Raw genomic sequence first — 144,179 nt, forward strand, 5'->3', positions numbered from 1 at the left:
TCCGATGACACCATTGCAGAATACGTCATGTGTCTTCAATGTGAGGTGCTGTACAAATATGATGGCCATAAAACAGGTACATCGAATCTGTTACGACATTCATGCCGTGGGTCTGCTGCGCAGGCAAACAAGTCTCCCACACCCGCCCCTGCGGGGCAGCCCTTAATGTCATCTTTCCTAAAAAGGCACGGTACCACTCCATGCAAAGTCTAAATTAGTGGAGGACTTCGTACAATTCTGCTGCGCCGATTTACGCCCATTTGATATTGTGTCTGGGAAGGGCTTTATGCAGATGGCACAAGGGCTCGTAAATATAGGCGCAAGGTTTGGACAGGTGCACATTAACTCTGTGCTACCTCATAGGAAAACCATCTGCGATAGAGCCAAGGAGCATGCCAAAACTGAAAAGGAGAGGCTAATAGAGCAGATAAAAAAAGCCATGGAATCTGGAATAGGTATCACAACTGATATGTGGACCGACAGTTTCAACATGCGGTCGTACACCGTACTCACCTGCCATTTCGTGACAGAAGATTGGAAACTGTCAAGTCGTGTAATTTCCACATTGGAATTCGACCACACTCTCCGAAAAACCGCACCCAACATACAAGAGCAGATAACAAAGGAACTGCTTGAAATTGGCATACCACCTGACAGTCTGACAAAAGTTGTGTTTGTGAGTGATCAAGGCCCCAACATCAAAGCTGCTCTCAAAAATTACTGTTGGATCCCCTGCGCAGCTCACGTCATCAACATCATCCTCAAGCACACATTCGAGGAACGAGATGCGCCAGATTTCATGGGCGACGTAACTGACCAAATTAATCAGTGCAAACACCTAGTTGCCTACCTGAAAAAATCTGGAAGCACGCTCAGCCTTTCACATGCAGTGGTTCAGGAGAGCGAGACACGGTGGAACACCAAGGCGGATATGTTGCATTCAATCGCGCGACAACACGGCCAGATCAGAGCACTGCTCCAAGACAAGGGCCAAGAGCACCGTATTGAGGGCATACAGGTGGAGGTCCTCAATACAGTGGGTGAATTCTTGACAACCTTCAAGCATGCATCTGTGGACATGGAGGGAGAACGATATCCAACCATTAACTCAGTGTTGTTGTGGTACCACAGGCTGTGAATGCACTGTGAGCCTAGGTGCGGGGACCCCCTGTACATGCAGCACATTCGCAGACGGGCCAGCAATCTCTTGGTTAACAAGATGACCATCTCCCTTATGCATAAAATCGCCACTTTCCTCTCCCCGCGGTTCAAGAGCCTAAAGATGCTCTCATCAGATGACAGCTTGGCAGTCCACGCTGAAGTCAGGAGACGGACAACAGACCTCATTCCAGTGCTGCAAGCTCGGGCTGAGCAAGGTAAACTGGTAGCCTTCAGCTATAGGCTACAAATGGTCTATATAATAATAATAATAATAATGGCCAAATAGGCTATAATAGGCCTAACAACAACAACTACTACTACTACTACTACTACTAATAATAATAATATGAATACGAAGAAGAATAGGCCAAATAAGAATAATAAGATGGAATGACAAGACCTCATTTTACCTTTTAGCAGCAGAAGCAGCTGGCCCAAGCGTTACATACGGAGAGGAGGCAGAAGAGATACCGCCAACCATGCATGACGGTAAGAGCAATAGAATTCTGTGAAAGCCTACTTCACATAGCTTTTTTCCAACTTAAACAGATCTAGCGTTTGCTTATACTTAACAGTAATAAAATGGTGATGCACTTTGTTTATTGTACAGAAGATGTGCTGAAAAGGCGCAGGATGTTCCTGGAATGGGAAGACACACCTGACCTTATAGAGCCAGACGAAGTACAGCGCTACATACAGTCACACTTCTCGCTTGAGGAATGCAACGAAGACCTCCTTGGATTTTGGAGGGCTCACAATCACGATTTTCCTCTCCTTTCGATCTTGGCCAGAGCTGTGCTTTGCATTCCTGCCACAAGTGCTTCCAGCGAGCGCGCGTTCAGTTCGGCAGGGCGCGTGTTGGAAGCGCGCAGAAATAGGCTAAACCCAGACACCGTTGATGCCATCCTATTTCTCCACAGTGCTTCCAAACAGCTGACATAAAACAGTGGACCAGTAGTTCTATGTAGCCCTATCATATTTTTTAGTTTTTATTTTGTAGAAACCTTGTGGGCTACTTGTTATTAAGCGGCTGCTCCACTTTTCTTTAGACAAAATTGCACTAAAAAGTCGTTGTCATAGCCTATTATGGTTACATTGCGTTGATGTTAGTTTATTTATTTATTCATTTTATTTTGTAGGAACCTCATAGTCAGGTTAACTATTGAGTGTGCTACTTGTTATGAAGTGGCTGTTCCACTTTTGTTTTAGACAAAACTGCGCTAAGAGTTAATCAGATTGTCATATATCTGGGCTACATTGCCTTTGATAGTTTTGAGAGTTAGTGTGTATGCATTGCCTGCGCAATGTGTCTGTTTGTGGGAACATCATAGATAGACATAGGCTATGTCTTCCACGCATTTCTTCAATAAATAATTGCGTAAAGCTGTCGTTGTTGTTGTTGTTTGATGTAGACCTGCCGTTGAAGTTTCACAATAATGCGAATTTACTGCCAATCCTTCTCATTTAGTTACGTGTTAAATTAGGCATAAGCCTCAGCCCCAGGCTTTTTATTTTATTTGTTGTTATTATTATTTTTATTTTTTTGCGGGTCAAATTGGGAGGGTCAGGCGGGCCGCTTCAGAATTCTCCACGGGTCGGGCGGGGCGGTTTGGAAAATGTCTTGGGTCGGGTTGGGGCGGGTGTTAAAAAAACGCCCTCTCGCGCATCACTACTAGTAGTAGTAAACAACTAGCAATCATCAAGAAGCAAACATAATGTTGTGGTGGTAATTCATGGTGTTGTGGTGATTAATAAGTAATTAAATTAAATAATGTAATTTAAAATTCAGTGTTGGGCAGTAGGGTTAGGGTTCACTACTTGTAGCTAAGCTAGTAACTAACTACAATTCTCAGTAGCTTCACTATTTCTTGAATCAAGTAACTTTTCAGTCTTTTCACTTCCGGCGTTATAATTGATTTACCTCGGGTGTACTGTGGAGTGGGCAACTGTTTTATTAGCAGGCTAGCATTGCCGGTTGACTTGCGCTAGCCTAGCACGTGCGAACTAGCCTAGCACGTGCAAACTCTGCAACTAGAAGGACTGAATGAAATGTGTTCAAAACTGTCTCCAATGGTAAAGAACTCCAAGGCTAACTTGGGAATCAGGCCCTATGTCCAAAATTCCGAACTACCCTTTTAACTTCTTGAAGTAGCTTGGCCACTATTTCTGGGGTATTTGTGGCTAAACACAGCGCAGTCATTTGTAGTATAGAGAATATCCCTGCAACATACTTGAACTTGTAGGCCTATCGTTGGAATTTTGAGACTTCTTATTAATCACAGATTCAATCAAAATTTGAACACACATTTGCTTGAAATTTGGTTCAACTTAAACATGTATGTTGAAATTGAATGAACTACTTTTGCTGTGTAACGTGGCTTGTTCGCCTACATTTGACTGGGTGGTAGCTTTTGTGTAGTGAAGCTTTATTTACAGTAGAGTAACTGATAGCTTAGCTCAGTACAATTTCCAAGTAGTAGTAACACTGTTAAAATTAAATAACGTAGCCTACCTAGAGCGAAGGAGATAAGTTCCCAGCTGGCATCGATGAGGTGTACAGTAACGCCGAGGTAGTTATCATTCTTGACAGATGTCCAATGGTCCCCAGTCAGTGCTACACACGTCGCCTCTACCAGCTTCTCATCTTTTGCGGCTTTCTCTGAGGCGTGCTGGTCATGTATTCTTCTCATGATAGTTCGCCTCGCAGGTAGTTTGTATGATGGGTCACCTGTGGCCGCCTGGAGAACAAGCTCGAGCCCATCATCTTCAACCACGCTGATGGGCCGGCAGCTGGTGGCAATCCACTGAGCGAGGAGCTTAGTTAGCTTTTCTGATAGAGCTGTGCTGACGGGCTTGCCTCGGTTGTACTCAAACATAGTAGTTTGACGAGCACTACTCTTCGCCGGTGCTACAGCAGTGCTTGGCCCGGCATGTTCCGCATTAGCTAAGGGATGCTTTGCGTTCAGATGGTACTTCAGACTGGAAGAACTCCTACAGTAAACGAATTCCGCATTGCACAAGGTGCAAACAACCTTGGTTTTGTCAAGGTTTCCATTGGGAAGCTTCCTAAAAATAAATTTTCCGTTTAGCAAACACGGCGGCTTCCTAGATGCATCCATGTCGTCAGCCCGTCACGTTTGATGTGGTGATTTCACAGTAGGCATACACAGGTTCGAAGTCTGACGCCTCGTGCCCACTGCACCGTCAGTCAACGGACGTGGGAAGGCGTGGCTGACGGATGGGGGAGTAGTCTTCGCAGAGGCATCCGTCAGCCAATCAAATCGCTTCGCCGGGTTCTTCCCGCTTCTTCCTGCTTGTTGCGATGCAAGATTATCCGCTTTCCCGCTTTCCAGTATCGTCAGAGCCCGAGTCGCGTCATAGTGCTTAAATTTGCATACGCGATCTGATTGGATGACGGAACCGTCGCTGCCGAAAAAGTTGAACATTTTTCAACTTTCTGACGGTGGCGAACCAGGCCCCCAGGATAGGGGCTTACTTCCGCAATCCACCAGTGCTCAGAGGCCAAGCCTGGTATTGCAGCTGTTTAAGCTGGCAGTGGACGGGGTCCTTCATTTCATGTGGCCCAGAAGTAGATATCGCCGTCCACTCCAATACAAGTGGGGAACAGGATTGTGTCTCCGCAAAAAATGTCTGGATATCAATCAAAGGCTCATAATTATCTTTCTACCCTGTTCTAAAAAAATGTAAGTTTTTTCTATTCAAAACGCCTCCTCAAGCGTTTTATTAGCAGTTGATACTTGGTAAAAGTTATCCTTACAGCAGCAAGGAAAACCATAACTAGAAGCTGGTATAAGCCTGATTCACCTAAACAGCAACAATGGTTTGATGTCATTCAGGAAATAAGGACAATGGAACGACTGACTTGTGTGTTAGGTTTGAGGTTAGATTTGTATGCTAAGAGATGGCAGAAGTGGATACTTTACTCTTAGACGAACTATAAGGACACTGGCTCACAGTGTGTTTACATTTAAATGTAGGGCAGCTACTTGTGCTGCGCTTATCTTTACATAGGTATGTATTTCATCTTTTTGTCTACATCACGTTTTCCCACAGGCTCTGTTTTTGTTTTAATTGTTTGTTTACTGTTGAATGTTTTGTTTTATCTGCACTGAATTAACATATGTAAGTTAATCTACTATGTGTAGATGTGATGTGCTAAAAACCCAATAAAAACTAAAGTATAAAAAAAAAAGCAAGTTACGAAAATATTCACACTTTTTTACTTATAGATAACTCAAAAAAAAAATAAAAAAAATTGATTTATTGGAATAAATATATTTATAAAAAAGTAAAATGGACAATACCACTGAAAGACTTTTTACAGTGTAGGAATAACTGCCACCTACTGCTTTGGAGTTGTAAGCAGAATTGATTTGCAATCTTAACCCATTAGAGTAAGGTTGTTTTAACATAAATGATTCTGGTAAATTTTAAATTGTTGCATTTTATGCTAAAACTACATATTTTAAAACTGTTCAACCACAAAACATGATTTTATATAGCATAAGCTACATGTTAAGACTTAGGATAAGGTAACAGACACCCAGTTTGCTTTTTTTGAGTGCAGTAATCAGAATGAGAAAATTTTTGGTGAATATTTCAAACTATTAATTGCATCCTCATTCGCTATAATGCAAAATGTCAACAAATAATGACCTGTAGTAAGTAAAAGCCCACCATTTGCAAGTACTACAGGAATCAGAATGAAAAAATGTATTTCTATAGATTTTTGTTGAATATTTCAAACTATTAATTGCATCCTCATTTGCTATAATGCAAAATGTCAACAAATAATGACCTGTAGTAGGTAAAAGCCCACCATCGACAAGTACTACAGCAACCAGAATGAGAAAATGTATATTTATTAGTTTTTGGTGAATATTTCAAACTATTAATTGCATCGTCATTCTCTATAATGAAAGATTTCAACAAATAATGACCCTTAGTAAGTAGAAGCCCACCATTGGCAAGTACTACAGCAATCAGAATGAGAAAATATATTTCGATAGATTTTTGGTGAATATTTCAAACTATTAATTGCATCCTCATTCGCTATAATGCAAAATTTCAACAAATAATGACCCGTAGTAAGTAAAAGCCGACCATTGGCAAGTACTACAGCAATCAGAATGAGAAAAAGTACTTTTATTAATTTTTGGTGAATATTTTAAACTATTAATTGCATCGTGTTTCATTGTTGCATTGTCCTGCGTACTACGGTGACGGTTTCGGGCGCCCTGACGATTGCTCCCACGCCCCCTCCCTCCCTTCTCAGTTTGTTTCGTATATTTTAATTGACTAATTAAGGGCGCCACCAGAGGGCGCCCCCCAACGCATTTGCCGGTCGCCTATGCCAAGGGCCGGCCCTGCGTATGTGCATGTCTTTGCACACTCTCGCATCCTTCGACTTCTTCCAGACGTCATCCCGCACCACTCTCATTCCGAACTGGATGATGATCGCTCTCGGTGTGTTGTTGGAGGTAGCGGCGTCACCTTTTCTTCCCAGCCGGTGAACGGTGTCAACGGTGTCTCGCAGCCGCTCCACAGACATAAGGACAACTCTAGTAAGTATGCCGAGGACGATTTCTCTCGTGTCCTCTCAATGCTTCACTGTGAGACCAATCATCCTCAGGTTCCATCTTTGTTTGTAGCGGGTGGATTGCGGAAGTATGCACTGTTCCTGGGTGCCTGGATCTGGCAGCCGAGTCCATGGACACATTATAAAATGGACAACGGATTCCAAAATGACGCCTATTCATTCCTATGTAAACTGCTCAATGGCGCAGGGCAACATCAAGGAGAGATATGCTTCCGCATCATGGGTCCATAGCCACGCCCTACTTCATGACGAACCGGATGCAGAAATATTATTTTTTTTTAGCATTGTAGCATCATAAGCGAGTGGTCTGAGCGATCGCAGTCGCATTGTTTACCGACCATGGAAGTACAGGTTACTAATCCCCTAGTCTGGCTGAACGGAAGTGGACAGCGTCTATTGCCTAGCGTCGGATTTGGCCGCGACTCCTCCCCTTCCGGTTGCTCCCCCTCAAACTCGGAAACTAGGCAGTATGGCGAGTTTTGAAGAGGACTTTGACGGCGCTGTAAAGTTGGCATGTTTGGCTCTTTCCGTCGAAAATTGCAAAGAACTGCAAAAGATTTGCTTACAGCATTTGCTGAGGAAGAAAGATGTTCTATTTTGCATGGACACCGCTGCTGCTTCCGGGGCTTAGCCCCGCCATAGACGATTGTGATTGGTTTAAAGAAATAAAAACAGGCCCGCCCAGTTTCCCCACGGATAGACGGCTCGAGGTAGCGTGGCTCCAGACCATTCTACTTGCTGTAGTTTGGTCTGGCTTTGCGAGACTACTAATCCCCCGATGATTCTCTATACGTTTAACAATTATTATTTTAGATTAGTTTGCCCCTTTTTGACTTTATAAGAAAAGCACTTTGTATATACCTTTTTGAATGTTAAAACAGAAATAATAATTACCACTAGTTTTTTTTAATATATTTCTGTTTCTGAAACGAGAATCAAATGCCCAATATATACACAGAACCATCAGCTGCTGTACCCAGGGAACTCACAAGGTGTTAGGAAGCAAAGGAGTCTGAAATGACCCCACATGGTATCATGGACCTATGTGTGGGTGCAATAAATAGGACAGATATGATGGTGGCGGTGCCAGCCCCACGTCAGGTTTCAAAAACAAGTAATACTGAAACTGAATCTCAAACTTGATCCTGAAATGTATTTAACATGAAATATTGTACAGGGAGAGGGCTGTGGCCGCAATCGATGGAGGAGGCAGTCAGGTGTGCAGGAAGACAACAACAGGAGTATGATGGACAGGGATTTTTTTATTTAAACATTCAGAGGAAATCAGGCCTACTGTAGGCCTATGTAAATAAGATTAAAGATGTCTAGGATAGTATAAATGAAAACTGTAAATGGCAGGTGTACTTTGCTTTTGATGGAGCCATAATGTTAAATTAATAAAAAGCATTTTATTGATGGGCACCTTTAAGGCCACTTAAGCACACCTTCCATGCATAATTAATAAAATATTAAAAACACTTGGGTGGAGCGTGTTTGTCACTTATGTGAAAGAGCTGGAGTAACGGAATAAGATGCAGCTGGGCAGGGCGCTGAGAGGTGATGCATGAGGCATGATGGTGGCACGGCAGACAAGTACAGGAGCATGATGGACTGGGATCTGATGAGGAAACAAAGATTTTCTAACTTAAGATAAAATATTCTCTGAAGTTTCCAGTTTCTGCAAACAGAAGAGAAGGGGTTTAGTTAAGGCTTTGTATCATTAATAAGATAGACTGTGACAATCAATAACAAACAAAAAAATAAAACTAAGTCTTAGTTAAAAGCCCACTCACCACGTCAAGGTGCAGGCCAAGAGTGGGAACATAGAACAAAGACTCACATCCCAATCTCAGACACTCGGTCACAACATGAAAAAAACACATAAATACATGAAACATGTAAATAACTACGAGACCATAGACCCACATCACAAACTCAGACAGTCACAACATGTAAAAAACATATAAATACATGAAACATTTACATAAATACGAGACCATAAGATATGTTTGGGTTTCTCTTGTTTTATCTTAAAAACAAAATACACATAACTAAGTAAAGAAGGGAAGAAAATAAAAGTAATAATAGATAAAGCTAAACTCAGTTAGTGATGGACATACATTTAAATGTACAAAAATTAGAGAGGTCACTGATCGGATGTGCTGTTCAAAAATAAATGCACTATTAAACTATGCCTTGTGCTCTGTTATGCAAGCTCCAAGTCTAAAATTGAACAATGTCTTTTTGCAGTTTTGAGTGCTTTGTGCCAACTTGTGCTCCGTCATGCAAGCTCCAAGTGTCACACTGCCTAAGAAACAGATTCCTTCCAACTAACTATTTACGAAAAATGCAATCAATAAGTTATGTACAAATAAATGGTTACATTTCAACCAGCAACAAAGTTGGAGTGGCCTACACACATAAATAATTGTAATACACCAACATTGTTAACTGTCATACATAGGTAGCTAAACAAGCAAATGAAAAATTAAATACCATCGTGAAATGTTAATTAGACTATTAACAATAATATAAAATTATACCGTAATGCACCTGGGGTCTCATTTATAACCGTTGCGTACGCACAAAACGGGGCTGAAATTGGCATACGTGACTTGACTTTCCACGCCAAGGTTGTGATCTATAAAAAAACAACTTGACGGGAGAATGTGCGCAGCCCTAAGCAAACTCTGACCCATGCGTACGCATGGTTTTCGAGGAAAAGGAGAATTGGCGACACAGATGGTCTGGTGGTGAACTGAAGTCAGACAGAAGAATTGTAGAGTGAGAAGAACGATTATGTTTTATCATCGCACTTCATAAATTTAATTTCAACCCGTATCATGAGTTAAATCTATGTAATCAGAATAATTTAAGTCAGCTGCGTTATTTCTCAGTTATAACTACAGAAACATCTCCTTAGAATAGAAATAAAAAGAAATTCTCTATAATTAATCCCGTCACTCGATACTGTCCACTGACAGCGCGACTGCATGGAATAAAGCATCTGTCCAACATGTCTCAATAATATAATATTTTTATGTGACACTGTAAACACATAATCAAATGTCAATTAAATCCCAAGTGTGGAAAACCAAGCCACATTCCTCATCACAATCGTTACTCTTGATGCTTTTCATGACAAATCAGGCATTAAAAAGGGGTTATGTTCAAGAACATTTTACGTGGGTTATTACAAACTGATTATCCAAGGTGTTCTCGGTCAGTCTTATTACCGTAACCCTATAAATACAGAGGGGAGCGCCGTGGTAATGCTGCACCATATGGCACTTCTGGAGGACCATGCAAATGGCAGGATTCGGAGGGAGAGGGTCTTTAGGGACCATAACGATTTATTGGTACGTAAAAATATGTACCTTTATGTCAGACCACTTCTTTTTTAATTCTGGGACTGTGCGCTCCGTGCTATTGACAGAGTTCACTGCTGCACCAACATGTTGCCACTCACTCTACTTTTTGTTGAACAAAATACTTTTCGGGCATCCATCTCACCCACAAGTGTCTCCTCTTCAACCTCCGTGAAATTTCGCTTTTTTGCTGTTCTCAGTACTTCTGCCATTGTTTCCGACAAGACATAATACTTGCATCTGAGTCTGTTTTATATGCAGATCGCATTCATGAGGTCATTTGCATTGACCATTTATGGTTAAAAATGGGCGTGTACAGGGCGGAACGTGAAGCTGATTCAGCTGCGCACACTTGTAGGCACTCTGTGATTTATAAAGCAAAGATTGCGTACGGTGTGCGCATAGGCGTCGATTACGCCGGGGACGCGTCCCCACCAGTTTTCGTAAAGACTAATTTTGTCCCCACCAGAAAAAAAAAAATATGAATGCAGTTTTTTAAAAATGAATGTTTATAGCGTGAGACAAATGCGAACCAATCCACAAAAAATCGATCTGGATACGGCACACAGCCGTCAACAATTTGCAACAATTATAACATTTGGATGGGTAGTTCTAGAATGGGGGAGGGGTGGGTGGTACGGTGGGCGGCTCCTTCTCTGTGTAATCTGAACCTGACTGCTTGCTGCGTACTTCCATGCAGTGTTGCCAGATTGGGCGGGTTCCTGCCCAATTGGGCTACTTTTGATTTCATCTCGCGGGGAAAAAATGCATTGGGCGGGTATATACATTTTGGGCTGCTTTTGCCAATATCTGGCGGTTTTTTAATAATGTGAAAACAGCACACCAAACTGTTATTTTATGGTTTAAAAACAGTACAAATACAAAACTCAGTAGGCCTATAATTCAATATACTTCACGTCGTGATGTCACATCAACAAACCGTTGTGCGCCGACGCAGAAGTCTGAGGCAAAAGCCCGCTCTCTCTCAACTCTGTTAGCGAAATAAGCATCATGCCGAAGTGGGGGAACTATAAAAATGGGAATGGGAGACCGACCCTGAATTAAAATCGTGGATCGCGCCTGCCCCAGCAGATGACAGCAAAGCTCGTTGCAGGTATTGTAACGTTGAATTAAGAGCCCACCTCAAAAACGAAAAAAAAAAAAAAAACGACGTGAATTTAGGGTTGCAACCTACGTCGCCTGTCACACCTCCATAAACGCTGTGGATGATTTGTCTGATATACTGCAAGACGAGATGGGCGCATTCAAGATGCACAAGACAAAGTGTACCGCCGTTATAACATCTGTTCTGGCATCGCACTTCAGAGAGGAGTTAAGAGAGGATATTGGTGAGTCTCCATATTCTCTTTACCTGGATGAGAGCACTGATGTATCAGTGAACAAGCTCCTCTGCATTTGTGTGAAGTATCGCTCACGGAAACACGGCAAGTTTGTGAGTACCTACCTGGGGCTTGTCAACCTTCTCAGCGCAGATGCTTGTGGAATATCAGATGCGATAGTGACTTTTCTCTGTGAATTCGGACTGGACATCAAGGATATGGTAAAATCCCCAGGGATGTTTATTATTACTCCTCAACCGGACGGAGCCTAAAACATTGCAGCCATTAGAAGTAACTCTTGGCGCATATAACACTAGAACCACAACATGCGTTTAATGTTTATTCAAAAATTATTTTTTTCCTGTGAAAAACGTCATTGGGCGGTTTTTTGCTGAAGTGGGCGGGTTTTGGAACGTGATTGGGCGGATTTAGCTCAACCAAATCTGGCAACACTCCATGGACAATCTGCTGCGGTTGCACCCTCATGCATTTGAGGAGAGGAGGTCCGGAGGAGGTAACGTAACGTATCTATATTTATTCATGATGATGATGACAATCTGTACAAACTCCTTTGTCGTAGTTTGACCGAGGGCAGCGAACGATTCATCTTGATAGTTTCTAAGTTCTATCATTGACAGCTATAGCCAACATTAGCTTCACTAAGTTCTGATTGACTTAGTTCCTCTCCCTGATCAAATGTAAACAAAGACAGAAGATTGATAACTTAATTGATTTAGCTCTGTCTTATTTATTTATTTTAAAATGCAGTGTTTTCTCCTTTTAGGAACTTGTTTCTGCCAACTCACCTCTTCATTGCCATCTACCAGTTCCTGCCTTTCATTAAGCTCTGATGCACTTGGTTCCTGTTCCTTATAAATAAACAAAAATGTGTTAACTCAATTGATTATGCCCTCTATTTTATGAGATGCAAACAAAAGTCTTGTAACCTTTATTGTAATGATTTGACCACTATGACGGTATGTTGGTTGTGGTATATGTTATCAATATTGTAATTAGTTTTTGACAAAATATTGGTTTGGAGTGTGCGGTTGCCTGGTACCATGGTTGTTACTTGGTACAAATAATATGGATGATTTACGACCATCTAGTGGGGAGTCTGAAAACTGCTAACGAAACGTCATTGAAGTGAAAATAAAATAAATCATTCGTACTGTTGTAAATTCAAAATGAATTTAAATAGGAAAGCTAAACGTTAAAGCACATAGGGCAAAACACTCCAGTAGCACTAGGCATGCTAGCCAACAGTGTGTCGCGCTGGTAGAGGCTAATGAGCTAAAAAAAAACCTCAAGAATTACAATATATTTCTAGAATAAATATTAATTTAGCTGAGCTCATAAAACACTAGCACACTTACTGTGCATGTCAGCTTCAATTGCTTGGCTTTAAAAAAAGCTGTGATGTCCTGTCCACTCCTTTTTGAATTTTGCTGTATAATTAACTAGGTAGGATCAGAGAATGTCGGGCTCTGGTTGTATCGCTATCTCGTCTTTTTTCAGTCGTGACTAGATGTCCCCTCTGCGGCACCGTAGTTGTGGATTATTTTCGTATGAGGTGCCAGCCTGACTTGGACAATGAATGAGATATTAATACCAATACTCTATGGCTGGTATGCAATGATGAGGCATCAGACAGTCAATTAATTTTAGCCTGAATACATAGGTAAAAAGCACCAGACCGCTAGTACCATGGATGGACAGTGTCAGAGCGAAAACCTGTTGAACTAAATGGATGTGGTTTGGCAGCAGGCACGCAGGCTACACCGCGGGATACATCTGCAGACCACTGGCACGTTAATAAAGGTAAGATGCGATATTTATTGCTTAAGATTTGCTGGTACTTTGGCGAGATCTTTTGTGTTTTTTGCCCTCATGTGGTCAGCTGTTTTAACTTGAAATAGTACTACTAGCCTTAGCCTCCAAGTAGCCTAATTTAAATTATCCAGTGTTAGCGTTCTTACGGTGTTGGGTATAGACTAGTGGAGATTACGATAGTGGAGTCGGTGGAGTCAGTCTCTTGTTGACTCAAAGTGACTTTTGGTCATTCGCTTTGCTTGAATTATGGAATGATTGTGTGTGTGTGTGTGGGGGGGGGGGAGTGCATGGGTTTTGGTCAGAATGCCATGTAGATTGGATGGATGTGTGTTGTGAATTGAGAACAGCCAGCTCATGATGTGATATAAAGCGTTCAGCTATAATTATTTTTAGCTTTTTCGATCTTGAAATTTGTAGCGCTGTGTGTATACGTTTGCCCCTTCTGAACTTAAACACGTAGGTAATAAGCCCCTCTTTGTTTATTTTGGTCTAGCTCATGTCATGTCACGTCAACATTGAGTGCATCATGGAGCAGAACATTATGGGTCATCATGTCCAATGCTTTTTCAAAACGCTTTCTTCATAAAACGTGTGAGACATATTTTTTTTGTAAAAATCGTATTAATTAGTAAGCTACACAGGTATCCCCTGCGCTAAAGAAAAATAAGGTGCATCCCCAGCACTTCTAAAAATGCATTCCAGATTGCGTCTCTGTCCCCACCACATTTCAAACCAAACTGACGCCAATGGGTGTGCGTATGTAACGGGTCCCAGGTGGGATCGCCGTGGACAGATTATAGATAACTGAAACAAAGAGAAAAGAATGCTGACACGGTAGACGTGACTTGTCTTTTCAGATCCTCATTAGTTATATTTATTCATTTAACTTCTCCATTTACTGAAGGTTACCGTTTATCTTCACATTGTCCATGCATTTTAAACTCAGCATCATATTACTCCATATGTTGTCTAATTAGACATATTTTCCATGTTCTTAAAACAAACCAAAATACACAAAAAATACTCTTCAATTCAAAACACACCTTTTCTCTCAGTGTTGTTCTTTCATCTCTCTGATACTATAAACAGTTTGTACAAGGTGCATCTTTAATGCTCTTAAAACCCATTAGGTTTTACGGAACTAGTATTTTTAATAGTACCTACCTTGTAGGCTATATCAAACATTTTCTTATTACTGAACTTCAAATAACTTTTCTTAACGGTATCTTTAAGGTGCTTTACAACAATCAATAAACATTTTAATACTTTACAAAACGTAAAGAAGTGTGCCACGTGTGGTGTTATTCCAATAAAACAAAAAGGTAGAGACGAGCGTGATCCGTATTAGCTTAAAGCTACTAGCCTAACGGTAAAACTTCCAACGGCGCCGTCATTACAAGTCTCTCGGCGAGCGTCGGACCTTACTAGCTAGTAGCTTAAAGCTACTAGCCCAACGGTAAAACTTCCAACGGCGCCGTCATTACAAATCTCTCGGCGAGCGACGGACCTTACTAGCTACACATGTACTCATTTTAACACTCATACTTTACTAAAACATTTCACCACACATTATCCAATCACTAACATCAACTTGTTTTACATTTTAAACACATAACCCACCTGAAACAAAGAGAAAAGAATGCTGACACGGGAGACGTGACTTGTCTTTTCAGATCCTCATTAGTTATGAGGATCTCACGGGGATTCAGGCAAACCACAATATTACTGTGCCTCCTACTGGCAGGATAGTGCAATTGCATTGTGAAAATGTAAAACTATAAAAGATATTGCTCATACAAAATAAGATCAATTTAGTAGGAAATAGTGTGTCTTAATAATATAAAATGGTGTAGTATATAAAAACGTAATATACACAAATGTGGGCACACATTAGTGAGACATATTTTTTTTGTAAAAATCGTATTAATTAGTAAGCTACACAGGTATCCCCTGCGCTAAAGAAAAATAAGGTGCATCCCCAGCACTTCTAAAAATGCATTCCAGATTGCGTCTCTGTCCCCACCACATTTCAAACCAAACTGACGCCAATGGGTGTGCGTACGCAGGGTTTTATAAATCTGAATATTTTTTGGCGCACGCAAAACTTGGCTTTTGGGCGTACGTACACTTTTAGTAACAATCCCACGCACAGTTTTATAAATGAGACCCCTGTTCTTTGTCTTTAGATCTTTTGAATAAATGGATCAATATATGGTGAATCACAATGATCGCAAGCAGAGGACCGTGAGAGTTATTGAGCAGCAGCTGAACCAGTCTAAAAATCGGACACGTTAATGGAGCACTGAACTAGGCCCTCTCGGATGCCAGGTCGAAACAACATTTGTTTCACTACGACTCCTTTCAGCTGCACACCCCTCCTTCTCCAGCAAAAAATAATTAGAGAGAACGGCTAAGAAAACGCTTGAGGTGGCGTTTTGAAAAGAAAAAACGTACATTTTTTTAGGATATGGCATAAAGATAATTATGAGCCTTTGATTGATATCCAGACATTTTTTTACGGAGACACATTCCTGTTCCCCACTTGTATTGGAGTGAACGGAAATATCTACTTCTGGGTCCCTTGAATTGAGGGACCCGTTCACAGCCCGCTTAAACAGCTGCAATACCGGGCTTGGCCGCTGAGCACTGGTGGATTGCGTAAGTATGCACTGTTCCTGGGGACTTGGCCGAGTCGATCTGGTACCCACAGGTTCCGTGTTTGTGGGTCTGTAGTGCCGTAAAGCAATTCGGTGCTTCGTGAGACCCGAGACTCCCGCGGGAGTGGGCGGCGGGTCGCCGGCAGAAACTTGCATGTTCCCTTTTTCCGCCAAGATGCGCTAGGGGGAGTCGAAACAGCGACCAATCGACCCATAAAGTATTATAGAACCATCACAATGACTCTTAACCTGTTATGTTAATGTAAATTAAGTCAAAAAAGTTGCATAGTGCCCCTTTAAGACTGTTTTTTTGTGTGTAAGCTTTACTTTGATTGTTTCAGTGGGTAATTAGTAAAATAATTGCAATAATCATGTTCAAAGAGGTACAGATGAAAACCATAAGGGTTATGAATTTATACAGTTGCTTGTTCTCTGTGGTAAAACTACGCTATCAACCGCAGAGCAGGTGCTGGGGACAAGAGAATGCGTCTCTGTCCCAAACACATTTCAAACCAAGCTGACGCCCATGGAAATCATGCCATTACCTTTACATAAATCCTAAATTACACAGCACACAGAAAGTCATATAAGTAGAACAAAATACAGGGAAAAAACACAGACAAACACCTTGGCTGCATGCTATTTGCAGGATCTTAAACCTTAATTATTCTTAACGATGCGCGTGTGTTCGCCTCTCTCATGCCGCATGTCGATGGGGGTTTACGCCCAAAGTCTGCAAGGGCACAATCCGCCTTCCATGTGACGCTGTTAACTATTATAACATATATATATATATAACTATTTAAACAAAGTTTTAACCTTAAATAACGTAATAACAAAGATTGAATTTGTAAATATAACCAAGAAGTAATTTCCTCTATACTTATCTTATAATATGAAAATACAAATATAATTACAGCATATTTTTTTATGACGACCGTAACAGTAACCATCCAAGAGGCTATTTGCATAAGTGGTTTATGAATTGATCTTGTTCAGTGTTATCGATTCATTTCAACGAAAGTTCTGTATTTTATACTCAGATGTCAGATAGTGCTTGAGAGTGTGTTGATAGCGCTCAAGGCTCACGCAGGCCTTTTGTTTTAGCAACATGCTGCCACATAGTGGCGCTGTGGGCTAACTTTTAAACTGAAGATATCTTTATGGCCCCTTTGATGGCGCAGAGGACAGGCAGGCTGTCCCGAGGCATTTAGCAAGCCTTACACCCCTAAGGGAGGCTTCGCACCTATACAGCATATAGTGTGTGAATATTCACACAGTACACTATTTATGGATATACTCAGTTTGATAATAAGCAACGGTTTGCACCTATTTTATAAACCTGGCAAAGGTTACTATAAATAGCCTATTTAAAGCAGGATGGTTTGTAAAGAGCCGTTCTTGGTACTAGAGCCACTAACTCACCTGTCTTCTGCTCAGGTCCAAGAGCCATGCCCCCTTTGATCTCTCCCCAGGGACCGAGCTTGATTGGAAATCAAACATCCCGGTGTACATCCAATCGTCCAAGGGGCCGTGACCCCTGGGTTAACCCTCATTACATTCCCAAGGTTGCAGTGGGGACCTTCACTGTGGTACCTCTCCTAGACATCTACACCTATCCGTACTGTATATTCATTCACACACACCCATCACCCATCAACCATCCATCATTCCAACATTAGATATTCACAAATTGAAGATTGTAAGATCTATTGAATATTATTCTAAAAATACTGGGTTGTTCAGATAAAAAAAAAACACAAAAATATAGTTAGCAGCAATACACAAATTCCTGCTGTGTATTAGATGATATTAACAACAGCATATATTTACCAAGCAAGTTATGACCAAGGGCATTCCTCTACGTGTATATCACAAGGGGACGCCTCATGGAACTGATAATGAGACATTCTAGGGATGGGTCACAGGTCATCATGACAGGTGGTGAAGGCAAAAACTGATTCTTTATCCATCTGCGCAAATACTGATACTGTGTCTTACATATTTAAAAATGATGCAGTGCTTCAGACACACATTTCGAAACACGTTACTCTCTCACTTCCACAAAAAAAGCAAACACACACAAAGACTTGCGCACGCACACACACACACACACACACACACACACACACACACACACACACACACACACACACACACACACACACACACACACACACACACACACACACACAGATCAAACCTGATACTATCTAATAACAAGTAGAGTGGAGTTAATGTCTCTCCTCTGGCCTCTGCCGCTAATTATAGTCCGCGGCACCATCTGCACGAATAATTCTGGAGTCTTTATATTCCCATCAGCAGTTTACACTGGCCAGCGGGGACTTATCCCCCTCAATCTCCAATGGCCACCGCAAGAATCCCCCCCACCCAGCCACCCATCATCTCACCTCGTATTCACACTGCTAACTTCAGACCCCCCTGCCCACCCACCCCTCTCTTGCCATTCCCATCCCCACCGTCACCCCACGCCACCCCATCACACCCTAGCCCCCCCCATCCCCGGCAAAAGACCAGCTATCCGAGGGCAGGTTGGGCTTTTGCACTCTCTCCTGATTCAGGGTCCCGCCATTAGGACCAGAGGCACCGCAGGGGGATTTGAATAGGTGTGATTCCAGATCTCTCACGGAGCACAGCAGTTTTGGGGTTCTCTTGTTCTCCCACCCCTGTATTTATAGACCCTGCCTGTCAGGATAACAAAAAAGACCTGGTGAGTGCAATTGCTTCCCTTCACACTCAGTGTTCTTTCTACTAACAAATCAACACCACCGTCTTGATGTCTCACAAAGACGTGCATCGTCAACTTGTGAAAGGCTAACTAAAAGTGCCAAACACTTTTATATGGCCAGAGCAGGGGAGGCAAAGAAATAGAATCGCCCACGGTTAACACGGGCACTAATGCAAGAGGGGCTTTGCAACTCAACAAGTTGTTAAAAGTAAGTTTAAGAAGGTGCAAAAACTTCACAAATTATGATGCAAATCGGTTGGGTGGATCAAAGTGAAATTGGGAGAATAGTGTTTGTGCCTCTGGAAGTTTATAAGTAAAGTCTTATCGTGACCAAGGGAAGTGGAAATGTACTGACAAGATGCCAGTGCGTGCGTTGCAAATGTTTTATATGCCGTTGCCAAGCTTTGGCTGAACCATTTAGGAGGAGCGAAACATGAGCACCCAAGTTGTTTCCTAGTTCCAGATTATTTTAAGAGATTTCAAATAAGGAGCATACAATCTCCGTTTTTTTTATCTTTGTTGAAGAGCTGTTCAATCCTTCTTCTATTGAATATTTTTGTATTTTTCTTGTCATGAATTTGTTTCTGTTGGTCAGGGTGTCCTTTTGAGTTCATTTGATAGACCAATGACGCCATTATGCCTCAGTAAAATGTCTTGGCTTTAAATGGCATTTATAAATAGAGGTGGCGGCTTGAGTTACAGTCAGTAGATGTGACTTGATGTTGTGCTACTTGACAAGGCCTTAAAGAAAGTGTTCTGAGCTGAACACCCACACAGGCAGAATTAAGGTAAATACTGAAAAATGTGTAGATCAAATGTGTTTAAAAAATTGACAATGATCATCAGCTTTAAGTCAAGTCTTTGTATTTGTATAGACCTTAATTACAGTTACAGTCTCAATGAGCTTTACACGCCATTTATTTATGACATCCAATAACGTATGGCAAGGATGGCAGGGGAGATGACCTTGTTACTGGCCTCTTCAGAATGAGTATGTTCGGTAGTCCAACCATTGGATATTGGCATATTTTGTTTTTCAAACGCAATCCAGAGTGACAGTTTTTTTCATAAGCATTTACAAAACTACAAAAGTCTCCAGGTATGTAACATAAACGATCCACACAAATATCTGAAAACGCTTGTCGTTGTGTGTGTACGTCTAGAAGATACATGATATCTATGCGTGCTACAACTATGTATACAGTATCCAGTGTCCACAGACAAAACTTTCATCTATATGTTTCGTAAGGGTGAGCCATCTGTTAGGCTGGGGAATGGGGGGAATCCGAGGGCACTGACACAACCCTTGAACCTGAAAATTGAGCTCGGGCCTCAGCCCTGCCCATCTGAAGACCTCATTGGGCGAGGTCTCATTCGTTTGGCTAATGAGGTTTCACTGTGACGATGTTGTCACTGCTTGTGGTCTTGAGTTCGAACAGCAGTGGCACTAAAAGAAAGAGACCAGGCAGGAGATTGATTATTTAGGCGACTCCCAATCTGATGTTTTAATGAGGAATTCCTCACTGACACAATAGTATTAAAAAGGATAATGAATAAAACAAATATCATTTTCAAGAAGAAAAAAAATCGAAAACCACATAAACAATGGAAATCTGCTCTTCTCTCAAAGTACGAAAGCTAAACATTGCTATTAGGTCTGGTTTATATTTTCTCATCATAATAACCTTCAAGTGGCATTTGAACGGTAAAAAGTAAATTAACCAACTGGATAGGATAGTTGAACTGTATTCTGCCTTCTCCAGCCATGTCGCAAGTAAAGCCTGCCCCTCCAAACAAGCGGAAAAAGGGTAATCTCTCCAAGATCATTACAGACCTGGCCCACATCACTCAAGATGGTGAGGTCCCCGCAACACCACCTGCAGAATGAGCACCAGCACCACACTATCAACATCACTTAGTTAGTTCACTGTGAATATCTCTATGAATTAAATAATTCTTGGCTCTATGGACACATGTATTTTATTGTGCCTAACTATTATGATAATTTTTACGATACAGAGAAGCTACACATACATTCCTTACCTATACATGGCCTTTTTGCTTGTGACCCCCATCATCCCCAACGTTGTGCTGTGCGAGCAGAGTTTGATTCGGAGCCAGAGGCGTCTGAGTTCGACCTGGGCAATAAGATCCGGACCCCCCGAGACATCATGCTGGAGGAGCTCTCCCTCATGAACAACAAAGGCTCCAAGATGTTCAGGATGAGGCAGAAGAGGGTGGAGAAGTTCATTTGGGAAAACAACCCAGACGTCTTCTCCAGTGAGTCTATGGTGAGAGCTGTAGATCAATCCATTCATCCCTTCATTCCTCCATCCCTCCATCCATCCCTACATCCATCCATTCATCCCTTCATTCCTCGATCTTTCCGTCCATCAATCCCTAAATCCATCCATCCATCCCTCTATCCATCCATTCATCCATCCGTTCATTCATCCAGTGGCAAATATAGTTGCCTATGCATGATTTACTGATTATAAATCTTGCGCATGCAGGCATGCGTATACACACATGTGAGCACACACACATCGGCACAGGCCGGCATCAGAAAATGCTGGCTTTTTGCGGCCTACCATCAAGAACATTATAACAGGTTGGCACGCACACTTACATCAAGACATTTTAACCAGTTGGCGCGGCAACCTTACATCAACAACATTATAACAGGTTGGCAGGGTGACCTACCATCAAGCACATTATAATATGTTGGCACGGCGACCTATTATCAAGAACATTATAACAGGTTGGCACACAAACATCAAAACAAGATAGAATCTTTAGGCCTAAACTCATTAGAAACCCCAAATTCCATGAAAATCATGCTAAGGCAGAAGCCCTTCTCAGGGCAAGGCCGATTCCCGTAGGCCCCTCCCAGCCCTGGGCCCTGGTACACTGGCACCCCCTATGCTCACACCAGTGAATCCATCCATCCATCCATCCATCCATCCGTCCGTCCGTCCGTCCGTCCGTCCGTCCATCCATCCGTCCATCCATCCATCCATCCATCCACTTTGAAATACCAAATACCTTGTGGATACATTTTACTTCCCCTTTAAGCTTGTTGACTGCTAAACTCTCTTCCAGAATACATTAGGGATGGGTTTGCTAGCCCCAGCTCCTTAAACACATAAGTGAGGACACCAGCTGTTGGAATGTGATTGATTGGATACGTTGAAATAACTTCATTGTAAGTGTTACCTATGAATGGTTAAACACAGGAGAACATGCAAAAGCTGGGCCCCAGTCTTGGCGGACAGGTGGATGGATGCTACTTTGGAAGCACGCAGGCTGGGTGGCTGCTTGGGGGAGGACCCCCCGTGCCCCCACCCAAGCCAGGGATAAAAGCGGGCACAGGGGCTGGTGCAGGAGTAACTGGATTGGGAGGTGCAGCTGGAGGTGGAGCAGGAGGTGGAGCAGGAGGAGGAGCAGGAGGTGCGGCAGGAGTAGCAGGTGCAGGGGGTCAAGGAGGCAATCTCCAGGATGGAACAGGCTGGACTCCCCTTAAAGGTTAGTTTGAAGGTATCCTTTTTTCATATTAAGAGTTTGGTGATAAAATGGTATATATATATGTATATATATATATATATATATATATATATATATATATATATTTTATTCAATATTTATATATATATATATATATATTTATACATTATATATTTCTCTTTCCAATCGAATTAAAAAAATATATGAATATATATATATATATGAATATATATATTTATGCATATACTATATATAGAGATATATATGGTTAGATGATAAGTCGATTAGAAAGAAAAAAATCGACCAATCCATATTTTCAAGCTTTTTGTGTTTATTGTTAATGTGTGTTTTCTCTTATCCTACATGCTCAATCCCTCAAACTATCCCTGTTGCCCATTCAGGCGGCGGAATGGATGACCCGACCAACCAATCAGTTGCGAGGACCTATCAGTCTCCATGGGAGAAGGCTATGAAGGGAGACGAGAGCCTCACCTCCACCATGAGGTCTAAGATGGCCGGGCCGGTGGCCCAGAAGGACCTTGTTCATTACAAGTCCTTCAACAGGTATTCCCCTTCCAACCCTGAGAAACACAAGAGAAACACCTCAAGTTGTATTCGTGGTAACGGTTGAAAAATACGGTTTAACGTATGTTTCAATGCCTTGTCTGTTGTATCGCTTGTGGATGAACAAATGTGATGTATCATTACAGTTTAATAGTCGCGCAAGAGTGACAAATAGCATACAGCATGTATCCATCGTCAGTGGTATCATTGCAGAAACATATCTGTGTTTTTTGAAGCATATGGTGAAAGCTATCTCACCGGAATCGATGTCCCGGTGTTAGGTCAGCTGATTCAGGGTTCTAAACCTGTTCTCCCCTGCCAGGTCTGCCATGCCCTTTGGGGGCTATGCTAAGGCCAACATGCTGATGAAGTTCCAGCTGCCGGACAAACCGGAGGAGGAGCCAGAGCAACCGATCGTTTACCAGCACGAGATTGGCTGCAGGCCCTCATTCAACCGCACTCCTATTGGCTGGCTGGGTAGCAGCGAGCTGAATAGCATACACATGGAGACAGAGGCAGTGCCCTATGACGTAGAAACTGATGACCTGTGAAACAGCACACTGTGACAACATCATCAACAACAACATTCAGACAACATCAACAAAAACCACAACAACAACATCAACAAAAATATACAAAAACATCCCTCCATATCACACACGCACACAACACACAAACATGCTTGCATGCCTACAGAGTTGCACACTTTTTAGCATGCCCACGCTTCATAGGTACGCTCAGATATTTTTACCCATGGATAGGTTTCTTTCAATGGGCAAAAAAAAGTTCTTGATGATGGTCTATAACCAAAGATATATAGGAATGTATTGTCATGTAATAAGCTACTGGGAAAGGATATTATTCAACATATAATAATCTATCTTCACTGAAATGTTACATCCTGTCCATAATCATAAGTCGGACTACATGTTGGTTACAGGGTATGTAAAAGATGGAGGAATGACCCTTGAATGAGAGGAGGTTGAAGGTAAAATGGCCTATCGTTGTGGTTGCTGGTTTGCTCTTTGTTGCTTATAATGTTATGAAGTGGATGATAGGTTATGTCAATATGTTGGAATGTGCAATGACTAATGGTCTGGATATACAATAGTGACGTTTAGTCAAATCTTCACAATAATGGTGAAATGTGATGTTTTCATTTGAAAGTAAAATGTCTTGCTACTGAGCGACTGTACCCCCACATCATTTCTCCATAATAAATTATCTCCATTTCAACTTCCTGTGTATCCTACTGCATATTTAAATGTATATATAAATAACAGTTATAAAATATACGGCTTCACCGTTTGAGGCCATCCATTGGTTAGATGTAAGCATTTGGTTTGAGCCACAGATAAAATGCTGTATCGTCATTTTTATATACATCCACTCATTACGTTCATGACATTGTCAAAAAGATGTGCCTGCCTTCGCAGGACATCCTGAAAAGAAAAACTATCTCAACGACAATTTAAAAAAGTTGGCAAGCTTTTATTTTGAAATATGCGGACAAGCTGGCACCGGAAGTGTGTTTCTTTTTCGACCCCACTGGAGCCGCTCTCCTACCGACGCGACGCTCTTCCTCAGTAGGAGCATTCAACAGAAAGCGTATGCCGTATCTGTCGGTCAAGTTCTGTACTCTACGGTGTGTTAATGCTTTGTGCAAAACGTTGACTACAGTTTGGTCAATTTAGCCAAAGAACTGTCTAGAGCACGAGGCTATTGTTGAGTTTTACACTTAGGAAGGTAAGCCAAGTTGCATTCCGTCAGTGATATCAGAGATGGTTACTAGTGTGTGTTCTAGGAAGAGGAGACAGCCCCACTAACATCATCACTAACGTCACCTGGCCTTTGTCTCACCGGGCACTTGTATCCGGTCCTTACACAATCATAATTGCTCCTCAGGAAATACATTATCCTCAAGAAAACATAAATCTCAGGTTAAAACCTCATAACTTAATATACATTTGAACATTGGCATACTTTCGAAGCAGCCTCAGGGAACACCAGCCAATTTAACGCTTTTGTAGCTATGGGTATGACTTTGATATGGTATGACATGACTGTGTGTGTGTGTGTGTGTGTGTGTGTGTGTGGTGTGTGTGTGTGTGTGGTGGTGTGTCTGTGTGTGTGTGTGTTTGTGTGTGTGCGTGCGTGCGTGCGCGTGCACAGGTCCATGGAACCCCATGGACAGGCCTGCAGAGTGTGTGTGTATGTTTTAGGTACACTCTGATGGCTTCTGGATCAGTAAGCCGTTTGGCAGCTCTGCCACGGACAGAGATCCTCATATACTGGATACTCTCCTTTGGTTCTCATTTCTACTCTTTCTATCAACTGCACAGATTCTCCAAAGGTAAAGAAAACTTAGTACATTTGATTAAAATTTGCCTATTCTAGTTCCCCTTCCTAGGCCCAAATTAACACTTAAAGCCTTGCAATACACCCAAGACCTGTCCATCAGAACCCACTCAGCACTAACCAATAGCAAACAACATCATGTTTCATCACAGAACACAAAGCAGGATTGGAGAGAGATTTGCAGCTGGAACCAGGACTTCTTCCAGGCTTAAGGAGGGTATGATGCCGTACACAAAGAGTAGTTTCAGACAGTACACACTTTAGTGCATAAAGAATAACTAGTTTGGAATTGTAAATATAATGTTAATCGATTCCTCCTTTTAAATAACAGTCTTGAGGAGACTTTTTACTGGAAATCCTAAGCCTACAGCCTGATACTGAAAACCTTTTGTTGGATATTGATGTCCCCCAATCAAACCCCAAATTAATTCCAAGTATTTTCCGTTTAGTGAACTGTACAGGCTGTTCAGTACACAGGATGCCTTTGGTTCTATATTAGTAATGGGCAAGTAACTGATAACTGAAGCTGTAACAATTAATCTATAAATGTAAGCCGTTATATCTATATATATATATCTTGGCATTTTTATGAATGATAGTATTTAGTGTTCACGTGGATTTAGTGTAGACATGAGTCCTGAAGCCCACATCTGAGTGCACAGTGACGTTGGCGGTCTCTGTCAGGACCCTGCAGACTTTGAGTGGAGTTTCTGGACTGAGTGGAGCAGGAAGTCTCTGCTGTGGTCTCTGACCGGCCATGCTCTGCTCTCCATCTCCACAGGCCTCTTCATACCCAAGGTAGGCGGAGGAAACTGCCTTTCTACACCCGTCTAAAGGCATCACAGCTAGTATAATAATGCAAATGCTACATCTGAAAGTTGTACTGTAATTTCAACATTAGCTTTGCAGATTTCCTTCTCAATTTGTGTTACTTAGTTGGGCATGATGATGGTGATGATGTCAATTTTTTTGTTTTTCTATGTTTTGTGCAACATAGAAACCATACAAAGCCCTCCAATCAGATTTATCATTGGCGTATCAGTATTCTTTCATATTCCAAACCTTTGCAAATATATATAAGGCATAGGCCCAGGATCTAACATGAAAACCTCCCACTGCCTATGGCAACATGACCATTTGGCAGGTAAAAAATATATAATTTTAAAACCTTTGCTTGGCAGGGAAATAAGGCAAATTCTCAAAGTTAACTTTGGACCTTGAATAGACCTACGGAACACATTATTCCATATGACAGGTTTGTAGGCAACTGCTTTTTAAATTGTATATTTATCTGATGATATTTATCTGATGATAATGCAGCTATCCCTATGACGATTTCACTTCATTTCCAGAACCTCTCTTCCCCTGGTCTCCCTCCAGCTCAGGGTGCCGGTGCTGCTGGTGTACGGCCTGCTGGCGGCCGGCGGTGTCTTGGGGCTGAAGGGTGTGTGCGTGCTGCTGCTCCACCTTGGCCTGTCCTTCACCGTGGCTCAGCTGCGGCGGCCGGCCCTGTGTTGGGCCTGCAGTCTGCTGTCACTCTCCACCCTCCACATCCCCTCACTGCTCAAGATACAGGTAGACAGGTCCTCATTACCAAGTGCAGGCAATATAGTACATGAAATGTATGAAAAATAATGCACAACCATGAACTTTATAGAACAATCAGGATATTTTTTTGTATAATTGGTAATATTATCTTGATATTATTATTATTTTAATTGTTTTGTACTCTAGTAAAGTAGACAATGTTCAACATTTGCACTGTCGTGGCCACTAACTACTGGGGTTTAGACCACCGGCTTGTTAAATACTCGATTCTGATTGGTCAATCATTTTCCTCGAAGGTGCATTCATTTTCATTATACCACAGCACTGTTTAATACTTGATCCTGATGGATCAATAACCTTCCACGGGTGTGCATTATTATTATCACTATACCTAAGTGTTTTTTTAATCCTTCCTGATTGTTGTATAAAGTTCATGGATGTGCATTATTCTTCAATAGTGGAACGTCGTCAATTGAACAGTTCCCAATCCATGTGCTGCAAATGCAACATCAGAAACAATGGTTGAATACAACTATTGACCAGATGTTTCCTTAAAAAACAATATGCCCACAGTCCCTGGTGGATGAGGACCGAGTTTATTTACTACCAGAGTCGGTCAACTTTTTACAAGAACAGGACAGCCCTGTTAAATATATATATATATATATATATATATATATATATATATATATAGCCCCACATATTGCTAGCTTTTGTTTAAGTACTGAAATTTAATGTTTAGTCTCGTATTACGTTCTGTTTAAGGGTGCTTCAGAGTCATTATTTGAGTGTAATTTGTCAGAAATGGCAAAGCTATCAGCTATTAGTGAATGAAATGCTCTGTGAGAATATGTATTTCAAGTTGACATCTTGCTTTTTTCTGCCAATTTCTGATCTCTCTCTTTACAACTCTTGAATCTAATCTACAGCACCTACAGCAACCTATTTTTCATATCTTGATACAATCAGAGAAGCCAGTCTAGGATCATTTGAATATATTGTGTTCCTCTCTTCAAATAGAAACGGGCAGGAGCATAGTAAGTTGGCATGAATGTTGGTCTGTAATATAAAGATGTGAGCACTAGATGGTGGAAGATACTAACCCGATATCAGACTGAACATTCAGAGTTTACCTCTGGTTCACTTGTATGCTATTCAGGGTATTTATTCTTTCTTATTTCATCAGGCTTCAGGCATCAAGTACAGTATTTATCATCTCAATGTATTTTGTTGATTATCTTGGTTAATTAACGAAGAAAAATAGAAAGAAAATCCATCTATCTTGGCTAAAATGTTGTGAAAGAGGCTTATGTATCCGATGGTCGGTGTGGCCCTTTTACAGCATACGTTTAAAATGTATTCTACTTACTCAACAGTTTTCTACTGAAAAGACCAAAGAAACGCTCTCTTTGCGTGCTTTTATTTTCCCATGCCTTCTGGCGAAGGATAGGACTCTAATAATAGAAGTAATGAATGCATGTTCCCCCGACAGAGAGCATGGTATGACACAGAAGAGGAATACTATCTGCTGCTGTTTAGCGTGGCGGTCTGCGGCCTCCGCATCATCAGCTTCAGCCTGGAGCACTGCTGGCGCCCCCTGGAGGCCGTCGGGGTAGTGCAGCTCTTCTGGTTGCTCTCCTACTCCTTCTACCATCCCTTGTTCTACAATGGGCCGATCATCACCTTCAAGGACTACACACAGCAGGTAATCCTGGGCCTTCTCAGTTTTATGTCCACTCCCACTTGCTGCACTCTCATTTTGGGCATATAGCCCGAATGTTTGATCAACGTTACCCGGAACCCATAATGGCTGGTCACGCACGTAGCAGCATGTGTTAAACTCGAAATTTGAGTCTGGATTTTTACATATTTTCCATAGATACGTTTTAAAACGTTGTGCATATAGGTCGCAATTTGGACCAGGATTAGTCTGTATCATTGCTATGCAACCCACAACATCACGTTTGATCTAAAACAGAACATTTATAGTTTGGTTTTGCTTGAATGACAAAATAAACCATGTTACACATTCACCCACCCCATATACGGAGCTAGTAGCGGGCCGTAAGTCTAACACACTGTCAACGACCTGTGGCTGTTCTCTGTAGATGAGGCGCTCGGCGGGGGAGACCTTCTCCGTGGACGGCGTCCTCCGTTACCTGGTTCTCCGAACGGGAAGGATCGTCCTGTGGTGGCTGACGGCGGAGTACATGATCCACGCCATGTACATGCACGCCATCCAGGCTAATGAGTCCTACTTAGAGAGCCTCCCTCCTTGGGCCCTGGGTATGCCCCCCCCCCCCCCTGCCGCATCATTATGGAGGGTTTAAAGTAGAGGAGTCAGCTGGGTCACTTCAGACCCTTGTCTGGATACAAAGGCTGCGAGTGAGAGGAAAATGTCTCGCAAGAAATGCAAAACAATTTTTTTTGCTAACAACTCTAAGGTCTCCTCACTCTTGACAATTATCCTAAATGGTTTGGTAAACAACGTGGACTATACACATAATAAATCGTACAGGTGCACAAGGAATATCCAATTGCAATCCAATCTGAGTTGGATTTCATTGTTTCTGCAGCTTTTATCGAACATGATCGACTCGGGTTCCCCGACTGAAATTACTTCTCATCAGCTCTTGTCTTTAGCGAAAAGGAAACACAAGCATTTACACACCGGCTCACCACCCCTGATCCCGAGGGGAGTTTCTATGTCTAAAAATGGTCCGGACAAGCGTTTTGTCCCACCTCCCTAAACCTGTTTCTAAACGTTTCTCCTGTTGTCTATGTTTGGTTTTTCCCCGTGTGACCCCGTCCACTTGGTGTCACGCGGCAGGCGGCCTGGCGCTGGCTCTGGTCCAGTTCTTCTACGTCAAGTACCTGGTGCTGTTCGGCCTGCCCTCCATGCTGGCCACGCTGGACCGGCTGTCGCCCCCCGCGCTGCCCCGCTGCGTGAGCACCATGCACAGCTTCACAGGCATGTGGAGGTGGGTCACACGCACGCAAGCACGCACGCACGCACTCACGCACGCACGAACGCACAAACGCACGCACACACGCACGCACGAACGCACGAACGCATGCACACACGCACACAATGGCAACCCTGTGTGGGGATTATTGTATATTTTTCAGCGTTGTATCTGCTGAGTAGAAGAATTACTATTTTGCAACACAAGGGTACAAATTCGATAGGATGATGTTGTAATAACATTTAAAAAGAGATAATGATAGGATTCTATTGTGAAAAGCAGAGCTGCATTATTACGGGAACATACAAAATTGCAGACATTTATGCTGGAGAAAAGGCCTTCCTACGCAGTCTTAAAATCTATACCGTTGAATGGTACTTTGATATAAATCAAATTCCACAAAGTTGCACAGGCTTACTTTTCTCTGCAGCATTTGGTCGATGATGGATGTCTATCGACATCCATCATCCTATTTGATGATGGATGTCTATCGACATCCATCATCCTATTTGATGACTTGGGTCATTGGTTTTTCTTCAGGCAAACCCGAATACTACTACAAACTAAAATGACAAGCAGTTGAGCAATTACATGAGATGGCATACAAATAGACATTGAGGCAATTCTGTGTTCATTTGTAGCTGTTGGAAATAAGAGCTTGACTTGAGAGAGATACGTCAGCCAGGTGAACCACAATTAGTCCAAAGTCCCTTTCTAAATTGGAATATGTTTTTTTAAAACACCCCATGCAGTCCATAGCTTCATCTCATTTACTTAGCCAATAGGGCCAAACTTGTTTCATCCTTCTCCGATAAACAGTTCTTTCTAGCTACCAAGGTCTTCCTCCTTTCCTATGATGGCCTGCACATGTATAATGTTCCACATTGCTAGTTTCATCTTGCGATGTGCTGTCGGTGTTCCTGGACTTGAGGGGTAGGTAAAACCCCTGTGGAGTACCTCAAGTGGTCTACTGACTGCAACAATCAGATGCTCCGATCACAGGGCTTTATCTCATCTCCTGCCATTTGTGGCAATCAGAGCAATTGGTTGGCGTAGCAACAAAACCATTTGCAGCTTTTTCTAGAGAAAACAAAACAAATAAATAAAAGCTAACCTCCCTTTCCCAATCCACTTCGGACAATAAAGTGTTTGTTAATGTTGTATAGGGGGTTGTATTCTGTATCTTTTGTATTCTTTGTGTTCCTATGTTAGAATTTTTGTGGTGTTATTTAGCGTTAGTAAGGTTATGTTGAAGTGTTCGACAGATTCTTTCTTCAAAGCTGACATTTACCAGAGCAATAACTGCCATGTGAAAATAAATCCAGGGCTCAATATTCCTCCTCTCAGAATAGTACCAAAAATATTCCAAGGAACACGTTTAGTAACCAAACAGAAGTTAATCATGAGACCGGATGAACATGCTCTATTGGGTCTCACCTTGTTCTTATTGTATTTCCAAGTGGCCAGCAATCTTGCTACATTTCACCCCACTGTAAAATACAAAATTAATCCAGCAAGTGCTATAATAATTTATGAGCTGACGTGATGTTGTTCTGAAGTGGGGGTTGTCCCTTTTAACATCAGCTCGGTATTTCCCAGGCTCCATCCAACCACTAGTCTGCGTTTCTAGCTGTAAGCATCAGGGATAACCCTCCTAGCCCGGAGAGACCTCAGTCAGTTAAGGGTGGTGGGGTTTAAGGCGTAAAGGTAGAAGGATCAAATTAATCCCAGATTGATGTGCTGACAAAGAGCCTGCTGACTGGCCAACTGCCAACTGCCCCCACAGAGTAAAGCGGAAGGCTGCTAAGCCTCTTTATGGACGACCAGCGATGCTTTATAAGCACGGTTACGAGACAGCCTTTCAATTCCTAATGTGCCCTGAGCACACACACACACACACACACACACACAGGTCTATTTCTATCACTGCTGAGGGTGTTCAGGTGTTTCTGAGCCTGGTCTATATCAGTATGTAAATGTCTGATTCAATAGCGATGTTTTCCCTTCCTCTTCTCATTGTAGGCACTTTGATGAGGGTCTGTACCGCTGGCTCATCAGGTGAGAGACACTTCCTTGTTCGGGGACTTCTGGATGCTCACATTCAAATGTTAATCCATTGTTTTTCACATTGATTTGAATCTTTTCAAATGGCAAAAAAATAAATAAATGGGGGGCTTCTTTTGTTTGTTAATGTGAGACAAATTTAATTTCCAGGCAGTTCATTGTTGTTGCCAAGCAGCTCATTTCCAGCGATGTAGAAAATAAAAAAAAGAATACACTCACCTTTTAAAAGGTGTCAATCTCCAACTTCCTGCAAAATAGTGCATTTTAAAGGGGGTGACTTAGTTTTACAGTTAATTATTTACATGTTTCCCCTCCTGGTGAAATATCGGCTCGTTAAATAAGCGTACATAAAATGTATGTATAAGTTTGGTGTGTTACTTCGTTTGTAACACATGTCATTCGTTTGTCAGCTTTTAATGACAGACGCTGGGCTAACAGACCCCATGTTCCTCATAAGAACATTAGGTGTCATACTCTATTTATTAATATTATATTCATTAGACCTATTGGTTCCTAATTGGTTGTAATTCCATCTAGCTGACATTAACTGATTATTTACTACCATTTCATGAAGGAACCATATAATAAAGATACATTTTTTTTTTTTTTTTGTCGATTTTCTTTTATTTTTTATGTTTTCAAATTGTTCCGCACAAATATTGGTGGGAATCATTATCAACCCATCCAAGGAGGTCACATTAACAATGCAAATTCAAGTTTCCATTTCAACCGATGTCCATTCTCTCTCTCTCTCTCTCTCTCTCGCTCTCGCTCTCACTCTCTCTCTCTTTTTCTTCCCCCCCGTTGGTAATTATCCCTTGTTGGATGCAGAGCGCGAGCCGTGACGCTCCGGCTCCCACGAAATGGCCGATAAAGGGCTCCTAATGCAGTTCTGAAAATGTGCTTTAATGTGTGAAGAGCCCTAGATGAGCGCGTAGGTGTGTTGGGCCGATGCCAGCCACATGAATCATTTGCCCGCGCCCCAGTCCCCTCCTCCCCCCCATCAGAGTGGCTCATTCCTCGGTCCTTTCAATAGACCCTCTCACCTGCTCTGTCTCCCGACTTAGCAAGCTTCCAAGAACAGGTTTTTCTTTGTCGAGTGGCCGTGTCCTCCATGTGAGAAGGGTCTGATAAGTTCAGAGTCTTTGAGGCTGGGAATAGTTTGGCATAAATAAAGACAGATTTATGGGTTTATTCAACAGAGTTCATTCATCTGAGCATTGCCCGGCCCATCGGCCAACACTGCTCACCAGACCGCAGCCCGTTAGATGTGAGGGTGCTTTTTAATCCTTGCTTGCATTATCTGCTGCCCCAGCTTAGTTTTCATGGCCGTTTAGTATTGGTTGAGTTTACCTGGCTGACCAGCCTAGTATCCAGGGCATGTGAAGATATTGGTTGAGTTTACCTGGTTGACCAGCCTAGTAGCCAGGGCATGTGAATAGATATCCGACCCTCATATCCTGTGAGCTGAGCCCGTTTACCAGCGTAGTTTCCAAGGCATTCAATTGAACGTGTGGTTTGCTAACCTGGTTAACCAGCTTAGTTTCCAGGGCTCTGAATGGATTTGTTGTTCGGCTGAGTGTCTGTCTGCCTCAGCAGGGCAGGGCGCGCTGCTCCCCGCCGTCCAGGGCTGCAGGAAATGCTGGCTCATCTTTCAGGAACATTGATTAGCCACAGGCTGTCCGAGATAATTAGTTCCCAGCTGGGCGACGCTGGGCTGAAAGAGATGTTGGCTTGTAAGTATGGCAGAGGGATCCAGGGCGATCAGGAGGCCGCGGGCCCCGGGGGACCCAGTGAGAGGTCCCTGTGATACCAGCGTTCACCTTTCAATAGGACGAGATATTCCCTCTGGGGCCGGTCTGTGCTCTGTGGTGAGCTTTTGTGGGAAATGAATCTTGTTTTTGACAAACGAACAACAGGTCATTGTTTGCGATCAATGCGGTACAAATCGAATCGAATGTTTCATCGTTTTTGAAACCGTTTCTTGATGCTCAAAGAATTCAGGTTTTCGTATAATTTAAATGATTGTGTATACATTATTGTCAATTCCGTTTGTGTATTTATTAAATTACTGTTTCCTTTGTGTTTGCAGTCTTTACCACCGCTAATACGCCATCCAGCACAAACAGGCCCAATTGGTTATCCTATATACAATGAACAGTTTAAAGGAGTGATTCCACCCTCTGCTGCTTTGATAGTGGGATGAGCTGTCACAGAGAAGCACTGAATACCAGGCCTATCGCAGCGCATCAACGCTCATTATGCAGCATGGAGCCGTTTGGCTCGTCCACGCTCCACATTTACACAACAGTATCCCAACCTGAATGAAAAATAAACTGGAAAAAGTGCTTGAATTGACGCCATTATTCCATTGACAGGTCCTCTTTAGGTTTCATTGATCTTCCATGATGGCGCCAGCCCCTCACTGAAATACAGTACGACCACGAGCGGCTCGGCTCTCTGGGAAGCTATAGATTGGTAACATAGTTACATTGGTATTAGTTGCATACAAATATACGTACAAACCAGGTGTCCCGAACAGATAAAAGAAAAGGGTTATAGGACACGGTCCATTCTGCCCAGTATTGTTGGATGGTAGCTCAGAGAGTGACTCAACCAAACCTCAGCTCTACATCAGGCTTTTTCTGTCCACTACATTATCAATCTAGGTCAATCCCGCCACACTCATGATGGTTCCCCATTATGCTGCTGTCCCCCACCTGCTCCCAGGTACATCTACGTTCCTCTGGGAGGCTCCCGCTACGGCCCTGCCTACAAAGCCCTGGCCACCGGCCTGGCCTTTGGCTTTGTGTGCCTCTGGCACGGCGGCCACGACTACCTGCAGTACTGGGCCTTAATGAACTGGGCCGGGGTGCTGGTGGAGACCGCACTCAAGGCCCTCTTTGCAACCTCCGTCGTGGAATCCTTTATTGTAAGTCACCAGTAAATACTGCCGGAGTGTGTAAATAAATCCCCATGTAACGTTTGTAGATGATGTTCTGTGTACTCTTCCTCTTTCATACGGAAGCATGCGTGTGCAGAGAGCATTCAGTATAATGTGAACATCTGTGTTCATTCAAACGGGGCTTTGACCTCGGCCAAGGCCATCTTCTGCTTTATGCTGGTTAGAAGAACAGGCCACTGGAGGAGGCTGTGGGGCAGGGCATGCTAGGACTTGAGCGCAGCGGAGAGTGTGGCTTGAATAATAATAATGGGTCTGGTGCCGTTCCCAGGAGCGGACCCTCTCGGCGGCCATGAAGCGGCGCGGGTTGGCCCTCCTGTCGGGCGGCTCCACCGCCATGCTCATCCTCTCTAACCTGCTCTTCCTCGGGGGGACGCACGTCGGACGTCTCTTCTGGAAGCGTGTCTTCGTCCAAGGTGAGCCGCCCCTTCCCTGGCGCGCCCACGCAGGGTTGCTACGGCCGGCCTCGGCCCAGTGGAGGAGTGTCTACAGGCGGAGCATAAGATTGTATATGGCCCTGACACTTTTGTGTGTGTTTGCGTGTGTGTGTGTGTGCATGAAATACAAATGTGGAGGGTTTAGTGTTTAAATGTACATGTATGTGGGCAGGTAGATAGTCCTCTGTAGAATGGATGTGGACAGACAGGAACTATATTATAGATCACAATTATGTTGATATGGAAATCCAACTGTCCCCTTTTCTCTCAGTGTGGCTTTATCTCACATCAGGATGCCTACAGGAAGACCCTGTAGGCATCCTGGTTTTGAATCCAAAGCCTTCGACTGGGAAGAAAACAACCTAACCAGTCAACTATTCGGTCCCCAACTACATTAATATCAATGCTTTATTGTTTTGAGAGGGAGGAAATTGTATGGCTGAGGTGTTAACATAGAACCTCTCACAGGGTAGTGCACAGGCAGGAGGAAATATGCAATATTTGTGTATTTGGAGTCTGGCTATGCCAGTGCATGTCTTGCTTCATGCCTCCCTTTTTTGGCTGATCTTGTACCTTCAGCAGCAGGCCATCTGGGAGTCACAATTCCCACATTATCCAATGTTGAAGGTGATAAATATGCCAAATATTCCAAACATTGTCATCCATGCATAATTACCCATATGTTATCAAACACCCTAACAAAAAAACATGTGACCCATCTCTCTTCTACGCTGCATTGAAACGCCATTAAGTCAGCGCAGAATTTATGTGGAAAAGGGTAGATTTTATTCAGGCTTCTCGGAGGCTTCGGGATTTAAAATCTACACCAGTATCCTGTTGACTAGCACTCCAGGGATGCAGCTAGCGATGTCGCAGTCCATGCTATGAATCTCTGAATCGACTGTTTCACAAGAGTCATCCAAGAGAAACACGTCAATCATCGGCCAGGTGTGCATACATATATAAAGAAATTAGACATGTCCAATTGTTTAATAAGGTGGAAAGGAGAGGACGTATTGGGGGATGTGGTTTAAGTTAGTGTAGCGAGGTCCGTGCTACATGCCACCTAGGTGGCTGCCACACTCCACCTAGGTGACTTCTGCTGTGCTTCTTTTCCCTATGACGTTCAGAAATGTTCAGCGTAGCGTCCGAATTCTCGTTTGTTCCTTCCCTATATAGTGCACTATGTCATGAACACTATATAGGGAATAGTGAGTGAGTGAATAGGGAACGATTTCGAACACAGCTAGGGTGTCGCTGTTGAAATCGGTTTAATGTTTTGCAGTTTTGCAGAAGATGATACATGGCCTGGTGCACATTGATTACTCGATGATTACTCAAGGTGCAACAGGTGTGTAGCCTCACCGAGGCCCAGAGTCCAATCAGTCTTACTGGGGCCAGGTGAGGCGGCTTAAACCAGCCGTCATTCAAATACACTCCCACAGTTACTATTTATAGTTTCAATCCCCCAGATTGCTGTCCTCTCGGTCATTGACTGGAAGAAAGTAAAATGTATGTGTGTATGTTTTCAATGTCTTCAACATGATCACATTTTATCTTTTGTTAACGACTAACCAACAACTTTACTCTTCTAAAAAAACATTATTTAAGGTGTTTCCTTTTTAAATGTGCTATGTCTAAGATTTAGCCGAAATAATCCTCCACACTCCCATTTACGAGGAGAAAACCATTGGTTTTTCAACATTTGAATCGGTACATTGTACAAGGAACGGGCTGTATGTATTTTGGCATTGGTGGTTGTAATCCCCAATTTCACCTCAGTCGCCCTCGTGAGTCGGCCCGATAATGTCAAACCGGTTTGAAAAAAACAATTGCCCTCTCGACTGTATGTGAGGCCTTAAAACATGCGTCTAGAGACCCACTACACGACAATCAGAGCTGATTTCTCATCGCCTCACCCACTAAGTGGTAACCCACTATTGGGGGGGGTTTGACGCTTAGCGGGTCAGAGCCTTTATTGCCCAGAGCTGTGTCCAGTGGTGGACCACGATGTTAACCCTGGTTTTGTTTCTATTTCTATCATTTATTTCTCTGCCGTGATTGACCATGGGTTAGGGAAGGCCCTCTGGGTAGTGCTGCACTGGTCCTGATGTTGGAATGAGGCTGATCTCTGGAGGGACAAAGTGTTATTACAAGATGTAAAGGACCTGGCCTGCTCAGATAGCTGCTGACTTAAGTAAAGATCTCTGCAACCCGATACATAGCTGTCTTTGACATGACATGGCTGTTCTTCACATTCTGTTGACAATTGTAGTTCATATTTTTCTTACACATTGCACCATTAGGTTTTGTCATTTTGAACCTTTTGATTTTAAGTGCAAGGGGTTCCACTAGTGTCCTTCATAGAACACCAAGGGAGAGCAGTAATCTTATTACCAGATCAACCAGATCAATGCTTTGAAATCAGCCTGCTTGAGATCAGTTTAGGAGGGCTGCCTGCCAGTATAAGCAGATACACATAGATATACTGCGTGTGTGTGTGTGTGTGTGTGTGTGTGTGTGTGTGTGTGTGTGTGTGTGTGTGTGTGTGTGTGTGTGTGTGTGTGTGTGTGTGTGTGTGTGTGCGCTTTTACAGCATTTGTGTTTCACTGGGCCTTCCTCTCAGGCTACAATGAACAACTGCACGGTTGGAATGAAGTTAAGATGATTTATTTTTTTAAAATGTGCAGAAGATGTCCCTCTGACTGGCGACACTATACGACTGTGATGAGTTATCACAGAGGGGACTGATTGCAGCATCTGGGATATGCTGATTAATGGCCGACTGAATATGTTAAGGAACATTGTACTCATTCTTATCCACTTGAAAAGCATATGCTGTTCTCAGTTAAATTAGAACAATCAAGCAAGAGTCCAATAGATCCAGTGTATCCTTACTGTAACATTACATTAGACAAAGGTTTTTTGTCGTGAAACATGAATAATAACAGTTTTAAGCGAAGGGGCTGGTTTAGTACAGTCCCTGTCTTACAGGTATTGTAGGCAATTTTTTTTGACACATACATTTTGTAAAAGTTTCTTACAACCTTGAAGCTTACTGTAGTTTGTTCCGGTGCCTCTTTGAAATGACAAGGTAGTCAAGAAAAAACGTGTTCCATTTTCATAAAACGGAAAAGTTTTTTTCACTCTTTGGATTTTATGTGGGAACATCATGGTTTTGTGTTTTTCTCTTTTTACGTTTTTGGAACGATGATGGACACAATGAATACCTGTTGGTTGTACTGAGGATGAACTGGACAAAAGCCTCCCAGCGTCCTCCTGCGTGTATGCAGAACGCCGCGAGGGTGCATGTAAAAACGGGATTGTGAAGCACATGGGAAGAATGGTTGATTGAGAGGCATTGTGGTGGCAGGTGCAGGTCAGAGAGGGGCGGGCGGTGTGGGGAGCCCGCTGCAGACAGCTGCAGACAGCTGCAGACAGGAGGGAATACAGAAAGGTTACAGTCAATCACGCTGCACTCACCAACTTCTCAACCAAGGAAGATTGTATATTATTTTCACAAAGACGTCCTCCAGGATATACTGTTTGAGATAGCTTTGTTTATTCAACTTCTGTGCCTTTATTTTCCATTTTATTTCAGGCTGGTCAACCATCGCTCCACCCATGTTGGCTTTCCTGTACTGCTTCGCTCAGGTCGGCCTGGAACGCGCACCCTGACCCCGCCCCACCCCGACAGTCCCCTATACAGTAACAAGGTCGACGAGAACTGCTGTTAGTCCACTCAGCAGGCTCCGGTGTCCGCGGCTCCTCGGGCCCCCAGCCAGCGTGTCGTCTGTCAGGCAGGACCCAGCCAAACTCCCCCGGACTGAAGTGGAGCCAGACACCTTACAGCGACGCTGGGCCGCTTCAGAGGGCTGACGGGGGGCTGCCTGGGCCAGCACAGCTTCAACACATTCAACCTCAGCACAGTTGCCAATCGTGATCATTTCCAATCGTTGTTTGTATTAAATTTGTTTTCTAATCCTGAAAGCGACACTGAATATCGGTTTGAACTGTTAGTTTAAGCAAAAACAAATAAAGCTGCTATAACAAAGGAAATATGAGATATATTTATATAATGCTTAATGATGACACTAGCATTAACGCAAGTCTAGATATCCTTTATGGTTTGTTAAATGGATCATTGCAATGCTGTATTTGTTCTATTGTGGAAATGTATGATGGATGTTTCGTAACAACTAATCATTTTATTTTTTTCAACAGTTTCTGAAATAAATGTTTTTTTAATCCCAAACCGGTAATCAGCTAAAATAAAATATAGTTTTAACCCATATGGTAGAGAGTTGACATGTAAAACATTTCCATTTTCTGTCATTGACACATTTATGCAAATATCCAAAGGACAAAACCCAAAGCTTTCATACTTAAGAGTTGGTAATCAGCAGAGCCTGTGCTTGATCAGCTCTTAGGGGTTTCGTGACCCGCTCGCTATTCTTGGTTAGCGGATTATTGAAGCTGTGGTATTAAGTAGGATAAGGCTGCTGGGTCACAAAGAAATCTTCTTAAATGAGCACCAAAGTCTACGGTGCAGCCACCGTAAGAAGATAAGCCAACACAATACACCGGCTGATACACGCCTTGGCTCGCTTGTCAATTAGGTAACCTTATTAGGGCCAAAGATAAGACAAAAACAAAGGCAAGTGGCAAGGGTTTCATAGTGTTAACAAACGGGATAGAATATATATATTAATAAAATATTTATTATGAACAGTATCACAGTTAATGTATTCCAATGTGCTTGCCATTGATACCTTTCTGATCACATGAAATCGTGTTTGTCTGTGACTTTATTAAAGCATATACTCTCTCTTTATATATATATATATATATATATATATATATATATATATATATATATATATATATATATATATATATATATATATGTGTATGTCTACAGGCATGTGAATATTACATATGAATACAGAATAATGCAGCCAAAATTATCAAATTTCGTATAAACAACTCATTTCAGTATAATCGGTGGATCCAGAAGTCTGGCAAGATAGGCACATCCTAGAGCTGACCACCAAAAAATAGAAATATCCTCTTCAACTTCCAGATTCATGCTTCCTCTCGTCTATAATAATTTACTGCAGGACTGGGCATGACTTATTAGGGGACTTTCCTGAAGGCACAGTTACATGCTTTTAAATGCCAGGCAATGGTAATAGGACAGTAATAACTGACTGAATGTTGAGTGTAATACGTCAAGTAAATGTAGTGATGGCAATGTTGTTATAATTGCAATCATGTTATTTTTCATAATGGGAAACCGTATTCAAAATAAGCAATGCTGCATTATGCAAGATGTCCCTTCTAGTTGGGGCAACATTAGAATGATACACAATAGTTCTAGATATTGCTTTTTAAGTTCTGGACTGAAGCTCCACCATCATGCAATACCATCCCCATGTACTGTAGGGGGAATAGTGAATGATCAACACTTTGCAGTGTTGCATTCAAGCGATTAGTTTTTCATCGATAGATGGTGGGCAATAGACCGTTTACAAATGTGGCTTAAGAGTTACTGCAAGTTCATAGACTGACTCATCATATCCCGTTGCCTATTTAATTTCTCTTTTCAGCACCTCTTCATGCTACTTGCAAAGTACATGATAAAATAGGAATCACCTTCCGGCATACAAAACCATCCCTCTTTATTCAAGCCTTTAGTGTCATCACTAAAAAAATGCATGTCAATTCATATGGAATAGTTCATGAATATAATATCGTTGCATGTTCGCTCATTATACTGGAAAGTGTATCACTTCTATTTCCATAATGTGGTGCATTTTGAACTTCCCAACCTGTAAAGGTTGTAAATAAACATGATGTATAGATGTTTCATTCCGTGAGCCATGGTTTCTGTTACTGTGGGTCATGCTAATTGTAGCTAAGTTCATCTACTTATCAGTGTAGTTTAATAATAATGATTATGTTAATGCTGGATTTCATAAGAGTGTAAGACACTTGTATGTATTGCCTCTTGGACTTGAGTTGCAAATGAAAAGTGATGTAAAAATAAATTAATTGCAACAGGGATTTGTGAAGGGATTATGAGACAGTTCTTGGAGATACATGTTAATACAATAAACTCTGCATATCATAGGTGTCCCGACAAACATTTGTTGTCATCAAAGTCCCAGCATTAGCTTGTCTTGTCTGTCATTTGAAATGAACAAGTAAAAATAATTGTTTCTAGTACAATTAGCAGCTAATAACCTTGTTCCATCGACGCATCATGCAAGTTGAAAGATTATATTAACATTCAGCATTATACAGAAATTGTGTAAACATTCTATTAGACGATCTGTTTCAAAACACTATTTTGTCGCACTGGTAATAAAATAACACTTAGTTGTTCGGTTGTGTGAATTGATTAGAATAAAAACTTAAAAAAGTAAACAAACAAATGTAGCACAAATACAGAACAGTCTGCATTGAGAGAAAAACGGAGGTGGTCTGGATTGTCTGTCTGGTTTAATTGAAGTACGGTCAATGGGTGGACCGAGGTCTGTGTGTGTGTGTGTGTGTGTGTGTGGGGGGGTCTCTTAACACAATAGAGAGATCCAACATTATTTATAAAATATGTTGCAAAAGGTTTTGCATTTTGTGATAAAGACTAATAACAGCAGAGCAAAATAGGAGGTAACATGAGAACGTAAGTACGTAGGACTTAATACAAAGGTGATGTTATCACTCTTAGTACTAATGTAGGGGCCCTGCTAATGGTTATGATTGTATAACTGAACCAAGAATTGGAATCCTTTGATAAACAATCTATAAATCATCCGTATATTAAATTGAAAAAATAAATTGATGATAAATGTAATACATTTATATTTCATCAAGTTGGGTTGTTATAAATGTATTTCAGTCGGAAAAGTCCTAGAAGTGCATATGAAGGATATCTGATATTTTTCGATTATTCCATACATTGCAGGCAACCGTGTAGTGTATCTTATGTACAGCGACTATGATAAATATAAATTATTAGAGCTGCGACATGGTACAGATGAAAAAATATCAGGCAACCTGGATATTTCATGCTTTGTTTATCGTTACTTTTTGTATCTGGATACAAGAATTGATGGGTTAAAGACGTTCTGTGCTAAGCCAAATTAAAAAGGCCTTTAAATCCCTTGAAGCATACAGCTTGCACAGGGTCAAAGACATATCTGTCACACATTCACAATCAAGGCATTTAAAAATAAATAAATAAACAACAAATTGATGTTGGCATTGCTGGGGCACTTATCGTTGTGATGTAACAGAGAGCTTGGCCAGAAATACATTATTTGTAATTATAACAATAATAATGACACTAAAACACAATGACAGCCTCATCCTGATTCAGTGCAAAGTTTTGCCAAAATGCCTTTCTTTATGAGTGTAAAAACAAATGCAAATGTTGCAAGTTGTTAATCAAAGATGCATCCTTACCGATGCACAGCTTCAAAAGTCTCTGACATGCAAGCACTCCCTAACGATTATTGGTCAAGCTCATTTTCCATCAGTGTGCTATGGAAAATATAATTAGATTGTTTAAACAAACGTGTAGCTGTCAGCTTTCAATTGTTCAACCGTCTTTCTATTGCTCTCCTGTGCAAATCTATTCTGCTCAAACATCCCTTAACAAAGCTTTGTGACTCAAAGTACCTCCCCTTTGGAAGTCCACTGAGGGGCACCTAATGTCAAAGCCAGCAAATCTTGAGGAAGACCATGATATTTCCAACACAAAACAGCTGGCCAGCAAAGTGTCCCAGTCCGAGTTCAATGTCAATCACTCACATGTTCCTCTCTCCACCCTCACGAGAACAGGTCGTCTTTGTCGCTGTCCGGTGACGTGGGTCTGGAGATCTCAAAAAGGGGCTTTGGGGAAGCAGCAGCTGTTCTTCTGGCCCTGAGGAGCTGGAGGGCCTCTGCGAGCTGGGCCTCCAGGCCCGACATTCTCGCGTTCAGGCTCTTGAGGTCGTCCTTGAGCTCTAGCTTGATCTCCTGCAGCGAGGCCTGCAGCGTCTGCTCGGGGATGGGGTAGAAGGCGTGCCGGGCGTCGGGCTGCACCGGGCTGCGTTCCTGGGGCGTCAGGCGCGGCTCCCCCATCTTGTCCAGGCGCAGGTCGCTCTTGGTGATGCCGCTGTCGCAGGAGTCCGTCTTCTTCAGCGGCAGCGGCGGCTCGTGAGCCTTTGTCCTTTCGGGCAGAGTCTCCATGGACTCGGCCTTGGACACCTTGTTCCACTGGTCCGTCTTGGCCATGGACTCCTTGAAGCGGCCCCAGCCCTTCACCTTGGCGGGCTCGGCCGGCCGGCCCCCCATCAGGGCGATGGCCGACACCGGCGCCTGGAGCTTGGCCTTGTCGGAGGGGGCGGGGGCGGGGGAGGAGCCGGGGGGCAGGGAGGACGACGACGAGGGCGTGGCCGGGCTCTCTGTCACCGTGACGATACTGGTGGTTGCGACGGGCGCCTTGTTTGCCGAGGGCATCTCGGTGTACAGGGGACCCCGCTCCAGGTCGTGGTCGTCCAGGTCGGGCCGGTCGGTGTTCAGCCGCGCCTCCTTCTGCTGCCTGAAGCGCTGGAAGAGCCGGCGCACCGGGTGGTCCGGGGGCAGGTTGAGGGGCGCCTCGTTCTTACGCCGCAGCCTCTCCTCCTCCTCACGCTTCACATCGCTGATCTTACGAAAGACGATCTATGGCGTAAAAGCAAAGGGGGTCAGGGGAGGGTTTTAGCCATGGCTAGGGAATACGGTGAGTATACAAGCGATTATGCAGTAGGACATTCATTTAATTCATTAAATTATTAATTGAATAATTAAATGAAAATGTCCTGAGCAGTTTGTTTGTTGGGCACATGAAGGAAAACGATTGGCTAAGGTGTTTTTGGATTGTGTGCTGTGCAAATGTCACCCTAAAAAGGGTATTCCCATGGAAGCAGAGCTAAAGAGCATGGTGTGCCTTTGGCTTCGGTTAGCCAAGATGCTCTTGCAAACGCAAACTCCACAATCCGTACTTCCTCTTTACATTGCATGTGGTTTTACTAGGACTAGCTGTATATGTTGTTTTAAGAAATGTTTTTTAGCCAATAATAATGTCAATAATGTTTTACTAAATAACTAACTCAGAATAAGTTTCCTAACCTACCTGACTTTGCTATTCGTCATGAAAAAGAAGAAATTAACTTAAACTAAACAATCCAATTTAAAAAGCATACATTTGAAAAGGTAGACTCCGGCCAAATTCAACGTTGCACCATCCTATGGTGGTTTTAATCTATTGGTGGAGAGGAAACACTGTGGTCTTCATCAGCCCTCATTACCCCATTACACTTAGTTACAAACGCTTTGCTCAGCGCTTTCCCTGGAGGGCCTCACACTCCCCAGTTACTCAAACCCAGGTCATTTAGTGGAGTGCTCCGACCAACACACTGATCCATAGCTTTAAGACTCAAAATGTACTATTTGAGTGTCATTTCTTAGGACATTGCTATCCGTCAGCAATTAGTGAGTGAAATCCTCAGTGAAACATCTGTTCAGTGTGACTGCACCGCCTCTGTACGAGACATCTTGATTCCAGAACGCTTCCGGCTCTTTAATGACCAAGCAGGGGCAGCTATTCCCTGATTGGCTCAGGAAATCCATCCACATTTCCACACGTTTTCTTACTTTTTTTTAATCATACTCCCTTCTGCTCCTTTCAGGTCTCTGTCTTTACTACTCTCAAATCTTAACTGCAGCATTTAAGCTGTGAGCATCTCTGTTGACTTTGAAAAAGATTTACGGGTTGTTCACAGCCCCGGCAACTGAAGCCACCGCCCATCCACTGGAAATGATGAGGAGAGACTCATTGCTTTCCCTTTTCTTCATGTCAAATTAATTTCAATATTAACTATAACACATTGTATATATAACACACATCTCTGCTTTTCCTAATGAGACATTATAAGCAGCTACGTGTTCAAGGTATCTGCCCCAACCTGGAAGGCGCAGAGGGGAGTGTGTGTGCAGTGTGAGAACCACATGGTGTTTAGTATAGCCTATCCATTTAATCAATTCACAGATTCCCCCACTGTATGGATGCAGAAGGCCGAGGGCCCCAGTGCCCAGTCCGAGGCATTAGATGAGATTGCCACTTTGTTAGCAGGCTATTGAATCCTATGCAGCCTCCCAAGAGGGGGAATGCTATTACGGATGAAAATGATTTGTAGCTATGATCATGGGGTCGCTGTGACTGTTGTAGATTTCTCATTGGAGGAGGAGGCCCGGGTTGGGATATGTATGGCGATGTCCCTGCCCACTTGGTTGGAGGTTAATCTCCATCTGGGGCTGTCCAAGCTAGGGCCACTGCTTTCTCCTTCAGGATTTGGTTGGGCCTGATTGCCATCAGGTCAAACATGAACTCAGAAGGTTGTTTCAGTGGCCGTTGATAATACAGTGATTAGAACCCAAATCAATACTAGTTTAGTCGTTGTCTGTGTTTTTCTACAGTATACTCTCACTGAACACAGCTGAAGCTGTAAATTAAAGGAGCTAATCCAATTTCATGTTAACCCATTTTCACTTGGCTAGTTAATTCGTGACCCCTCCATTTCCTCTGACTTAAGTGTTCTAGCAAGACAGAGGGTTAAACATTGAAACATTAATTGGGTAAACACTTTCACATTTTGCATTAGGCAGGCTGCAGCTATGCAGTGCAGAAACTGCTGTGCACAAAGATCAGCCACACATTACACTATAAGCCTCTTTAAGATGCACTTCTGAAAATGTTTTGAAATAATCTCCCTAATTCCACTCTCCCAAAGAGATCTCCCACTACCTAGTAATTGGATTACAAGCTAGCTGCATCTCTTCTGTAGGCTACTAAACCAAGCGGGATGAAACAAAGCATTGCAAAACCACAATGTAAACATTGCGTGAGGAGTGCCACACGTTTGGTGGATAAATATGCTGTGCTGCAGCATTCCTCTTGAAAGAAGATAAGTGGGTGAGGCATTGCATCTTGATGGCACGCCCTCTCACTGATGCTGTGACATCATGGCAGGCAAACCTGTGAGCCAGTACACTAACCCTCTTGCGAAAAAAAGAAAGAAAAAAAGAAAGAAAGAATGGCCAAGAGATAAATAAACTTGAGTTGAATGCGACCAACCCTCTTGCGGAGGTTGTAGGTGAGCAGCAGATTCCTGGAGAAGTGGTTGGAGAACGCCGTGTAGAACTCCAGCACCTTCTGCAGAGCGTCACGCTTGATGACGTGCAGGTCGCAGTAGGTCAGCGCTCGCACATTAGCGCAGGCCTGAGCCAGGGTCACCTCCTTCCAGAACACGTCCCCAAACACGTCGCCCTTCCCTGTGCACACACAGTACACAGTGAGACGTCAAAATCAAACACACAGGGGAAAATTATCTGTTTCTGTTACTATTTTATAAATCTTTATTTGATTGTAAAGGATGGTTTACACCTGTTCAGCAGGGAAGATATATCTAAGAAAGGTTATATTCTCTACCCTGGAAGACAAAATATGTAAATGAGGTACTTGAGTCAACAAGCAGCATCATTCTTGTTCAAAACTCCTTCACTTGCTCCATTGAAGTAGTTCCCTAATTGCAATCTTTGTTTTCTTACTGACCACCACCGCCCCCAACCTCTCAGCGAGAACACTGCCTTCCCCTCATAGTCAGCTGACACTTTGTGGAAACTTAGTAGATCAGCAGCAATAGAACACTGAACCTGGCCACTGTTGAACAAGAAATAACTCACATTACATTAAGCACAACTGATCATCACTTATTTAAACATTTCTTATTTCAGGAATATTTAATATATAATATAGAGTGTATATTGAGGGCACAACATGGAGCATGTATATCATCTCTCATGTGTGATGAAAGGCCCCGTCCAGGGGCCAACCCTCCATCAGCACCTCTGTCTGGTGGTAACTTGTGTAAATTAAAATTTGCTTCTCTTCTAGGGTGCAATTAGGCTAATGAGAATCATATTTACAGCAGTACAGTCTATCACCAGGCGGACTGTTGCAGTGAATCCAGCCAAGAGGGCAATACTCATCTAATAGTGTATTGATTGCCTCAGAGTCACCGATAGATTACCAATGAAGTCAAAGGTTCCCCACAATAAAACTTAAATTCCAATAAACATATCCCCTGTTCAGTAGTTTTGTATGTGTGTGTGTGTGTGTTTATATATTTTTGTGTGTGTATGTGTATGTGTGTGTGTGTGTGTGTGTGTGTGTGTGTGTGTGTGTGTGTGTGTGTGTGTGTGTGTGTGTGTGTCTGTCGGTGTGTGTGTGTGTGTGTGTGTGTGTGTGTGCTTGCGTGTGTGTATGTCTGTATGTTAACATTCAATGTGTCACTGTGACCCCTACTTTGAGGCTCAAAAAAACATCAATACGATGTCTAGGGTTGCTTGTTTTTGTTTCGTTTTCTTATTTATTTTGGCTTGTCATTCACTTTAAAGCTATTTAAACATAGAACAGAAACTGTGATAATGTTGAAACTGCCATTTTATTTTAAACTATTGGTTAAATCTAAGGTAGATAATTCTCCAAAATTAATCTCTTTAAATGTCCTTCATGTTTTTGAAGTATTACTATTAGCTTTCTTATCATAGGAAGAAAAAACAAAAATAAAGATGACGTACTGGTGAAGCTGTGAAACATCCACACCACCTTTTTCACCACCTTTTTCAGCACCTTTTAACTAACACACAACCTGATTTCTGCTTATCCTGCATCTCAAAGTTTCCATCTTAACTAAACTGGAACGGAAACAGGCATTCTTCAGTCTGATTCATCACGCTGTAAGAAGGAAGCTCTTTCTAAACACGTCCAGTGACAGCGCTTGAGGCCAGTTCCAGCTACAATAATACTTTTTGCTTCACTGATTTCCTGGGCCGTCTGCCTCAGCGGAGGCTCCTCTGGAGAGGGACCAGGGCTCAGCTCAGGAAAACCACTAAACTCCCTTTGTAAAGGCGGTTGATCAGGGGGACACAGGGTGCAGATAAACACACAACAATAAATACAACTGAGACGCAATCTTCCGTGTTCTGAGATCAAGATGGCACAAGATCTGACACGTTAGGGTTGTGAACGCTTAAGTTACTGAGCTGAGCATTAAACTATAGTATTTAAGATCTATTCTACTGACGTCTGCATTATTCAGAATAAAAACTGTACAGATCAACAATGCAACACTCAATGCAACTGGCACGGGTAGTAGACTTCACTTCTGAAGATAAGTCTACCTTTGGTACTTAAGAGTAGTAGACCCATCATTTTTGTTTTGAGCGCCACCTGTGTTTATCCTAATGTTGACACCTCTGTGGAAGAGCCGCTTCTGCTATAGAAGAGTGTGCATTGGCTGCCCAATCCTCCAACACAACTCATCCTCTCCAGCCAATGCATCAATCAACCTGCGTCAAGATCTCACACGGCCGGCATAAGAGAGTGCAAAAGGTCAAAGCTCACCCAAGATTGCCACCACCTCGTCGTCCTGAATGACCTCGAGGGATCCGGATACCACGAAGCACAGGCTGTCAACGCTTTCCCCCGCGTGGTAGATCAGGTCTCCCGGAGCGCAGTGGATGGTCTGGAACTCCATGGCCAGCGCGCGGAGGCACCCGTCGCTGGCCAGCCGGAAGGCGGGGTGCTCCTTGAAGACCTTGCGGTTCAGATGGACACAGATGTCCGCTCGCATGTCCTTAGGGCATATCTGCAAGACCTGGAGCACAGACAGAGATAGATGGACGGTTACACCGATTGGACAGAGTGTGGTGTGATGGGATTTGGAAGTCCAGATGGGAAGTGTTGGGCAACAGAAATATGTTGTTTTAAATTGCAATCTCATGTCATTTCTCATGTCATGTCTATTGATTTTAGACTCACTTACAGCGACGCTACTGTTGAATAAAGCTACAGTGTTTCATACTTTCAGGAATTATGTACAACACAAAACATCTATGGGGCATTCAGACTGCGCCAGATGCATATTAATACAGTTTTTGACATTTACCCTGCAAGGGTTTGGGTAAGTGTGTGGTGGAGAAGATCCCTTTGTGATATATTATGGACATTTTAAGTTTTTAGATACTGTTGTCCATCAAAGAGTATTGAATAATTTAGGTGGCAGGGAGTGAAGAATATAAATATCTGTAGAGAGCTGTTGATTGCATTTTCCATCCTGAGACTATGAACTGAACACAAAGAGAACAGGCACAATTAGAATTTGACACGGAAATTGCACACACTTTCATCTTCTTTCTGTGCTGTAAAAGTGAAAACCGACTAACACCTCGTTTTAGAAAATTATATTCTGCAGAAAGCAAACGTTCTTCGTAGTGGCGTAGTGGATCGTATTTGTGGCCCCGGTGACAATTTTTCCCCTTCCCATCATTTGATTGATGACACTGTAAATTAGGGCTGAAGTTTGTCTATCTAGCTGCAGGGGTACACTGGGAACACACACAACTAGCAGAGAGGGAGAGAGAGCTGGGATACTGTCCTAATCTCTCCGAGCCCATCTGCCGTTTCTTCAGGAGAATATAGTGTTATTGTCCAAGGACGCACACTTTAACTCCAAAACAATCCCATTAATACGATTTCATGTCTGCCCACCTGGCACAAGCCCTCCCCTTTGTAACGAAGGATCCATCTTACGTGTTCCTTCCTGATCTCATGTCCTCCCCTTGACACTGTGTCGTGTTGTGTTGGCTTATGGGGGCGGCGGTGGCAGTGGGGGGGTGTCTAATGCGAGCCTGTGAAGCCCTGCGTGACTGTAATCATGATAGAGGAGGCTACACAAATAAACTTGACCTGCTCCGCCGGACGGAGTGCGCAGGGACGTGAATGTCACTCCACAGCCACCTGGGGAGGGTCTGGGCTGCGTCAAGCACACAGGTTAAATGACAAGCAGCAGTCAACAAGGAGACACATATAATTTGTATTGAGGGTTTAGTCTTTATTTTCTTATTTTAGGAATATTATCGTTTCAAATGCATATGTGAATCTTGAATTGGAAAAGACGGCACAAGGTTGATGGGTTGATAAGAGCCCAACCCAGATTATGTATTAATAATTATTTAACTTATTAATTACCTTACAAGAGTAACAGTTAGGTAGGTCGTTCATTATTTACCTACAATGGAAAAACACATACACACACACACACCTCCCCCTGATCCTCTACATGAAGAGATCTCCCATCTGTGACTGTTACAGTCATGCAATATAAAGTTAGTCATGCTTCTGAAAGTCTTTCACCTTCCAAAGAAACACAAACCGATATTTTTGCAAAACTGCATTTTAACATTGCCTTTTTGAAGTGGTGAACAAACATGCAGAGTGCCATTCTACCAATCAGAGAGACGTTTAACAACGGTAGGCATCTTTCAGCTAGTAACCATCCAGACCAGGATTGGTCGAACTCTTTAGCCACCGAGACCAATTGTCTCCAGTTGAGTTTCAGTAGTGTGGATGTGTGGAAAAGGGGAGGGTGGGGGTGGGGGTAGGGGAGGTTTTAACACTAGGACGCCAACCACTTCCATACAGAGAAAACATCCACATGCAATAAAAATAAAATGTCCACATGCATGATTATAAAAAATATATATAACATAAAATAAAACGATCAATAAAACAAGACACACTGCATGCCAAACGCACAACTAGCTAAACAGACCAACAGCTAGCTACACAGACCAAACGCTAGCTACACAAACCGAAAGCTAAATACACAGACCGAAAGCTAGCTACGCGGACCGAAAGCTAGATACATAGACCGAAACTAGCTACACAGGCCGAAAGCTAGCTACGAGGACCGAAAGCTAGCTACACAGACCAAAAGCTAGCTAAACGGAACAAACGCTAGCTACACAGACCGAAAGCTAGCGACACAGACAAAAGCTAACTACACAGACCAAGAGTTAGCTACACAGACCAAAAGCTAGCTAAACAGACCACACAACAAATTACGAAGACCACAAAGCTAACTACAGAGACTACACAGCCGACTGTACAGACCATACCGCTAGCTTAAAATACTTCACAGACCACAGTTTACAGCACAGACCAAACAGCTAGCTATAGAACACATGGCCTATCACAAGACCACACAGCTATCTACACAGCCCACATGGCTAACTACATAGACCACAGAGCTAGCTACACTGATGACCAAGTTAACCACAGCGACCACACAGCTAATTGTAAAGACCATACAGCTAGCTCAATCATTACACAGCTCACTAAACAGACCACTTAGCTAACTACACAGACCACTTAACTCACCAAACAGACCACACAGCTCACTAATCAGACCAGAGAGCTAACTACAGAGACCACTTTGCTCAATAAACAGACCCCTTAGCTCACTAAACAGACCACAAGGCTACCTTAACAGACCACACAGCTATTCTACACAGACCACCAAGCTAACTACACAGACCATACAGCTAGCTACCTAACCGCATAGCTTACTACATGACCACAATGCTAAGTAGAGAGACCACACAGCTAACTACACAGACCACACAACTAATTATACAGACCATACAGCTAGCTACATAATCACATAGCAGGGCTCTCAAGTTTCAGAGTGAGATTTTGTCGGCGGGGGGGGGGGGGGGGGGGGGTCCATAGACATGGTGACTAATGTTGATAGTAAGCATTATTGGCCCTTAACACTAATATTCAGAAACAACACTGCCTCAAAAGGCTATTGGCTTAAGCAACACCAGTAGAGGCATATACTTTTCCCTGAACTTTTAAACGTTTGCAAACGTGCAAAAACATAATTATACATTTATGTGGAATTCAGTACAATGCTTAAAATATATCTGTGGCATTCAGTAGGCCAATGCTGTGGTAAAGTGTGTAAAGTATGACCAAGTGTTTCTTTCTGTAGATAGAACTTTATCAATCCCCTGTAGGAGAGATTTGTTAATGTTTGTCCCTATAAAACAATAATGCTAAAAAAATAAATACAAAACATGACGGTAACTCAAGTAAGTCAAACCGTCCAATCTGAAGGCTCTACTTAACCACCCCCCCTACTCACTTCCACCAATGCAAAGCGAACAGAACTGAGTAGGGGAGGGCGTAGCCAACTAGTTTGTGAACGACCCAGACAAACGCAACGCAAATTCAAAGTGAACATGTATGAGGCTATAATAAAATCCTGTGTGTCTCAAAAAGAGGGCATGTCCGGGCAAAAGAGGATGTCTGGTTACCCTACGTACGGGAAACCCATTTGTTTCCTACCTGTTCCACTCTTAAATAGCGGCCCAAATGGTGTGGCGTGTGAGCGTGTGGCGTGTGGCGTGTGGCGTGTGAGCGTGTGCATGGGTTTAATTGCGTGTGTCTCACGCCGAATGCGTGAGACTTGAGAGCCCTGCACATAGCTTACTACATGACCACGATGCTAAGTAGAGAGACCACACCGCTAAGTACACAGACCACTTTGCTCGCTAAACAGCCCACACAACTTACTACTAAGACAACACACCAAACAGACCACTTAGCTAACTACACAGTCCACACCGATCACTAAACAGACCCCAGGTCTATCTACACAGACCAAACACCTAACTATATAGTCCACACAGATCACTAAACAGACCACAGGTCTAGTTACACAGACCACACACCTAACTAAACAGTCCACACAGATCACTAAACAGGCCACAGGTCTAACTACACAGACCACATTCGTGCATGCAAGTGAATGAATGTCTGGCTTACAGTTCGAGATACCTTTTCAGTATCTATACCCCGGGACATGGACCAGGTGGAGGCGATGTAGTCCATGACCCTCTCGCTGAGGCCCTTGGGCACCTGGTACAGCTTGAGGAAGTCCCGCACGCTGTTCAGCATCTCGTGGTAGCGGTTGGTGTTGGCGTACATCTGCTGGAAGATGGTTGTCACGTTACCGAAGATGGTGGCGTAGAGGAGGGCTGTTTCAAAGAGAAGAGGGGGATAGTTTTTTATTTATTATATTTGAATTGATGAGAAAGTGCGTTATAAATAAAATGTATTATTATTATTATTATTATTATTATTATTATTATTATTATTATTATTATTATTATTATTATTATTATATTTCATTTAATTTCAATGCAATGGGGGGGCATTGGGGGCAAGCAGAACTTCTCTGCTTGGTTATTGAAATATGTGTCACACAATATTTGGGGACAGAATGTGGTCAATTTTAGGAAGCCAAATTATCAAAAATGTCAAAAAGAATTGACATGGAAAGTGATTAATCCATGTGCGTGGGCAAGTGTAGAAACAGTGAGTAAAAATACGGTTCATGAAAGTATTATTTAAGATGCTATCATACAAGTGCTATTTAGAAGGGTTTCAATAAGGAAAACTGTCAAACTGGAAAAGCATATTCACATATATATCAACAAAATCAACATATGCATTAAAACCTTTACCTTCCAATGTCCTTTGAGTCATGAATTATATTGATTAATATATATATTGATAGCTGACAGATGAAACAAAGGTGTATTTAGGCTTTGACTTAAAAAAATATAGCAGTAAAGATACCATATCCATACCCATAGCGCTCTATATTCATGGATAACAGTGTTGTGAGTTCACCTGGTGATAGAATATGAACACTAATAGAAATACCATCTAAATGTCAATATGTACAGCAGTATGTAGACAAGGTGTGTGGACGCCAACGACACAGCACAAACAGCTGCAGAGTGTGTACAGATCAAAGAACTTAGGTGTGTGTGTGTGTGTGTGTGTGTGTGTGTGTGTGTGTGTGTGTGTGTGTGTGTGTGTGTGTGTGTGTGTGTGTGTGCGGTGTTCTCTTGGCAGTGAGGTCCTAATTAGCCCTTCTAGAGGGGACTGAGAGAAAACATGCCAAGCCCACATTTCAATTACCCTCAGATGATGACAGCGACCCTTGACAGTATGCCTGTGCGCGTGTGTGTGTGTGTGTGTGTGTGTTTGTATGTGTGTGCGCGTGCGTGTTCCTGCCTGCATGTATGCCAGTGAGAGAGCATATGTGTATTTGTTTGGCCTTGTGTGGCTAGTGGGTTGTGTGTGTGTGTTGGGGGGGATAGGGATGAGTGTGGTGTGTGTGTTTTTGCATGCGTGTTTGTATTTTGTTGTTGTGTTGTTGTGTTGATGGTACATTATCAAAGGGATGCTACACTGTCCAGGGAATAATAGCTCATTAAAAAGCGCTATGAACTCCTTATGGGCAACGATAAGTACAACTTTACTCCTTTCATCCCTGTCACTTTACAGCAGTGTCCCCAGGGCTTGCATCTGTTAATACGCATATACAGTACACTGACTATGATAGATGTAATAATGAATATAAGGGATGTCATATATTATGAAATCATAATTCATTATATTGATGCATGCTCTTAGGATAAGTGCACATGGTTAAAAGAAAGTGGGTACATTTTCAGCATGTGCTTACATAACCGCAGGAGGAAAGAAATCATATCACCTTACAAATCTGCAAAGTGACACCTTTAGAGGTCCACATTAACAGGTCTGAAGTTGTGTAACTAGCAAAACTAGTCAGAATATATAATTGTCAAATGTCAAATATGTCACATTTGACAAATATATAATTTTGTTGAGATTCGTATGGCAAATTCACAGGAAAAAACCTAAACCAAGATCCTTCGCAAGGTACCAAGCAAGCGTCTGTCTGACAATTAAAGAGCAATTACAACCAGAGCAGCATTTATTATCTCATAGCAGCTCATACCAATGAGGCCGTTCCCTTGCTTGGACCTTTGTATCGTATCCAGCAGCTGGCTAGTTTGAAGGTATTTACAAGACAGTTGTCACTAAATTAATGGGCTCCGGACTATCGGTTGCCATGGCAACAGGACATATGTATTCCCCCCCCCCCCCCCCCCCCACACACACACACACACACAGACTACCCGACACGTCCCTGGATTCAGCTCCTCGATGCGCTACACCATGCTTGTCACGCTGTGATCTTCGGGTGCCAGCACGGTGCACATGGTAAAAATAGAACACGGTATATCAATGCATTCATATTTCATAGAGACAGAGGAACAGTGGAACGGGGGAGTTGTTCTCACCAAGCCCCACTGACTTAGTGCACTGCAGGCGATCTGTTGTGCCACATATTGAGGATCTCAGATCATTTCTGAGATCTCTTCTTCGCATTGTAAAAAAAGACAATATAACAAGAGAGTGAAAGAGAGAGACAGACGGAGAGAGACAGACGAAAGAAAGGAAGTGAGCAGGCGTGAGCGAAAGCAGAATACTGTGTGAGTAGTACAGTGTGAGCCTCCTGTGAGTGTGTGAGCTGGCTGCTAGCCCGGGGCGATTGCATTCAGAATCAGCACCAGGTGTAAAACAGCAGACAGAATACAATGCACTCATGATGGGGGGGTGGGGGGGGGCTGCAGTCTCAGACTAGGTTAGAGTGGTTGGTGTGTGTGTGCGTGTGTGTTTGTGTGCCTGTGCGTGTGCACCTGCCATCATGTGTGTCAGTGATAGTGTGTGTTTGTGTGTGTGTGTTTTTCGTGTGTGTGTTTGTGTGTGTGTGTGTGTGTATATGTAGTTGTGCGTGTGTGTGCTGTGCCTGTGCGCCTGCCTTCATGTGTGCCAGTGATATATAGTGTGTGTATTAGTTTCGGCTCGTGTGTATGTAGGCGTGTGTGTGTGTGTGTGTGAGCGTGGTTGTGTGTGTTTGTACATTGATCCAGCGGTCTCAGCTATTCTCTGAGGCACTGCTGCTGGTATCTGAATGCAGTCACACACAACAGCTCAGCGCAGCTCGCTGTGGAAAGAGCTGCAGCTTACTAATAAATGTTTAATGTCTTGGCTGGAGGATAGGAGGAGGAGGAGAGGAGGAGATGGAGGAGAGGAGGAAACAAAAAGCTTTCTGCGCACATCACTCTTTCATCTCTCCGCTCTCTAGACGCTTCTCTCCCCGAGTGTGGTGACACTAAAGAGTGGTTTCTTAACGCGTCGTGTGCTGTATTGGATAAACCAGCTCGTATTCTACTAGTTTTGTGGGATTTCTCTCCATTATTCAGACACTAATCTTGTGGGTGGGGGGGGGGGGTGGTTCCCAAGGTGTCCCTGTTCCCACTTCCAGCAGGGATTATGCCCCGGAGCATCCTCCAACGTGGCCTCTTGGTACTGTGTTACTTGTTGGTTTTGTTTTGTACCAATGATGGGTAAAAGTGCTCTCTCCTTACAGTTCTCTTTAGAGACGTTTCAGCCTAGTTTAACAGGTGTAGTGTGCTGTTCGCTCGCTGTAATTGGCCTGCCACCAAAGACCGCAGTGCTGCGGGAGATGCGGCGGCAACGGCAGCAGCCATTCTTACCACGTGCTCCATGCAGCACCTTGACTTACACTTGGAATTACACAAGGGCTCCAAATGTAACTAATCAGGTAATGAGCATGGGTTGTCTGGTCCTGTGAAATGTGCCTTTCTTCTATCTCTCCCCCCCTCCCTCTCTCCCCTAACTCCCTGGCTCTCTCTCTTTCTCTCTCTCTCTGCATGTTTCTTAATTAGCTCAAAGTTGGCAAGTTATATGCGTCTTGCCAACTAAACAGAATATTTGATTCACTTCACAAAGGCAGAACTTCCAGAAGAGCGATTCAATCATAATCAAAGAGAAAATAAAGATGCCTTCCGGCTGTGCTGTGTACTTAATGTGTGCTGATATATGAACACAATCAAACCCTGTTTCCGGAAGTTGTTCAACTTCTTAGCCTTGAGATAATAATGATGACTATAATATCTGTCCTTTTCGGCGTTGTTTTATTAGTCGTGATTTTTTTTTCCCGAAAGAATTAGACTGTGAGTGTACATGCTATCTATCACTTTTTAACGACTTACATGTCCTATTTCATCATTCAAATTTACAAAGTCAAAAATCTATCTCTTCTTTCATAACGTACAACATCACCGTCTGACGAGATGTTCTGGACAGGACCATCATCATGTGATCATTTTAATACCTGACAACAATTCACAAAACACACAGAAACAGGACGGTCACACTCACATCCGATCATCATCATGGCCACGGCAAAGATCTTCTCCCCGTCGGTGGTGGGCGCGATGTTGCCGAAGCCGATGCTGGTGAGGCTGGTCATGGTGAAGTACAGCGAGGTGATGTACACCGAGTCCTTGTTGGGCCCGCCCTCCCACTTGCCGGAGCCGCTGGCGTTGAAGCGGTAGGGCGTACCCGCCGTCTCGGCCAGGATGTAGAGCCAGCTGTCCAGGCGCACGATGTTGGTGTCCTCGTCGATCACCTCGTAGTCCCCGATGCTGTACCTGACGGGAGGCGACGGAGGAGGAGGAGGACGTGTTGGGGTCGGTGTGAACCGTTTGTGAAAAGGACTCGTGGTAACAGCTGTTATCATAGCAACCGTTACTTAACATGGCTGCTGTTGTTGTGATAATAGGAGGCGGCAGGCATATGTGATGCTGCTACAACTTCAACAAACAAGCTGCCAGCAGGACTGGGTAACCGCAATACATATCTTGGTTGAATCCGGTGTCAGTAGTAGGTATTAAAACGCAGTTTCTGCTCTCTACTGCCATAAACACAATCTCCCCTTAACTCTATTGCAAACATTACAATTTCATCTGTTCCGTTTTTCAGACTTCCACTCTACACCCGTCTGCTAGTCTGAGTGCTGTACTCCTCTCTTATATTATCCATACAAGTATAGTATAGTATGGGAGCATGGGAATGTATAGTATAGTGTCATAAAGTATGGTCGTGTAGTTTAGCATATTATAAAAAGTATTACATCTTGATTTATGTAAGTATAGTATAGTGTATGCAACTATAGTATAGTAGAGCATAGTATAGCATATTATATTAGCATAGCATATTCAATTATTATAAAGTGTAGCACACTATAGGACGGTATAATATAGAATATTTACTATGCTATATTTTGCTATTCTATATTTACTATAGTATAGTATGGCATTGTATGGAATAGTATGTGATAGTATAGCATATTATACCATACTATGTTATAGCATGGTAAAGTTTTAGTAGTTACGTACAGTATTGTAGAATGTTGTACAGTATAGTATAGCAGCGAAGCGTGTGGTATAGTAGTAGTAGCATCATAGGGTAGACTGTAGCATAGCATAGCATACACATCGCTGTAGGATGTGGACCTGAACCCTCCATACCAGATGCAGGCGAGCCAGTGGGCCGCCAGTCCAAACACACACACCAGCAGGACCAGCACGGCGGCCCCGTACTCGATGTAGTGGTCTAGCTTGCGGGCCACTCGACCCAGACGGAGCAGGCGGACCACCTTGAGGGAGCTGAAGAGGCTGCTGATCCCCTTCATTTGGAGGGACACAGGGGGAGAACAGAGGTTAAGATGTCAGGAACACAGGACAACACTTTAATAGCCTGCCACGGATGTTGGACTAAATAGGCAATATTGTGTTTGTTATCAAATGTTGTCACAGAGAATGTGTGTGTGTGAATGTGTGTGTGTTTTATGAATGTTGCCATGAGAGCAATATAGCCCCGAATGTACTTTTGTGTAATTTAAGATTTTGTGAGTGGGCTTGTGGGTGTCTGTGTGCATGTGCTAAAAAACCTATAATTAATAAAACATAGACGTGAAACAATTTGCAGAATATTCAATCATTCCTGAAGGCAGAACCAGGCCACATCGACAAGAACCAGTGGAGACTGGTGTGTTTTCCATTAAAAAACACAAACATTTCTATAAACTGTAAATTGTATTCCTAAAGATAACTGTCCCAACATTTAATTCTTCAACAACAAAACAAAATTGTAAATGAATCTACAATATGTGAATGTTTCCCACATCCTTAAGGTGAACTTAACTACAAAGCGAGTGATGATGACTGACCACTCCCAGAAGCACCATAATATGTAGTCAGTAAATGAATATTGAAACCTAAGATGGGCTAGACGACATTTCATCATATTTCTCTCCTTTTGACAACTATGAAAAGTAGCACGTTTAAAAGAAAAGATTTGGTTTGAATAGATAGGACTTTCAAACTACGATGATACTGTGCTTGGATCGGATTGTGTTATTCATTATATGGACAGGCTTACTGTTTATGCTACTCCGTATTGGAACCCCACAGGGTGATAAATTCATAGCGACAGCAATAACACCGGCCAGAGGATGGGATTTCTCTTGTGCGGTGGCATAGGTATTGGTGATGTGTGTGTGTGTGTGTGTGTGTGTGTGTGTGTGTGTGTGTGTGTGTGTCTGCATGCATGTGTGTGCGTGCGTGCGTGCGTGTGTGTGCGAGGTGATTGATCTCAGTAATGTGCCGTGGTGAGCAGTGGGACTACTACTGCACTACTGCAGTAAATTGGTGACACTTGATCTGATGACAGTTCCCTGCCAACCCCCCTGCTCTTTACTGCTTTTCCTCAAATCAATTATCTGAGACTGGAGAGCCTCGCTCTTAGTTACATCCAGTTAAACAGAGGCTGATCTGGGGCGCCCCGTTGGTTCATCGGGTAGAGCGCTAACAGATGCCTTCGACTGATCCCGCCTCTTGCTGACAGACAAGGCTCAGTGCCAATGAGCAGTGGGGGGAGGAGTGCAACACATCTACCCAGACATGCAAGATGGAACAGTGGGGTGTGTACAAAAATCTTGGGGTGACAGTGGCCCAATCCCAATGTCCAGACTCAAGGACTCACAGACTTTGTTGTGCGTTCTCACGAAATTATTAAGGCTTTAGGGCTATCCCAATGTCGAATTCCAAAGGGCGAGAGGGTTTGAGTCCACACTTACCGAGCCCTTTCCGTGAGTCTGCATCAGTGCAAACTTCACCTAAGGGAATTACCCACAGTTGAAAGCGTTGTGACGTTTACCGCGGAGACCATACGGGAATCCGGAAATTAGGAAGGTAAACAACAAGACAACGCTACTGTCAATGCGCGACCAGATGGGAATTTCAAGCTTTTCTTTTGTTGATGATTTGGATCAGCTCACCAACAAGAGCCTACTCTTTTGGCTCCCAAACGGCTCTTCATATTACTAATTATACCTTTCATAATTCAGCCAAATGTAGCCCGTTCTGACTTATGATTAGTATGTGTAGGTCAATAATCACCTAAACTATTCAATACATCCTTTATACTGAAGTATTCAAAAGTAAAAATTATATTTTTTAATATCAATAAATTGCTGTAGCCGATTGTTTTCATTGCATTTACAAAAAAACTAAAAAAAAGTAAAAATGAGAATTCCCAAACCGGCAAGTGTCAGCAACATCTTTGTCAATAAACGTTGCCAAGGTAACATGTGCTCTCGTGAAGTGCTGTCCAAATCCCATATATTCCTATCTGAGCCCATGTGGCCTCACATACTCATTCCCTTGGCACCTGAGATCAATTAAGTCTGTGAGTCCTTAGTCCTTAGTCCTCAGGGCTCACTTTGGGATTTGGCCCATGTGTATCGTAGTAGTGGGCACAATGTATCAAGTATAGTGGAGCGTTGTGGCGTAGACTTCCATTATGGTCCAAAATGAAGATTGAAAACAGGGTAACCCTAACTCTTCCTTCTGTCTCTATCAACAGAAACCGACCCTCCAGGGGACTGTCTTGCTGACACCAGGAACCCCAATGCAAACGGATGTGAGGGAGCTAAAAGCAACACACTGGCCAGACTAGCACTAATCCTACACTAACACACACACACACACACACAGAAATAAGTTCTACCATAGCAGATTGCATTGAATGGATTGGATGGGTTCTTGACAGGGGGATTCTGCTGACAACAACGCAACGGCTCTGTATATTGGCTTTAATGAGCTGCTGGGACTCACTGCTAGCATACGGACAAAGATAAATGCAATACATAATAACGAGACAGACAGGGGAATAGCTGGCATCGTAAACACATCAAATTCTATTTGTCTTCTGAATAAATGTTTTTGGCCTCCCACCTTATTACATCCTGGTAACTGTATTGTTTTTACATATCTAATGTCTACTGTTAACTGCTGTTAGTTATGAATGTTCCGGTCATAATATTACTGTGCATCCGTTCTAATATGTGAAAATATCTCACAGATCTCTCTGATGCTTGGTGCCATTAATACCCCAGTATGAACATCGCTCATTATAATATTGAAATGCCTAAAACCAACATTTTAGAAATAAAAATATACTTTTTATGTCATAATGGATGGATATAATATAATAAAATAGAGTAAGAAGCACAGGTAATAAAATATCGAACCGGCCATGTGATGAATGGGTGACAAACAAGAGTCCATTCATGACCTGGGCCTGGGTCAACATGTAGCTGAACATGACTATATAAAATAAATAATATGGATGTGGATTTCACCGCAATGCTCTGTACTTGGCAATTATACCATTATTTCGTAATGATTAAAGTTATTACTATGTAAGCATTTGACACTGCCAAAAAAGAAAGGATGTGATACATGTCCATGATTGTTCACAGTAACCAGGCCAGTCTTACAGCAATACTCGTGTGCTCTTTACCAAACACTGTGCGTTGATAACAACTGAGGGCATTCATGCTCCTAGAGGTAAATGGATCAAATCCTCACGGAATCGATGAGATAAAACTGGAGCCTACTTGAGTGACAGCTCCATGATTCCAATTCTTCCGCCACGTCCCATGGAAGAGCGGGAGAGGGGGCATGCAATCAAAACATACAGATGAGAAAGAAAGTAAAAGGGAAATGGGAAACAATATTCAGTGATAAGCAATGAACTCAAAAGATGAGATAATCTATTATTGAATGTGTCAAATGAAAGGAAAAGTGTAGGCTTATTAATCGCAAAAATAATTGTTGAAGCAACATGCATTTAGCAAGCATTTCATGTGTTTGCCCATCTGCTCTGCCCACACATGCCCCTTGAGAGTCTGAAGTGAGACTGAAGTCATTAATTACTGTGAAAGCCAAGTCAACAAATTATCTACGAAGTGCATAATTGTAAGTCATCTTTGCCAGATCCACTCTTGAAACAAACAAACAAACAAAACACTCACGAAAGAAAATAAACAGTGGGGATTGCTGTCTCACAATGGAGTTATAGTTTAGCTAGAAAACATCAGCAACCGATTTTAAATTGGATCTTCTCTGTAAACATATAAATCCTCTGGTAGTGCCCAAGCATAAAAATATGCACATGCACAGTCATCGCAATAAGTCTGAATGGTTTGTGTTTTTGTTTTTCCCATCTCCTGACCTCTCAGTATTTTGTACTTGCTTCAAGCATTCTTGCTGAAACTCTGAAAGAAGAGACTTGGTCAAAATGCTGTTGGTGCAATACAACCTGCCTTAACCCTCCCGGCAACCAGGCCTTAAAGCATAGCCACATCTTTTCATAGGGCCTGGTGTGTGTGTTTGTGTGTGTGTGTGTGTGTGTGTGTGTGTGTGTGTGTGTGTGTGTGTGTGTGTGTGTGTGTGTGTGTGTGTTCGTGCGTGCGTATGCGTGTGTTACTGATGGGTCTTGCTACCTCTGGTTTACACGTGGGATTTTCCAAATGCTTCAACAGCATTCTACACGCCATTTCTGCACAGTGGCAGAACCGCACACACACACACACACACACACACACACACACACACACACACACACACACACACACACACACACACACACACACACACACACACACACACACACACACTAGTACAGTCACAGATAGACAAACACGCAAATGTTGAGAAGTGACAATTAAGGATACATATGCATGCACACACACACTCCGACAAATATGCATACACGCAATGAAAACTGCCATGCACAGGTCACAGTGGCTTCATTTAATCTGTAAATGTGCATTCTATTTTTGGTTATTCCTATGTGTGTGTGTGTGTGTGTGTGTGTGTGTGTGTGTGTGTGTGTGTGTGTGTGTGTGTGTGTGTGTGTGCGCGCGCGCGCGTGTGTGTGTGTGTGTGTGTGTGTGTGTGTGTGTGTGTGTGTGTGTGTGTGTGTGTGTCCGTGGTGCGTGTGTGTGTGCGTAAAACAGAAATCACCTCATCTCATCCCAAGGAACATTACGTCTTCAATGCATCAGAGAGAACTGAATTCCAATGAGACACTGGTGCAGACCACTGTGCCAGCGTGTAAACACTTGATCTAGTCTTCCAAAACATTAACACAACCTGCCCGCATGTACATCTATGTCTGAGAAGTGTGGACTGTTGACTGATGTACTATGAAGTCAACAGTTTTATCTTACCTTCAATTTGTGCCGTCATGAAAATGAAAACAGATGCTAATTGTAATAAATTTGTCTCACAGCTGAGTCTCCGCTCTGTTGTTCAGAACGGCAGCGTCGCAAAATGCAACACAACCCTAATATGACAGCGAACAGAGGGAGACAGAGGCTCCCAACGGCCTCTTCTCATGACTGTCCCATCGAGCCAGCGTGTGACGAGCTGGCGAGGTGAGGGGGAGAGCGCACTGGGAATACGCTCTTTCAAGTTTGAAATTGTGTAAATGAGAAATGCATCTGGAGAGAAGAGAGGGGAGGTTTGAGACCGCCGCTGGTAAATCACAGTGCCTACGGATTTTATCCTTTAGCACTCGGTTCAAACGCATCGTTACACAACGGACCACGTGGTTGACCCCAGTTCAGACCTTATGCCGACTTCCGTGAGGTGTTAAAATGGTAGCGGCGGGGGGCGATGGTGACAAGGCGCAGGGAACAGCATGACTCCTCAGCAACACTTTTTGTAGCCCTCGCTCATTACTCTGACTGGACCACAACCTCCATGCTATGACTCCAGGGCTTTAGAGCGAGAGGTAGCATCCAAACCTGCTTATTTACCAGTATAATAAACAAATCATCAAACTTCATGGAATTTTTAACAGTTATGAAGTATACATAGCAGGCACATGCTATGGGATGCCTGCCGGCTAATGAATGCATAATTAGCACATGACATGCACACATGGGTAAGTATGTGCATCCTTTCCAATTAGGGGGTTGAAGAGACTCTAATGTCACACCAGTCAAACCTCCCCCTCCCATAGAGACCAGCTCAAGGACATAAAATATGTATTCCATCTCAAAAAAAACACTAAAGCACAGAAGGACAATTCAATGAAAAGACCCCTCCTCCCCCCCATACACACACACACACACACACACACACACACACACACACACACATATACACACACACACAGACACACACTCACTCACCTCGTCGACGTTCTCGAAGGCGTTGATGACGTCGTAGGGCAGACAGGACAGCAGGTCGATCACGAACCAGGTCTTCAGATAGTTCATGCGGATGAGCTTGGGGTCCGAGATGACCTCGCCGGCGGGGCCCACGAAGGTGGTGTGGAAGTTGAGCACGATGTCCACCAGGAAGATGACGTCCACGATGCTGTCCACCACCAGCCATGTGACGTTGTTCTGCTTGGTCTTGAAGGACACGTTGTAGGGCACCATGATGGCCGTGTAGAAGGTGAGGATGAGAATCACCCAGTCCCAAGTGGTCTTGAAGAGGCAGTAGTGCAGGATGATGTGGGGCGGGGTCTTCGGCGTCTCCTGCTTGTACTGAGGTAGGATGTCGGAGCCCAGCTGCAGCACCTGGGGAGCCGGGTGTAGGAGAACGTAGGGGTCAGAGGTCAACCAAACAAAACCAAAAACACTCCAAAAACTTTGATCCATCATGCCACAGATTTTGTGCATCTTGGGTGTACATACATACATTTATATATACAGTATATATATACAGTATATATATATATATATAAATATACTGTGTGTAGTTTTTGTGTCTTTTGGAATAATACAATTATATAGAGTTATAGTATAATAGTTCATTATAGTATTTTTACTATTACAGATTGGGGGAGACTTTTTTTGGACTGTATTGAATTAACCGGATGGAGCTTTATATGGTGACCCACCAGTGAAACACACACGGACCTGGGCAACACGTTGCAAGTCTTTTATGATCGGATCTGCAGTTAAACACCATCCCTAATCCTGAGCAACAATGCATCACTGTGCATATCTTGACAGCCCCTGCTAAGGGGGATGCTGTCTCATCAATCAAAACAGCACATCCATAACACAGGGCGTTAATTCATTATATCTGTCCACGAGGCCTTTCATATGTATACAAAATCAATTTTAAAGAGGAAGCCCTAAAAATACCTTGTTTCTTGAAAGTCCCCCGCCCCCTTTCCAACCTGAGCTTGGCCCCACGCCAGCAGTCATGCTCGGGCTGCGTGAGATTCTCCAGCACTGAGCAGAGCTCAACTGGCCTGGCAGGAGCCCCAGCGCAACACAGGCTTTTGTTCATCTTCCACATGGTACGAGAAGTACGAGCGCAATGAAATATATATGAAAAGAACGATAAAAGCCCCCTCACTGCTTCCCTGCCTCCAGGTTACTAACCCTGTCCTCGTACACTATACCCTGCTGCACATTGCTATAGGAGTATTATTTTAAGCTTTGGTGCTTGGTGCTGATGACTAAGCCAGCGATATATGTTTAGTAATTACAATAGCAGTGTTAATAAAACAATCATCTCAGCTCTTCACAAATGTTATAATAATTTATAATAACAGGATTTCCTATATAGAAGGGCTCAGAAGGCCAAGGTGCTGCAGTCACATCAAAGTTAGTTCTCATTATATATTAACTCATCCCTGCCCAGACTGCAGCCAGTGCTGGAGCCTGGGGTTTAAGTTCCACCGTTGCAGTAGACACTTCCACAATAATCTTTACGATTTCAAAACGGAATGAATGAATGCTTTACATCTCAGATCTACTCCAAGACAATGACTATACTACATCACTAAAGGGCCACGGCAATACAAGCACATTTCATTAATCATGATAGGTGTATTGATCCTGGTGTGTTGTTGGTTTGTGGATATATGGAGAGGAGTTGGTGTGTGGGATGCCACCGTCATAAAGAGCGCAACCGTTGACCCCTTCAGGAAGTACTGGTACCTCAGCTAAGCGCGAGTGCTTGTGGACGTTCTCTCCTTTGTGGACGGTGGGTTGGAGCTGCTGCAGCACTCCTCTACTGCTGGTCAGGGCACGGGTCAAACGGGCAAACTTCCCCCAGCCTGCGGACCAGAGGATTCGGTTACTTACCTTCCCACATATGACAAGGTGGGTTTTTGAGCACACTGAGGTCAAGCTTTTGCTTATGCACGTGGCTTCTGAGGAGACAGACTGACAGGGGCTTAAATAATAAACTTTGATTCAGGAATGATACTCACTTTACTGAGAATATGAGAAAAAATAAACAATTGTTTATAGCATGAATTCTGACATTCTTGGGGGAATAACAATAGTGATGAATTAATGAAATGGAAAGCACTCAGAACAGCTTTCCTCTAACTGACGGATGATGCCGGTTTCTAAATAAACTTTTCTAAATAAGAATACTTTTTTATCCCTTTGCAATACACAGTGGTTTTATTCAGCAGCATCACACATCTGGTGGGCAGCTTTATGTATGGTTCCATAGAAACAGCTGCACTGTTATTTGCTGACCCAAACCTTTGGAAGAGTCGTCCTCGATGGGCTGTTTAAAGGCTGTGATGTCACTGAAGGTACAGAGGAATAGGACCACCTTCTCCTGCTCGTTTCGTATCGGAGCGATCTTTACGAAGAACCAGACAGGCGTTCCTGAAACGTAAGCATTAACTAACAATTAACTTAAAGTTAATTAACAGATAACTTTAATGGTCTAGTTATCATTTACTAAAGGTTGCCATGTTTAATAATGGTGTTACTTATAGCATAGGTAATGGGGTTCATGTTAACCAAAGGTATTCATTTATATATTATTTAATAGGATTAGGGTTAACCCATCTATTGTGTAATTATGTAGGTATTGGGCAAACAATATAATTTTAGTGTATTGGTAGTAATACTATCAATATTGTGTATTATCACCTTGTAGAAATAGGATTAGATTAGATTTTGGAATATAATAAACATATCTGTGTTGAATATCCAAGGTCTGCCAATAATTAATACAGCGGTACAATACTTTTGGGTTGTCTTTGAACTCTACTTAGCCTGAATGCATTTGCATGTAAAAGTTACCCCCCCCCCCCACCCCCTCCAGACTTGGTAGTGCTACTTACTGTTCTTCTTGTACATTAGTATTTCAAAGGAATTCATCTCATAGTTCTCAAACGTTAGCCGCACTTTGTCACTCGTGTCCTTATCTGTGAGCTCCCCATACATGAAGCTGTAAAAAGGTTGAATAAGGAATGAGAAAAAAATATTTTATTTATATTTTTAACAGAAATCTTTGTTAAATCAGACAGAAAAGTATTTGTAGAACACAACATATGTTTATACATGACAATGGTGTGTTCTTGATGTCGATTTGTGTACATTTCTATACAATCTGCTGACGGCATGTGCGAGGAGCAGGGGGGTCAAGCATCCATGAGCCTATATAACCACGTGGTGCTCACATTCGTCTCACTGTGGCTGTTACTGCCACCCTAAGAAGCTGCATGTTCTAGCATGTTCTAAATATAACCCAGGAGTTTGAGATGAAATTCAGCGGGAAGGGTGCTTTTAATGAGGCCACGTTGTGACGCTGCACGCACACGCACAGAAAGGTGGTTCACGGACCTGCATGCAAACAAAGACCCTGACAAAGACAGACACAAACACACACTGCCGCAAGTGTGCCCACACTAACACAGCCACACACTCGTGCCTTTAAAGGCAGTGTGAGGTGATGTTAACAGTTTAGAAAGCCTAGAATGTGAAGGAATCCATTACACAGCCGGTAAGTATCCAGCAGAGGGTTAGCTGAACACCAAAACAAACAAACTAATACACGTCAAGAGACCATAACTGCACATAGACCAGCAGATGCCATCCCTGGTGGAATCACGGTAAAGTTAACATTACAGCGACGGCAAACATCAATAATAAATACAGTTTGGACAGGCTCTCTGGATCCTAGTTGCCCTTGGTTACGCACACCTAGCGTGCACACAGGGGTAAGCAAAGCACCAGGTAGCACCAAAATAAGAGCTTACAGGCCCCTGGACAACAGAAATGCACCAGAAACAGCATCCTGAAACATTTATAACACCAGCACGGAGCAGCTATCTCATTCGCTCCACTGTTTAAACATCCTATTGACTATACCTGCAAGTGCTGCTCTTCTGCATGACCTCAGCACGATGGTAGCCAGACAGTTTGCAGAAGCCATCATTACTGTAGACAATTGGCCAGTCTACGATCTGAGCGTTTCCCAGAACAAAGTTGGTGTCTGTCATAAATAGAAAGGATATAAAAACTGTCAAAACATGTTTTTAAGTCTATATATAAACAAGAAGGACATCATCAGTATTTAAAGGTCAAATAAGGGTTGCATGGAATGTGGGGATGGATTGCGTGTTAATCAATTTGAATCAATGGATGATGAGTCACCTGCTGAAGATGTAATAGGATTAAGAGCATTAAGAGCCAATTACGGTTATTCGTCAAATTGAGATTTTTTCAGCAACACAGCCTCAGGCTTCAATGGGTTCATTTTCGGAGCTCTACTTTACATGGCCAGCAGACCTGAAACACCAGTATCCGTTTTATTGTATAAAGGTGGTCATGTGCATTCAGTTACTAAACAAGCTAGAGCATTAATGTCTTTATAAGCAAGAGCCTCAGTGTGTGGACTTGGCAAGGGGTAAAGCTGTCGTGTTTGCATACAAAACAGCAGGGGGGATTTCTGACGGCCTTTGTATAACATACATTCTTTAACACATAAAACACATTTATACCACAATGTTTAGGATTAAACTAGACACACACACACACACACACACACACACACACACACACACACACACACACACACACACACACACACACACACACACACACACACACACACACACACACACACACACACACACAGTGCTGCTGATTATAGACCAAACAAGGACACACAACAGTGAGCTAAAGGCAAGCCACTCCGCTATGATTTCTACCATCACGATTCACCACATCGATGATGACTATAAAACCACTTTAAAACATGATTAGGTAGGCGTTCCATGCAAATGTATTATTTTACAGTAATAAGGAAGCAGGTTAAGTCTGATGGCTTTGGTCAACTTTTGACAATACATTTGGAATAAAGCATAACTATGATAATAGCAACGTGGACATTCATTTGTCATTTGTAAATGAACAGCATATGGTATAGAACATTAAGAGGAGCCACAAAGAAGAGGGTATTAGATGGGACAATATTAGAGGGAGCACTTGAAATGATAGTATGCTGAATAGTACCTGTCTGTCTATGTGACAGTGTCCAAACTGAAAGAATACACATTATAAAAAGAGAAAAAAAATGAATAAAATATTTATATGGTTAACAAATAACAAACAATAAACATCATTGAAAGTCATGCAAAAGACAATGTGATGTGATTGTAGCGAAAAAACCGATACTTGGAACTTGGAAAGAGAATACTGGAGAAGCTTCAGTATCCATACAGTATAGTCCCCAAAACAAACCATCAACTGAGAGAGAGAGAGAGAGAGAGAGAGAGAGAGAGAGAGAGAGAGAGAGAGAGAGAGAGAGAGAGAGAGAGAGAGAGAGAGAGAGAGAGAGGCCAGTGAAAACACTCAGGGCCCAAATCAAAGACTAGGGCCTAACCATCTGGTTGTTTGGTCATTATTGTCTCTCTTCACAGTCAAGTGGATGTCTGCCATTGGTATTCCTCCACTGGTCACCATAGACATCAATGGTCTACCTCAGTTTATTTAGAAGCAGCTGTGAATACAGCTGTATTTTGAGAATGCAGTATGTACTATGTGAGTGACTTGCCATCCCGTTTCGCCTGATGTTCATGTGAATATGTTACTGTTTAAAATTATTTAGAAATAACATTTAACACTTTCAAGATGTTGAAAAACCTTAAAGCTCCAGTTGTGACTTCACAAACAGAAATATAAAGACAGCCCAAACATCATCAACACTCCTCTGTTCTATAAAAAAATCCTCTCTGATTGGGGACATTGGTTATACCTGTGCAAGTGCTTACTTACATCATTATAAATATAACTGGGAAATTATTGAACATTTTAACAATGAGAGCACCTTTATTTTACCTTCAAAACATTCAAGGCAAAGTTTTCAATAAGAGTTACTTTGATGATATAGAGTCTCAATTCAGTGTGAAATACCCCATCACAAACACACACACACACGCACACACACGTGGAAATATACATTTTTGTAAATGTATAAAAAAATAATTGTACCCTGTTTTGTGTTAAATAAAACAAAGATGCAGGCGGGGTTTGAGATGTTACCAGTGTTACGATTAAAGGACAGGGGTGAGATGGGCTCCAGTTCGTCGATCGGTACGGAAGGAAAAATGGATGTGGGCCTGCGTATTCCCCCGTGAAAAGGAAAGGGAAGCCGATCGACTCACTGTACAAAGTTAGTAATTAGGTATTGAGAACAGAATTATTCACATTTCAACAATGTGCTCCCAGATACGACAAACGGAGGACCATGCTCTCACTTTAACTGATGGTTCATACAACAGCTACGTGTCAGATCCTTGGCTCTAAGATGTAATCTCCCTCTCATCACCTGCACAGCACCGAGGGAATGCTGAGCATCGTTCACAAACCATAGGTCTCCCCGATGCCTTGGTGTACTGTAGACAGTGGCCAACACAATGCTTAGGTAGCACACAACAGTGTTCATTGTGTCATAGCGTGGGCACACTATAATAAAGCTTGTACCAACAAACTCCATCTCAATTAAGATGCACGAGAGATGATTGCAGCCTAATCGTGATTAGTAGGCTATTAGTATCAGATTACCATCTCACATAGTGGGTCTATTTCCAGTCACTTACTAGTGATGTTTTACTTCGCAGCATCTTTATTTTCTACAAAGTGCTAGAGACGCTTACCATTTGATCGTCTGACAATATTCTCCAAAAAAGTATTTTGAGGGGCCACAAGTCCTCTCCGACCCCCTGCCATTCTGACTCCTCACTCAAGTCATCCGATGGGGGGTAGCTGTTGGTAAACCTTACTTCCCAGTCAGTTGCAATCCGTGGAGTAAACGCTCCGAACACCTGTCCTCATCATCTACCTCTGCAGACAACGAGGGGTAATCCTAGAAACCGTGGTCTGCCCCAAGCCCTGGTTGAGACATCAGTGCGGTGGTGATGCGTTGGAGGCTCCTTCTTGAGCATCAAATCCAGTGGACGAGAACACCACTTCAGCACCACCACACCACAAGCAAGTGTTGAGTTGGACGCGGCAAAGGAGGGGCTACGGCTCTACTTATTTTTATCAGCAGTTTACGCAATGATAGCTCGTGGAACGCCACCTACCGGAGAGGAAGCACGCCTGCACCCTCCGCAGAACGACTCTACCCACTCCATTGTAGTTGCCGATTATTCCGGCTGCTCCGGTTTCCTCCCACGCAACAAATCCATGCACGTTAACACTGCTGCCCTGCCTATAACCACGGCAAGGGCACGCCACTACACCTAGAGTTGGTGTCCGGGCACCACTCTGGAGTAGGCCGCCCTCTGTTCCCAACTCATACTGTAGGATGGGTTAGGTAAATAATTTATTTTCTGATTTCCCAATGGTAGTATCTTTATCGTGGACCACAGACAGTGTTAGTCAAATATGCTCTTGCTGTAATAATTTACTTAGCAATTGATTTAGGCTCACCCACATACATTTATCATATATAGCAATTAGAGCGAACCATGCTAAATTAATGTTCACAAAAAAAGGAAAACTTATCAAAGATGAATAGGTTTCAACCATCGTTTTAAAAAACAATAAAAAATTACGAAAAGTTGTGTTGCATGGTGTGATAACCCCACACAACACAACAGATAAGAGACAACTTCAAAGTAATGATCATGTCGCAGGGAGATTTGAATCGAACGGGATTAACTAGAAACACATTCACCAATCTATACACAAAACAGAGGTTTAATTTACAGTTATCACCCATAGAACATGAGGGGGAAAAAAACAAGTTCATTGTTCCAATTAACTTGACCACGTTTTGGTGGTGTTGAGGTGGCTGAGGTGATCTGCAATGTATTTGTGTTCAGGAAACTTGGAGAATCTGCTCTCCTTAATTTTGAGCCAGCTCTGGGCTCTGCGCTCTGCTGCGTGGCAGAACTCCTGCTCAGCGGTCATGTAGGGCCGGCTGATCCAGTACTCGTTCTCCGCCTCGCGCTCCAGCTGGTTCACCATGTTGCGCTTCATCTGCCAGGTGATGGCCCTCGGTCGCCGGTACTTTCCGATCCACTGCTTCCCGGGGATCCCTTTCCTCAGTAGCGCCATGGTGAGAAACATGGCTGGGCCCTACAGCGAGAAACCAGAACTGCAAACAAAGACACATCGTTAGCCTCACAGCATAAATACCCCATTCAATTTATTTTTTGATTAGTATTAGTCACAATTCCTTGAGTGGAATGCCCCACTAATCAAATTCTTAGTGCAAGTCTTATCAGATTGTATTCAATGGCGGTAAACTGACAAGCTGGGGACATTGTGTGTGCGTGTGTGTCCCAATAACCAACCGTTGTCCTGTATTAGCACATTTGTCAATTATGAAGCGTTCAATCACTTGAGAAAATGTAACGCTTCGAGACTTCTTTACACAAAGTTGCATTACAAACGTACATTGTTATGAAACCAAAGGCACGTTACAAGGACGTCCCTATGTGGGCGATATTGTGATCACAAATTGTTTAAATGCATAACTTTCATCAAATAACATGTTGTTTTTCTCGTCTGTCTTATTCGGCTCTTTTATCCCCAAAACAAAAATGCTTTGGCAATATGAGTGAAAGTCGAAGTACGTTTTGGTCCCCTTGAGTTCCCGTAGTTGTTTGGTTCCGTTTAAGCTAAAGACTATTATTCCATTTCCATATGGTCCTACATTAATATAAATATAATTTTTTTCACAAAGAATATATAGAATATACAGATAAAATGGTTAATAATTACTTTCACATTAATGTCGCCCAAACGCATGTTAGCCGAGATACCATTGGCTAAATTAGCTGTGTGCGCTCTGTGGACATCTGGCTAAAACTTTAAGGCCAAGGATCTGGTGTTATATCAGAATGTGAAGTGTAGGGACTTTTCCTTTTCCATACCTGATAAGTGTGGGATGATGAGTTGTTATTTATTACAATCTGACAGCCCGAAACAGCAGCAAGGTCGTCGTCAGGTTTAAATTCTCGTTTTGTCCTGAAGAGTCAGGTCTTCTTCTTCTTCTTCTTCTTCTATTTGGTTTTATTGGCGGTTGGCAAACAAACATGTGCATTACCGCCACCTACTGGTTTCTTTATGCATCTTTATTTACTATTGTAACCCTGAGTTACCCGGATTTCATATTTTCTTTATCAAATTTGTTTCTTTTAAATATCCAAATACGTGCCTATAGCATCTATCTCCTGACATTTTCCTTAATATATTCTCTAACTCATATCTTTCTTTAATTTCTGCCAAATTATCCTGCATTTGTCGTCTCTCTACTTCATACTTTCTACAAATGTTCATTACATGATCTACAGTTTCCTGCTCCTCACAATGATCACACCTCCCTGTGTCATGTTTTCCAACCATAAACAACGATGCATTTAGCCCTGTATGTCCAAATCTTAACCGTGATATTACGGTTTCTTCCCTTCTGCTCCTTCCTGTTCCCCTGGCCTCTCCTACTTTCCTCTGAATTTTATAAAACCACCTTCCCTTCCTCTCCTCCTCCCACCTCTTCTGCCATTTCTCCTTCATTTTCCTTTTAATTATGTTTTTACCCTCCATCTTGCTGATATTTATGCGCAATTCAATTTCTTCACATTTTGTTGCCTCTTTTGCCACCTTATCTACCACCTCATTCCCTCTCACTCCAATATGTGCCGGTACCCACACAAACACCACTGTTATACCCATCATCTCTATTCTATATAAAATCTGTTTTATCTCTATTAGAATGTCCGGCCTGCGATCTGACTTACTGCTCTGTAGACTGGTTAGAACTGAACTTGAGTCAGAACATATTGTTACTCTTACTGGTCTAGTTTCCTCTACCCAATGTATTGCCAATAATATTGCAATCATTTCTGCTGTATACACTGATACTTCATCATTGACCCTTTTACCCACCCGCACCTGAAATTCTGGGACCCAAAATGCTACTCCTACTTTACTTTCTGCACTCTTTGATCCATCTGTATATATCTTTACATAACCATAGCATTTATCAATATACTCTTGCACACTTATGGCATTACAAACAAACTCTCTATCATTATTTTTCCTTTCTAGAATTGTCAGATCTACTGTAGCATCTGGAAGAATCCAGGGTGGGAGTGCTGATATTGGTACTGTTGGACTAAACTGTATCTTTTCAATTCCAATTTCTTTTGCCCTCTGCACTGCTGTCCAACCAAAATTCCTAACTTCCTTTTTCTCTTTTTCCCAACTAGGTTTTAACGTGTCTTGCGCTGGATGGTCCTTGCTATGTCCTTGTAAATGCACCCAGTATGTCAGTGACAATTGCAGCCTTCTCAAATCAATAGGCATGACCCCCATTTCTACCTGCAGCGCAGCTATAGGTGTTGTTTTAAAACCGCCTGTACATAAACGCAATGCCTGATTCTGTATACCTTCCAGTTTCTTCATATGTGTCTCTGCTGCTGCCCCATATACCACACTCCCATAATCTATAACTGCTCTAATTAAACCATCATATATACCCTTTAGTGCCACTCTATCCGCCCCCCACTCTTTTCCAACTAGACACCTCATTATATTTATAACCTTTTTACATTTGTCCACAACCTTCTGAATGTGTATATTCCAGTCAGGTCTTCTTCTTCTTACCCGGCTCCAAGAGCCGGCGATCACAGCTCCAAGTGCCTATCGCCCCCTTCTGGACTGATACCGCCCCCTACTAGTGGGAGGAAAGGGTTCTGTTTTACCGCCCCCTATTGGACTGATAGGAGGATCCAATGTCTTACCGCCCTCTAATGGACTGATACCGGTCCATGATACCAGTAGGAGGATTCAAGGTCTTACCGCCCCCTATTGGCCTAATACGAGGCAAGGCAAGGCAACTTTATATACTGTATCTATGCGCGTTAACATTGAGCACTCTCCTGCTCGCTGTTAAGGCTCGCTTGTTGCTGCGCGCTGTTCTGCGCGTTGGACTGCGCGCTTGTTGCGCAGAATCATAACCAATTGAAATTCACAGAGGCTCACAAAAAAGGCCACGATAAAGATAAATTCCACAAAATCAGATATGAATAATAACACTTCCTTTTACAAACTCACTCAAAGCAATTCATGATCTAATATTTCTCGAAAATCCTAGATCCCCCCAATATCAAACAGCCTACAATAGGCCTACAGAAGACAACCAATCATATAGTGCTGCTGTCAGATGCATACTCATCTATTGGCTTTTCATTTATAAGTATTCCTGGTCAGTTTCATGTCACCACATTAAAATACACTTTCTCTAAGTGAGAGCTTCAAGAGCCTGGCCTACCTGTTCCGCATGCTTTTTAAAGTATGTAATCAAGTTTCAAAGGTTGACTGAAAAATGTGTGCTCCCGTGCCTAATGAAGCAGTCATCAAAAACTAAAACTGCGCATGACAGCATCACATCTGGCTTAATAATGTTCAGCATAAGATACAGTTTAGATCAAATGTTAGATCTTAATAATATATAGATTGTAAATTATTAGGAATTATAAAAACATAAAACTTGCAAAAATATAAATAAATTATTTATTATGCATATCCTATGTTATATAACTGTTTAAATAATCAAAAGTTTCGGTAAAACTTAGAAAAGCGAAACAAATATATACAAAAATAAAATATATAGGCCTACATTAAAATATAAATAAAATAATAAATAAATGTACATCAAATCCATACAAAAAAATCCATATAATCAGCGCCTTCATAAAAAGTTATAAAACCTCGAGATGAAAATTAGATCATTAGATCAGTCAGAGCACAGTAGCGCATATCAAGTGTAACCATTGAACGGATCCGGAATTCAGCGACCCACCGAAAAGTGTGACCCCAGGAGGCGCTGTTGCACATTTTCTGCAACATGCACGCAGCACGAGTTTGAAGTAGACAGGTATGAAGTCGAAAAGACGGTGTGCATTATAACAAAAACATAAATAAAACATAACATCTCCCCCAACCCCTCACCTAGTTATTAAATGTGCATCATGAATAGATTTGATTTGCATTTAAAATACCCATACAATGGATTAGGCGTTTAGTATGGTCCATCACCGTTGCTTCTTTCCCCATAAAAAGCTACAGCAGTCAGTGTTTAATTAGTTGATTATCCTTTTAGCATTTCTATAGGCTACTGTGTAAAATGCTATTTAGAATTAATGTCAGGAAAGACCCGCCCCCTGGGGTCAAACTTTTCGGTGGGTCGCAGAATTCGATGTAACACCGGTTTAATTGCCACAAGAGTCATTCATCCAATAATAAAGATCTCAAAGCATTTTGAATTCAGCCTATAAATAGTTCATTGAAATATGAAAAATATTGATTGGTTATATCAATGTACCTGTTTTGTAAAGTGCTAGCAACATACAAAATCCAATGGATTATTATGTTTCAAATCTCTAAAAACATACATAAAATGGCACTTATTTTCAAGTCCGAAGGTGAACAGTTGTCATCAGTTGCATAACAGTTTTTCAACTGTTATCAAAATCCCTTACGGAAGTTGTAGCTCCTCCCACATGTTCTCCAAACCAAGATCTGCACTTTGAACCATCTCCGGTGCGCACATGATTATACTTCATCGATTAAAACGCAGCAGAATCTGTGTTTCAACTCCGAAAACATGTTTTTCTTACCGTTTTTCTCGGTAACGACATGGACTCTTATTGTTCTCGCCTTAACCCTATTGCTGTTGTAAGTAAAATACTGCAGCCTAATGTAGGCTACTAGAGTTTTCTGTGTCATTTCTTCTGTTTGTGTATTGCATTTAATACAATAGCATAAGGGCATAAGCAATGTGATTGACAGCGTCTCCATTGGATGCTTGTGGGGGCATAAAGAGTTAATGCTTATATTACTTAACCTATTGTTTTGTGTCTTTCTACTTTGCAGGTATGGCATTTGGCCGTTTACATTTTTTACAAAGATGGGTGTTGATGGGCCGAGACCTTTTCCTTTTGTGGGAACAATGCCTTACTATATAGTGAGTAGAACCAAATCACTATTACTAACAAATAACCAATAAAAATAAGCCTATCCAGCCTTAATGAACAGGTTAAACAAATATTGTATTTAACAGGTGCACACGCACAAGCACGCCCCCGAAAGTAATATATATGTTAATCATAATTGCAGAGAAGTCTGAATTTTTCCTTTGAATGCAGTAAGAAGTATGGAGATGTCTGGGGGTACGTTGTTCTAACATCATTTGCCATTCAAAGTTGTATCAAGTTTATTTTAAAGGTGACATATTATGATGTTCTTCAAACAAGTAAATATATGATGATATTAGTTCCAGAAAACATGCCAAATAACATTAGATGCTAGCTTTTATGAAATAAATTCTCACCTAATGCTATTCTTCTCTGTTTAAGTCCCTTCAGAATGTGCTGTTTCTGGTGTCTGTAGCTTTAATGCAAATGAGCTGCTTCCCTTTGCATACAAATGAGCTGTCAGAGTGAACCGCTGCATTGAGGAGAAGTGATTGTTGCCGTTTGCGGATCCCTGGAGATCTATATCAATTAGGGGTGTAACGGTACACAAAAGTCACGGTTCGGTACGTACCTCGGTTTTGAAGTCACGGTCCGGTACAAGACGGTACGGTTCATAGTTAAAGGGAAAATTTAACGGAGAATGGCCGTAGATCAGCAGCAATGAAAACACCAATAAACTTGGTTATGGCATTTGCATTTCTGAATTCCCAGACAGGGGTTGTTGAAATAGTGTCGTGAGCTGGGTTTGCAAAGTTTTTTTTTTTTTCCACAGCAACGGTGATAGTAACACCTGGATGGTGCCTTTTCAAATGCTTGTGAATGTTAAAGTGCTGTACGTAGACACGGAGAGCCCTCTCTATAGCCGGAGAGCGTGACGGAGACCCTCTCCGTAGCTTACGTGTGAATCCAATATTTTTTAACTATCCGTTGACGCCATAGATCTATTGGTCGACGCAACGGAGACGGCAAGGGCTGTGCTTGGTCCTCTAACAAAATCATTTCTGGAATCACTTCTCCGGTTTGACTTTGCACCTCAATTACTTTGTACATTGTTTACTTTGCACCTTAAGGACCAATAAAACACCAAATAAGATTTGAATAACTTTGGAAGTTTATTTACAACACTGCTTACATGGTTTATAGTAAACATATAAGATCGATTGGGCGGCGAATTGCATTGAGTATCCGACATCCTGACGGAGAGTTGCTGAGGGGTCTCCGTAGTTACGGAGTTGGATTACAGAGTCGGAGTAGTATACTTTGGCCAAACGGTCCGGGAGGGAACTCCGACTTCAAGTTTTAAATTCTGCATCGCAAAACAAGCCTTTACATTCGCCATATTAACGCTATGTACGCAGCGCGGTTCACCACTTTAACCACCCTGAAGTGCCTGTACCGCAACGATTCGGTAAAAATACATGTATCGTTACACCCCTAATATCAATATTATATTATATTAAATAATATTGATTATTATCAATATTATATAATACATAAAAATCAGCTATTTAAATTTCCAGTGAAATCGTTCATTTTCTAGTTACTGTGCTGAAAAATAGCATAGCATAATTTGTATATATATATTTTTTATTTTAATGCTTTATAATAGAGTGCGATAGAGTGGAAGGTATGGGAGATAGTGTGGAAGAAATGAAGCAAATGACCACAGGCAGGACTCGAACCCAGGTCACTACGTTTTAGGACTGAGCCTATATGGTACGCGCTCTACCCGGTGAGCCACCGGAGAGCCCCGAGGATAATTTGTAACATTATGTGGTAAGCAGAGTTTTATCTTGTTTATGGACAGGCAGTTTGAAGGACGTTCCCCCTTATTAATGGTAACAGATCCTGACATGCTAAAGGTTATTTTAGTGAAGGAGTGTTATTCAACCTTTACCAACCGATCGGTAAGAGAGCCTTTCTTATTTCAGAATGTGTTGTTTATGATCAAATGATTCCCTTTCAAACTTATTTCTCAATGAAATATCCAAATAAAAAGCATTTACCTAATTAATGCACCTTGTCCAGATGTCAGATGATATAAGGCTGTGTTTAGGATATTAACAACAAATCAACCCATGTTCACAGACCTTTGCTAAAGAACTTTTCGGACCATTGAAAGATGGACTTACCTTGGTTGAAGATGACAGGTGGAAAAGAATCCGGAGTACCATATCGCCATCGTTTACTAGTGGAAGGCTGAGACAGGTAGTGCATCTTACATGTTTCAGTAAAGAACGAGCGATGTTTATTTTCCAGTAAATGTGAAGCCTGATTTACAAAATGGTGGGTCAATATTGTACAATCTCTAATTTACTTTCTGCTTTGTTCTTCATTAAGGTCTTTCCCATTGTTGAACGCTATGCTGACCGACTTGTTAAAACCCTCGACACTGAAAAGCCAGACCAATCTGTGGATGTAAAAAAGTAAAAAAAGAAACTTGTTTTTGTACGGTTATTTAACTTATACACAAGTTCAACAACAAACATACACAGGTTTTATTTAACACTTTTGCCTTTACATGAATCCATGTACTATACCCATTTAAAATATGAGTTTGGTGTTTGACAGTGTTGGAATATATCTATAGTTTAGGGATATAACACACAGACACACACTACTACACACATCACTACTTTACAGTAATGTGATGGTGTTACCTTCTAGTGAGTACAGTTCTCCCTGTACAGTATTTGTAGTCAATTCATTCAAAAATAATTGCAAAATGATTGAAAAAGAAATGTGGGTAATTGTGGGTAGTCGGTAGGAAGGGAAATGAGAATAAGACTATCATAGAAGTGTGTTATTTTGGTGAAGCCTTTTGATTATATTGAACAGTATTGAACAGAAGGTGGATTTACAGGAAAGTCACATTTCAAACTATTTCCTTTTAGATTTGTCAGCCCTTACTGCTTGGATGTAATAACCAGCGCTTCCTTCAGCATTGACAGCGACACCACAGTCAATCCAGATGGTCCTCTCAGCGTTCAACTCAGAAATCTCCTGAAGATGAAAATCTGGCCTTTTTTTGTAATAAGTATGTTTTCTCTATCAAACTATTCCTAATATTGGTGATGGTAAGACGACGAGCAAGCAAATGCTGTCATATTATCTGCAAAACACTTGGTTTGTTACATTCCTATTATGTATTTTTCTCTTTCAGTTGCCTTGCCGATTGCTCAATACTTTTTTAGGTTGATTGGCTTTTCAATAGTCAACAAAGCAAGTGTGGATTACTTTCAGAACCTACTTAAAAGCTTCAAACATGACCACAAGGAAGATAAATCTGTAAGCCCTTGTTTTTTTCCACATTTTTTGTGCAGACATTACAATTGTAGGCAGAGTGGGAGCTCGTAGGGGCAGTACTGAGACAGGACTTAAATGCTCTCCATAGAATGAAGCATCTTCTGTGTTAACCTTTCCCGTTTTGAGTTTGTGTTCTGTTCTGTTTAGAGACACAGTGATTTCCTTCAGCTGATGATTGATAGTGAGATCAACGAGTCTGACATTAAGGACGGAGTGGAGCCAAGTAAAGGTACGATGATGACGTGAAACTACTAGACTACTTAATTAAGTACTAAAAGTACATTTAAAAAATGAATGCAGGTACCTGTCTCTGCCCTGTCCACATATCAGCAGTTCAGCCAGAAAAGTAGATCTTGAACTGAGGGGAAAATATGGGGAGGACTACCAAAATACATTTTCTGTTCTCTTGGAGAAGGAGAACATTTAGGGTATTTAGTAGACGCTTTTATCCAAAGCGACTTGCAATAAGTACATTTGTCAGAAGAAAGAGAAACAATACATCGCTGCCGGTACAGTAAGGATAGTCATAGAACCAAGTGCCAATCACTAACAATTGTTAGGTTAACCCCTTCCCTGTTTAAGACAAAGATAGCTAGGATAAGATGCTACACAATGCTAAGTACTATTAATTGCAAGGACGTACAACATACAATAAGTGCACACATTAAGTGAGAGGGCCAGTAAGTCCATGTGGGGGCAATCTTTCCCTGGCGTAAGGGGAAGGTCAGTCTTGTTGAAGTTAAGCTTCAGGTGATGGGCAGTCGTCCAAGTGCTGATGTCTGACAGACATTCTGAGAAGGGCGTTGCAAACAGGGTGATGTCAGAGGAGGGAAAGAGAGGAAAAGCTGAGTGTCATCAGCGTAGCAGCGATAGGATAAACCATGTGATGTGATAACAGAGCCTAATGATCTAGTTACAGTACATAGGGAGAAAATAAGGGGCCCTAGTACAGAGCCTTGAGGGACACCAGTGTCGAGAGTGCATGATTTGCACAAGGAGCTATTCCATGTGACCTGATTGGTGCGATTTGTCAGGTAGGATGTAAACCGGGAGATGGGGTCCGGGTCAAGGGGGCAGGTGCTGGCATGGTTAGACGTAACTATTTTTTAGAATATTCTAAAAAATTATTCAAGACAAACAGAACAAAAAACAAAGACCTTGACCTCCTTCTCTCTCGCCTCATGCCACTAAAGCCATGTAACTGTTGATACCAGTACTTCTGAAGCATGCTCCCGCCTTCTCTCGTCGCTATAGGAACATTGAACACCCAATTCCAGACGTTTCGTCTTTAGGTTAGTAGGCCTAGGACAAGGTTACCTGACGTTCAGTGTGCTAGCTGTGGAGTGTCTGAATCCGCTGAGCCAATAAGTTTGTTGGCTGATTGGTTATATGGAGCTGTACGTTGCAGACCGCAGGTTTTCCGCAAAAAGTGAATGAATATATGCTTGCTGAAGTCTGATCAGCGATTGTTATTTTGGTTGATTTTATGGCATGGTCCCATATGAATAGTGAATCCCAACGTCATTAATGGCCTAGCCATCAGTCAGTTTCGGTTGAGTATGCGTTTTAATTCTATCTTAAACTGATACTTCATCTCATTATGTAGCTGAGCAAAGGTTGGATTTGGGTTGAGGGTGCATCTTAGTTCATGTGGCAGAATAACACATAGGTGGCGCTATAACAAGGCCTGGAAGTTCAGCATTTCAACAGACTGCCATTACCACTAGGAAGGTGCAATATGCATGAAACTTGTTATACTTTCAGCACTATTCGTCATAGGCTTAGGGTAATACAGTCATACTGTCGGTCATACTGTCGGTCATACAGTCATACTGTCGGTCATACAGTCATACAGTCATACTGTCGGTCTTACAGTCATACGGTCAGTCATAAGGTCATACAGTTGGACCCTGTCATGGTTGCTTGCTTACTATATTTTGTCTGTTTTCGTCTCTGTCCAGGTTTGACTGAACCTGAAATACTCTCCCAGGCATTAATCTTCATATTTGGTGGCTATGACATTACCAGTGCCACGCTGTCTTACATCCTGTACAACCTGGCCTTGAACCCTGATGCTCAGCAAACCCTGCAGCAAAAGATCGACGTGCACTTTCCAAAACATGTAATTTGCTCCAATATTTCTCCGATTTGGTGCACAAGTGTACAGTTTACAGCCAGTTTCATCATTGTGAGGATATTAAATGCAATATGTTCAACATGAAGAGTTTAAATGCCAAAACACTGTGATGCACAATTCTGCAGATAACAGTTTCAAATGGAGTATGAACTTCGCTTCAGTCTTTATAAGACTTGGGGAAGTTACAAATATGAATTTAACCGCAAGTGGTGATTAACGGGGTCCGAGCAAAATTAAAAGTCAAGAACACACTAATGGAAGATATATAAATATGACATATAATCATAAAGGAAAGATGCTGATGAAGATGTTTCACTTGATGCAATACTATGCCTCGGCTTTTAGGTGAAACCCTAAAAGCCTAACCTCTCAACCTAAGGATCACCTGTACATGGCATTATCCCATTGAGCCACTTATAAACCTGAACTTCAGCCTCATTCACATTGCCAAAATGTCTATTGATAAGCACACAACATCCAGAAAACTCCAAGCACACATTTCTCAAGTTAATTAAGGGCTTTCTTAAAAGCATATACCTGAAAAATCTTTGAAATCCTCGGGAAATTAAACATTTGTAGTCAAGAACACTAACGGAAGAAATATAACTATGCAATAGTTAATTATGAAGGAAAAATGGTTAACGAAGAAGTTCCCCTTAATGCAAAACTATGTCTTGGCAGTCAGATTCTTGGAAACTAATGAGCCGGAATGTTGATTGCCTGATGAATTTCAGGTGCTGTTCAATGTTGTGTTACAGTGTTTATTCAGTCGCTTTGGTACATTTCTCAGATCAGAATTGTAATTCTCAAAACTACCTGTTCAATCTTCACATCATTGTGTCACCTGTGCACATCAAAAAAGCAGTTTCTCATTTTTTCTCAAGTTGCAAATGCTTTGGTACATTCATGCAGATGATTATGTACAATTCTCTACTCTTTCCTACATTATCAATTGCTTATGTCATGTTGATCAAAATGTATTGTAATGGGTCTCTATTGAATAGTCTCACCCCCACAACATTTAGGCATTGGTTCATTGCATAAGTGCAAAATGGTTGAACAAGTTGTCATAATATGTCAAGCATATTTCTATACATTTCCATTAGACTTTTTTTCTAAATCTGTCCTGATTTTGTAAATTGCTACCAGGTGAATCTAGACTTTCTCTAAAGAAGGGAAATGTGTGAAGTGTTAGATCAACCAACGATCACCCAGTTTACTGAAATAGCTCAAAGGTGGATCTCCTGAACTATGAACTGGCAAGTATATATATAGCTGGAGCACAACACAATGTTACATTGTCTGACAATGGAAGGACAAGGAATTGGACAGGGTCAACAGCCAGAGAGAAGAAGAGGAGTGAGGCTGCCTGAGAATTTGTGGCCCAACAGACAGGAACGTCAGCAGTTTTAGGAAGACTGCACTGTAATTCCTACAGCAATGCATGTACAGTTTACCCTAAGGAGATTTTCATATGTTTACATTTCTAGCAATGACATGGTCTGTCAACAAATTACAGTACAAACAGTCAAAGCGTAAATGTGAATCTTGTCCAGTCTCTCTCCATACACTAACTTACAATTTACAATAATTGTCTTTAAACATAGTTTACATCAGAACCCTCCAGAGTACACTGTTATATTGAAAACATGACTAAGCAATTTGACTCTCTTATCCGTACACAATGGAACAAGGACTTGTCATTGTAAAGGCACTGACATGTTCATTGACACAGATATTTACTTTTGAGAAACTAACTAAGGATTTTGAGCAAGAGAATGGCTTTTGCATGAAATCCATGGTGTTTTGCTATTTGTATGAATTGTTTTGAGAAATGCACTTAATGTTTTGCAAATTTAAATTCTGATCTGAGAAATGTACCAAAGCAACTGAGAAAAAACTGTAAATGAGTGGCAATGACAGAATGTCAGGTTCAGCTTGTTTATAATGCTCTAATCAAGATTTGAACTCTCAACCTAAGGTTCACCAGTACAATGAATTATCCCATTGAGCCACTAACATTGCTGAACTGCATGAAGCCTCATTCACATCGTGAAAATGTCTATTGATAAGCACACAACATCAAGAAAACTCCAAGCACACATTTCACAAGAGAATTAAGGAATTTCTTAAAAGAGTACAGATCTGAAAATGTGCACTGTTAATGGTATCCACCTAATGATAGCCATATGGTAGTTACACAATATCAAAATGGTCATATTGGCAATATGGGTTGAGACTGTGGGACGTTTGGCTTTTCTATGAAATTGTGGGAAAAGTTAAATTTTTTAGAGCAGAAGAACAGGGTGAAAAAGATGCAGCAGATTTTAGTGATTAATATGATGAAAGAATTTTGAGTCCAGGTCAATCTGGTAAGGAGAAATAAGGCTAGTTCATAAAAAAAATGTATAGCGCCACCTTTGGGTGCAGTATCACAATTTGGGTTTATGGGTAGTGGGGGGTATTGGTATCCACTAGGGATGGGCAAAACGATTATTTTCAGGGAATCGGTTCTTTCAGTTCCGTTCACTATCACGATTCGTTCCTTAGGTCAGATGGTCTGTTACGTCATTTGCTAGGGAATCGGAAATTTTGGAATAAATGTTAATCAACATGTATGAAGCCTACTAGTATCTAATGTTCTGCCGAAATTACCCAGGTTAAGTGTAAATATTAAGCATATCTATAAAGGACATACGTGCCTTTTTTTCTCATAAATATCCTTAATAAATAATGGGGTGCAGTAAGAATTAAATGGCGTCTTCCAAGTAGTGCTAATAAGCAGTGAAGCACGTTAGCAACTAGACCAAAAGAGACTCGTAATGGTAGGTAAAAACAATACTTTATTAAATCAGCAATTGTGATGTAGAACAAAATAAAAATAAAACATAAAGTGCTTGCATGATATTGAAGCCTACAGCGATCGTTAGTAAACTTGTGTGGTGGTGCCTTATCATTTGTTTACCCATGGGCCATGGCAATTCGATTGCTACCTGCTCTCATTGGCTGATTCGATGAGAATGTTTTAGACGTTTGTATATTTTATTTATGTGACCATATTTTTGTTATATGTTTAAAAAAAAAAAAATGGAATCAGTTCCCTTGTTTTGGGAATCAGTTGTCGTCGTTCACCTTCGGGATTCATTGGTTCTGACCGAATCGTTCGCGACCCATCACTAGTATCCACCTAATAATACCGGTAGTCGTATGTTTTATTATATGTTTTTATAACAAAATGGTCATATAAGAAAAATTGGCTAACTGCTCCAAATTGATTGGCCAATATTTCTCAAATGGAACATAAGACCCAGGGTTTTATAGATTAATCTGATTCTAGAGAATTTTGATTGAGAAATAAGCCTAATTCATGATTTTTTTTCAATAGCGCCACCTTTGGGTGCAGTACCAAATTTGGGTTTATGGGTAGTGGGGGTTACTGGTAATCATACCTGAAAATGTCAAGAGCTTTCGACTTACGGTATAGGATGCAGTATGACAGAATTTGAGAAAAAAACAAAACGTTACAGAAACAATAGGGGACCAAGCAGCTTTGCCGCTCGGACCCCCAAATATAGTAATTTCAATTCTCTACAGAAAAAAGTATTTTAGTTAAATTTCTATTAGTTTTGAGACTGATCGTACACACTGAATCAAAATTGAGCAATGCCTTTCACCCTAGTTTATAGGTCTTCTGTTTCACTTCTTTGAAAACCATTTTCTTTATGAACTTGGTATAAAGTGACTCTAAGGATGGTCTGCCCCTCAAGGTTGGTGGACTAGAACCCTGTGGAACTGTCAGTTACAGTTAGTAAGGATGTGATGATATCATTCTGTTTGGCCCTAGAGTCCTGTTTCCTATGAGGACCTGGTGAATCTGGAGTACCTGGACAATGTGATTTCTGAGTCTATGCGGTTGCTGCCAACCGCCCCTCGAATTGACAGAATGTGCAAAAAAACCATCCAAATCAATGGACTCACCATCCCTGAAGGGACAGCGGTGGGGGTCCCTTTGACAAACCTCCACCGAGACCCCCGCTTCTGGACTTCCCCTGAGCTCTTCAAACCAGAACGGTATTTAGAAAATAACCACCTTTAGGATTTTCTATTTTCTATGCAATAGTTTACATTGATGTATCTGTATCAATTAATTTGCCCTGGTTTAGGTGGTAGTTAACAATTTCATCTTTACTGATAACTAACATTAGTTGACATGTTAAAGTGTCTATATATTGTGTAATATATTGTCATAGGGTCATACTATATGCAAACCAAAACATTACTACAAACCTAGTTCACATTCTTAAGGTTTTGAAATGTAGTTCTGCTGAAATATACCATGCAATTCATTCTTCCGCCGGAATAGACAAGCGGTCTGACGGCTATTTGACAACACGATGTTCCAGCTTAAGTTTGCTATAGGCCTACCTTCCTTCCATTATTTAACAAACCCAAAAGCAAACCTGTCAGTAAGTGCTCCTGTGTTTTGTGTTTCTCAGATTCAGTAAAGACCACGGGGAGGACATCCACCCCTATGCCTACATGCCCTTTGGCCTGGGTCCACGGAACTGTGTGGGGATGCGCTTCGCTGTGATGGTGATGAAGATGGTTCTGGTGCGCCTTCTGCAGGATCACTACGTGGAGACCTGCAAAGACACCGTTGTAAGACACACTTCTTTCCTGACTGATGCTGATATCTGGTTGATAGGGGAACTGGGTCACACTAAGTGTTTCTAATTTCAACAATCAACTTGTTGTTGATTTGGATAAAGTGTCTGCCATATTTAGAAACGTTACATTTCTTTCATTCTTTCTTTCTGCAGGTTCCTCTGGAATTTAATATGTTGTTTCAGCCCAAGGAGCCGATCAAGCTTATGCTTAGTCGAAGGGAACTCTAATCCTCGATCAATGAAAAAATCGCCCAACAATCCTATCTCTTATCTTAATTATAGTAAGTAAGTAAGTAAAATGTATTTATAAGGCACATTTAAAAACATTTTTCTCTGGTCAAAGTGCCGTACATGGTGAAAACATAGGCGTATAAAAGAACACGATTAATTATATCTCAGAAATTCTATTCTGTTCGACTTTTGATTCACTTACAACACTTCACAACACTTCACTTCTTTTATCTTATCAAAGTAAATGGGAGTCTGTTGAGTTCCTATATAAATATAGGCTTTTGGTATTTCATCTGATGCAATAAATACTGAGTTAACGGATTTTGAAGAGAGACACAATTGAAGAGAGACATAATTTAATTTGTTGTGCTGTAGAAAATTGGCTTTAATTTTGATCATGTTGCATAGCTTTAACGCCTTTCTACATTGGAATAGTTTGCATGCTATCCACTGTTGATTCAAGACAGTTAGAAAAATATGTTTATTTTACAATCCCATTTATTTTTGGTGATTCTAAAACATGTTGTAATAATAATACATTTGATCTTAGATTGTTTAAACCATGTGTATGTATATGTTATGTATTTTGATTTGGGTATGTTGTAAATTATTAGTGACCGATAATACACGCAGAATAAAAACATGTTTCCCTTGCTCTTGAGTTGTGTCAGAGCCTGAATGACTCGGCAGTAAGGATTGTAATCTTAACTGCAGATAATGACCACAGTAAATGACCACGCACGCGATGCAAAGTGTTTTGACCCTACAGATCTGAACTGAGCTGTTAAGAAATCAACATTATCTTCTATAGTTTGACAAGATACACATCTGCTCCTTATGACCTGAACTGAGCTGTTAAACTATTCATCACGAACTTGTGCAAGCCTGTAAGGGTCAGTGATGACTAGCACTCTCTGGCTTGCTGACTGGCGTAATCTCATTGAGTAAGTTGATTGCCTATTTCTCCTTGAACTCGATATTTTCCTCTCCATATTGGCTGATACCTATTTATAACAGCTGACTTTATGGAGTTTGTGATCTCAGCTGCTTTGATCAGAGAAAAAAACCTCATTGTTAATCAATTTCTTCGCAATTAAGGAGAAATAGGGAGAGAGAAACTGCTTTATGAATGGTAAGGGCAGTGTCCCCGTTTTAGTTTTTCAAAGACAAAAACACTACTTGTTTTGGAGGTTTTTCGATTCTGAACCGAAAATGTCCCCGCATTTTGCCTCAGAAATCTGATCACTAGGGTTGAACCTTATACCTAACACAATAAAATAATTGATCACTTAATACCTTAGTTAACATGCACACCATTAGCAAATGATTACTAGAATCAATAATTAAGATTAGTTAGTTAATGATTACTGCATTGGCTTACGTTTATGAATGGTTGAATTAATGTACCTGTTTTGTAAGCTACATAAATTTCCATGCACAAAATCCAATGGGTTTTATATTTGAAACCTCTAAAAACATCCACAATTTATTTTTTGACCGTTTTTCAACCGTTACCAACCCCCATCACTAAACATGTAGCTCCTCCCACATGTTTTTATATCTCCAAACCAAGACGTCTTCCCCACCGGGGACTCTCTGAATCGACGCCACTTCGCCCGGGGCGGGACTTTACGTCCTACGTCACTCGCTATGGGTGTGCATGTGTGCGCGTAGCCGTCACTCGCGATCGGTGTGCATGGGAGAAAGGTTTAGGCTTTCAGTGTCTATGGGTTGGTAATAACGGTTCTGATGATTTTTGTGATTGAAAAGTGGTCTTTTATTTCCATAATCTTTGTTCAGTGAACGCATAAACCCGTATGTTAGTTAGCAGTTAAACAAAATGCGATCTCATTGTTTACAGTTACCAACGACCAACGTTTAAAGACTGATGATTGGGGGTTCGATTCCCTAGTGATGCAAGGTTTTTTCTTTCATTTTGGACTGCACACACATCGCGAGTGACGGATACGCGCACAGTGTACACACATCACTGCCTTTACAATTTCTAGGCAACCGAAGTTTAAAGATTGTCAAGTGGTTAACTCTTGAATCACATGTACAAAGTAAGACCTGATGGGTTAGTGGTCAGAGAACAACTCATTAACGCGGGGATAAGGTGTTCGATTCTTAATGAAGCTAGCTTTTTTCTTTCATATTGGACTGGATGTTTATATGCCATTTTGCGTAACTTGTAGTTTATGATGAATACATTTTATTGGGGTTAAGGTTAGGTTAGGCTAACGGTAAGGGTAAGACACAAAGTGTTTTTGCAACACAATATTTCTTACAATAACACAAAGTCAAAAGTTTTGATGACTCAAGTAGGAAACTTAAGATACCTAGAGAAATGCGTGAGCGCTCACCAAACCTCAACAAGTCAGCAGTGTGGTCATACAGGGTGATCATTTCTGATATACAGTACAAAAGCTGAAACTATTAGCCAGGGGTGGGAAAGATGCAGGTACACAGACTTGGGAAGCAATAAGACACACCAACACACAGTTGCCTGTTGCAAAATGGTTCAGTTTAATAGAAAGTCAGGGTTAGCTAGGGATTTTTTTCGAAGAACAGAGAACAGTACACACTGTGCACCCCACTGCCGAGCTCCATGGCATCCTTCCCCACTTCGCCACTTCATACCTGCTTGGTATGGGGTTATCTGGTATGGCTATAGTCTAATGTTAGCTTAGTTCGTGTTGTTTCGTCATGTTAATCGCTAGTAATAGTAAGTAATTTGTTGAAATATAGCCTATCATCACAGACTGTAGGAATGTCACCCACCCTCCATCGCGAACGACGCTGACGCTCGTAATCCTGTGGTGCAAGGGAGTTCGTGCACAGATCCCTGAGACAAACGGCTACGCGCATACATGCACACCCATAGCGAGTGACGTAGGACGTTATGTCCCGCCCCGGGCGAAGTGGCGTCGATCTAGAGTCCCGTGCACACCGTCTCCGTTGGGAACCTGATTATACTTCCTCGTTTCAAAAGCAGCAGATTCGTTGTTTCAACTCCGAAAACATGTTTTTCTTACCGTTTTTCTCAGCGACGACATGGACTCTAATTGTTCTCACCTTAACCCTATTGTTGTTGTAAGTAAAATACTTGAGCTTAATAGTACTAGAGTTTTCTGTGTGTTGTATTTAATACAATAGTGTGCGTGAGACATTTTATGCTTTTGGGGGCATATATTAATCAACTTATTGTTTTGTTTCTTTCTATTTTGCAGGTATGGCATTTGGCCGTTCAACCATTTTAAAAAGATGGGCGTTCGTGGGCCAAGACCCTTTCCTTTTATGGGAACATTGCCTTACTTTATGAAGGTGAGTAGGGGAGACCAGGGACAGTTGTAACACTTTTTGCATTTTTTAGCAATAAATCAAAAACCATTTACACTGGAATAACCAATTTGTTATATTATAAACTTCAATCTGTCATCTACTGAAACATGGTATTTAAGTGGTTTTATGAAAATATGTACAGGTTGCAAAATTGATTTTAATACAGTCTCACTCACTGTTACAACCATCCCAGTGTATGGGATGGTTGTAACACATGTCAGGGACGGTTGTAACATGTCCAAAATATATGTAATTAGTCAATCATATACTCAATATTACTTATATTTCATGTTATTGTTATTATTAATTATTATATTTATTAGTAATGATTAATGATTATTAATGTATCATATTTATTTGTAATGATTACCTTTTCTTTTCATACTACACGGCAAAAAAGAGGTGAAGCCGTCAAATTATAATGCGGAAAATGATTTAATGCGTAGAACACCTCTATTAACATAAGAATTATTACACTATATGAACACTTCACAAATTTACAAAACCAAAAAAAATAACATTAACTCAAACATTCGTTCGTCATACTGGGACGGTTGTAACAGGGCGTTACAACTGTCCCAGTATGACGAACCATGTTTTGATCTCATGTCAACTGGCTTGACTGCTAGTTTGACACTTGATAGCCATGTATATTTCTAGCTTACAAAACAGGGATTCTAATAATACTTGTTTGAATTCGTAGACATTTTATCTTTGGACAGCATCCAAAAAAGAACATCGGGAAGAAAAGTGTTTTTTTGACAAAAACAGACTTTGCTTTATAGCGCCCCCTGTAGGTTTCAAATGCGACTCCCGTTTTCGCAAGTAAGGAGGGAAACTAAATGGGCACAAGCACAGTGAGTTTCGTCATCATAGCTTCATAACCGTCCCCTGTTACAACTGTCCCTGGTCTCCCCTACTGTTACGTATTTTAAGAACCTAATGCCGCTTTTCCACTGCATGGTACCAGCTCGACACGACTCGACTCAGCTCGCATTTCTTGCGTTTCCACCGCGAAAACATGGTATCTGAAGTGGCTACATTTTCTAGTACCGCCTCGCTTTAGGTTCCAAGCAGCTGAGCCGATGCTAAAAGGTGACGTCGGCAGACGGCCGGCCACTGATTGGCCAGAGAGTGTGACGGTAGCAGCACGGGTCGTTTTCCACCGCAAATAGTACCTCCTGGACGTGGGCGGGGTCGGCTGCGCGAAAGGGCCGTGACGTATTTTTGTACGCGACGCAAACAACACCTACGCAACCCACACATGGACAGAACCCACATAACAACAATGGAGGACATCGATAACATTACTATTATTAGCTGGCATGTTGAAGAAGTTGAAGAAGTGGAATATGTTGGCTGCGGCGCTGCTATGGCTGTTACCAGCATGGTTGCCATGTCGCTCTCGTGACTTCGTCACACTCTCTGGCCAATCAGTGGCCGGCCGTCTGCCGACGTCACCTTTTAGCATCGGCTCAGCCGCTTGGAACCTAGAGCGAGGCGGTACTAGAAAAAGCAGCCACTTCAGGTACCAGATACCATGTTTTCGCGGTGGAAACGCAAAAAATGCGAGCTGAGTCGTGTCGAGCTGGTACCATGCAGTGGAAAAGCGGCATATATAGACCCTATGAAGCAGGACCAAACATATAAGCCGTAAATACTATACATAGCCACAAGGGGAGCAGGACCTTACTGAAGGCTGCAATAATTACTTTAGCCACAGAAGGCAGCACCACAGACAACTGAGGAAGCTGAGGGTAATACGTCACACCGGCTCCTCCCACTCCTTCCGGGTCTTGCGGACCAGACGATAACACTGCGAACACGAATAGACTACAAAGACAAGATATTTAATGTTCCAACTAACTGATAAACAATCACAGATGCTGGCTTTTGAACTATGCACTGATAAATCCACTGATAAATGTTTTTTTTAATTAATTTTTTTATTGTTTTACATGTTGCTCTTTGGTCCGGAGGACACAAAGTCCATCCTTGTTTTCAGGGACAGCTGGTATAAATGGGCTAACAGGGCTACCTTTTACAGTAAAAATGAAAAAATATTATTATAAACCTTAGAACATATTGTTTTATATTTTGGTAGAACCTAAAGCAGCAACAGCACCAAAAAGTGACAGAAAAACCCAGGATAGATGATATATCTTGGGTTTTTTCTAGTGCTGTCAGTTAAACGCGTTATTACGGTAGATCAATACGCCGCTTGTATCGTTTTCTATCACATACATTTCAAACATGAGGTCCATTGTAAAAATAAACCAAGGAGTGCATGTTTGATCGATCGTCATTAAAGCTGACTTGATACGAATGTAGCAACTACGTTATTAAACTAGTGATCAGATCCAGCCTTGTGTGGTTGCTATAGAAACGAGTTACCTACTGCTGAGCTAACGTTATTCACCGTAGTTCTAAAGGGAACTTCTTTTCGAGGGAGATGAACTTAAACAGAGTATACATTTAATAAGCATGCAATACGAATAAGAAAAAGGCTAATTATTAAAGTATTTGAATTGTTTTATTATGTTGGCCGGCGCGAAATAGAATAAACTGAATAATCAAAGGAATAATCAAGGTTACCGCCCTCGACTTCGTCTCGGGCGGTAAGCCGTCCACGAGCCGGGCATATCAAATTGTTTATTGCCCGGCCTCTCGGTGATTATTCCTTACCTATCGCGCGATTAACGCAATTTATTATTTATTTTTTTTAGATTTTTTTTAGATTTTTTTTTTGTTCTTTGGCGCAAAACAAAGAAGCAGTAGCCTGGCTGCTATGTTCAAGGCAGTATGTTTGTATGTTCATCGTTTAATTGCACAATAGGCTTTTTTTTTGTATCGTCCTGTTTTGATCAGTATATGCCAATGTTGTTATCAATAAAAAAACATTTGCACAAGGCAAGCCGATGCACTTCTCCATGTTGATAAGAGCATTGAAATGAGAAAAATTAATGGGACAAAGAAATCAAGGGATATTTAGCATAGAATTTTTTTGGCGATTAATTTCGATTACTCACGAGTTAACTATGACATTAATGTGATTAATCTAAATTAAATATTTATCAATTGACAGCACTAGTTTTTTCCTGTGAATGGGCTAAATGTATTCAGCCCAAGCAGAGTAGCAGCTTCCATTCGATTTTGATTGACCGGTATCGTGACACGCCCCCTTCACATGCTCCCCATTTGGGCAAGTCATTCAGCCCAAGCACAGTAGCGTAAGCGGCCATTTCATTGTGATTGACAGGTGTCGTGACACGCCCCCTTTTGGGCTTATTTCATTTAGCCCAAGCACAGTAGCGTAAGCCTCCATTGACGTTTGATTGACAGGTGCCCTGACACGCCCCCTTCATATGCTTCCCATTTGGGCTTAATTAGTTTAGCCCAAAGGCTGACCTTGGACTTACAGCTAGCACAGTAGCTACAGTACAGTGACCTTCAACCAATCACAGCACAGTAGCGCAATTATGGGTATGTATAGTATGTGTTTTTAAACGTTTCTATCAGCATTTATTTATTTAAATAAATGAATAAACTTTAAATGTATCCATGAAATTTAATTGTTTCTGTCACACAAATTAATTAAATGCTGACTCATCTATCTAACATTTTATTATTACGCAGTGCATTACGGAACACATTGCTTTTACTGTCAGGATTGCGGTCAGAATATGGCTGGTAATAGTGCATTTGTAAGCGGCTCACCAACGTTTCGTATCATACATTTAAAAAGCATATGTCTAAATAACCCAACATGACGTGACAAGTGTGTAGAGAAAGTGGCCCCTCTCCTGCATTTCAGCGACAGGCAGTAACAATAAGGTTCTCTAAGGAATCGGAAATGATCAAATTTAATGTTGCATACAACATTGCCAAAGAGGAGTTGCCATTCACCAAATTTAAATCCGAAATTATTCTCATGAAGAAAAATGGATTAAACGTCAACCCGACGTATAGCAATGAAATGGCATTTGCAGAATTCATTGCGATAATAGGCGACACCTTAAAGGGGACCTATTATGCTTTTTCGACTTTTATGACCTATAAACGTTGTTATAATGATTGATAGTCATGTTTAACCATACTAAAGTGTCAAATAATGACGTACATGCATTTCGACGTATTCCCTGCTGACAGTCTGGGGTGGCTGTGCAGAGCGCTAAACACCCGGGACAACGTTTGCGATTCACTTGTTCAGATTTCCGGGAAATCATCCACGTAGAGGCACTCCTGCTGCGCCCCCATATGCCTGGTCAAATCTGCCCGCGCGCGCGCTTCAAGGAAGGTAACCAATCACAACGGAGTTGGGTTGGCAGGAGGGGGGCGAGGGGGCGGAGAAGGACGAAATCGAGCGTTGACAGAGAATGCTGAAAGCGCCCAGATGAGAGGAAGAGTTTCCCGAAAATCGACATTGTTTTTTGTGTATGGTTAAACATGACTATCAATCATTATAACAATGTTTATAGGTCATAAAAGTCGAAAAACATAATAGGTCCCCTTTAAAGCAAAAGACAGCTGCGGACGTCGGAAATGCCGCATAGGCCTACATGTCCTTCATGATTGACGGCGACACAGACGTCTACCAAAGAGTCGTCTACAGCCGCATTTTGGCCAAAGGGAGACCGGTCAACATTTTAATTATTTAATACTTTAAGCACAAAAAAAGTTTTATTTTGCTTGATGGTTTAGTTCGAAATGTTCAATTTTCGCTCGGTGAAGCACTTTAAACACCTTATTTTTCTTTTTATTTATAATTGTGCTTCAAATAAAGACACGCATTTCTCTACACCTTATTCTGAATGAAAAATCATTCACATTATATGAAAGTTATGAACAGAGATATAAAGGTGAACCCATGTCGTCTGGAGCCCTGTAAAGTATTGATAAATGTAATGCATTCGTTAGCCCACCCACCCAAAATCACCACCAGCCGTCACTGCTTGTGTTACACCGAATGCATCATGCACGTTTGCATTATAACAAAAACCTAAATAAATCATAAGATCTCCCCCCACCGGTGGTTCTTTCTTTTCTTGATACAAAAAATAATTCTAAACAGCGTTTTACACAGTAGCCTATAATAAGAAATGCTCAAAGGTAAATCAGTGTAATTTAACACTGACTGTAGCTTTCTTTGGGTAAAGAAGCAACGGGGATTGACCGTACTAAACACAATATCTGGGTCTGTGAAATGCTAATCAAATCAAAACAAATGTATTTATCAAGCACCTTTTAATAAAAAGGTAATTGGTTGGGGAGAGATCTTTTGTTTTATTTATGTTTTTGTCATGCCTGTCTACGCTTCAATCTCGTGCATATTGCAAAAAATATGGAACCGCGCTCCCTGTGGTCTCTCTTTTCGGTTTGTCGCAGAATTCGTTGTAACACCGGCTAAGGAATCGAAGGTCACGCATTCAATGTTGGTTTTCGGCCTTGCCGCCTAGGTGCAGAGATTTCTCCAGATTCTCTGAATCTTTTGATGATATTATGGACCGTAGATTATGAAATCCATAAATTCCTTGCAATTGTACGTTGAGAAACTATTTTCTTAAACTGTTTGGCAGCTTGTTCACGCCGTTGTTCACAAAGTGGTGAACCTCGCCCCATCCTTGCTTGTGAATGACTGAGCCTTTTGGGGATGCATCTTTTAAACCCAATCATGACACTGACCTGTTTCCAATAACCTGTTCCCTTGTGGAATGTTCCAAACAGGAGTTTTTTGAGCATTCCTCAACTTTCCCAGTCGTAAGTTGCTCCTGTCCCAGCTTTTTTGAAACATGTTGCAGGCATGAAATTCAAAATGAGTGAATATTTACAAAAAAACAACAAAGTTGATCAGTTTGAAAATTAAATATCTTGTCTTTGTAATGTATTCAATTGAATATAGGTTGAAAAGGATTAGCAAATCATTGTATCCTGTTTTTATTTACGTTTTACATAATGTCCAAACTTCATTGGAATTGGGGTTGTATATTGTGGCGAGCAGCACGGGAAGGACAAGACGGGAGCCACGGTTTAGCAGTATACAACTCTCGCACCCGTACACCACACGACTGCGAGAGTTTGCTTTATTAACTCACAACCATTACACACAGGAACACACTCCACCTGAAAAATCAACATGAACCTCTCAGTGGCAATGTCGGACACGCCAACAACACAAATACACCACCTAGGCATACCCCAACAGTGTGGTTCCGGAAGTCAAAATCCCATTAATTTTCTCCATAGAGGTTTTGATTAAAAGCCATAATGTCGTAACCATCCAAAGTATTGTAATGACCACGGGAGAGGCAGTGAATGAAGTCATGCTCAGACAGCGATTTATTTTAGTTACCTCAGCTCAAAAACCGTTGGAACACACAAGAATAATCCCCGCCAAGCAGAATCCCCACTAGAGCCCCCTCCGAGAAGGCCCGCCCCCATCTCCCAATCCCTGTGACGCTACAGTGTCTGTACCACGCGCCGTTATGTTGTGAATCGATGGTATATGCTTCTGTAGAAGCCACAAGTTAAATGGGCAACATCTAGTTTTTAGAAAAATAAGTTTTATTTGCGATGTCACTTGAAACCACTGCTCTACCCATAAAAAAAAAATTACACAACGTCTTTCATTGGTGGAGCTAACTCTTACCATGGAAACGTTAAACCCATGGACCTATTAAAGAAGGTTTAACCGCACCTGCGAAAGTCAAGTCGTCGATGATGCAGTCATTGCAGTCAGCAGCGAAGGAACGTATCATGTCGGTGACAACGCTATACACTATTTGAAACACTATACATACACACACACGCACAAACAGAATATATGACACAACTTGCATTAGAAATATAAACTATATAATAATGACAAAGGTTATAAGATGCAAGAAACGTGCTATACTATTGAGTTTGAACCACTGCAAAAAAGTTTGCAATGGTATATGGAATGAGTAGTAAGAGGAAAACAGTCTTGCACCTTTGCCTTTACTTTATTTTATCCAAATTATTTTTTAACCCGAATCAAACGTTTTATGGTCATGACTACCTTGACGAATGATTGGCTTGGTTCCAGGCTTAAAACTCTTTATATACCAATTTTATGAAAAGTAAACTGAAAAATTAATGGGAAATTTACTTCCGGAACAAGAGCTGTTCTAAAAGGGGGCGATCACTGTTACGCTCTATAGTCTGAACCCCCCCAGGATCCCTTTGTTGCGGCACACTGAACACGGCGACCACGCCCATGGTTGACATGATATCTAATGTTAATTCTTATTACAGAAAGGTCAACATTTTACCCTTGAATGCAATAAGAAATATGGAGATGTTTGGGGGTAAGTTGTTCTGACATAAATTCCTGTTCAAAGTTGTATCATGTATATTTTAAGATTGTATTGAACTTTCATAATCTCAGAAACAAAGCACCACCCTAATGCGTAATATTATTTGGACTACATAACATAATGGAGAAGAGAATAGTATTCTGGCTTGATTCAGCTATTTCAATCACCAGTAAATAAGTTTATTTTCTAGAGTTGCTGAAAATAGAATAGCATAGCATTTGATAATTTGTAAATTTAGTGACAAAACAAGTAATGAGAAATAAAATTCCAATATTTCTTAAACATTTGGTAACATTATGTGGTAAGCAGCGTTTTATGTTGTTTATGGACAGGCAGTTTGATGGACTTTCCCCCTTGTTAATGGTGGCCGATCCTGAAATGCTAAAGGTTATTTTAGTGAAGGAGTGTTATTCCACCTTCACCAACCGAAGGGTAAGAGGGGCTTTCTTATTTTTAGAATGTGTTGTTTAGGATCAAATGTTTCCCTTTCACACTTGTTTCTCAAGTTTAAACTAATTAATGCGCTTCGTCCAGATGTCAGATGACATATGGCTGAGATTTAGGATATTAACAACACATTAACCGATGTTCACAGATCTTTGCTAAAGACATTTTCGGACCATTGAAAGATGGAATTACCATGGTTAAAGATGACAGGTGGAAAAGAATTCGGAGTACCATATCGCCATCGTTTACCAGTGGAAGGCTGAAACAGGTTGTGTAACTTTGTTTTCAGTAAAGAACAAGCAATGTTTCCTTTCCAGTGAATTGTAAAGCCTGAATTACATGATGGTGGTTCAAGCGTGTAAAATCTCATTACATTTCTTTTTTCTTCTTCATTAAGGTCTTTCCCATTGTTGAACGCTATGCTGACCGACTTGTTAAAACCCTTGACACTGAAAAGCCGGACCAATCTGTGGATGTAAAAAAGTATGTTTGTTTTTAAAGTGGCACTTGTACTCAAGTTCAACAACAAACATACACACAATGTTAAATTTTATTTAACACAGCGGTTACATGAATCCATGTACTAAACCCATTTAAAAATATGAGTTTGGTGTTTGATAGTGTTGGAATATCTGTATAGTTTATAACACACAGACACACACTGCTACACACCACTACTTTACAGAAGTGTAATGGTGTTCCCTTTTTGTGAGTACAGATTTGCAACTTCTTGTGAGTTGCAAATAAATGTGGGTAATTGTGGGTAATCGGTAGGAAGGGATATAAGAATAAGACGATCATAGAACTGTGTTATTTTGATGAAGCCTTTAATACTGAGTGAACAGAAGTTGGAATTACTGGAAAAGTCACATTTCAATCACTTTCTTTTTAGATTTGTCGGCCCCTACAGCTTGGATGTAATGACCAGCGCTTCCTTCAGCATTGACACCGACACCACAGTCAATCCAGATGCTCCTCTCAGCGTTCAACTCAGAAATCTCTTGAAGTTCAAAATATGGCCTTTTTTTCTAATAAGTACGTTCTATATTCAACTATTCCTAATATTGGTGATGGAAAGAAAATGAGCAAGCGGACGCTGCCATATTATCTGCAAAACACTGGGTTTGATAAGTCACTATTATGTATTTCTCTTTCAGTGGCTTTGCCGTTTACACAACACCTTTTTAGGCTGACTGGCATCTCAGTATTGAACAAAACCAGTGTGGATTACTTCTATAACCTTGTTAGGCGCGTCCAGCATGACCACAAGGAAGATAAATCTGTAAGCCCCTTGTTTTTTTCCTACAGTTTGTAGAGGTGCAGACATTACAATTGTAGGCAGAGTGGGAGGTGGTAGGGGCAGTATTGCGACAGGACTTAAATGCTCTCCATAGGATGAAGCATCTTGTGTTAACTTTTCCCGTTTTGAGTTGTTTCTGTTCTGTTTAGGGACACAGTGATTTCCTTCAGCTGATGATTGAAAGTGAGATCCAGGAGTCTGACATTAAGGACGGAGTAGAGCCAAGTAAAGGTACGAGGATGGCCGATGATGACGTGAAATTACTAGACTACTTAATTAAGTACTAAAGAAAATGTAAAAATTGAATGCAGGTTGACACAAGAATGTGGGGAGCCCTTAACCTTCTAAAAGGTCAAGGAAAACTCACCTAATTAGCAGGGAAGAAACCTTGAAAGGGAACAGAGAAAGAGGGGTCATGAGCGTTATAGAATTTCTGGACTACCAAAGCACATTTTCTGTTATTTTGGAGATGGAGAACATTTAGGGCATTTAGCAGACACTTTTATCCAAAGTGCCTTAAAATTAGTACATGCAGAAGAAAAAGAAACAATATATTGCTGTCGGTACAGTAAGGATGGTAATAGAACCAAGTACCAAGCACTTACAATTTATAGGTGAACCCATTCCCCGTATGCAACAAAGATAGCTAGGATAAGATGCTACACAATGCTAAGTATTATTTTTACGTGCAAGGGCGTACAACATACAATAAGTGCATACATTAAGTGACAGGAAGTACACCATACATTAAGGGGTTTACTGCAATGTACTCGACAGTGACCAGTAAGTCCATGTGAGGGCAATCTTTCCCTATAATAAGGAGGAGCTCAGTCTTTTTTTTCATTTTTTATGATTTATTTCTGGAAATTACAATACAACCTCCCACCCTCCCCTTCCCAAAACAAACAGACAACTAAAGCAAATTAATACAGACATAAAAAAACAGTACAAAATAAACACACAACACAGTTAAATGCTTGCAGTGGCAGATAATATTGTAACAAAACACGGGCTGATGTGGGCACGTTGATATGGGCTTTAATGAATGTCATTAGTTATCTTATACATGAAACCCAGCTTACTACAGATCTACGGTACACACAAGGAAGAGCTCAGTCTTGTTAAGCTTCAGGTGAGTGCTGATGTCTGCCAGACATTCTGAGATGCGTGTTGCGATCAGGGTGCTGTTAGAGGAGGGGTAAGAGACGAATAGAGTGTCATCCGCGTAGCAGTGATGGCAAGAAAACATGTGATGCGATTACAAAGCCCAATGATCTAGTACATAGGGAGAACAGAAAGGGCCCCAGTATAGAGACTTGAGGGACACCTCAAGTCTCTGTGTCGAGATTGCAGGGTTCGGACAAGGTATGACCTGATTGGTGCTATTTGTCAGGAAGGATGTGAACTGAGGGAGTAGTTGATAAGGGTGATGAGGAATGGCAGGATGTCGCTCGAGGCGGCCTGGAGGAGGGAGGAGGGGTTCGGATCAAGGTTGCAGGTGGTGGCTTGGTTAAATGTAACTATTCTGTTGACACCTTCGGAGGAGAGAGGGATAAAGTGGGTAAAAACAGCTGAGGATATAGGGGAGGGAGGATTGGGGCAGTGGTAAAAGAGGAGCTGATGTCCTTCACCTTCTTGGTAAACTAAGTAACAAAGTGAGGCTGGAGGGAGGAAGGAAGTGTAGTTGGAGGTTGGCGGTGCTGCGTTCTTTTAGAAAAGGTAATCGAGTCAGGATCGCTTGTAACTCACTTTATTTGGTATAGGTTTGCTATTATATCTATGAAGCAAAAGGAGAGGAATATTATATGGACGCGTGGAGATACACTTTGTAGGACATCTGATGGATGCTTTATCTGGAGCGTTCTGGCCCCCTGGGCTATGTGTTGTGACTTTAATAATGGGCAGGCGTGGACTCTGTTTGGCTAAGCATTGGTTATGTGCTCTGTTTGGCTAAGCATGGTGATGAACTCCCGCCTCCTGGATACCCGTATGTGTACTCGGTGCTGATCCCTTGTGGCTATGTGCGGGAATTGCACTATTTTGTGGCCTTGAGTGTCTGAGTTTCTCGAACACCCTGTACCGCTTTTATCTCTAGAATTGATAGATTAGAAAGAAGCCTCTCTAGTCGCCAAGGACATATGTGGCCTGTTGGTATGAATGTGTGAATTTTTGTCACAGGGGGTTGGAGTTTGGAGTTGATTTTGATCTAGTAGATTTGGGTAGATTTGGCTGTTGACACAATGGAGGTGAAGTCTGAGAGGAGGTGAAGGTATTGAGAGATATCGTCAGGGCAGTCTGATCTCACACTGATGATCGCACTGGTCTGGAGTGGAAAGAACAGAGAGAGTCCAAAGAGGAGGAGAGGGAGGATAGCAGGTTGTTGGAGGCTTCCTCGGTGGGCAGTACAAGGAGAATTGTTTGAGAGATGGTAGTGAAGACAGGACAGTTGAATAAGTGTGTGTGGAGTAACACAAACTAGCCTTCAGCATAACTTTCTGGTTGCTTAAATTTAAACACGTCTTACAATTGCAAAACGAGATTGACACAGAAAAAAAACTGAAAACTTCCTAAATAATGTAATGAATCAACAAGAAATATGTTTTCCATCTAAAATTGACATTAAACAGCTGATTAAAATGTGACACTAATTCATGTTACATTTGTAACATTAATATTCGTAAATTCATAATACTATTTATTTTGCCTGTTTTCGTCTGTGTCCAGGTATGACTGATCCAGAGATTGTCTCCCAGGCGTTTCTCTTCATATTTGGCGGTTTTGACACCACCAGTACCACGCTGACTTACATCCTGTACAACCTGGCCTTGAACCCTGACGCTCAGCAAACCCTACAGCAAAAGATCGACGTGCACTTTTCAAAAGATGTAATTGGTTTGCTCCAATATTTCTCATGTTTTGGTGCTTGAGAAGTTTACAGTTTACAGTCAGTTTCATCATTGGTGAGGATAATAAATGCAACATGTTCCACATGAAAAGGTTAAGTAGTCTTCATAAGACTTGGGGAAGTTACAAATATGAATATATTAATTTCATTCCCCTACCGATAAATGTATTTTAGTTGAGTTTCTCTTAGTTTTGAGACTGATGGTACACATGGAATCAAATGGAGTTATGCCTTGTCACCAGCCTAGTTTATAGTTCTTCTGTTTCACTTCTTTGAAAACCATTTTCTCTATGAACTAGTTATAAATGACTCTAAGGATGATCTGCCCCTCAAGGTTGGTGGACTAGAACCCTGTGGAACTGTCAGTTACAGTTAGTAAGGATGTGATGATATCATTCTGTTTGGCCCTAGAGTCCTGTTTCCTATGAGGACCTGATGAATCTGGAGTACCTGGACAATGTGATTTCTGAGTCCATGCGGTTGCTGCCCACTGCCCCTCTAATTGACAGAGTGTGCAAAAAAACCTTCCAAATCAATGGACTCACCATCCCTGAAGGGACAGCGGTGGGGGTCCCTTTGTCAAACATTCACCGAGACCCCCGCTTCTGGACTTCCCCTGAGCTCTTCAAACCAGAACGGTATTTAGAAACTAACCGCCTATGGGATTCTCTATACAATAGTTTATATGAGATTGATGTATCTCTATCAATTAATTTGCCCTAGTTCGGGATATCTAGGCTAGTTAACAATTTGAACTTGATAGGTAACATTAGTTGACATGTATAGTGTGTGTATGGTGTGTAATATATTGTCATAGGGTCATACTATATGCCAACAAAAAATATTACTATTACCCTAGTTCCCATTCTTAAGGTTGTTAAATGTAGTTCTGCTCAATTATACCAAGCAATTCCTTCATCTGCTGGAATAAAGAATTGGTCTGATGGCTGACAACACGATGTTCCAGCTTTAGTTTGCTATACCTTCCTTCCATTATTTAACAGACACAAAAGCAAACCTGTCAGTAAGTGCTCCTGTGTTTTGTGTTTCTCAGATTCAGTAAAGACCACGGGGAGGACATCCATCCCTATGCCTACATGCCCTTTGGCCTGGGTCCACGAAACTGTGTGGGGATGCGCTTCGCTGTGATGGTCATGAAGATGGTTCTGGTGCGCCTTCTGCGGGATCACTGCGTGGAGACCTGCAAGGACACCGTTGTAAGACACACTTCTTTCCTGACTGATGCTGACACCTGGTTGATTGTGGAAACTAGGTCACACCATGTTTCTAATTGCTTCAATATCAACTTGTTGTTGATTTGGATAAAGTATCTGCCATATTTAGACATGTTACATTTCTTTCTTTCTTTCTTTCTTTCTTCCTTCAGGTACCTCTGGAGTTTAATTCGATTTTTCAGCCCAAGGAGCCGATCAAGCTTACGTTTAGTCGAAGGAAACTGTAATCCTCCATCCACGATAAAATCTGCCCAACAATTCTACCTCTTATCTTAATTTTATCTCAAAAATACTAAATATGAATTTGTGATTGTTCGACTTAATTTTCACTTTTATCTTATCGATTATATTGGACTTCTTATTGAAGTCCAATAGACAAGGACTGTGCTGCAACTATATAAATATAGGCTTGGTGTTTCATATGATGCAATTAACACTGAGTTAAGATAAGGAAAACAGTACTAACGGATTTTATAACACATTTGAAGAGAGACATCATTTAATTTCGTTGTGCTTTTGCACATATTAATTGGCTTTCATTTTGATCATGTTGCATAGCTTTACCACCTTTCTATATTGGAATAGTTTGCATGCTATCCACTGTTTTTTGTTCAAGACCAGTTGGAAAGATACGTTTATTTTACAATCCCATTTATTTTTTGGAGTCTAAAACATATATGCAGTATAATTGATTGTTTAAACCATGTGTGTACATAAATTATGTATTTTAATTTGAATAAGTGGTAAATCATTAGTGACCGAAAATGCACACAGCCGGATAAAAACATGTTTCCCTTGCTCTTGAGTTGGGTCAAAGCCTGTATGACTCAGCAGTAAGGACTGTAATCTTACATGCAGATAATGGGAAATGACAAAACACATGATACAAAGTGTGTGCCAAAGTGTGACCCTACAGATCTGAACTGCATTAAACTATTATTAACACTGTACCAAAAATGTATCATGTTGAAATTTGTGTGACTGAAAGGAACGGTGATGAGATTCTCAAATTCGTGTCATGTCGTGTCACACATCACATTCTGCGATCTGACCTGAAGAGCTATTGGAGCTGTACCCCAGTAAATGTCCACTAGATTGAGCCAGATAAGAAAAATAGAAACTGGAATTTTGGCTACATTGAGTGTGTAAACTAAATATGTCGTATAATCGTCTAAACCACGGTGGTGACATAATTTAAAACCAGACGAACAGCTCTCGAGACATTGAACTTCGCAGTGGTCACTTTGGTCTTGCATTAGTGCTTTATGTCGCTTTTTATACCACAAATGTCGAGATCATGACATGCACACAGACTCATTGAAAACTGCCATTAGTCTGGAATAGAGCATGGAAACCCGACCCAAGCCCGACGGTACCCGACGGGCCGGGCCGGGTCGGGTTGGGACAAATATTTAGAAATTATGGTCGCGTTTGGGTCAGGCTCTGTCACATCTGCGCAAGGCGTTGGAGTTGGCATGGTGGTGCTTTTATGTTGACGTTCATTTTACTTTGGTGTTGACGTTAATTTTACTCTTGCGTCATTTTGTGGAATTTATCAACAGATTTTTCGACAAAATGTGCAGTCGTCTGTTCTTCTTTTAGTGGAAATATCCCGTCCAGTTAGGTTAATACTGTCTAGATAGTGTTATTAACAGACCGTTCTACATCTGCTGCAGCCTTCTTTGTTGTTGAAAATGCCTGTACAGCGCAGCGTATTTATCCTACCTCATGTAAGACACACGGTTGTGATTGGTCGGTATATTTTGTACCGAGCAGAAATCTTTTTGCTCATGTTATTTAATTTGTTAATAATATACCCCTATATTATGTGGATTACGACCTATTTTTGTAGCCAACTTTATAGTACACCGATGTGATTGGTTGTTTCATTTGTTTCTGTATAGAAGTGCAAGCAAGCACAAGCTAAGCACATGCCATGGCTGCTGATGATGTACCGAGCTGTGAAGAAATTAATAAACAGAAAAAGGAAGAGATGTAAGACGTGATTCTTTATCAACATGACAGACGAACATGAAAACGCAACAGGTTATGGGCCCAGACGTGATACAAGAGGAGGAAGATGGCAAAGGTAAGTCTTCAACGGAGATGAAAATAATTTTGAACTGTCGGAAGCGAGGTTTCTCGGCCACATGCGAATGCTCGGCTTGAAGGACACAATACTCTCAACGGATGATCCAGATCCAGAAAAGAACGAAGAATGCTACGCGGAACTAATTAAATTCCTGGATGATAAAAGCCTATCGTTGGTGATGAGAGAGGCGGCTGATGACGGCAGTAAAGCCTTGCAAATATTAAGGAGCCATTACGCCAGTCAGGATAAGCCCAGAATTATTGCCCTATACACAGAACTAACTTCATTAAAAAAGGAGTCGGGAGAAACTGTGACAGACTACATCATCCGAGCTGAAAAGACAGTCACTTCGCTAAGAAATGCAAAAGAGGAGATAATAGCCATGATTCTGAAGGGACTTCCAGAATCATATAAACCGTTCGCCATTCATACGACGCAGAGCAGCGAGGAATTAACGTTTATCCAGTTTAAAAGTAAACTACGAAGCTGTGAAGAGACAGAAAAGTTCGACACTAAAACAAAATCGGACAATGTAATGAAAGCAGACATGTCGTCTATCGTTTGCTATGGATGTGGAAACCATGGCCATATGTAGAAAGAGTGCCGCCAAAGAAGTGCGCCAAAATGGTGCAACTACCACAGAAGCTCCACACACAGTGACGAGACATGCAGGAGAAAAACAAATCACAAAGATGATGTCAAACAAATCGCGGATGGACAAAAAGACCAAGAGGAAGAACAAACATTCGTATTCAAGGTCAGTCAAAAATTCCTCCCGGACAATATTAAAAGTAACGGACTAATGGTAGATTGTGGAGCAACATCACACATCATCACTGAGGAAGACGCATTTGCAAAATTTGACGAGACTTTTAATCCAGCTGATGGAACCAGGATGAACAACGTGGCATTGAAACGAGGGGACGCAGAGGTGTGTTTGCAGGACAGAGAAGGAAGATGCAGCAAGGTCACACTGAAGAAGGCCTTATTCATTCCGTCATATCCACAGGACATATTCTCTGTGAAAGCAGCTACGACTAATGGAGCCACGGTGACATTCCAAGAGGGACGGGATGAACTGATTCACAAAGACTGTTTTCCCCATAGAGGTGCACGAGAGACTGTACTACTTGAAAATGGTAAATAACAAACGATGTGTTACAAATTCAGTTAATGATATGATGTCCACTGACATAGTGAGTTTATCTTGTGATGTCAAAACATGGCAGGAGATTTTGGGACACTGCAATATTAATGATGTGTTAAAATCACCAAATGTGCTAGAGGGTATGAAGATCACAGGTAACACCAAGATAGACTGCAATGTGTGCACTGAGGGAAAATTCAGCCAAAGCAAAAATAAGAGAGCCGGTGCAAAAGCTAGTGCGCCCCTGGAGCTGGTACATACAGACTTAGCAGGCCCCATTGAACCAACTTCCCGAGATGGATATCTCGGGAAGTTGAACAGAGATGGCAGAACAGAGATGCTATTTCATTCACAGATGATTTTTCAGGAGCTGTGTTAGTTTACTTGCTTAAAACCAAAAGTGACACGACCCTATTTACAAAGAAATTCCTTGCAGACAGTGCGCCATATGGCAGGGTCAAGTGTATAAGATCAGATAATGGCACTGAATACACAAGCGATATTTTTCAGTCACTGTTAAGGGAAAAGGGTATAAGACATGAAACGTCATCCCCATACTCTCCCCACCAAAACGGTACAGCCGAGAGACAGTGGAGAACCCTGTTTGAGATGGGGAGATGTCTCTTATTAGAGAAAGGCATAGGCGTTGATTACGCCGGGGACGTCGGGGACGCGTCCCCACCAGATTTTGTCAAGATTCATTTTGTACCCACCACTTGTAAAAAATAAAATAAAAAAATAAAATAAAAATCGAGTTGAATTATTATGGATTGCTACACGGGTCTGCACAATGCTGTGGAACGCTCCGTTAACTTGCATGGGCTCTTCATAAGGTATTGTGACGACCCCACCACTCCACTAGGGGCCTCTGTGTTCTTTGCTGCTTTGCTCTCCCTTTGCAGGTTCCAGGTCGTGGGAGGGTCATCTTCTTGATGAGACACCTGGGCTGGTGTGGTGCTATATAAGGCTCGCCCTTCTGCAGATCTGGGCTGGCTCTTGCTGATGCAGCCATTGCTTTTGTTCTATTTGTTTGACACACTTTCACACACATGCTTACACTACTGCTTACTGACATTTATATATATATGTTCGGTTGTTTATGGTCTTGTTTTGTGAATAAATGTAAGATAATTTCACTCTTTAGTCTGGTCTCCCATCTTTGCCACAGTTAAGAGCCAGGCTGTGACAAGTGGGGGCTCGTCGGTTTTCTGGTTGACCGGGGTTTGTATTTGTGTAGTTTGTAAGATCCGTTAGGTTTTACGTTAGTGAGCGGTTGTAGCTTGTTAAGTTCAGTGATTGGTGAATGACTTCACATTCTGTTGACGCGGGAGACTTGGACTAGAGGGTAAGCAATCCATTTTGTTTTGGTTAATTTAAGTGGCTGTAACAGGAGGAACTTGTGCTAAAGGTAGTGTTTTCTGTGCTTTGTCCTATGTGTGATCATTAGAGTTGCCGTTGTTTTGTCCCTGATAGGTGAAGAGCAACTTCCCTTGGAAGATTGCTGGGGGGTTTTGTAGTGTGGTGTTAAATGTGGCTGGAGCAGTACTCTCGGGAGCACGTCCCAAGCTGCTGGTGGGGTCGGCAGTTACTGCTTGCTTCACCGGGCTTGCGGGTTTCAGTGCGTAAATACCCACCGCAAAAACGCCTGAAGACTAGGGGGGCAGTTAGTTAGTTGGTTAGTTTTGATTAGGCAGTTAGAGGGACAAGACCACGGTAACGGTTTGGTTGTACTGGAGCTGAGAATGGCTAGTGTGGAGGATTTTTTGCGAGCTCCATCAGAGGAGTGGTTGGAGCGCTGCTCACGTGAACAGTTAGTGAAAATTGCTGAGTATTATGAGTTGGATGTTGGGGATAAAAGAATGAAGGAAAACATTAAGGCAATTGTGAAAGCTAATCTGTTTAAAACAGGGGTTCTCGGACCTCAATTGCAGGTTGCTGGTGCCGGGCTGGATGTGCTTTTGCGTGAAGTTGGTTTGGCGTTTTGGCAGAGGAGGGAGTTGCTTCTTCTGGGAACGGGAGAGAGCGAAAATGGAACGAGAGAAATTCGTTGTGGAGCGGAAGCGACTTGAGTTGGAAGATCGTAGGCTGAGTTTGGGTGGATCTGAGACAGGGGTGAGTTTTTCTCCAAGGGTCTCTGGTCTATTTGATGTTGCGGGTAGCTTGCGGTTGGTTCCTCAGTTCTGTGAGCGTGACCCAGACATATTTTTTTCACTCTTCGAGCGTGTGGCCGAGAGTAGGGGGTGGTCCGACTCCGATCGCACTTTACTTTTGAAGTGTGTGTTGACGGGTAAGGCACAGGAAGCGTACTCTGCTCCAACTATAGTTGAGAGTAGAGAATATGCGACAGTTAAAGCTGCAGTGTTGCGCTCATATGAGCTTGTACCTGAGGCATATAGGCAGAGGTTCCGGACATGGGAGAAGTCGAGTAGGCAGACACATGTTGAGTTTGCGAGGGAGCAGTGTACTCATTTCAGTCGCTGGTGTTCTGCTGTGAAGGTAGATACTTATGATGCTCTATGTGACCTGATTGTTCTGGAACAATTTAAAAACTCTTTTCCTAGTCATATTGCTGTTCATATCAGTGAGCATAAAGTGAAGACTGCCGCAGAAGCTGCCACCCTAACAGATGAGTATGTGCTCACACACAGGATTGAACGCGAGTATAGCGTTGGGGATAACCGGAGCGATGCCAGGTTGCTCAGTACTGCAAGTAAGTGGGAGGAAACGCATTATCATGGCCTGAGTAAACCGGGGCGTTCTGTGCAGGGTCGAGTGCCATTTGACTTGGGGAATGTGTGCAACTTCTGCAAAGGACAGGGGCATTGGAAGGCTGACTGTCCCAAAGCTGGACGTGGGAAGGAAGGAGTACAGGTTAAGGTGGCTGCGTGTGCTACCTCTGGGCCATATGTCGGGCTTATTTCTTGTCAGCAGGTGGAGGCTGAAGTGAAGGAGTCGTTCTCTGCTTTTCTGTCTGATGGGTGTGTGTCTTTGGTGGGCGGCGACAGTTCTGTACCTGTAAAAATCCTAAGGGATACTGCTGCTTTTAATTCATATATTGTGAGTTCGGTGTTGCCGTTTTCTCATCAATCTGATACAGGGGATTATGTCCTCATGAGAGGCATGAGTTTGACAGTGTCACCTGTTCGATTACACAAATTTGTGTTAAACTGTGGTTTGGTCCAGGGTGAGGTTGCTATGGGAGTGCGCCCCGCATTGCCTATTGATGGCGTAGATATCATTCTAGGGAATGATCTGGCAGGCAGTCGTGTGTGGGCTAAGAGTTCTCCACCGCCAATTTTGACTTCTTCCCCCTTGGTTACAGGAGAGCTGGATGAAGGTGCTCGAGTGTTTCCTTAGGTGTTTACAGCTTGTGCAGTAACACGGGCCATGCGCCATGCTGAACGGGGCCTTGACCAGATTGAAAAGACTGACAAGGAGACATTCCCAGTGTCTTTTCCTGATCCTCTTTTGTCTGTTTCCTGCAGTGACCTCATGGCAGAACAGAGAGCAGATTCATCTTTGACATCACTGTATGACAGGGTTGTCACTGTTGCAGATGGAAGGAGCGCTGCTAATGGTTATTTTGTGCAGGATGGATTGTTGGTGAGGAAGTGGATGCCGCATGGTGACAATTTTGTTGGTGATCCAGTTTTGCAGGTTGTTGTCCCTTCTAAATTTCGCACTGAGGTTCTGAAGGCCGCCCATGATCACTGTGGGCATTTGGGAGTGCGTAAAACATATTTATATGTTTTGCGTTACTTCTTCTGGCCTTGTGTGAAGGGCGATGTGGCCAGCTACATTAGAACATGTTCTACATGTCAGCTAACTGGGAAACCAAATCAGGGAATTAAGCCAGCTCCACTGTACCCTATACAGGTAAAAATGAAGCATCTGTATGACCGGAAAGCTGAGCAGCATCAGTTTAGTCCTGGTCATCGCGTGTTAGCTTTGTTGCCTTTGGTGACTTCTCCATTTCAAGTGAAATTCACTGGTCCTTTCACAGTGTTGCGGCAGGTTTCAGAGCAGAACTACTTGTTGTCAACACCTAAACGTAGGAAATCGACTGAACTTTGCCATGTTAATCTGCTGAACCCTATTTTGAGCGTGCGCCACCGGTTTCTGATTCTAGTGGAAGGAGCAGGACCGGTCGGTTAGGTCAGTTTCGGTGATAGCCACAGTGGAAAGCTGTTCTCCACAGCATTGGGTAGTGCAGGAGGATGATGGTGTGACCCCACCGGATGAGAGTTTGCTGCGAGGCCGGTTAAAAACTCTGAGACGCTGTGTAACGTAGACACATAATCCGTCACATAAAAGGCTCTGGAAATGTTGTGGCGGATGCTTTGTCGAGAACTCCTCGCACTTAGATTCACTTGTAATGTTGCATTTACCTGGTTTCATGGCTCTTTGCTGTACTCTTAAACTGCTTCTCCAGGCGCCGGGAGTTGAACTGGATGAACTGGATTATTTGAGGGTGGTTTTGCATGCAACTCTGACGTCCCCCAGCTGGTGGGGAGCCACTGCATGTCCTACACTTATTACATTTTGTGTAGTTGTGGCTGGTCGGCATTCCTGGTGGGAATCCCGTTTTTAAGGGGGAGGGTGTGACGACCCCACCACTCCACTAGGGGCCTCTGTGTTCTTTGCTGCTTTGCTCTCCCTTTGCAGGTTCCAGGTCGTGGGAGGGTCATCTTCTTGATGAGACACCTGGGCTGGTGTGGTGCTATATAAGGCTCGCCCTTCTGCAGATCTGGGCTGGCTCTTGCTGATGCAGCCATTGCTTTTGTTCTATTTGTTTGACACACATTCACACACATGCTTACACTACTGATTACTGACATTTATATATATGTTCGGTTGTTTATGGTCTTGTTTTGTGAATAAATGTAAGATAATTTCACTCTTTAGTCTGGTCTCCCATCTTTGCCACAGTCAAGAGCTGGGCTGTGACAGTATAAATTGAGTGTCAAGGAAAACACAGGACTTTTTGCCTATGACGTCATTGGTATCACTCCTCAAGTAGTCCGGTAACTTTTCAACCCTGCGTCTTCGGTTGCTAAGCGACGTCAACGTCTTTGGCGGGCTATTTCTCTGCTGATCAACACTACGAATGCTGGTAACAAATAAATGGTAACAAGCCACACCATGTGAAGTCATTTTTTCGTTTTGGCATGTAGACGTGTAATAAGCGGGATGATGTATAGAACGTCGCCGGTCGAAATTAAAGGGCAACTTCACCCATTTCACTTAAGCTTTGTATCGTTAGAAACCCACTCATATTTTTGAATGGTCGAGCATCATTCCCTTATTTTCTGGAGACTGGAGAGATCCGTATCAATCTCCAACACTTCCTGTTTATAATGACGCAATATGACGATTTCTGCGTACAAGAAAATAGGAAGTGTAAGTGGGGATGATTCTCGTAAGACTACAACCACTAGTCCCACCCCCCACTAGGGCCCACTGACGCTACAGACCTATTAGAGCAGTGCCAGTGGGTGGGACTTCACCAGCAGAAACTAACATACACAGCGTCTAAAGCTAAGCTAACAGAGGCTGTTGATAAAACTGAAGTACAATGGCGGAGGGTACTGGATCTGACATAGAAGATGGCACCATGCAAAAGTTCACCACTTCGAAAGAAATACAAACAAGGACTACCGTATTTTCCGCACTATGAAGCCCAATCAGACCAAAGATTCACCTTGCAACGAGGCGGTTTTAGAACGTGGCAGTGGCGGTGTGAACAGGTCGTTGCAAAGAGTCGCAAGGAGTCGCCAGAGATTGAACATGTCAAATCGCAAAGTCCAGTTTTAGAACGCGGCGATTTAACTATTTCTCTTCAGCCAATCACAGCACAGAACAACTTGTGCGTTACAGCCTTACTCTGTCCCGGTACCGTACTGTCCACTCCAGCATAAAAATATCAGATTGAAATATCCGATATCCGGTGAATGACAAAACACAGTAACTCTAGCCTACTCTCAAGCAAAATAAAAATAAAACTAATTGCAAACCTAACTAATCGCAAACCTAACTAATCCAACCTAACCTACGCAAATGATGCTGTTGCGGCTCTCAGCTGTGCCAGAGCGTTCACAGTTGCTAGGGAAACCACCTAGCGTCGCAGCCCGTTGCAGCCAGTGTGAACGGCCCAGTTTTAGAACGTTGCAGCCCGTCTCGTCGCAAGGAGTTGCGAGTTGCAAGCCGTTGCAAGGTGAATCTTTGGTCTGAACTAGGCTTTAGGCGCACCGGATTATAAGGCGCACCTTCAATGAATGGCCAATTTTAGAACTGTTTTCATATATAGGGCGCACCGGATTATAAGGCGCATAGAATAGAAGATACTGCAGTCAAACGTTTGACTGGGGTTGCGTTATGCATCGACTAGATGGAGCTGTGCTAAAGGGAATGTCAACAAAACAGTCAGATAAAGTCAAACTTTATTAAGCGTTCTGACAACTCCATTCACTCCCATGGTAACGATGTTCAAACGTTAATGTGCATATTAACAATATCTCCCAGCCTTGTTCAGTTGTAAACACGTAAAAGAAACACAGTCTGATACCGCTAATTCAAACTTTAGTGCATAACTTAACATTGTTCAGTTACGTATAACACGTAAAGCTCACTTTTTCAGTTCATTCCCCGTCCACGAATCCCTCGAATTCTTCTTCTTCAGTGTCCGAATTGAACAGTTGGGTGATTACGGCATCCAACATGCCCGGCTCCCTCTCGTCATTATCCGAGTCAGTGTCGCTGCTGTTGCCTGGCAGTTCAGTGATTATTCCTGCCTTCGTGAAAGTTTGGAGCACAGTTGAGACTGTTATATCAGCCCAGGCATCCAAGATCCATTGGTAGATAGTGGCGTAAGTCGCCCGGCGCTGTCTCCCCGTCTTGGTGAACGTGTGTTCGCCTTCTAAGGCCCCGTCCACACGAAGCCGATTTTTTTGGTGAAACCGCATAAGTCTTGTCCGTTCGGCCGACCGTCCAGACGGAGCCGGCGAATCCGGTGCCCGAAACCGCACATTTCTGAAACCACCCTCGGAGGTGGTTTCCAATCTATCCGGACCTATGCAGTTTCGTGTTAGGATTCGTGTGGACGTCTGTGATGCTTGATGGCAGTGGCTCCCCACCAGCTGGGGGACGTCAGAGTTGCGTTGAATTTTTTATTTATTATTTTATTTGTATTCTTTTTGTAGCTTTAAATAAAGCCCCTTGATAAATGTAATTACTAAGTGTACATTAAATAGTATTTCTGCTCAATTTAAAAGGTTGAGTCTCCTCGTGACTGAATGTTTGTATACAGCGCGCAGGCTTGATGCGCTCCACTTTTTTCTGTGGAGAACCAGCGCCTTGAATATTTACTACAGCGTTTCTACAGCTCGATGCGGTTTCGAAATGACTCCGGCTTTACGGAGTGCGCCTTATAGTCTTTACGAAGTGCGCCTTACAGTGCGTAAAATACGGTAATTCACTGAGTTCACCAACTAATACCTCTCACTAGAAATGTTGTGTGAAATGATTTTCAAGCAGTCTTGCAATATCAGCTTGGTAGATGGAACAGCGAGGTGTCCGATAGGCGGAGATCTAGATCAGTGGGAGTGGCCAGCGAAGCTGTGCATCGTGGTGCATGGTGGGAGTTGTTGTCTTCAATCCACAAGCACCAAAAAGTCACTTTCTGCCTTTTCTCAGTCAAGACGGCACCAAATTAGAATTTTATTTTATTATTTGACTACATATAGGACCCAATTTCAATACATGTTCATGAAACTGGAATATGTATTTAAGAAACTGGAATATGGAACATGTTGGCATCAAACTTGCATCTGTGTCAATGATAGCATCGCCACGTCATGGACACAGGCTGATAACACCCAAGCGGAGGGAGCCCCAGCCCCCCCCCCCCCCCCTGTACTGATAGTAGTCCTGAGTATTACTGAGACAAAAAAGGGTTCAGCCGTAGACAAAGTATAAAGGACGTTTCACATAATCTGCTGAACCCAAGGTTGCCTACGTCAAAACATGGCAACTTTTGCATTCCTGCTGTAACCACTAAGACTGTAAACAAAGGGAAACTTAGACACACTGCTAACCTCACAAATCTCATACATATTGCCTCCAAACCAAAAACAACCTTAAAGCCTATCAACAATACCATCAGGATGGGTCTACTTAATGTTAGGTCTCTTAATAACAAATAATTTTTAGTTAATGATTTTATTACCACCTCTAAACTGGATTTTATGTTTTTAACTGAAACATGGCTGGAACAAAATAACAGTGCAACCGTTCTGATAGAGACAGCTCCTCCCAACTATAACTTTTTTGATGCATGTAGATCTGGAAAAAGAGGTGGAGGGGTTGCTGTTATATTTAAAAATGTTTTTCAGGGGAAACAGATGTTATTTGGTGATTTTCCATCATTCGAATATCTTTGTGCTGTATTGAAATGCTCCCCCAGAGTTCTATTAATTATTTACAGGCCACCCACATACTCTGCAAATTTTTTCGATGACTTCACAGAATTATTGTCTAGCATCTCCACAGACTTTGACTGTCTAGTTATAACTGCTGACTTCAATTTTCATACTGATGATTTGAATGACAAGTGTGCAGAAAAACTTTTTACCATTTTGGACACATTTGAACTGTCTCAACATGTGAAAGAGACTACTCATTGTAAGGGGCACACTCTAGACCTGGTTATCACAAATGGCCTCAATGTTTCTGATCTCTCTGTGACTGATCCTTCCTTGTCTGACCACTTTTGTGTTTTCTTTAATATATATTTTATTCCCGACATGCAGACAAAATCAAATACTGTCAAAAAACGGTATATCAATGAAGAATCTTATGCACTTTTTAAAAAGGCCATCTCCTTACTAGGGGTGGGTATTGCCAAAGAAGTCACGATTCGATTCGTATCACGATTCACATGCCACGATGCGATTATATCACGATGCATCGCGATACTTGAATTATTGCGATGCATTGCGATGCATTGCGAATTTTCACTGAACACTGTTAAAAAAAAATTAAGCCATTACCAGTGGCTGACTGGCTGTGTATGATCTGGATAGTGTGTTCAATTGATAACGCAAAGCAACTCAATTCATACATAGCTGTATTTATTGAAACGACTATTACTGGATACACTGACAAGAAGTGCTAAGGATCTATAAAACTTAAAATAACAAAATAAGGATAATCAGTGCCGTTTACATGGCCTCAGTGGTCCTTTAAACCAATGAAATGAAAACATTCAAACATTTCCCCTTTTGGAAGTAGCTGCCATTATAACAACAATATCATTTCATAAACATAAGAGGACAAACTGATGCCACAAAAAGTGAATAGGCTTTATAAAACTATATATAAAAAAATAAATAATATATATATTTTTTTAATTATTCATTTTTTTAAATTAATAATCGATTCTTGGCGTCAACAATCGATGCAGTAGATCGTTAAAATTAGAATCGCGATGCATCGTCATGACGATTATTTGGCACACCCCTACTCCTTACTACCACCTCTCAACCCATGTTCTGCTGATGATCTTGTAGAAAACTTTAATTTGAAAATTTTGAAAGTCATGGATGTCATTGCACCTTATAAGGTTAAAACAATTTCTGGAAAGCAAAAGGCACCCTGGAGAAAAGCTGCTTCTGTAACAGCACAGAAAAAAGAATGCAGGAAGGTTGAATGCATCTGGCGTAAAACAAAACTTCATATTCACCATGATATCTACTAGTGATGCGCGGGTCAGGTTTTTTTAACACCCGCCCCAACCCAACCAGTTAGGAGATCTGAACCGCCCCGCCCAGCCCGCAAAAATATGCGCCGATAATGACCCAAACCCGAGTCATTATCATTCTCTTGTTCTGAATGAGCTTGTGTGGAGGAAGGCTTGTTAGGCTGTGGAGCCAACCCACGGCATGAATGCCGAAGTAGGTTCGATGTACCTGTTTTATGCCCGTCGTATTTGTACAGAATCTCACACTCAAAGCAGACAACGTAGTCTGTAACGGTGACATCGGACAAGACGATGCTTCCAAATTCTTCCCAAACCTTGCTTTTTTGGCCTTTTTTAACTTTTCTCCAATGAAGTTAGCCATGTCTTCATCGGAGATCTCTAAGAGGTTTTAGCGGTGTAAACAACTACGGATACCATATAGGGAAAAACTATTTGATTAAGCAGAAGGAACGCTGCCGCCTGGTGGTCGTTGATTGAGAATTAGTGATTTCAGACTTTGACCCAAACCCGCCCGCAACCGCAATATTTTATCAATATCAAACCCAAACCCGCCCGACCCACGGGTGACCCGCGGGTGTCCGCGGGTCACGGGTCGACCCGCGCATCACTAATATCTACAAAGAGAGCCTCCGTGCCTACAATTTAGACTTAAAAAGTGCTTGAGAAACATTTTTCTCCAATATCATTAAAACCAATACTTATGATGCAAAAACCCTATTTGCAACTGTTGACAGACTGACCAACCCCCCAACACAAATTCCACCTGATCTCCATTCCACGCAGAAATGCAATGAGTTTGCAGCTTTTTATACTGATAAAATTGGAGGCATCAGACACGCCATCAATATCTCCACTTCAAACAAAAATGTTGGACTACCACCCTGTTCAGGCAAAAGTAATGTGGCAGGGATGGCATGCTTTAATGTTATAGACTCTAAAACTCTTGTGGAAACTATTACACAACTAAAGCCATCCACCTGTTGCCTTGATTCTTTACCTACCTGCCTAAAAGGTTGCCTTGCCTTGCCTTGCCTTGCCTCCACCGTTGAAATGCTCCTTTAAGCCCCTTCAGTGGGAAGCAAGACACCTTCGCTGCGTGTCACTGTCCTGTTCGCCCTGTCGGGGCTTATTTTCCCGATAATGACCGGCATTCTATACATTATCCCGTACTTATTACACGGCTCTTCTCAATGCTGTTGACTACATTCGTATTCGGTTGCTAAGCGACTTCAACGACTTTGGCGAATTATTTCTCTACTGATCAACGCTACGAATGATAACAAATACATTAGAAAAAGACACACTGTGTGAAGTTATTTTTTCGATTTGGCAAGTAGCAATTACTAATAATACCAATACTCTTTGGCAGGGATGATGAGGCATCAGACAATCAAGTCATTTTAGCCTGAATACATTTAACCTGCTCTGAAACACCAGAGCAGGTTGCTAGTAGGCCTACCATGGACAGTATCAGAACGATAACCTGTTTAACTAAATGGATGTGGTAGGCTACACCACGGGATACATCTGCAGACCACTGCCACATAAATAAAGGTAAGACGCGATATTTATTGCTTAAGATTTGCTGGTGCTGTGGCGAGGTCCTTTGTGTTTTCTGCACTCAAGTCGTCGGCTGTTTTAACTTGCAATTGATAGTCGGCGGAGTCAGTCTCTTGTTGACATAAAGTGACTTTTGTGAAAATTATATTTAAAAAAAAAAACATGAATGAGACATAGAGAGTAAGCAAGTGGTATAAATATTGGTTGGATGTTTTCGAGACATATATTGTTTATTTCAGGGATTTTCACAGCGTCTTGACGGGGAATAAATTATGCTCAGGGCCGGCTTGCAGACGCCTCGCGGCCGCTCACAACTGTGGGCCGGTCCAACTGACTTCGCAGACCGCTACACAATTGTGGGCCGGCCCACCTGAACTCGCTGGCCGGCCGGCCGACCGGGAAATCTCCCGATCGTCCCGACGGCCACTCCGCCTCTGCGCCCCACTACATATGTTTCATTCACATTAGAGTGGAGGTCATTCAACCGCAAAGCGCATATCTAACCTCAATTGTTTGGCTATCGTGCTTGCCTGCATGGTTTGCGCTTGGGCCAAGTCCTCCCATCAACCTCCTGCTGGTCTGTTACGCCCCCTTCCTGTTCCTGGTCGGCCCTGGTCTCACATTGGCCTTGATTTTGTGACTGGTCTTTCTCCCTCTATAGAGGGAGAAAGACAACCTCTCTCTCTCTGACAGCAGCTGCTCGCTCCACCTTCCCTCTGTCACCTGGAATTTATTAGATTTTAATGGCTATATCAGATTTCCCTGAACGATAAATAGCATGGCAACAACCTCTGAGGACTCATTACTCAACCAAGCTACAAAGACAATCATCCATCTAAAAAATGAAATTCAAAAACTCACTGACACGCTGCGAGAAAAATAAGCTCTCCTGTCCGGCCTCATGGATGTAGCTGCCAGGCAATCCAAGCGGCTGGCATTCTTCACTGCTAGCATGCAGGACACGGTACACTGGGATCCCGCCAACTATTCCCAGTCCTGTTCCCCACCGCACATACGTGGGCATCCAAGGAAATTAGCGTAGGCTAGTGAGGCATCACCACCTAGCCTGGAAACCTTAAACCGCTTTGCACCGCTACCTATTGATGATCCTCCGGCGCCGTCCTCTACCCAGGCTGTTGGCTCCACGGATGGTGACCTTTCCGGCCTGGCCCTCCATCGGTCGAGTGCAGATCCGCGGACGTCGGCTCCTCCACTGGCCTCGACTCACCATCAGGCTGACGACGCCTCGCCTCCATCAACTCAGCCGGGCACATCGAGTGCCGTTGCAACGATGAATGCCCCTCCACTGCCCACCCTGGATCGAGCAACTTCAAAGTCCGCTACACAGCCAGTGAAACCACCATCCGGCTTCTGACCCTCGCTGCAACTCACGGCTGGACAAGCTGACACCTGTCCAGGTGCCAGTGTGAACCCCTTTTCCACTGGGTCTGCAGCAAATCGGTCATCCTCTCGCCAGTCGCTCCTGAAGGAGGCCGTCAGGCGTTCGCAAGCTCTCTCTGCATCAGATGCCGCTGAACACATCACCAGCCAGCCAGCCAGAGACCCCAGCCGGGGTCCTCCTCAATCGGGATCAACTGGTGTTCGGTGTGGGGAGTCCTCCACCCAGCAGCTGGCCGTGCCTTCTCTGTCGGGTGCCTCGTCGGATGGGGGCAGTGGGCTCTCTTCTTCAGGTGAGGGCTTTCAGCCGACACCGCTGTTTCCTCCAACTACCCTCATAATCGGCGACTCTATTACCAGGCATCTGCGCTTTGTGAACGTTATCACGCGTTGTTTGCCAGGCGCCTTGGTAACTGATGTCCTGGTTAAGCTCCTGGAAATGCTGCCTTCTCTTCTCTTCATCTTCAATCACTAGGATTATTGTCCATGTCGGGTCAAATGACTGCCCATTGTAAATCAGAGCCCATGAAAAATTATTTTAATGCTCTCATTGGCTTCCCTAGGCAGTGTGGCAAAACTGTTTTTATCTCTGGGCCAATTCCTATACTAGGACACGGCGACGAACGTTTTAGTAGACTTTTAAGCTTAAACACTTGGCTGCAGGCCACTTGCTGGGGAAACAACGTGGGATTTATTGACAATTTCGATGCATTTTGGAATAGAGAGTCACCCTACTCGAGGGATGGTTTGCATCCGAGCGCAAAGGGCTCACGCGTGTTAGCGGCAAACTGTCGCTACACAGCGACACACCATCACCATGTCCGTCTCCGAGAATGACTACCTCCGTCGGCCACCCAGCCATTTCCGATGGAGTCGGCGACCCCACCGCAGCCTGCAGCCACCGCAGCCTGTAGCCTCCACCGTCCCCTACTGTCCCAAACCTTTGCCGCTAGCGCCTCCCACCGTTTCGCTCAGAGACACGTTCCCTTATCGTCGAACATCCCCGTGATGATCGGACACCGAAGGACTATGATGCGCACAGCTCGCAAAGTGAATCTCTCAAACCTGCTCTCCACATCACTTCAGCTGCAAAATAACTCACAAGAGTCGGCCCCGGCTCGCACTGTGAAGCTAGCTCTCTTGAATGTTAGATCACTTGCAAATAAGTCATTTCTGATAAATGATCTCATCTCCACACATGACCTTGATTTCCTGCTATTAACTGAAACATGGCTAAATGAAGCAAATAGTGCTGTCACCCTCATTGAGTCCGCTCCTCCAAACTTCGATTTTCTGTCGTCTTTTAGAAAATCAAAGAAGGGGGGAGGTTTAGCCACAATATTCAAAACTTTGTTTCAATGTAAACAATTATGTCATGGTACATTTTCATCATTTGAGTATATGTGTGTCCTAATTAAGGGTTCCCCTCGGATTCTTACGGTGGCCATCTATAGACCCCCCAAACAGTCTGAAAGAGCTTTTATAGATGAATTTAGTGATCTCCTGTCAATCATATGTGTTGAATTTGACTGTCTAATCATCTCAGGAGATTTCAATTTGCATATGGACAAATCAGACAACATATACACCAAAGATTTCCTTGCTCTATTGGACACTTTCAGTCTTACCCAGCATGTCCAAGGCCCCACACACTCCCATGGTCACACTCTTGACCTTATCATCACTAAGGGTCTCAATGTCTCAGTGACAATCAAAGATTTAGCCCTATCTAACCATTTCTGTTTATTTTCTGATATATCTATGTCCCCCTGTATTCAGAGTAGCTGTATAATGACTGGAAGGAGGATCATAAATGAAAACACAGCAGCTCTCTTTGAACAAGCTCTCATACAAACTCCAGATTTCCCTACCTCTGGTGATTCTGTGAATGATCTATTGGAACTTTTTAATGCAAAAATGGAATTCATCATGAATGATGTTGCCCCCCTTAAACTTAAGTCAATTACCAGCAAACAGAAAGCCCCATGGTTAAATAGTCCAACCCTTAAACTCATGAGAAGAGAGTGTAGGAAAAGTGAAAGAAAATGGAGGTAAAATAAACTTCAAGTTAACCTACAGATCCATAAAGAGAATCTCCGCAAATACAATTTTGAGGTATGTAAGGCTAGGCAATCTTATTTCTCAGATCTAATAAACAACAACATAAATAATACCCGTACATTATTCCTGATGGTTGGAAAGCTAACAGATCCTCCCTCCAAACTGCCCTCAGAACTGCTCTCAAGCAAGTCATGTGATGAATTTGCCTCATTTTTTAAAAGCAAAATTGAGAACATCAGATCAAACATTGGTTCTCAATTACAGTTTGCTCATTGTCCAGAACTTGCCATCCTAAGGGATAACAATCCCCTCATGTCAGAGTTCAGTCTGATAGACATTAATACACTAGAAAAAAACTTTAAAAGCCTCAACTCCTCCACCTGCAGTCTAGACACAATCCCTACAAACTTTTTAAAAAATATTTTTCATCTACTATTGGACAGTGTACTCCAAATTGTGAACTTGTCACTTCAGTCAGGAATTTTCCCTGAATCCCTGAAAATGGCTGTTGCAAAGCCCCCGCTCAAGAAGAAAAGCCTAGACCCAACAGTATTGAATAACTACCGACCCGTATCCAACTTGCCCTTTATTGGGAAACTTATTGAGAAAGTGGTTTTTAATCAGTTGAACGATTTTTTAACAGCAAATTGCTGCCTTGATCCGTTTCAGTCAGGCTTCAGGGCCAATCATAGTACTGAAACAGCTCTTATAAAGGTCCTGAATGACATATGTCTCAACTCAGACTCTGGTAAAACTTCAGTGCTTGTATTACTGGACCCAGTGCAGCCTTTGATACAATTTGATACAATACAACATCGTTGCCATGGCGCCGCGGATGGCAGCCTCGGTACTTCGCTCTCTAGTACTTTGTTTGTTTTTGTCCGTTTATTATGTTTTCGGTGGTATTTCACCAGCAACCTTTTCCAGAGAGGAGCTCTTAATCATCCGGCATACCTCTACAGGATTTTTTTCTCCAGTTTTCACTAACTCAGCAAGTTTTATTGAAATCCTGGTCGGAGGAGCAACGGTTCTCCTTGGAATCTGCCGGAGACGCACACGGGGGAAACAAGCAGGAGCGCTTGTGAAATTAAGGAAGCGGGGACTACGCACCTCGCTTCCAGCCATTCACCTGGCAAACGTCCGGTCCCTGGTATATAAGATGGATGAGCTGTTGCTTCTCAATCAAACCAACTCAGACTTTTACAGATCCGCTGCCCTGTGTTTCACCGAAACCTGGCTCTCTGAACGCATCCCGGAAAGCGCACTTCAGCTGCCCGGTTTCCAACTCATCCGGGCGGACCGCAACACAGAGCTTTCGGGGAAAATGAAAGGCGGAGGAATCTGCTTCTACTTAAACGTTGGTTGGTGTACAGATGTTACAGTGCTGGAAAAGACGTGTAGCCCTCACTTAGAGTCTCTCTTCATAAACTGTAAACCCTTCTATTCTCCGCGGGAGTTCTCCTCATTTGTTATGGTTGGTGTTTACATACCACCACAAGCGTGCGTCGCAGACGCGCTGCAACAGCTGGCCGACCAGATAACGGACATAGAGAAAAAACACCCGGACTCTCTCGTTATTATTGTTGGGGATTTTAACAACGCCAAACTCAACCAGGAACTCCCTAAATACAGACAGCATATCAAGATTCCCACCAGAGACAAAAACACACTGGACCACTGTTACACAGTCTTGAAGGACGCCTATCGTGCTGTTTCCCGGGCAGCTCTAGGACTCTCCGACCACTGTCTGCTTCATCTCATCCCAACCTACAGGCAGAAACTAAAAACTTCTAAACCTGTGGCAAAGACTTTAAAAAAATGGACAAGGGAATCAAAGCTGGAGTTGCAGGCTTGCTTTGACTGCACCAACTGGAGCGTTTTTGAAGCTGCAGCTACAGACCTAAACGACCTCACGGACACTGTAACATCTTACATCCGTTTTTGCGAGGACCTCTGTGTGCAGACCAAGACCTTCTGCACATACAACAACAGCAAAGCTTGGTTCACTCTTAATCTTAGGAAGCTGCGTCAAGCTAAAGAGGAGGCCCATAGTAGTGGGGACCAGGACCTATATAAGCAGGCCCGGAACAAGTTGACAAAGGAGATCAAGGTAGCCAAAATAAGCTACAGTGAGAAACTAAGATATAGCCTCTCCGCGAATGACCCTGCATCAGTTTGGAAAGGCCTGCAACAAATTACAAACTACAAGAGACCATCCCCCCACCCTGCAGGAAATCCCAGACTGGCAGACGACCTGAATGACTTTTACTGCAGGTTTGAAGAGCACCCATTGTCACACCCCTCACGCACAAAAGGTTTTCCCTCATCACCCATCCCCCTCCCCCCACCTGCACTAACTATCTGCGAGAAGGAAGTGTGCCGGCTCTTTCAGAAGCAGAAGATCAAGAAGGCTCCAGGACCTGATGGTGTGTCCCCCTCTTGTCTGCAAGTCTGTGCTGAACAGCTGGCGCCAATCTTCACGCGGATCTTTAACTGGTCCCTGGAGCTGTGTGAAGTGCCCTCCTGCTTTAAATGCTCCACCATCATCCCAGTCCCCAAAAAAACCTCCATCACAGGACTAAATGACTACAGGCCTGTCGCCCTGACGTCTGTGGTCATGAAATCCTTTGAGAGACTGGTGTTGAGCCACCTGAAGGACATTATAGGTCCCCTGCTGGACCCCCTGCAGTTTGCCTACAGGGCAAACAGGTCGGTGGATGATGCTGTCAACATGGGACTGCAATACATACTGCACCACCTCGACTACCCAGGGACGTATGCCAGGATCCTGTTTGTGGACTTCAGCTCGGCGTTCAACACCATCGTCCCTGAAATCCTTCATCAGAAGCTCACCCAGTTCAAAGTGCCTGTCACCACCTGTCAGTGGATCATCAGCTTCCTGATTGACAGGCAGCAGCATGTCAGACTGGTCCATCAGCACTGGCGCCCCACAGGGGTGTGTCCTCTCCCCGCTGCTCTTCTCCATCTACACCAATGACTGCACCTCAAAGAACCCGTCCGTAAAACTCCTGAAGTTTGCAGATGACACCACCGTCATTGGTTTGATCCAGGATGGTGATGAGTCTGCTTACAGACAGGAGGTGGAACAGCTGGTCAAATGGTGCAGTCAGCACCACCTGGTGTTAAACCACAACAAGACTGTGGAGATGACAGTGGACTTTCAGAGAAGTCCCCCCCCACTCCCCCACCTCACCATCCAGAACGACACAGTGTCCACTGTCGATTCCTTTAGGTTCCTAGGTACAACCATTTCACAGGACCTAAAATGGTGTCCCCACATTTACTCCGTCCAGAAAAAGGCCCAGCAGAGGTTATACTTCCTGCGACAACTAAGGAAGTTTAATCTGCCTAAAGAGCTGCTGACCACCTCGATCATGGTGGCTGACCCTGGTTTGGGTCAGCCACCAAACGGGACAGGGCCAGACTGCAACGGACAATACGGGCTGCGGAGAAAATCATTGCAGCTGACCTTCCCACCATTGAGGACCTGTACCAGTCCAGGGTCAGGAAAAGGGCAACAAGAATCGCCCTAGATCCCTCACATCCTGGTCACAAAATGTTCAACCTCCTTCGCTCGGGCAGGCGATACAGGGCACTGTTTGCCAAACATGCTGATTTGATCATAGCATACTCCTACGCCAATTAGAACATGGGGTTGGACTTTCAGGCAGAGTAATCAACTGGCTGAAGTCCTATCTGCAGGAGAGAACTTTCTTTGTTGCCCTTGGTAACTACACCTCAGCTCTAGCACCCTTGGCGTCAGGTGTCCCACAAGGGTCAATCCAGGGGCCACTTCTTTTTAATCTCTACATGCTCCCACTGGGTCAGATTATAAAGAACACTCAGGTTTCATATCACAGCTACGCAGACGACACACAAATTTATTTAGCCCTGTCACCCACTGATAAGGATCCCCTTGGCTCACTATGTGACTGCCTAGACCAAATAAATAGTTGGTTGTCACAAAACTTTTTACAATTGAACAAAGAGAAGACTGAAGTAATTTTATTTGGGAGGAAGGATGGAAAAGACAAAATGGCTACACTTTTTAGGGCAAAGGGGTTTGAAGTTAGGACTAAGGTCGGAAACCTTGGAGTCATAATCGATAGCGACCTCAACTTTGACAATCATATGAGAGCTGTAACTAGGACATCTTTTTATCACCTGAAAAATATTGCCAAGCTGAGAGACCTTATGTCCCAGTCTGACCTGGAAAAGCTTGTCCATGCTTTTATTTCAAGCCGGCTAGACTACTGCAACGGTCTCTTCACAGGACTCCCAAAAAAGAACATTAAACAACTTAAATTAGTTCAAAATGCTGCAGCACGAGTGTTAACAAAGACCAGCAAAAGGGAGCATATCACCCCTATACTGAAGTCCTTGCATTGGCTGCCAGTTTATTTTAGAATACATTTTAAAGTACTGCTACTGGTTTTTAAAGCATTACATGGGATGGGGCCAACATATATATCTGACATGTTTACATTTTACATCCCCCTCAGGCCTCTCAGGCCACAGAAAAGCCAGGTATTATGCATACCATATGCCCTTCCTAAGCTCCCCACTGCCACCGAGACTGCCCAGCTGCTTGTACAGCATGTCTTTCGCCTCCACGGGATTCCTGCTGACCTCGTCTCCGACCGTGGTCCCCAATTAACCAGCTGGCTGGCTGGTGATGTGTTCAGCGGCATCTGATGCAGAGAGAGCTTGCGAACGCCTGACGGCCTCCTTCAGGAGCGACCGGCGAGAGGATGACCGATTTGCTGCAGACCCAGTGGAAAAGGGGTTCACACTGGCACCTGGTCAGGTGTCAGCTTGTCCAGCCGTGAGTTGCAGCGAGGGTCGGAAGCCGGATGGTGGTTTCACTGGCTGTGTAGCGGAAGTGTGGAAGGCCTTCTGCCGAGCGCTGGGGGTCTCTGTCGGCCTGTCATCAGGGTACCAGCCGCAGACTAATGGACAGGCTGAGAGAGCTAATCAGGAACGCGGAACCGAGCTGCATTGTGTGGCTGCGCGCAACCCCTTTGCGTGGAGCGACCATCTCTCTTGGATCGAGTATGCCCACAATTCCATGTCCTGTGCAGCCACCGGCATGTCCCCGTTTGAATGTTCCCTGGGGTACCAGCCACCCTTCTTTCCTGCTCAGGAGGATGACATCTCCGTCCCCTCAGTCCAGCACCATCTCCGCCGTTGCCGCAGGGTGTGGGAGGGCGCGCGCACCGCTCTGCTGCGCTCCGCTGAGCAGAACCGGCGCATTGCTGATCGCCACCGGGCTCCCGCTCCTGCCTATCGGATGGGTTGTGTGGTTGTCCTATAAGGATCTCCCTCTACAAACTGGCTCTAAGAAGATAACCCCTCGTTTTGTTGGCCCTTTCCCTATTGTTTCCGTCATCAACCCCTCAGCTGTCACACTCAAGCTGCCTCCAGCCATGCACGTCCACCCCACCTTCCATGTCTCTCGTTTGAAGCCAGTCTCCGTCAGCTCTCTCTCCCCCCCTGCCGTCCCCGTCCCCTCCCTGTTTGATTGACTATCACCCAGCTCACACCGTCCGGCGGTTGCTCTTGTAATTCTTGTTACCTCGCTCTCGCTCTCTCGTCTCTCGTTGTTTTTTGACCACAGCCCAACTGTTTTCCTCTGCCTGCAGTTATCCGGATCCCTCACTCCAGCTCGCCTGCCTCGCTCTCCCCCCGGCTACCTCATCCACTACCTGCTCCCCGGTCTCATTCAATAAACCCTTTTTCTTCAATTCAACATCGTCTCCGTCTGCTCTTGGGTTCAGCATCGTTTATCTCAACATTATTGTTGGTGTACAATTGAAGATTTCATAAATTAGAATTATCGTAACCTTTGATTTGTACAAAGTGACCATGGATACATTGTTAAATGCAATATTTGACCTCAAATGACCTGGAACCTATTATGAATGTGGGGGGAATGCAGGGAGGCTCTAACCTGTCAAGGGCCCCTATAGGCGCCTGTTAAGGCTACCATACTGCACCCCCTGTAATCTCTGATGCATCCCAAGGCATTCTGTTCTGGAACCGGGACTGGTCGCAGGGAACTCTGGCTGAAACTGGCTTTGGAGGAATGGCAGCACTGGCTGGAGGGAGCTGATCCCCCATTCATTGTCTGGACCGACCACAAGAACCTTGCCTTCCTTCAAACAGCTAGACGCCTCAATTCCCGTCAAGCCCGGTTTTTTTTTTTTTCCGTCCGCTTCAGCTTCACTCTAACCTACCACCCATGTTCCAGGAACGTCAAGCCCGATGCTCTCTCCCGCCAGTTTGCCTCTGAGGGGTCTGTTCACAGCTGTGACAATACCCTCCCTTCGTCCTGTGTGGTGGCCGCAGTGATGTGGGAGATTGAATTGCTGATTCGTGAGGCCCAACTACCGGAACCAGACCCAGGTAACAACCCTGATGGACCCAGACAGATGAGGTGAGAAAAATGGTTCATTGTAATTCTTTCCTCCCTCCTAGCCGTTCCTTTTATCGAAAGCATATAACAGAAACAGCTGCTGTTCGTTATTAAACTCATTTATCTGATTGAACAGATAAAATGTTGGTTGCTTCCTACAATTATCCTATAGATCGACAAGAAGAAACACAATTTCAAGAAGGTTTAATGAAAAGGGGTACGCTAACATACTTTATCATCAACCTCATAAATGTAGCGTCCATTCAATGCAATGCTTAGGGTTGCCAACCGTCCCGTAAAATACGGAATCGTCCCTTATTTGGCAATTAAATGTTGCGTCCCGTATTGAACCAGTACGGGACGCAATTTGTTCCATATTTCCATAAATGTCCAATACACATGTCTGTCACACACACAAATACTAAATCTAACAATAATGATCAAAACAAAACACAGGGAATACTACGGTCAGCAAAATTGTCGCGGCAGGATCTACGCAAGACCCGCTCCGGTCATCTGTGTGTCTGCGCATGCGTGTGGTGGTCACGGTTGCCTAGCGACAGACACCACACACCGGCGCTGCTCACAAAACCCGCGCCTTTTAAAAATGTCCACTACACCCGATACTCCACCACGTCCTCAAAAGCGTAAACGCTTGCAGAAGTACGGACGTGAGTCATTTGGAAGACGCACATCCTTGACTGGACAGCGTCAGTGGAGATGTTTACAAGGCAAGTTGTAAAATATGTCGGCGAGTGTTTTCAGTGGCGCACGGTGGGCTGTCTGACATCAGACAGCATGCAACAGGAGAGCAACACTGCAGACACGAAAGATCACAGAAGACCCAAGCGTCAGTGTCACAGTTCTTCATACCCCAATCATCTCCTGAGGTTGATACGGTATGGGACATTATGTTGTGATTGATTTCCTATCTGGTTGTGCTTTTGCCAGAACATCGCAGTGCATGGGCCGAGCCTATTTTAGTAAACTGTTGTGGTTTGATTGATTGTTTAGGATGTTGAGTTTTAAAAGTCGAATGAACGACCATTTATTTAATATACAGAAGTATATAAATATTATATATGGCCATTTAAAGAACAAATCATACTAATGGATTAACAGTTAATAAATAAATAAATACATTTGTTAAAAGAAAACCTTTATTCTTTAATATACATACATTTCCTAGATTAAAAATGTTTGTAGAGCTTTCTGTGTATTCTGTGTCACAATTTTTATATTTTTGAGGAATGCAGTGTTCAGTGATCATTACATCAATTATATTATTAGTGTGGATTAACTGTTTGGATGACCTGACTTCTTTTCGAGTGACAAGACAGGCAGCAGACAAATGTTCAATTTGATCAACAATATGTCATCCCACTCCTCCTCTCTATATTACCGCAGCTGAGGTGACACAGGTGTACCACACAGTAAGACACAACCTCAGCTACAACAGTGTTGACTGTGCACATAAACTGAATCAAAAGATTCTCCTGGATTCAAAAATTAAAAAAAATAAATGTATAGGGACAACAATGGCAGAGTCAGTGGTTAAAGATGTCCTTGCTCCAGAGGCAGTGGCTCATGTTCTCAAGGCCCTGACATCAGATAAACCCCTCCCATTTTCCATTCAGACAGATGCATCAAATAAAGGAAATAGGAAGATGTTCCCCCTTGCTGTTCAATACTTCAGTCCAGAATCCACCAACAAAATGCTGGATTTCATTGAAAATGCAGATGAGTCCGCTGCTGGGATTGTAGCTCTCACAGAGCAGTCGCTTGACAAATTTGGCTTATCGTTGGATCATGTGACAGCATTTAGTGCACTGCAGACAACACAAATGTGAATTATGGAATTCACATCTCTGTCTTTACCAACTTGAAGAAGTAACAAAAAGATCTGCTGCAAGGAAACTGCCATGCCCATATTTTGCACAACACAGTGAAGCATGCTCTTGACCAGCTCACTGTAGATGTGGAAAATGTTGTGCTGAAGGTCTATGCCTTCTTTTCCACATCTGCCAAACGAAGAGAATCACTCAAAGAGTTTTGTAGGTTTTGTGATGTTGAGTTCCAGGAAATTCTGCGACATGTCACAACCAGGTGGCTCTCCCTTAATCCAGCCATCACCCGGCTAATGCAAACCTGGCTTGCACTGAAATCGTACTTCATCAGCCTGGGGGGAGGAGTGTCCCAAACAACTTCGAGCATTGTTAAAGTTCAGTGAGGACTCAACTGAGGAAGATGGAGACATTGTGGAGGTTTACCTTCTTTTCTGCAATAATATCCTCTCTCTCTTTGAGGAAGTTGTAAAGAAGCTGGAGAGTGATGAAACCACCTGTGTTGAGTTATATTCCATCATGGAAAACTTCAAGCAAAAGCTCACACAGAGACGAGATTAACAGTTCTATGGCTACTTAACTAAATTGAAGCTGCAGCGTCTCCGTCCACTTGATGCTGACATGGCAAGGGCAGATTTTACTGCATTCCTCAACACAGCACTCTCATATGTTGAGAAATGGTTCAACTTTTCGGAACACTACTGGTTGCTCTCACTGCAACCTCTCTCTCTGCACCATGGCACCATGACCTTTACTGACATTGAGAGGGTGACCACCAAGCTCAACCTCATCCATAAAGTCAACATGGATGAACTTTATGATGAATGCTCCACAGCAAAACCCATTCTGAAGAGGCTCAAAGAAGATGCTGAAGATGAATGGAAGTCCAAAGGTGTGGCTGCCAGGTGGGTGGCTCTCTTTCGAGTAGCTGACCTGCCAAACATGTTGTCTATCACCAGACACATCCTGAGCATCCCAGCATCCACTGGATGTGTGGAAAGGATCTTCTCCAGAATGGCCAACAAATGGAGTGACTGCAGGAACAGGTGCTCCACAGAGCTCATGAGAAATGAGCTCCTGATCACTCTCAACTTTGAGCAGTCCTGTTCAGAGTTTTACAACAGCGCTTTAAAAGACAAAGAGTTACTCAGTGCTGCAAGGAGTAACAAGAAGTACACCTGGAAAAAGAAGTAACAGTTTTGAGGGGAGGAGTAATGTTGAGGGAAGGAGTAATGTTTTGCACTCTCTTTTTTTACATAAGTTTATAAGTGTTTTTGTTGTTTATTTGTACTGTTTTTTTTTGTAAAAATGTTCAAAGAGAGTCCCTATAGTTATGCACTTAAAAAGTAACATGAAGTTCTCAGTTTATTTAGTTTATATTTTAAAAGTTCATTGCTGCACACGCCACACAAAGAGATTTCATTCAAGATTTAATTGACTGCACTTTATAAAAGAATGTTATGTGGTAATAAAGCATTTCAAGCTTTAAGTATGACTAATTCCTTTCTTGATCAACCCTTTACTAAAAACACCAGCACAAAATAAAACATACCACTGCTGCGGGCGCCCCGCCCCACAGGAGTCGGGCCCGTGGTGGGCGTCCCTTATTTTAATTTCTGAAAGTTGGCAACCCTTATCAAAGCATGTTTGAAAGCATGGACGTGCACAGGGGGGTTACTCAGGTTGCCCGGGCCACTGCCCATATGCCCTCCTCGACTCACGTTGCCCTTCCGAGGAAAAAATAAATAAAACAATTTAAATCGTACAATGGATGCAGAATTTGATGTCGGCCTACATAAAAAGAAATCGCCACTCGAAACAATTCATAAAGTAAACGTAGCCTCATTCACTTCCATTCGGGCACGGCGAGGGAAAGTCAATAGGGAGAGAGCAAACTCTGTTAACGTAGCTGCAGCGCTGCACGCGATGGGCACCTGAGCCTGCATGATATTCCTGCCTATTGCCTAGGAGATTGTCGCGGTTGTCTTGTGAGACGACTGCCTTGACGTTGTCGAAAAGGTGAGTTTGAGATGTATAACAAACAATCATCATCAAGTTTTATGAAATTAATTAAAATCTTCATAAATCCAGGCTCAGTTTGCCACATAACGTTTAGCCTAAATAATCAGACAGCTAGCTAGCTTGCAGACAAGCAGCCCGTTATCACATAGGCAACTTCTTTTTTGGTAGGCAAACTGAGATTTAATTAAAATGGTTAAATGCCTAAATCTTTGGGGTACTGTTTTTTATTGTTAAGTGAAGCCGAAATGCCCACTGAAAAGAGGCGGATTCAGGAGAGAGAGACAACTCAAGGAGGCAGCAAAGAGGAGCACATCACTGCAGGGTTGGCTACGAAAAAGCCAAACAGCAGGTGAGACAGAGACTTTTTTGCATTGTGATAAAGATGACACTGTGTAGGCTAATTGATTCATTAATCAGACTCATATTTTAGCCTGTTAATGGCAATTTTTCATAATTACATTACATTTAAGATGAGAAGCAGCCACAATACAAGCCTCCAGACACGAGGAAAATGTGGACCAGGAGACACATAGGGCAGGTAGGCCCAAGCGCTGATCACCAAATATGAGATGAGAGGACCATGCTAGAAAGTACAGGGTTAAGGAGCCTTCTCAGTCCTTCACATGGGCACAGGCACAGGCACTTTGAGGCCCTCAAAATTGGCCCTCAAAATTCCTGTGCACGTCCTCGCTTGAAAATCAGTTGAGGTGGTTGAATACTTTGATATACTTCCAGGTATGTTTTGATTTAATCAATTCACATTAATCCTGCGATATCCTTTACTGGTGAAGCACACAATACGATAAAATAAATCAATGGAAACACAACCAGGAACGATCCCCAAACAAATGCTGAATGATAACAGCGAAGGAATAGATAAGAGTTTTCAAAAAGCATTCAATTCCCAGAAGGAAAGCTGAATGGTGGCAGATAACGTAAGGCTGGCAGTAAGGAAGCAGGAAGAAGCAATAGAATATATACAAAATAAAAAATGCTAAAAAATGAAATACATTATATAATATAATGTTATGCAAATATTGTACAAATACATTGTGCATAAGCAAATGTTCGTCTAGATTTGTATTTCACTTTCAAACGTTTTGTGTTATCTTGAGCAGAGCAATTGTAAGGGCAACACACACACACACACCCACTCTGTGTTGTTGGATTCTGAATCCCATGGTGTGTGCGTACAGTGCAGTGCATGGTATTAAGATTTTTTTCACTCGATTAAGAGTGCCCAGCGATGGCATGATAGGGGCTGCACATCTGCGACTTCAAACGCGGAGGATCCAGGTGGCCCCCATTAGCATCAATGTGTGTGTGTGTGACTGAAGTGTCATGGCTTTTGTCTATGGTGACAGTTCAATATCATTAGAGGCCCTCTGTGAAAGTGGGAGAACAAGATTACAGGGAGATTATGACTGCATAATTGAGTTGCACTGGGTTTGTGTGTGGGAGTCAATATATGTTACTGCGTTGGGTAGTGTGTATGTGTGTATGTGGGGGGGGGGGGGGGGGGGGGGGGGGGGGGGCAGCGGTTATATGCTTGTCAGATCCGTGTTCCCTCTTATAAAGTTTTCTTTATGGGACGTAAGAGGTGCAGATGGGAGGAGACAATAACTATGGTGGCTGGTAAGTGCAAAACAAAATTACAAAAACTGAAACACTTTTACAAATATACAAAATTCAAAACACTTTTACAAACTGAAACAATTTTAGAAACTCTGAAACAATTTTAAAAACTCTGAAACCATTTTAAAAACTCTGAAACACTCTTACAAACTCTGAAACAAATTTACAAAGACAAAATCCTAACGGAAAGGGAATGAAGCAAAAACTGGATGCTCTTTTCAAAATCCCGTTTGTGTCCCCCCCACTTTTTGAACCGCAAAAATCATAAAAAAAAGAAGGTTATTTACTGATTGGCCAGCCGTAAGATTCTGGCTAAGAATGTGAATTGAGCTGCTGATTGTAAGGCCCTGATATATAAAATAATAAAAAATTGCCAAAGACGAGTAGCGGACACGGGTAGCCTGCCTACGCAGTTCTATAGTAAGTTACATTTTGGTGTCTGTGGACTCGGAGTCTCGGACGTGTTCCACCACGCATGCGCACTTCAAAAATCGCTCACTGAATGAAGAGGCTTCGCAGGGTTTTTCATAAAAATGAAGCGCCAACAGCAGTTCAATTCAATGTATTTCTTACGAGAGGGGATGAAAAGAAAGAAAGGCCATGTGAGTTGGTTGATAATTAATTGTGTGTGTGTGTGTGTGTGCCTCTGTCTCATCCCCAATGTCTCTCTCTGCTTCCCTCTCTCACTCACTCACTCACTCACTCACTCACTCACTCACTCACTCACTCACTCACTCACTCACTCACTCACTCACTCAAACTTTTTGCCTGTCATTGTGGCAGGAGAGCAGTCATTTCAACTTTTATCTTCCCCAAACAAAAAAGGAAGCTTTTTGTTATCAAAGCCATGAATCCTGGAAAAACGTATTCAAAATTTTGGAAATACCTCTCTCTTATGTGTTTATATTTGGAACATGAACACAGGAAATGTATTTCTGTTTCAATGCCCAGTTGGCAGTGTGTACAGACACGTTTCTCTCTTGGTTTCCAGTTTTAAAAAGTGGTCTTTCTAGTCTTAATTCTACTTATTTATTTCCCGGATTTTGTATTGGTTACCTTACCGTAGTCCCTAAACATTTTAATGCTTTTTAGGGGTCCAGACCGCATTAGAACTGATCCTGATTAAAAACCACTACACCTAGACTCTTCAAATCTGGACTAAATTATCACAGTGAGGCTATACATTATGTAAAACATAGTTTCAGATTTGTGAAACCTTTAACCTATTTGTGAAAATGCAATGCGGTTTGGACCCCTAAAAAGCATTCAAATAAGCCTGTATTGCATTTTCACAAATAGGGTAAAGGTTTTACAAATCTGAAACTATGTTTTACATAATGTATAGCCTCACTGTGATAATGTAGTCCAGATTTGAAGAGTCTAGGTGTAGTGGTTTTCAATCAGGACCGATTTGAAGATTCTAAGTGGTTTTCAAGCCAAATCGGATGCTGCGAATCGGATGCCAACTTCAGCGTTGTGTAGAAATGCAGGAAATGGTATTGAAATCGCATTTATTTTTCTGGGGGAGTACCCCCGGACCTCGATTAGAGGGTTGGCGAGGCATGTTGAGCTTAAAGACTGGGTTAGCTGGACCACGAAAGTCGATGTCTTTTATCGCCGCTGTATCACGAAGGTGACTTATGCTCGCAGCCAAACCTGGTCGGGAGCAGGTTTTCAGGTTCGTTTTATTATCCATCCGTCGCAGTGGCGTGCACAGGTAGACCAAAGGTGGTGCTATAGCAGTGTATGTGGCCCATGCAGACATTATCATCTATAAAGGCTCGACAATTAAAAACGTGTGATAACAATGCCCCAATATATATGCCCCCCCCCCCACATCTCCTCGCACACACCTCTCTTCCTTTGTCAACGTGAACGCGCAGAGCGGACACAAACAGAGGCGCGTTGCAGCAGTAGTTCACAGCTGCTGCCCAGCCCACACACAACATAAATGAATTGAGTCTAGAGTGTATTGTTTGCACCCTAAGCCTCCTTTCTGGATACTTTGACTGAGGAGCTAAACAGGAGATTCAACACTGGAAGTCCCAATGCTAGAATCATTCAGTCCTTCCACCCCTTAACGGTACATGCCAACTGGGTAAGCACGCCAAACGCAGAAGCCAAGGAAGCTGTCCACATCCTCTGTGATTTCTATGGAGAAGAGGAGGACCAGCTGAAGACAGAACTAAAGGTGTTCCACTCCAGCTTTGCTGCAAAATACCTCAAAGAAATCTTTGCCATACTGAGGGAAAACAGTGGCCAGCTCATCTTTCCTGCCTTTGTGAAGATGACAAAAATCGATGCAACATTGCCAGTGACAACTGCTTCTGTGGAGAGATAATTTTCAAAGCTGAAAATTATCAAAAATAAACTAAGAAGTCTGTGTGGAGAAGAACGGCTCTCTGACCTTCTTCTGCTTGCTATAGAAAAAGATATCAAGATCAATCATAGTGAGGTCATCAACATCTTTAAAGACATGGCACCGAGGAGGATGCTGCTTTAGAAAGTGGTAATGATCACTCTTCACTTCAAAATGACACTTTAAAAAAAAAAAATCTCACACTGCTATAATAAGGCAGCCGGCAGTTCCACATGCTGCATGTTTCATTCCCATGTGTTCGAATGTGATTTTGTGTATGCTGCCTTTAGCTCGAGACCCTCGGCTCCACCTGTAGACTGTGCACACCTGGAGTCCTGCCGCTATCTGCTGTTGCCTGCTATCGCCTGCTGCCCGGTATCCCTGTCCCCTTTAGTCTTTGTTTCGTGTTGAGCCCGGAAGCCTGCCATTATGTTTCTTCCCACTTTTCTCCTGGTTCTGTGTTGCTAGGGAAGATTAGAACATGTACTTTTCTTTAATTAAGAAAGTTGTCTTTTGTTTCTAGTCAGGGATAGGGTACGTTTTGTTTATTGTTTTTGCCCGTGGATCTCCCTGAAGACAAGCGCTTGAGTTTGGCAATAAACACCCTTAACTTGGACTACATGACTCCTACTGTTTTTGACATGGTACTATGTTACTCCCCTTACCCCGCCCTAGCCCACTTAGGGGATGTAACGCGGCACAAAGTGCTCTTCTTTTTCACTGAGCACCTGCCCTCCAAAATGTCTGTGCACGCCACTGCGTGCACAGACACGCGATTCCCCCATCTCGGTTGAACTCAGTGGTGACCGAGCAAAATTCCGAGACAGAATTCAAGATGGCTGTGCCAAGTGTGACTTGAAGTATGAACTGTTTTCATTGTGCTTGGACCGCTTTGGTGGTTTACATGGCAATTTCAATCACTCGTATTACGCTTGAAGTGTGGGCGTGGCGTCAGATCCGAGATCCGAGTCGGTTCGCAGAGAATACTAAAATGGCCGTTAGCTGTACAAATCCATAGATTAGCCGCACCATAATGTAAGCCACAGAATCGAAAAAATTGGAAAAAAGGAGCGGCTTATAGTCCGAAAATTACGGCAGTTCACTAAGTTCCCAGTTCCAAAAAATGAACTAGTTCATAGTTCTTTTTTTCAATATGTTGCTGTGAGCTATTATTTTTTTCCGGTATTTTGAACATTGAGCCCACTTCATGGTTTGTCTAGGATGAAATAGAGTGGTTGAATCAAGCATCGTAGCGAAATACAGTTTCTATCGTGTTTTATTGCACATTTAGCGCATTTTGTAAATCCCATTGATTTCTGTTGGAAGACTCATTGCTCGTTGGCCGGACACATTTGGATGTAGTCTCTTCGCACAGTTCTAGCCCTGCTGTTGAGTCGAAGAACCGAGTGAAAAGACTACAACCAAACGTAAACAGCCCCCCTTTCCGTTTCCGGCCAACAAGCAATGATTCTAGGAGGTATTACAGTCCGCTGAGCTATGAGCCAGAGAGCTATCGTTATGGATTGTACATATTTATAATTCAAAATTTGTCTCAGCCTTTATACCACAGATACTCTAGGGGCTATAGCATATAACCGTGTTGTCTGATTACAGTTTAATTCATTTTTCAGCATTTAAAAGATCTCGTTTTGAAGAATAATCACCGTGCCATTCGTTTCAATGGGAATCGGGACGGTCTATACTTTCAACATAAAGTGTACATATTTATAATTTTTAATTCGTCCCAGCCTTTACACCACAGACACTATAGGGTCTATAGCATGGTTTCTCAACGGCCCCCTGGGGGGCGTTCGCACAACCGAGGGGGGCGCTGGGAACGTGATTCCATTTTTGGGGGGAGATTTTAAACTTTTTTATTTTTTTTTATTTGTGAAAAAATAGGCTACCTGAAATAAATAGCCTATTTTCATTTATTGGTTTCTAACCCCTCTACCGTCTCAGCTACTTTTGACTGTCTATGCGCAGTGGAGCAGTGATAATACAATAATAATAATAATACATTTAATTTAGAGGCGCCTTTCAAGACACCCAAGGTCACCTTACAGAGCATATAGTCATCATAAATCGTTTAAAAAAAACCAAGAAATTGTGGAAAAAATCAAAAAATAAATAAACATAATAAATAAAAAATAAAAAAATAAATAAAAATATTACGGCGCGGTTCGGTCCTGCACACGCCCAGACTCCCGTTACATCAGCTATCGTCATGATCTGTATAGTAACACTGATAAACAAAATACATTTATAAAATTGTTTCATAGCCCCAGTGTTACCCCTATATGCACCTCTTTTTTTTAACTAGAGAAGAGGAGAGCTTCATATTAACGGAGGAACTTCCGCAGATTCTGAGTTGGCGGTTCAATGGATCATCAGTGAAACATCGTTGCGACACAATTGAGTGTAGTAACCCAGAGAACCAGCTACAACATTGTGTTCATCCAAACGAGCCGTCTTTAGCGAACGGTGAATTGCATCAGCTTCTACGAGCAGTCGGCTTTCTTTTTTTTTTATTTAGGAACAATTTCAATAGCGTTGCCATCAGTGGCGAAGCTAGACCTTTTTGAAAAAAAACTTGCCTTAGCCCACCCTATCGTTTCGTCCTCAAATCGAATATTCTACCGTTTTTTTTACACAAGCAATGAGAGGATGAATGTTGTACACTAATGAACAGGCTCAAATGGGCTAGTTAAATCGAGCGCGACCTTCCTTCAGGAATCTCTAACCTCTGATAGTTGGCTGGGCGTCTCCTGTTTGACAAAACCAAAAATGCAGCACGAGCGCACCTAACATAGTTTCTGCTGTTTTGTCTGTCAAAGAGACTAGCTAGTCTTTATCAGAAAATCTACGATTTCCAGCTGTGTTATAACATGACCTGGTAATAATAATACTATAACTTGACATAATCTGTCAGATGTCTATTAAATGACAGTTGACCACAAGACGATTCTATATATGCCTCTTCTTGAATTGCTTCATGTTTTAGTCGGCAGAGCCTTGTAATGCTGCGTAGCATGATAAGCATGATTAGGTGCAAGGAGCAGAAAAATATCAAATATATTGATATGGGTGCTAATTTTCTGTTGAAAAAAAATGCTGGCATTAGTTTATCAGCTGAGGGCGTATTCATTGCCATAACAACGTGAGCTAATCAACAAGAACAACATGTTCTAATACTATGAGACTCAGGCAAACGCCCTCAGCTGATTAAAGGTGTCAGGGGGGGCTTATGCATTTATTTATTTATTTTAATAAGTTACTTATTTTATTTTAAATAAACATAATACCAAGGGTCAGAAGTTTTACAAGAATTTTGATCTTACAAAGTCATGACAGAGGGACTTGGTGTCTTTATTCATGCTTGAAAGATCAACATATATTATGTTTTTTGAAAGGGAATAAGCTGATGAAGCTGACAAGTGACCAATGTTTACTTTTTAAAAGTATTATAATTAAATGCAAACCCCAGTGAATCATTTGCTCTTGTTTCTCTGTTTTGAGATTCACACAGACTTAGCAGTCTTGTTTAAATGTTACAAATTGAGTTAATAAACTGAAGTTGGAAATAGTTTTAAGTTGTTGCAGATGTTATCTCCGTTAATTTTATTAATCTAAATAAATAAATATTAGCAGGTTCTCAATAGTAGGCTATTTCAATTCAGGGAGGGCGTGATAAAATGTCTGTCTCCTAGTGGGGGAATGAAAGAAAAATGATTGAGAACCACTGGTCTAGAACATGTTGTACTTGTTGATTAGCTCACGTTGTTATGGCAATGAAAACGCCCTCAGCTGATAAAATAATGCCAGCAGTTATTTTTAAACTGAAAATTAGCACCCTTTTTTTTTGCTTCAGAACAACAAGATTTTTTGGCATCAGAAGTTATATAAAAATGTATGGGTCCCTGAAGGTGAGACAACATAGTTTAGTGCTCCCGAAATAGTGGTCTGTTTCTCATAGTATCCGACTAGTACATGTTGTACTTGTTGATTTTTTTGCATCAGAAGTTTTATAAAAATGTATGTTGATACAATTTATAAATTGTATGGGTCCATGAAAGTGAGGCGACATCATGTTGTACCAATGTGTTTCAGTAACATATTCAGGAAAATATGGTAATTTTTGAGTGAAACTTACACAAAAGAAATTTAATATACCTCAATTTTGTTATTCGAGTTCACAACCATTGATTATTCCTTCATCCAAACAGTCTTTTTTCATTTCATCACTTTAGTGGTTCAGAACTGCATTATTTAGCTGACACTGCCAGCTATCGGCTTAGACATACGACAGCATAGTAACTAAGAAAATAATGGTTGTGGAAAAAAAATAATCTTGCACAGGACTTTATATACTTCATATACCCCTGTGGCTGCCTGGGGTTGAGCCCCCCCAAAAGTCAGAACCTAGACTCGCCCCTGGTTGCCATTATTGTCTCTAGATCCCTAAAACGTTTTCCATATGCATGGGCTCTTTATGGTCTTACTGCAACCTTATGTTTTGTAAAATATATCTCTACTTATTTCTAAGAAATTTCTTTTTAGCAAAAATGTCAATATACATTTTTTTTAGCAAAATTTTCAGTAGCGTCGCCATTATTGACTCTAGAGCCCCAAAACTTGTTCAATAGAGGCATGGCCTATTTATAGTCCTACTACACACTTTGTGATGGGGAGAGGGGAGGGAGTGGGAAGATGCATTGGTTTGAGGCACAGACCTTTTCGATTGTTGTAGTATTTGGGTTATGGGATTTTAATGTATAGGGTGGTTGTTGATATAAATATTTGTTGTTAAATAAATGTAAATAATGTTTTTAAAGATTATACTTTTAATATGTTCAATCTGTCCTTATTTCCCCTGCTCATTAATGTGCACAAATGTAGCCTACTGTATGTATGTTGCCAGTAGACAGACACATAGAAACCTCCCGGCAGGTTGCGCTTTGCGAGCACAAAAAAAAAATTGCGTGCGAAAAACATAACATTTCACCTCCGCTGCTGCAACTCCATTCTAGGGAAAACATTGAGCCCGGTTTCCCCCTTCCTCTTGTTCAGTTCCAGCTGCTCTGAGCGTAGTCTCCACGAAAAGACTGTTGCATTTCAAATACAAAATATATAGGCCTTTTATAGGCCTCTGCGTGCAATCTGTTTTCGTGGAGTCTGCGTTGCCCGGGCCGCGGTGCCCATGGTTCCCGGGCCATTCATTAATTCATTCAAGGGGCATGGCGGGAGTCGCGGGAGACGCGGGAGTGGTCGCGGTGCCCAAGGTCACGGTGCCCGGGCCGCAGGGTGCCGCGGCCGGGGCACGACGGGAGACGTGGCGGCCGGGAGTCGCGGGAGTGCCCGCAACGCAGTCACGGTGAATGAATGTTCAATCCAACCATTTCTTCCTCAACTCCTCTCCGCTCTCTCTCTCTCTCTCTCTCTCTCTCTCTCTCTCTCTCTCTCTCTCTCTCTCTCTCTCTCTCTCTCTCTCTCTCTCTCTCTCTCTCTCTCTCTCTCAAACTGGAAGTTTAATTGCATGTCATGAATATTCATGAATATTTTTATATTTTTTGTACCAAAAACGACTCAGAGGGCATGCATTGCTATTAGTGACCAACGCAAAATCAATGAAAAACGATGAACTGACAACTTTAAGCAATATAACACGAGTGTGAGTGGGGTTGTTAGTTTATTTTTATTTTTTTATTGGGGGGGGGGGGGGGGGGGGGGTCAGTAAGGTCAGGGGGGCGTTTGCTCGAAAAAGGTTGAGAACCACTGGTCTATAGCATATAACCACAATTTCTGATTACAGTTTAATGTAACAGTAAGCTGACAACACCACAACTGCAAATTAACCAGACGGAGATAACCATGGCAACCTATCAAACAAATGTTCTCATTCTGTGCGCGCATCCGACGTGTTGATAAACAAATAACCCAATAGAACGAAGTTAAACCGAGTGAGCATGCTGTTCACAGACACCAGAATGAACGAGTTCACAGTAACGTTCATCAGGCAGTAAGCCTAATACAGTACGTTCAGTTCACGTTTGCCGAAAATACGAGTTCATGAACTATCGTTCAATGAACGTGTTCAGGCACAACACTGATCAGGGGTATCCATCTTCTTCAAATATAGTTATGGTGGAACCCCAATGGTGAAGACTGACAAGCAGAGAAAGCACTGTGGAGTGAAATTGTGTGAAGTTGGATTTCCCGGCTCCTCAGTGTCTTCTGAACCATATGAGCGTAAACTGTCCACTGAGGTCAACCCCAGTGTACTTCTTTGATGTCATAGAACATTCTGCTTATCCCTTCTCTAAGGCCTGTGTCTTGCGCGGACGTCAAAAGTCCAAGAAAAAACGACAAGGGGCCCCTGTGTGCCAAAGAAGTCTGCAAAATGAGCAAAGGGCCATACTAAATGCGTCTTTAAGTCTTGTGATGTTGACCTGAATATGTCTAATGATACACTGGCCACGCTGTGTGGTTCGTCAGGGACCATTACTATGGGCAGGATCAGATGGGTGCTGGAGGTGACAAGAAGGCATAAAAGTGAGTCCCTTCAGAGAAATGCAGCGTTTTTTTGTGATTGTTGCGGCCAAAAATCCTTGATTATGCAGCACGTTTTCTTGCGATGAAATACGTGCCATATTTATGCAATTTTCTGCGATACACCCAACATGTCACAAACGAGGGCGTTCAGCAAAAGATCAACCAAGCCATCGGCTCACATGATGACCTGCTTACCACTGTTAAAAAATGGAAACTGAGGTGGTACGGACACGTCACCAGATCCTCAGGCCTTGCAAAGACCATCTTGCAAGGAACCGTACAAGGTGGAAGGAGACGAGGGAGACAAAAGATGAGATGGGAAGATAACATCAGAGAATGGACTCACTTGAAAATCAGTGAGGCAATGAGAGCTGCCGAGGACAGAGACAGGGATGGAGAGAGCTTGTCAACAGATCGTCTGTGGTGCCCCAACGACCCTCCGGGGTTATGGGATAGGTGAAGGTGAAGGTGAAGGTGCGATGCAATTGCGGTAACTTGCGAAAAAATGCGGGAACTTGAGAAAAAATCAGCTTTTCGATGACGTTCACGTCGCGTAATTACGTCACTTCATAACGTTCCATGGCAACAGGGGGAAATGGCTGCTTGTGTAAAGTAAACAACATTTTTCAACTTTCTGCTAAGATATATGTGACTTTTTTTGCAACGAAAATGCGGGGATTATGAAATCATGCAAGCCCCGCATATTTTGCGCAGAAATCTGCAATTTATGCGGTGAAAGTGCGGCATATATATATGCAGACTTTGGCTGATTATGCGTTGAATTATGCGATCGCATAATCGCATTTTTCTGGAGGGACTGATAACAGCACATTAAGGAATTGTCTATTTATTGAGATATTTATTTGCAAAGCGGGTTACCCCTTTGATATTTCGATGGCCTAAGTATGGAGGGAAAACGTCCAAATGTACAGTTGGGCGTGTCAGACAAAACAAATATCGCTGGAATG

The 144,179-nt window shown here is 42.4% G+C and overlaps 5 protein-coding genes across 11 annotated transcripts; 3 read left to right on the forward strand and 2 right to left on the reverse strand.

Annotated features, from left to right (window-relative positions):
• The first annotated feature begins 18,475 nt into the window (after window positions 1–18,475).
• myoz1a (myozenin 1a) lies at window positions 18,476–24,032 on the forward strand. Of its 2 annotated transcripts, none has more exons than XM_030379779.1 (6): window positions 18,476–18,710; window positions 20,492–20,584; window positions 20,832–21,019; window positions 21,965–22,253; window positions 22,634–22,796; window positions 23,119–24,032. In XM_030379779.1, exons 2-6 carry the CDS (start codon window positions 20,494–20,496, stop codon window positions 23,345–23,347), a joined length of 960 nt encoding a protein of 319 aa, XP_030235639.1. In that variant the 5' UTR covers window positions 18,476–18,710; window positions 20,492–20,493; the 3' UTR covers window positions 23,348–24,032. The 2 variants fall into 2 exon arrangements, with proteins under 2 accessions (XP_030235639.1, XP_030235641.1); XM_030379781.1 differs by lacking the exon at window positions 18,476–18,710 and adding an exon at window positions 19,497–19,516.
• Window positions 24,033–24,348: 316 nt separating this feature from the next.
• hhat (hedgehog acyltransferase) lies at window positions 24,349–39,386 on the forward strand. 2 transcript variants are annotated; one of them, XM_030379658.1, is made up of 12 exons: window positions 24,349–24,542; window positions 24,969–25,149; window positions 25,307–25,371; window positions 25,839–25,952; window positions 26,535–26,729; window positions 28,195–28,407; window positions 28,811–28,988; window positions 29,533–29,683; window positions 31,691–31,726; window positions 34,463–34,664; window positions 34,966–35,110; window positions 38,733–39,386. In XM_030379658.1, the coding sequence occupies exons 2-12, from the start codon at window positions 25,029–25,031 to the stop codon at window positions 38,807–38,809; spliced, it is 1,497 nt and encodes a 498-aa protein (XP_030235518.1). In that variant the 5' UTR covers window positions 24,349–24,542; window positions 24,969–25,028; the 3' UTR covers window positions 38,810–39,386. The 2 variants fall into 2 exon arrangements, with proteins under 2 accessions (XP_030235518.1, XP_030235519.1); XM_030379659.1 differs by having other exon boundaries at window positions 24,349–24,441.
• A 658-nt stretch (window positions 39,387–40,044) lies between these two features.
• Window positions 40,045–71,745, reverse strand: kcnh1a (potassium voltage-gated channel, subfamily H (eag-related), member 1a). Its single transcript, XM_030379526.1, has 12 exons — window positions 71,109–71,745; window positions 68,320–68,443; window positions 67,290–67,396; window positions 66,697–66,825; window positions 66,139–66,257; window positions 64,369–64,761; window positions 58,349–58,506; window positions 57,198–57,469; window positions 52,905–53,104; window positions 48,624–48,876; window positions 46,293–46,489; window positions 40,045–43,840 (listed from the first exon to the last, which is right to left on the reverse strand). The coding sequence occupies exons 1-12, from the start codon at window positions 71,179–71,181 to the stop codon at window positions 42,965–42,967; spliced, it is 2,901 nt and encodes a 966-aa protein (XP_030235386.1). The 5' UTR covers window positions 71,182–71,745; the 3' UTR covers window positions 40,045–42,964.
• Window positions 71,746–71,845: 100 nt separating this feature from the next.
• Window positions 71,846–73,522, reverse strand: mrpl57 (mitochondrial ribosomal protein L57). The gene is made up of 2 exons (XM_030379525.1): window positions 73,338–73,522; window positions 71,846–72,556 (listed from the first exon to the last, which is right to left on the reverse strand). Exon 2 carries the CDS (start codon window positions 72,526–72,528, stop codon window positions 72,217–72,219), a length of 312 nt encoding a protein of 103 aa, XP_030235385.1. The 5' UTR covers window positions 72,529–72,556; window positions 73,338–73,522; the 3' UTR covers window positions 71,846–72,216.
• Window positions 73,523–76,967: 3,445 nt separating this feature from the next.
• On the forward strand, window positions 76,968–105,305 carry LOC115559586 (cytochrome P450 3A27). 5 transcript variants are annotated; one of them, XM_030378477.1, is made up of 13 exons: window positions 76,968–77,142; window positions 77,341–77,431; window positions 77,584–77,636; window positions 79,249–79,348; window positions 79,530–79,649; window positions 79,782–79,867; window positions 80,336–80,478; window positions 80,605–80,729; window positions 80,895–80,976; window positions 82,709–82,869; window positions 86,729–86,955; window positions 87,381–87,543; window positions 87,705–88,443. In XM_030378477.1, exons 1-13 carry the CDS (start codon window positions 77,072–77,074, stop codon window positions 87,777–87,779), a joined length of 1,497 nt encoding a protein of 498 aa, XP_030234337.1. In that variant the 5' UTR covers window positions 76,968–77,071; the 3' UTR covers window positions 87,780–88,443. The 5 variants fall into 5 exon arrangements, with proteins under 5 accessions (XP_030234337.1, XP_030234339.1, XP_030234338.1 ...); XM_030378475.1 differs by lacking the exons at window positions 77,341–77,431; window positions 77,584–77,636; window positions 79,249–79,348; ... (7 more) ...; window positions 87,381–87,543; window positions 87,705–88,443 and adding exons at window positions 91,013–91,106; window positions 98,400–98,452; window positions 98,794–98,893; ... (7 more) ...; window positions 104,168–104,330; window positions 104,501–105,305 and having other exon boundaries at window positions 76,987–77,142; XM_030378474.1 differs by lacking the exons at window positions 76,968–77,142; window positions 77,341–77,431; window positions 77,584–77,636; ... (8 more) ...; window positions 87,381–87,543; window positions 87,705–88,443 and adding exons at window positions 90,660–90,875; window positions 91,013–91,106; window positions 98,400–98,452; ... (8 more) ...; window positions 104,168–104,330; window positions 104,501–105,305.
• The last annotated feature ends 38,874 nt before the right edge of the window (window positions 105,306–144,179 follow it).

The sequence above is a fragment of the Gadus morhua genome, chromosome 15, assembly GCF_902167405.1.
Source record: "Gadus morhua chromosome 15, gadMor3.0, whole genome shotgun sequence".
Taxonomy (NCBI): domain Eukaryota; kingdom Metazoa; phylum Chordata; class Actinopteri; order Gadiformes; family Gadidae; genus Gadus; species Gadus morhua.

Coding starts and splice junctions, on each gene's coding strand:
- myoz1a (XM_030379779.1), top strand. CDS start 20,494: ATGTCGCAAGTAAAGCCTGCCCCTCCAAACAAGCGGAAAAAGGGTAAT. Junction 21,020..21,964: donor TCTTCTCCAGTGAGTCTATG/GTGAGAGCTGTA, acceptor GGTTAAACACAG/GAGAACATGCAAAAGCTGGG. Junction 22,797..23,118: donor CATTACAAGTCCTTCAACAG/GTATTCCCCTTC, acceptor CTCCCCTGCCAG/GTCTGCCATGCCCTTTGGGG.
- hhat (XM_030379658.1), top strand. CDS start 25,029: ATGGCTTCTGGATCAGTAAGCCGTTTGGCAGCTCTGCCACGGACAGAG. Junction 25,372..25,838: donor TTCTTCCAGGCTTAAGGAGG/GTATGATGCCGT, acceptor GGTCTCTGTCAG/GACCCTGCAGACTTTGAGTG. Junction 29,684..31,690: donor AGCTTCACAGGCATGTGGAG/GTGGGTCACACG, acceptor TTCTCATTGTAG/GCACTTTGATGAGGGTCTGT.
- kcnh1a (XM_030379526.1), bottom strand. CDS start 71,181: ATGGCAGGGGGTCGGAGAGGACTTGTGGCCCCTCAAAATACTTTTTTG. Junction 53,105..57,197: donor GGCCATGATGATGATCGGAT/GTGAGTGTGACC, acceptor TCTTTGAAACAG/CCCTCCTCTACGCCACCATC. Junction 43,841..46,292: donor CCTACAACCTCCGCAAGAGG/GTTGGTCGCATT, acceptor TTTACGCCATAG/ATCGTCTTTCGTAAGATCAG.
- mrpl57 (XM_030379525.1), bottom strand. CDS start 72,528: ATGTTTCTCACCATGGCGCTACTGAGGAAAGGGATCCCCGGGAAGCAG.
- LOC115559586 (XM_030378474.1), top strand. CDS start 90,685: ATGTCCCGCCCCGGGCGAAGTGGCGTCGATCTAGAGTCCCGTGCACAC. Junction 90,876..91,012: donor ACCTTAACCCTATTGTTGTT/GTAAGTAAAATA, acceptor TCTATTTTGCAG/GTATGGCATTTGGCCGTTCA. Junction 99,944..100,065: donor ATGGCCTTTTTTTCTAATAA/GTACGTTCTATA, acceptor TTTCTCTTTCAG/TGGCTTTGCCGTTTACACAA.